We start from the raw sequence: 144,179 nt of genomic DNA on the forward strand, positions 1-144,179 counted from the left end.
CAGGTGGCGCCATTTATTTTGTTTTTTGTTAATGTGGGGAGGCAACAGGGCCCTATCGCCTTCCCACCCCACACAAAAATCCCCCATTCCCTATCCCTCCCCATCCCTCCATCCCCACTTGCTGCAGGACCGGAGCTTTGTGTACTGGTCGCGGCGCTCCTCCTGTCTACTGGACACCATAGAAATGGAAAAGGGGCGGCGCTCATGTTTTTTTTTCTTCTGGGGTGTGAATGGCATTAATGCCAGCTCAGGAAGGGGGACATGGACTTTAACGGCTTACAACCCGCACTTAGGCCCTCACTAGGCTCGTGCCTGCCTTAGCTTCGGCTGGCAGGACATTACTGGTCCTGTCCACCCTCCTGAGCGAGCATGAAAGCCGTTTTTAAATTGTTTGGTGGGCAACACGATTTCTTACATTTTAAACCTTTTTACAACATAGAGTAAAAAGTCAAGTGTGAAACACAGGGAAACTCGTGCTTGGAAAAGTGTAAACGCTTCCTGCAATTAACAATTGCGCTAGGGATTTTGAATGGATTCCTGTGCAATTCAACTGCTTTTTCTAAGTGTAAAAGTCAGGTACACTGCATAGGAATCCATTGGTTTGGTGCTAGCATGAAAATCCATGTCTTGCTTTGACGGCTCCACTACACCTTGAATCAAAACAGGTAGAGTTGTCACTCATATACCCTTGCCTTAACACCTTATTTTTAATAATACATGGTACTTTCAAAATGAGCCCCATGAATCTGATGCCAGGAACGAGTGTCACGTTATGTTACGTTGTGGGCATTTGTAGAGCACCTTTTACCATCGGTATGATTTCAAAGCTCTGTGGGTTGAACAGCCTTGGAGACCATAGTTCAGGTCAGTGGAGAGAGTAATGTAGTAAATGGTGCTTGGGTGCGCTCAGTATGTGTGCAGCCAGGGCGGATTAAGTGGTGTGTAGTATTATTCTAGTGCAAGGCATAGTGCAGTGGTTGTGAGAGATCAGTAGAATGTGTACAGCAAGGCCAGTTGGACTTGGTTAGCTGCATGCTGGCTGCTGTGGAGTTTGTGAATGGGATTATGTGTGCAGCTGGGCCGATTTTCATGGGGTATAGCTGCGTTCTCAAGACTGTTCAGGTAATCATGGAGGTGTATAGGTATGTGTGCAGCAAGACCAAATTAATCGAGGGGTATAGCTGCATTCTGTTGTTTGTTGATGCAGAGGAGACAGTTAGCACATTGGTGTGTTTGAGTGCCTGTGAAGATTGGAGAGAGACCCTGTTCCTGATGACCTTCCATTGCCTGTCGAGGTGACAGTATCTCCCTTTGGGTTGGGGCTATTAGGCTATTAGGTTGGGTCTGCAATTGCTTATTGGAGTACTGCTGCATCCAGTTAATTTCTATCGTTTCTAGCACTGCATCCTAGAAATTGTAGCTGGGGCTCGTGAGCCCGGTCCAGCATTAGCGTCTATGGTCATCCCTGTATCTTGCTCAGTCTGCAATTGCTTGTTGGTGGCACCTTCTCAGTGTGCGGTTGCATCAAGGTCTATACTAACGGGCATACAAGTATGAAGTGGGAGAATGGAAAACCAGGCTCCCGTCCTTCACCTCTCGCGCTTGGCCTAGAGGGTCACGACCCAAACACCCGCCACGAGAAGAGTTTGCCCATTTACCAGACGACCAGGTACCCTGGTACAGGAACATACGGATGTGTCCATCTGCTTGCCCAGCAGCCCGCACTGGCCATGCCGACACCTGCGGCACGGATCAACTAGACTAAAATCTACACGTCGTTAGAGATGCCATGACGACCTAGACAACGGGAAGCACATCTGTACAAATATACACACTGGACATTCCCACACCAACCTACACGAAGAATATACTCAGTGCTATGACGTAGGCGACAGGCATATTCCCGGACGTGCATCTTTATTATTTTCATATAGGCTTTCAGAATGCAGAAACGCAAGACGCGTCATGAACTTTTATTAGCTTGCTCACGCTTCTCTTTGAAACCAGGTACAACGATGAGAAATATAATAAAGACAATACCGATTATGGAATTATATGCTCCTATAACCTAAAGCACCTGTGCACCAAACGAACAACTTATGCACCGGGCCAAAGTAGGCCTCAAACAAGAGCTCCCGTGGACATCAACAAGACAAAAGTCAGTTGCTGATCCTACAGAATGAGCTTGGCAAAGCAACCAGCCAAGGTCGCAATGTTGCAAACCCACGTTCCAAGAGCAAATCATCAAAGGCACGATGTTGCAATCTCGCACTCCGCGCACCAACGTTAAAGTCACACCGACAAATTAAACCAGACGCACAGTAGAAAAACAATATTAATTGTGCAGAATTATGCCTCTTTCACGGTCCCTCCCCACGTGATCAAGCCGAACCTGACGAGATGCCAAACCCTGGAGAACAGAGGCGTCTGGATCCCTCGCTACGAGACACTGGCAGATACACTTGAAAGGCTCAATGGACATTTGCAACAGTGGGAACGGTACCCCGTCTAGCTATGAATAAGTCCTCACATTGTCTGCATGTACCCATAGTGAAACATTGTTGCAACTTACAGGTACACCGAGAGCTGGGAACGACGGTGGTCCCAGGCTGGGAAGCTCACGGGTGCACCAATCAGAACTTGGGGCTCTTATCACTGACGCCAGCACATTTAGCCAATCCTCAGGAGCCTTCATGTAACAATTTTCATGTATCTTATTGTAGGGACAACCCAGATATACCACCTGACTACACCTTATCCACTAATATCTTTCTCTATATGTGTGCTATACTAATCCTACCACTCGAACATCCAATTAAGAGTGGCAATAGGTTTTTTGTTAACTTTCTGAAGTGACGCAAGTAGCGCGTCATAATACAGTAAAAAGGGCCTGCGAGCCCCACAATTGTGTGTGTGTCAGGACGAACGCGTGCGCTCCTTGACCCATCCCTGCCGTTTTGTCTAATAAACAGCAGAGTCACCTTGCTCCTTGTGTGCGTCTCATACTCGATCTCATCTTATCTGGGATACACACGGGAGGAGTTGGGGCCTCCCTGCCTGGAGGTCTGCGGACGGCCCGGCCGACCCCGGCAGAATTTCCCCCCGACAAGTTGGAGGCACTGCTGAGATCTGTTTAAGATCGACTTTTATTTTTACTTTTTCCAGGCACTCCCGTTGCGAGGAGGCCCGGCGGCGCGGCCCCCTCTGCCGTTGCCCCCTTCTGAGGACTACAGGACCATCGCGGAGCTGCGAGAAGACCGGACAGCGCAATCCGGATATTGGCCCTCGGGAGCCGGTTGAGAAGTATCCCGCCCGCGGTTGGCGAGTGTCCAGACGTGGTCCAGACGAGGGGAGGTGGCGAGCCGCTTGGAGGGGCGCACGCAGTCGAGCGGCCCTGCATCGAGAGAACTTGGTGAGCATGGCACACACAACGAGCAATGCGAAATTGTGAGGGAGGGGGGAGGAATTAAATAAGGGAGGAGGGAGGTGTTGCACAGGTGCGCGGCGAAGGGTTGACAATATAGTGTTGGCAATGGAATGAAAGGGAGTGAAAAGAGTGCGAGAGCAGTGACGTGAAAGAGGGGGGCGGAGCACGAAAACATCACGTGTGGTCGCTCGTAGACACTGATTGGCCTAAATCGCGACTAACGTGTAGGGGTGGGCGTGTGTGGTTTCCTACGATTTGGCATTTATTGATCAATGAGTAGATGAGGTTCCCTATTGTTCGAGCAAGAAACTCGATAGGTAGATGAGGTTTCCTATTGATCGAGCAAGAACTCGATAGGTAGATGAGGTTTCCTATTGTTCGAGCAAGAAACTCGATAGGTAGATGACGTTTCCCTGTAGGGGGTAGCTAGTTGCATAGTTGCCAAATACGGAAGATAGTTGGCTGGTTAAGCCCTCCTGTTGAGGGGCGTATCACACGCGAGGCGACGCAGCGTGTGCAGTCCAATTATATTATTGATGAGATTACCTTGTTCCAGGAGAGACAGGAAGACAGCTGTAGGGTTAGCGGGGATAAATTGCAAGTGTATTTTGAAACTAATAATGAGACTGTACTAGTAGCGTAGAGACATCGGTGACGTCACCAGTAGGGATTTTATAGGATATCACGAGCACAAGGAACATTGAGTTTTGAAGGCGGTGGGGAAGAGAAAAATGATGAGGGAGCGGATAAGAAGATAAACAATAAACGAGTGGATTGGAAGAGGAGAAGGGGAGAGGGGCGTGGCTGAGCACGGAGAACGCCAGCCACGGCAAATGTAAAAGGGGGAGGAGAACGAGGAATAAGGACGACTGTATAAGATCGTCGTAAGGGGTACGCAGCCACAGGGGGCTGCGTGCGCTTCGGCCGCAGGGGGCCGTAGGGGAAGGAATATACAATACAAAATTATACATATATATATATATTTGTGTTTTATTATTTCTTGTTTTTTTTTATTTTTTTTTAACTATTATTGCATACTTTGTAAAGGATTGTCGTAAGTCCCCACACTTACGGGGCCAGGTAAACAATATAAGGTTGTAAATTGTAAACTGATAACGAAGGGAGGAGTAACAAGTAGGGCACAAGTATGTCATCTGGGAAAGGGTCAGGAGGGTGGGGGAACACCCTCACTACCCCACTACAACACATATGCACAACACTGCCACCCCATAGGGAGAAATTAATTAAGTACAGCATAGAGTGGACCCAGGGGACGGATAACAAATGGTATGGGCCGCCTAATGGTAGTTTCGATCCATATGCCCAACATTCATTGCTAAACCATCTGCATAATACATACAAGGGGAAGAAGTTGGCGAGCCATATGGAGGTGTTTAACTTATGGAGGATGTTCCAGGGATCCCGACCAGGACCAAATGGAATGTTCTCTGTGGGAGAAACACCGGAAGTAAAGGAGATTATAAAGGAGGGAACGGATGGGGGAAAGGGGTGTGAAAGGAAAAAGAATGAGGAAAATGAAGGAGAGGGAAGAGAAAAGATTGACACTTTAAAAGACATAAAAAAGGAACCGAGCAACGAGATACCCATAACACCGGGAGTGAAAACTGAGAGAGAAGGGTTGTACCCTTTAAGAGAACTAGGAGAAATGGAAGGACAGTTAAGGGCGGCTGAAGGATACTCGAACCCGGCTTACAGCCCTCCACCATATGTGGCTCACAGGAAGATAGTGGGGGAGGGGAGGATTGGAGAAGAACAGATTGTAGAGATAGGACATGATGAGTGGGTAGCTGCACAGATATTATTAAAATTACGGGGTTCACTAACGGGAGAAGAAAGGGAGGCTGTAAAGAGAACAGGCGAGGATAGTAGAAGGGAGAGTGAGATGAAGGGGGAGGAGCTACTAACACAAAGAGAAGAGATTTTAGAGGAAAAATTGGCAAAACTAAGGGATGAGCAGAATGAATTACTAACACAGCTTGAGAGGGGGGAAAAAGAGAGAGTGAGGAAAAGGAAAGAGGGTAAAAACGAATTGGACAAATTAAGGGAACAAAATGAGGAGCAAAGGATAGAAGATGGAAGGGTAAGAGCAGCAGCAGAAAGGGTGTCAAGAGTAGTATTGAGAGAAAAAAAGAAGGAAGAAGAGGAAAAGGAAAGGGAATTGGAAATATGGAGGAGGAGGGTAGTATCAGAGGCAGCTAAGAAATATGAAGAAGAGAAAGCAATAGAAAGAGAAAGGGTGAAATGGGAAAGAAAGAAAGAAGATGAAAGAATATTGGAACAGATGAGCAACGAAATGATGGAGGAATTAAAAAGGAAAAGGGAGGAAAATAGTAGGGAAATGGAGGAGAGGAGTGATGGGGAAAGAGGAGGGAGAAATAAGGAGAGTGAAAAATGGGGGGATGTATATAGAAGTAGAGAAGTAGCGACAACATCAACACCCGGGGGAACAGTTGATAACAAAGGAAGAGGAGAAATGGAGCGAATAGACTTAGAAACAGTAACAGTAAAAGGGAAAAGAACAGAGTGGGGGATAACATCTATGAATGATTTTTGCAGTGAGGAGGAAGAAGGAGTAGAAGGGGTAGGAAGAAAGAGTGAAAGGGAAAGCTTAGATAAGCTGTACCTCACTAGAACCAATATAGACTCGCCATGGATCCGTAAGAGAAGGGAGGAGCTGGAACAAAGTGAGGAGAGGGTGCAACAACTAGTGGAAAAACAAACCCATGAAACCACACCATCGCCATCTCCATCACGCCCTCCCCCATCGCACCCTACATGTTCAACGACCACACGCACGCTGCGCAAAATAAAGCTTGCGCCATTCATGGACGAAGTGACTCCCTATGCGTGCCGGCTTAGAGACCTCCCTAGCCGCAGGCAAGACAGACAGATAAGCATACCCATATTAAGCACAGAGGATGACGAAAAAAGGGGAAGGGAAGGAGAGGTAGGTAGGAGGAGGGGTAGCAAGGAAGAATTTGATGTGGTAAGGGAAATAGGGGAGGAGGAGGGGTGTGAGGACTCAATATTATGGAACATAAAGGGTGATATAGGACACAACTTAATGCCACTGTTGGAGAGAGGAGGGGTTAGACCGCAGTATGTACCATGGAAGCATACGGATAAAGAAAATATAAAATGTAGGCTCCCATCACTAAGTGGAGGTGCGGGTAAGTGGATATATGAAATGGAAAAACACACCGCAGGGCAGAAACTAGCAGTAGGAGATGTGAAAGGCCTGTTAATATCAATATTAGGAGATAGAGCGGACGACATTTGGAAGAGAGCGGGATTCCATGGGATAACAATAACAAACACATCGCATGATGGGGCGCCATTTGCAAACTGCAGACATGCGCTATGGCAGGCACTGAGAGTACAGTACCCAGACACATCAGATATAGGAGCAATCACTTCCCGTAAGATGCGTGAGAATGAAGATCCCGTTGATTATATACAGGATATTCAAGAAAAGTGGCGCATGGAAACGAGAGAACAATGGGATAAAACACCAGCCATATTTTATCATATACTAGTACAGGGGCTCCCAGAAGGAGTACAGAAACAACTAAAGAAAGTAGTGGGAATGGAAGTAAAACCATGGCCTGAAATACAGCTGACAATAGTACATCACTGCAGGATATGGCAAGGAAAAATGAAACAAAAGGAAGAGGACAGGAAAACAGAAGAGGCCAAACTAGTACAGAAAAAATTAACTAAATATACAATGGAGGGGGCTCTAATAACTGCGCCCACAACAGTGGCCCAAAGCCCCACGCAAATAGTGGCTGCACAAGACCCAGCTCTAATAGCACCTTGCCAAAGTATAATACAGCAAATGCCACCACTACAATTACACGCACAAAACGTGGGAGGAGGGTACCAGATGCAAGGAGCTGGGTATTATGGGTATAACAGAGGGAGAGGTGGATTTATGAGAGGGAGAGGATACGGATATAATACCCAACAGCAGGTGGGGGGAGTTGGAAGTTCATACCCCACAGGGCAACAGGTATACCAGGACAACACAGGGAGCTTTCCATGGCAAAACAGAGAACCACCAGTGTGTTGGAGTTGTGTAATACTAGGACACATGTCACGCACGTGTAGGGTCAGGCCAGGGACACCAGCATGGAATGAGCAGGCACAACCTAGGCCATCGCAAGAACAGCAGGGCATGCAGCAACAGCAATTAACACAACAACAGCCACTGCAGCAACAGCAATTAACACAACAACAGCCACTGCCACAACAACAAATAGTGACAACACAACAACCCCAAAATGAACAAACACAATTGGGTAGGGTGACAGTATTGGGACACAACCCTTACACAGGAAATGGCCAATCATTGTACCCTCAATAGGACAGCCCACAGACGGCCTTGGTGTGTCCCATCCTGTCAATAACACCTAATAGTGCGGAGGAGCCACGCATAGAGGTAACGATAGGTGACAAAAAATTATCTTTCCTTGTTGACACCGGGGCAACCCGGTCTTGCATAAGGGAAGGTAAATTTAAGATGTCAGGCGAAGCCATGAACACCCAAGGATTTTCTGGGGCTAAAGGATTGGTTCCTTTTACTGATAACGTTCCCTTATCTATCGGAGATTACGATCTGTCAGTTCCACTATTGTATTATAGTGCCTCACCAGTAAATATACTGGGGAGGGACATAATGAATAGGTTAAATATGACAATCTCCTTTACAGAGGATGGTATAATTTGCTCTACTCCAGGGATTAACATGCTAGCAGCACGACAGATTATGCAAGCATACTGTGGGCAGGCAGCGATTAGGGCGGAACCAATAGATGGCGCGATATTCCAGTATGGGACAGACATGGCAATTGCATGGATGCCAGGGATAGAAGGTAAAATATGGAGGAGGCCAGCAGCTTACCTGTTCCGACCAGAAACACCTGTTAATGAACAGGAAGGAAAAGTGTTTGCAATAGACATTGAAAGCATTATTACAACAGCTGAGTATATTGCTGTGCACGCCCAAGACAAAGAAGGAAGAGCATGGAGGGCAGTGATTGCACTAGCAGAAGGATGTAGGTTGACCCAGGTGTCAGATGAGGAACTGTTTTCAGAAGAAAAAGAGGAGGGGGAAATGGTGTTCATGATGAGTGTAGAAATATGGTTACGAGTGGCTCACAAACATATAGCGCAGAAAATTGCTATGGCACTTGAGGCACCTGCATGCACCCCAGTCCCCTTCTTTAAGGAGGATATGGCAAAAGTGCCCAAATCATTATGGACCATTAGCCCTTATGACGTAGGATGCATTAAAAGCATAGGGGGTGTACGGATAAAATTGAAAAAAGGTGCAATACTACCAAGAGTAAAACAGTACCCATTGTCAAAAGAGGCAGATGAGGGCATATATGAAACTATAACGGCCCTTATAAACAATGGCATATTGGTCCCCTCAGAATCACCATGTAACACGGCTGTGTACCCAGTGCGCAAGGCTAAAGGGGGGTCTTGGCGCTTCATACAGGACCTAAGGCCCTTGAACAACATAGTGGAAGCAGAATATCCAGTAACAGCAAACCCGGCTACAATATTGTGTGGCATTCCAGCAGAGGCATCACGATTTACAGTAATAGATCTTAAGAATGCTTTTTTCTCAATACCACTACACCCCGACTCACAAGATCTAACAAGTTTCACTTACCGAAATACTAAATGGAAACATACCAGGTTACCACAAGGGTATTGTGAATTACCCTCAATTTTCAATAGAGTTATACAGATGGATTTGGGTAACGTTGAGGTGGAAAGCACAGTGTTACAATATGTGGATGACATAATAATTTGCAGTACAAATGAAAGTAAATGCAGAGAGGATTCTCTAAAAATGTTGACTATATTGGCTGAAAAAGGTTATAGAGTAGACATGGAAAAAATACAATACTGTCAGGAACAGGTACTGTACATTGGCCAACTGATATCCCAATATGGAAGAAATATTGCACCACAAAGAGCACAGGCCATATCAAGCACTCCCATGCCACAGACTGTGAGAGAACTGCAGCAATTTTTGGGGCTATGTAATTACTGTAGAGCATGGGTGTTTGATTACAGCTCATACATAGGACCCCTGCTTGAGGGGTTGAAGGAAGCAAATAAAGGGGAGAAAAGGTTGGGGTGGACTATGGAAATGAGGGAGGCATTTGACGAATTAAAGGACGCGATATCAACAGCTCCAGTACTGGCAACCCCAGACTATGAGCGACGATTTTTTATATTTTCACATTGCGACTCAGCAGTAATGAAAGCAGTATTGGCCCAAAAAACAAGCATGGGCTATAAACCAGTAGCGTTTTATAGCGGTCACTTAGATCCCGTGATGTTAGGCCACTTCCCTTGCGAACAAGGCCTCGCTGCAGCTGCTTTTGCAGTAGAAAAGGCATCAGCAATAACCATGGGGTGTCCAACTACACTGTTTGTGGAACATGCATTATTTGCAATATTGAATAAACCGAAGTCCACACTAACGACACAAAGGGCATCAGGTTATGAGATCATTTTGTCTAGGGCTGAACTAGCGATTGTTAGATGTAGCACTGTTAACCCTGCAAGATTTCTAGCAGAAATAATTGAGGAGGGAGATTACGCCCACGACTGCACCCAACTAAATGAAATGTATTCATGTACTAGAAAAGTTGAAGAGAATGCACTAGAGGGAGGTGAGCTTTTGTTTATTGATGGGTCATCAACTATTGATCAAGGAGATGGGATAAGGAGAACTGGGGCAGCAGTGGTAAAAATGATGGAGGCTCCGGTGTGTGTGGCTATGAAATGTGTACAGTTACCACAGCATTACTCTGCTCAAGCCGCTGAACTAGTTGCACTAATATTGGCATTGAAAGAAAGTTTTAACAAACGTGTAACAATATATTCCGACAGTGCATATGTTACATCCACTGTCCACTCAGGGTTAACAAAATGGAGGAGAAGAGGGTTTAGGAGAGCTGACGGCACTCCAGTGCAACATGCCCTCTTGTTGGCTGAATTAATTGAAGTAATAAACGACCCCCAAGAGCTAGCCCTAGTAAAATGCACCGCACACACCAATGGTGAAGATCATGTATCAAAAGGGAATGCAGCAGCAGACGCACATGCGAAATATGCTGCATACTTTGGTGAGATATGGGACCCCACAGACTCACAGAGAGGGAGAGGGAGGGGAATGGCTAGGGAGATGTTAATAAGAGAAGGGTATACCCATCTCCCAGCCACACAGATTATGGAATTACAAGCAGCAGCACCAATGGCCGAAAAGGAAATATGGGTAAAAAGAGGATGTACAATGTCACCAACCGACGCACTATGGCGCCAGAGTGGTACTGGGAAAGTTGTAATACCATTGGCACTTTTAAATACCGCCCTGAGCCAATTACATCACCCAGCCCATACAGGCAAGGAAATAATTGCAGCACGAATTAGAGATGATTGGTTCTGTCCCGAGTTAAATTCTCATGTTTCAAATTTTATCAGCAATTGTCTCACATGCCAACAGTTTACGGCCGGTCACACCCTAAAAGTGATAAGAGGTACCATACCCCGGCCAGAAGGACCCTTTCGGCACCTCCACATTGACTATGTTGATATGATCAACATATGTCAAGGTAATAGATACATGATTGTAGTAGTATGCCCATTTTCTAGGTGGATTGAAGCAGGGCCCTGTTCACACCCAGATGCATTTAGAGCAGCCAAATTCATAGTAAGGGAGGTCTTCCCCAGGTGGGGAGTGTGCGAAGTATTAAGATCAGATAATGGCCCACATTTCGCAAACGAAATGTTCCAACATATCACAGCCCTGCTGAGCATAAAGCACAAATTTGCATGTGCATATCACCCACAGGCTAATGGCGTATGCGAACGCCTAAATGGCTTATTGAAGGAGGCAATTGCAAAGATACAACAAACAACAAAGAAAAGTTGGTTGTATTGCCTTCCGTTAGCATTGTTTGAGCTGAGGAACAGGCCAGGGTCCGACCACCACCTCACCCCACATGAGGTGGTTACTGGACGTCAAATGCGCCTTCCTCTAACGCCAACGTCAAGGGCATTCACTGACCACGAAAGTTCAGCGAATATACTAGGTGATGAAATGTATCAATATGTGTCATCTTTGATTACTAGTGTTGTGTTTGTGTCTCAACAGCTCGAGCGCACACGGGGCGGGTCCACCAGAGATAAAGAAGAAGGCGCCAGTACAGAATTAGAAAAAGAGAACTTGTGCAAAATTGCCAAAGGTGACCACGTGCTACTTCGTAATTTCAATAGAAGATGGAACGATAAAAGGTTCACCGGTCCACATCTGGTAGAAGACGTATCAACAAGAGCAGTAAAACTAAAGGATAAGCGTGCTTGGAACCACCTACACGATGTAAAGATATACAAACTGCAGACCCGCCCCAGCGCCAACGACAGGCCCATTGGAACAACAGCAACAACATCCCTGACAGCGGAAGGAAGTTCTACCACAGATAACGACCCAATTGTTCCCTTACCTTCCCACTACCCAGACACCCCAGAGAAGATAACTGACGAAGAAAGGGGTGATCACTGCACTGCCCACCCCATGGTCACACGTTCAAAGAATAAAAATAATTACGCCATCCCCCCCCCAGGACAGTTGTAACATAAACTAAAAGAACTTGGTCGCACAAATACACATGTAAACACGTGAATGTTCTCTTTCTCTCTCGCACATACAGGAACTGCGTATTATTGTATTGTTAAGTAGAAAGATAACTAACAAAGTCCACTGTCCAGGCGTAGATGGTACTCCCAGACGATAACTACCCAGAAGAATTGTCACACCAATTTGTATACGAAATAAAAAGGCCAACATACCTAAAAAGAAGAAGGGTACGTGTTTACTACACAGCCTTCCTCCTGGCCATAGAATATTACATGCCCCACCTCCGCCCATACTTGCCGGTCTTAAGAGACCAATCACTTAGAGTAGCGTGGGAGCAGCTCTTCGCCTGGGCACTGAATGACTATTTGATAGGGAGAGCTTAAACAAAACAAAACTAACATTTAAAACGAGCATTTCTGAGAATTTTTAGGCGGGCAACTTTAACGTCGCAAGAATAAGCTGCCAGGACTGCAGCAAGGTAAGAGCAAAATGCCGGTGAGATTAGCAATTGTAATAAAAATAATAGGGATTTTGATAATCACCGGATTTGTGGCTGCTTCTGTATGGCAGTATAGCTGTGCTATCAATTTTGTTGCTGCACCCAAACCTAATGTACCCCCGTTCCTTGCTGCAACAGGTGTTACGTCAGGTGGTAGTAGTAACATTACACCAAAGAAAAATAGAGTTAAACGCAGCACATACTCAGACAATAAAGGTATTGATAATTATGTACAAGATTCAGCACACGTCACAAACAATATATGGTACCAACACATGACCCGCATTGGTAAGCAGACAACTGAGGATAGCTGCTACGTCTGCTCATTAATACCATACGCCATGAGTGCGTCACGAACATTTGTTGCTACAGAAATAAATGAGAAGGTAGCACAGTGCATAATATACTTGGCACTGTTCCAGACGAAAGGAAGATTTCAAGGAACTGTAGTGCACATGACATGGAAAACACGAGACTCATACCCATATGAAAACAACTTCCTCAAGACCTACCTGAGTTATCACAAGACCAGTTTACATGCTGAAGCATTCAAATATATAACAAGTGGCCCTGCAAAAGGAGAAACACAGAAAGTAACACTGAAGTATCTACCATGTGATTGGTACGCCACTGAAATTCCGGGTAAACAAGGATGCTGGGAGAGGCCGCTACTGACGATAACGGGAAAGGTGTATCTGGATAACAGCTGGGAGATAGGAGTGATTGGCAGCAACATGGTAACAAAAGAAACTATCTCAACCATCGAGACACACAATCACCGATGTTGGACGACGTGGATCAAGTATGTACCAATGCTCACATGGGTAGAAGAAGATGAAGACCCAATAACGATACTACCGTTGACTGCGCCCAAGGTATGTTACCAACATAAAGGAGAGGTGGACGTAGGATATAACACCAATTGCGCAAGTGTGACGGAGTTACCTGAGGGGGGAGCAGGAACAGCAGTAATAATGGATCATTATTGGGCCTGTGGAGAAAAGGCATACCATACACTGCCTCCCCTGTGGAATGGTGTGTGCACAATGGTACACGTCAATGTACCATCACTAGTGGTACCTAAGAAGCACGTCGATGTGGCGAAATTTCCCAGAATGAATGAGGGGGATAAGAGAAGAAAGAGATCTGCACCACTCCAGGAGGAGCAAAGGAACAGGACCAACAGCAATGACACTGTCCTAAATAGAAGAAAAAGACAAGGAGAGCCGCTGACAGGAAATTACCTATGGGGAAGGTCGGAAACGGCACTAACATCAATACCGCCAGAACACAGACTATTCAGCAGAGCAGCAATGTTCTTCTCCTCAATAATACACCCGGGATTACAGGCTTACGCAAACGCAAAATGGCTCCAAATAACTAGATGGGAACTAATGATGACCATCAATTCTACAGTAAATGGGTTTAACGCAATAAAAGAAGAGCTGCGAGCTGTAAGGATGGTAGCACTACAAAACAGATATGTATTGGACCTTCTCACAGCAATGGAAGGAGGAGTTTGTGCAAAGATAGGACAATCATGCTGCACGTTCATACCTGCCAATGATGCTGACAATGGTACACTGACAGAAGCAGTTTCACAATTAGCCCAAATGCACTCTAAAATGACGGATGAAAGCAATGGTGTGAACAAGGATGAGAGCTGGTTTTCACTATTATGGTCATGGATGCCATCTTGGCTGTCAGATGGACTGAAAATAATAGTGGGCTGCACCATATTGGCTGGAGCTACCCTGATCATAATTAGATTTTGGAAGGCACGAAAGGCACGCAATACTGACGAATTGCTGGAAATGGTGGGAATGCACCCCTTGATGCCAGCAGATGACGGCCAGCATACAGGTGTAATTATACAGGAAAGAGAGAAGCTGCGCACCCAAATAATTACCAACCATCTAGACCCACCGTCAGTAAAGACCGAGAACCCAAGAAACCCCAGGAGCTACATAGGAAGATGGGTATATTGTACTCCTGGGGGTACCTGTGAATATATGTATTGGTCATTTGAAGATCATGTAAACCACTATGGACATCTCGGAGGAATAACCAAGATATGGCGAGTAAGAGGAGATAATGAGAAGGATATGTTTGTGGTCGACAAGTCGACCAGAGGGGGGACTGAAGTGGGAGAATGGAAAACCAGGCTCCCGTCCTTCACCTCTCGCGCTTGGCCTAGAGGGTCACGACCCAAACACCCGCCACGAGAAGAGTTTGCCCATTTACCAGACGACCAGGTACCCTGGTACAGGAACATACGGATGTGTCCATCTGCTTGCCCAGCAGCCCGCACTGGCCATGCCGACACCTGCGGCACGGATCAACTAGACTAAAATCTACACGTCGTTAGAGATGCCATGACGACCTAGACAACGGGAAGCACATCTGTACAAATATACACACTGGACATTCCCACACCAACCTACACGAAGAATATACTCAGTGCTATGACGTAGGCGACAGGCATATTCCCGGACGTGCATCTTTATTATTTTCATATAGGCTTTCAGAATGCAGAAACGCAAGACGCGTCATGAACTTTTATTAGCTTGCTCACGCTTCTCTTTGAAACCAGGTACAACGATGAGAAATATAATAAAGACAATACCGATTATGGAATTATATGCTCCTATAACCTAAAGCACCTGTGCACCAAACGAACAACTTATGCACCGGGCCAAAGTAGGCCTCAAACAAGAGCTCCCGTGGACATCAACAAGACAAAAGTCAGTTGCTGATCCTACAGAATGAGCTTGGCAAAGCAACCAGCCAAGGTCGCAATGTTGCAAACCCACGTTCCAAGAGCAAATCATCAAAGGCACGATGTTGCAATCTCGCACTCCGCGCACCAACGTTAAAGTCACACCGACAAATTAAACCAGACGCACAGTAGAAAAACAATATTAATTGTGCAGAATTATGCCTCTTTCACGGTCCCTCCCCACGTGATCAAGCCGAACCTGACGAGATGCCAAACCCTGGAGAACAGAGGCGTCTGGATCCCTCGCTACGAGACACTGGCAGATACACTTGAAAGGCTCAATGGACATTTGCAACAGTGGGAACGGTACCCCGTCTAGCTATGAATAAGTCCTCACATTGTCTGCATGTACCCATAGTGAAACATTGTTGCAACTTACAGGTACACCGAGAGCTGGGAACGACGGTGGTCCCAGGCTGGGAAGCTCACGGGTGCACCAATCAGAACTTGGGGCTCTTATCACTGACGCCAGCACATTTAGCCAATCCTCAGGAGCCTTCATGTAACAATTTTCATGTATCTTATTGTAGGGACAACCCAGATATACCACCTGACTACACCTTATCCACTAATATCTTTCTCTATATGTGTGCTATACTAATCCTACCACTCGAACATCCAATTAAGAGTGGCGATAGGTTTTTTGTTAACTTTCTGAAGTGACGCAAGTAGCGCGTCATAATACAGTAAAAAGGGCCTGCGAGCCCCACAATTGTGTGTGTGTCAGGACGAACGCGTGCGCTCCTTGACCCATCCCTGCCGTTTTGTCTAATAAACAGCAGAGTCACCTTGCTCCTTGTGTGCGTCTCATACTCTATCTCATCTTATCTGGGATACACACGGGAGGAGTTGGGGCCTCCCTGCCTGGAGGTCTGCGGACGGCCCGGCCGACCCCGGCAGAATTTCCCCCCGACAAGTACATAATACTCAGTGAGCTCAAAGGTCCAACATCTAGCCAGAGCTTGCTGTTTGTGCCGTGTCTGACTAACACAGTTACGTACAACACATCAATGTCCCTTGCAGGTACGTGCCTTGCAAGTTTAGTTGCCTGATTTCTAGAGCGTATTCCCTTGAAGGTGGAACTAAAGTTAGTGCATAAGTGCGATAGCAGCTACATTTTTTGGGTCCCGAGCAATTGTTTACAGCGGGTGGTTAGGTGTTCCCGTCCTAGTTTATGGTTTGAATTTGTGAAATTACACTGCCTTAAAAATCCCTTGCAAGAGCTGGGTGTGCTAGGGCGCTCCAACGCTTATCTGATAGGAGAGCATAGTGAATAAATGCAAGAGATAGAGAGCAAGCCCAATAAAGCATCAGAATACAGGTGTTACTGCACCCCACGTGAAAGGAGTTCTGGGATCAATTCCCAGACAGACCAGATTAAGCATTACAAAAACCGAGGACATTCATGTCTGTTGGATGGTAGCAACCTGATCTTGTCCAAATCATATTGTTTCAAATAGGTGCTAGAAGGCTCTTGCTAGGTAGTTCTTCTAAATACATTGACAGATAGTAGAATTAGCAAAGATATAAGGGCAGGTGGGCCCTCGGTATGTGGTTCTGCTCAAAAGAATTCCAGTAGGATTAGCAAGGACATATATCTCCTGAACTGATAACGTAGTGTAAATCTGGAGAAGGCTGTGATCAAGCTTAGTCATGGGGTTGGTACATAAGTGCTATTAGTGGTTGCGTTACGAGTTTAGCACAATTGATCCAGATAATCGGAGTCAACTCTGGAACGTGACTCTCCTCTGCTTTGCAGCCTGGTTGCAAGGGAGTATGTGGGAGAAGAAGGTGCTATGGACGCCCACCTTTTGGCACCTATTTTGAATGATCCTTATTGCAGTAATTGCAGTGTGGTAAGTCATGCCTGGGCCCCTCAGGAATTTCCCTCTATTTCCCTGATGTGTTATAGGTCCAGCAACGTTAGATCAGGCTTTTAGAGAAAGCCCTGGCCGTGATGGAACAAGTCTTGGTTTTCTTTGGTGTTGACATAGACATTTGGGCTGCACTTTTTCTAAGGATCTGTACTGCGGCAGAGACTAGTAGGATATAGGCAGACAGTTGGGAAACCCCAGTTACAGCTGCCGCCTCAAAGCAGCCTAATGGACCTCCCCCGAATGCTGCCGACCAGTTTGGTTACAGAGGACTGTAAGGCACCTGTTGGACCCAAATAACCAGACAGACTCAAAGAATATGGCAAAATACTACTTTATTATCAGCTGAATAAAGTAGCCAAACCTGGCGAACAATGAATCGTAGTCCACACACACTCAGGTACACAAAGGCTTTATACCTCGATGTGCGACAGATATGACGTCATCCTACGTGGCAAATAATAAAACCTGTTGGCAGGAGGGATTGGTTAGGGGAACATATCTACCTTTAGGTTCCATAAGAGTTAGTCACATTATTGTCTGTCCCTCATCTCGCAGGCAAACCTCGAACTTCCCTATGACTACGTATAATACAAATTATAACAGCACAACAGCAGCGGTTTCCCCTGCAAACATTTTATGCTCATCATTGCATAGGCCCTGATGATAGGTTGGCATCTTCTCCCAACCTTGGACACTCGGCTCACTAGCAGCATGTAAGCGAAACAAATCCCATATGCAGAGAACAACGTTACACTGCTGCCCACTTGCCCAATTAGTCTACCATCTCTCATCAGCCAAGCCTTTAACCAAGGCTTCTCCTTTTTACTTGCTGGTTGTTCTCTTCTCTGGAACTATAAGGGGAGTTAAGGTACATCGATAACTTCATCCAGCGCTTTATGAATAAGCCTTGTTTTCTGATCATGTACCACATGTGAACAGCCCATGATTTTGTCAATTTTGTCTTCTATTTAGTGCTATTTGATTTGATTATGTCAGGCGTTATTACCCTCTTCGACCTCTAGAGATTTGGTTGCTCCATCTCACATATGCTTTTCTGCATCTTTAATTGTCAATACTTGGCATTCACAAATGTTCACTCATTTACTTAATCTAAGAGAAATATGCCCTGCGTTCATTGCTTATCCTGGTTGATTCCCATTGTACCCTCCAGTTACTTCTTGCTCTGGCATACTTGATCTTTGGCCAGCAGCTATTCTGTGTTCTGCTTCCAGGCACAATCTGAATGAATCTTGCTGCAATGCACATGGAATTTCGAATTGAATCATACTACCAAACATCTTTACAATTCAATATGGCAACTTTCAATTTTACAACACCATTCTAAGGTATGATTTATCCAGTATACACTATTTGTATTACAAGGGCTTTACTAATTTTGAGATGCTAACAGTAATCCATACACACTTATGCAGAGGATGGATCTGTGAGTTTGACCTACGACTATATACAAAATATTACCACAACTATCTTTCAGGCACTATTTACCTCACTAAGGTATGTGATTCAGAACACATTACCACTTTACCACTTGGTACACTTGGTATCTGATTGACCTCATATTTATCTCTTTAATGATACAGTTATCCTATTTTTCAGACGTACCCAATTGAACCAACTGAATAGAGTAAGCTTATCAATCCACAAACCATACTTCACTGAGGCACACTACCCTCACATATATACGTACAATATTATTCTTCACAATGTCCACTTACCACAATAAGGACTCACGAAATGGAGCATGTTCCAGCACTAATAGGAGATAAAAAGATGGGCTTATTGTAAAGTGCTTAATTTAAAAATTAATCCTGTCGGCTCCACATCCCCATGGCATGTCTAATCACTTTCATAGGGAATGACAATATAATTTGAACAAAGCAGATGTGATTTGTTAAATATGGAAGGACAAGTAGAATGTTGATTTTGCAAATATTTGTTTTCTTTTCTTTTATTGAATGCATTTTTGAATCAGCCGCCTGTCTCTGTCCTGAAATGCGGTATGTTTGGGTGTTTTGGATAATTCTATTTTATTCTATTTTTCAATTTTCATTTTGTTTTATGGAATGTCATGGTATACCTTTAAACAATTCCTGTGGCTATTATGCAATTGTAACAATTTGGTTCTACATTATAATGTTATTGTATAACAAACAGCCTTGAAAACGACCAGGAGGTCGACACACGTGTCGGCTGTATCTATGCACTAACGTGTGGAATAACCACATTAGAGATTTCACAGAATTGTGTCATACTATATTTTGTGTACACTTTAATCTGTAATCTGAGCGCAAATTGCCCTCCCAGAATACCAATCCCTTCTGTACAAATTTTCTCAGATCTTTGTGGGTGATCTGTGGGGAGTGGGCTCTTGCGGGCGATTGTGAATCATATCTTTACTTTTGACTTTGAAGGTGGTAAAAAGCGCACGGTTACTCATATTGATCCCACCACTTTTTATTCACTGTTGTATTATGTAGGAGCCACTCAGTTGCCTCTAATCCTTCATCATGAGGGATTGACGTGTATAAACTACACACATCCAGACTAAATAGAATACATTCAGAACTGAGTGCCGAGATATCTTTGAGACAGTTAAGGAAATCTGTCCTAGCCTTAAGGTATGTTGGGGTACCTTGTATCAGGGGTTGTAGTAACCTGTTTGCCTAGATGGCTAGTGGGTCGAAGACACTATCTGTACCGGCTACTATTGGTCTAAGTGGAGGGTTTATTCGATCCATGTGGATCTTAGGTAGACCATAGAAAACGGGGCTTATTGGATGTTTATTGATCAGAAATTCATAGGCTTTGTCACTGTTCCAATCATTCCCTAGAGCTCTCTCAACTGTTATCTCGATCAAGGTCTTTATCTCAATGAGGGTATCCGTATCTAGTGCAATGTATGGGGTATCATCATTTAGCAGTTCCAGACATCTGTTGGTGTAGAATGAGCTGTCCATTACAGTAATCGCTCCTTCTTTTCTGCCGGTTTGATAGTCAGTTCATCATCTTTTGCCCGATTTTCAATGTGTTCAAGCTAGCAATTTTTGATGTTTAAAGGGGTACTTTTATGATAATTGATCCTGCTAAGGTCTGTTAATACACTATTTTCGAACAGATGCAGGATAGAGTTTGGACCTGAGGGCCGAATTCACTTTTTGGACGCATCTCCAATCTATCATCCACACGTGATTGTGGTTCCATGGTTGGCTGAGATTCAAAGATCTTAAGTCTCAGTTTCCTGAGGAGTCTATGAAGACAGACTTTCTCATCTAAGAGAGACGTATTGCAGGTGGGCACAAAGGATAACCCTCGGTTGAGAGTGTCTAATTAGCAACTGGTAAGTATTTTACTGGAGATTTTGATGATCAAATTCTCACTAATTACTTGTTCTTTCTTTTTGTTTGTTTTCTTCCCTCTCCTTGCTTTTCTCTTAGGCCTAATAAAAACGTGAATTAGCGATTTTGGTTGTTGTTTGTGGCTCAATGATACCTCCTGATCCACTACCTGATGCTTCAATCTGATTGTTGGGGAAATTGGTAGGCTGTTGTGGTCTGTCTTTTTTAATGGGATCCCCTATGCAGCTATCACTACTGTTTCCAGAGTTTGATGAACCTGATTGTTGTGGTTCACCCCTGGTCAAGTTTCTATGATGGTACAATTCCTGCTGGATCTACGTGATCTGACTGCGGCTGATTTTCCCATTGCTGGAAAGTTTGCATGTGAAATGTACGAACCACAAAACGTTTGTACATTTCCCATGCAAACACAAGGTCAAAACCCCTACATACCCACACCCCCACCCACACCCACAACACCCGCCACCCACACCCTCAACACACCCCCACCCACACCCCCAACATAGACAAACACTACTTACCTTCTCTTCACACTGTGTCCCTGCAGAGCCAGTTCCCTTTCACTTCCGTGATCGGGAACCAGCGCCGCAGGGTCCTTTTTTTTTTTGGGACCTGCAGGGATTTCCCCTTCAACCCCCGCTCACTATACTCTAAAGTATAGTAAGCGGGGTGTTGCGGGGGACACCCCCTCAGCCCCTGTTTTTTTTCCGGGTGTGCTACGGGGTGTCCCCTGCAACACCGCACTCACTATACAACACAGTATAGTGAGCGGGGTGTTTCGGGGGACACCCCTGCAGTCTTTTTTTATTTTTTATACTTACCTACAATGCTACCATCTTTTTGTGTTTCAAACCTTTGGTGGTAGTATTTTTCAGACATTTTGTACGGTCACACTTTTTTTGCAGTCCGATCGTACAATTCCTTCCTGCCAGTTGTAGACAATGTCATTGAGATAGTCAAAGATATCACGTTTGAATTTCCTGAGCTTTCTCTGTTCAATGTCGGATTTGTAGCTAGATAGTTTGGTGTTGATTTCTTCAAGCAATTCTGAAAGTTCTTGTGCAGATTTGAATTTAGATAATTGAGTTTTAAGGGTTTTAATACCAGAATCAAAGGTAGTAAGTGACTTTGACAGTTCCTCTTTCGTAAGTAGGATGAGGTCCAATGAACATTTGTTCAGGATCTGATCCCACTTAGCTACAAATGCTTTATTCTCACTACAGAGTGGGGGTCTCAGATAGACTCACATACCTCTGGGGATTTTTTGTGACTTATAATACTCCACTAGTGTGGTGGCATGGAGTTTTTGAGAAATCTCACATTGTATGAGCTTTTCTAATTTGAATATCAGTTTGTCTGGGTTCTCTTGACTTTGAAGAGCTATATCCGTTTCCTTGATTAGTGATAGAATGCGATTTGTCTATTCCGTACTAAATGCTAGCGTAGTCGCATGTTTATCAATAAGTTCATTTATTCTGGAAAATGACATCTTGTTATAGTTACATTTGTAAGGATGCTACCGATAGTGTGTGACACACTAGCAAGCCTGTGAACCAATCTAAAGCAAAGGAATGTCGGTGCACACCAATATTCAAGAATCAAAATGTACAATAACTTTTTTATATACATTAAAGAAGATTAAAGGTGCAGGGGAAGAACTGTGATCGTTGCACAAAACCACCACAAAGTACAAAGAAGAAAAGACGATTTGAATGTAGAATCCTCCCGTCCCAAGCACACATTCAAATGCTGTAAAAAATAGTCAAGATTTCTATTGAAAGGCTTTACATCTCACTGAAATAATTCATCAACAAAAGAGAGAGATGTCAGGTAAATTTTAGTAAAAGAATGTGTATTACATTTTATATCAGACAGTGTTGTACAAAAAGAAGCAAAATAGCAAGTCCTTTTCCAGTGGCTGACGCGTTTCGAGGATGAATCCTCTTCTTCTAGAGCCTTACGGACTGTAAAATAAATGTCATATAGAAAGGGTGTATCATAATTATGTACAATCAGACTTATAATGCAAGTAATATATACACATAAGTCAGACAACTGTAAAATCCCTAAGACATTATGGCCACAATGGCAAATCTATGGGTTCTGAATCATTATTTGTCCAATTATCCCTAAGGCAGAGCCACCCTATAGGAGAACCACCCTATAGGGCCATTTAAGTTGTACTCTACATGGAGATCCATTGTTATACATATAGAAGCTAGTCCGGATATTCATTCAATAATAGAGTCATGGAAAAATTCCCCAATCCAGAGGAAGGTCGCCAGACAATGTAGTATGTGAGTTATTGAAGAGACGTTCGACCCATTAATGTCTACAAATCACTGAAACATGGAGATAACTGGATGGGACCCAATATCTAAATGTCAAATCATTTCTCTAATATAGTAGAGATGGTTATCTTTTCTTAAAGGAGACTGTGTTCTAGGGCAAAAACTTAGATAACAGTCACAGATTCCCACCTCTTGGTGTTCAACTGGTGTAGTCAAAACCGTATACCCTGAAAAAACAGTATATCACATCAGGGTGTGGCGGGTATAAAACCTTCAAAGATCGGCCATGTAGCCAATGTTGTGAATTATTTATTAGGTGTAGATGATCATAACAATGGTCTCATAGAACATCTTTATAAGAAGAGACTGTATCTAGCAACAGAGACACTCACCCTAGTGGCATGTACCTTTGACACTTGTCATATCCCACCGTAAATTCAAGGTGAAAAAAGGAGCTCCTCTGGGGTCTTCATAAATGGTGCATTTTTCGAGTTCTAAATGCCAGTTTTTCAAAAGGCTAAAGGTGATGAATGAAACAAGCCCCATATGTGAATGTAGTCACCTAACAGTTAGGTGTGCAAGCTTCCAGTGTAAGTTAGAAGTTACAAGCTCCCAGTTACGCAATACCACTCACCTTCATCTGCAAGCGGTCGAGGCTCGTGCTGTCCTAGATTGCGTCCGTATCCCTGGTAACGACCTATTTAATGCCGATGGAAGACTCAGCATAAATACATTCTGCAAGACTGTTAGGATTGGGTCTGAAGGAAGAGAGGTGTTAGGATGTTAAGATTGACAGCTCCTGTCCTGGTAATCTGTTTGGCCTTCTGCCTGCATGAATGCTTAGTGCTTGAGGTTTGATGTCACAAATGGAATGTTTGGGTATGATTGAGTGGAATGCTGTGTGTTGAGTGTTCCACCCAGGACAGTAGACATGAAGTAGCTTGGGTGGTGGGAGCCAGTGGGCTTCCCCTCTGATCCTTTAACTGAATCTCCTGATGTAACACCTGATTAAAGTGAAGATCTCCTGGCTTCCAACGTATCCTTTTACCTGTTGACCTCACCTAAGTTCACAACATAAATTGGCGATGAGTTGGTCTTGGAGAACCCAAAGAAAAGTCAGAGAAAGGTATCTGCATGTATGGAGGCAGAGAGAGGGAGAGAGAAGGAGGGACTGCTGCGGGGGGGGGAGGGCGATGCAGCACAGGATCTAAGGAGACTGAGAAAAAAGGAGGGAGCCCACTGCCCCCAATTATGAGTCCCACCACCCAGGGGCGAGAGGGTACCTGGTATGGCTTCCAGGGAGATGCACAGAGAGAGACTATCCAGACCACCCAGGGGGAACAAAGAGACTGCCTCATCAGGCACCAGGAAGATGTAAGGGTGTCTGAGGCTGCCAGCGACTGAGGTGTTAGGCACCAAGTATATGTAAGGGTGCCACTGCCTGTAAGGTTCCCAGAGGATGGCTGTTACTCATGGGAAGTAAAATGATGTAGCCTGCGTGGTGGGAGCCAGTGGGCTTCTCCTCTGATCCTGTAACTGAATCTCTTGATGTAACATCTGATTAAAGTGACTTAATTAAGATCTCCTGGCTTCCGGCGTATCCTTTTACCTGTTGACCTCACTTAAGGTCACAACAAAGGCATATTAGGGCATTGTTTAGTACTTGTATAGCATAGTGGCCAAGAGTAAAACTTCCCTGTGTGGATGTATGAGGTCAAAGTATAAGGGAGCTTACCTTGATTCACTGTCTAACGTTACAGTGCTGTGTAGTCACAAAGACGGGAGCGTCGGTAACCACAGATACCATAAGCACCATTTTGGGGAGGTATAAGTAACCTCAATTGTCATAGAAAGGAGGAAGGACAAGTCGTCCCATGTCTCCATCTGAAGAAAAGCTCCATCTTGAAGTGGAGTTTTACATGTTGTACGATCCACTTCATACTCTGATGGCTCTGTGTAAAGTGCCAATATTTACAACCAAGCCCAATTGCTGCTAGTTCTAAGTGTACCTGTGACGAATGTAAAGAGATACCGTTGTGGCGGAAAAGAAATGTCGATCCCAAGGAATGACGACCATCATTTTAATAAAAGAGGGGCAATACATTTTGGAGTGCACCATGGTGTGAATAAATGATGGAGTGCGCCACTGTGTAAATGATGATGACTCAAAAGTCAGGACATTTCTAATGAAGTAAAACTGTGGGTAGCCTCAAGATGGCTCACATGTGGCTCATAAGCATGTTTATCATTCTATCATTACATTGCGTAGCTCATACCCTTCTTGTATTCAGTCTACCAGGTTACATATGTCCCATACATTGGTTTCCTGTTCATAAGGATACCATTCCACAAAAGCATGTAATATGATATATGTAATATTGCTTTATGATATATGTAATATTGCTTTATGATGGGACAATGGTCCATCAAGGTATTCCGTTTGTTATGTAGTATACTTCTACAGTAATCCCCTGGCTCCGAAGGTACCATTCCACAATATGGCCTAAGACATCTTCACTGCTTTATGTTAGGACTATCATCAATCTATTATACAGTTGTGTATTCAACATAAAGGTAGACATAATTTGTAAAGGCACACTCCATTAATCCCGTTATTTTAGCAGTGTGATTAAGCATTAGAAAGCAGACAATTTCAACTGAAAACTTTTAGCGAGGCAATTCCATACTGTACATGCTCCAAATGACATTGATTTCCTGTTAGTAAGGATACCATTCCACAAAAACATGTAAAATTACATAAATCGTGTTCACTGCTTCAATCTAGATTCTAACCTCACCATGGCTAGACAGGTGAACGCAATATCATCAGCAGCAGCCTACCACTCCAAACTTATCACAGCCGCCAGGCCATTCTTAACGCAACAAAACTGCCTCACCATCTCTAGAGCAATCATCAGATCTCGCCTTGACTATTGCAATGCGCTTCTTCTAGGCACTTCAGCAAAGAACATCAGGAAACTCCAAACGGTGCAAAACAATGCCCTCAGAGCAGACACAGGCATCTCCAGGAGAGACCACTTCTCGGCCGCAAGGAAAACTGTCCATTGGCTACCCGTTTAAGGAACGTATCCTTTTAAAGTGCCTAGCACTAACCCACTAATGCCTCCATGATACAGTACCTCGCTACCTCTCTCAAAGATTCTCTGCGCCTCCCTCGAACAGACCCACAAGAACAATCAACACTATCCGCTTAGCCATCCCCAAAAACCTTAGGGTCGGGGCAGGTGGCTCAAGCTTCCCAGTCATAGCAGCCACCAACTGGAACTCGCTCCCTCCCACACTCAGAAGCATTGAGTCCCACACAGCCTTTGGAAAAGCAATCAAAACAATGATGTTTGTGTAATCTTGAAGGTGCCATGCTACCAGCACCTCCCTGCATCTTATGTCTACGGTAGCAGTGTACTGTACAATATCTATAGTATCTCCTGTATGTTATCTATGATTGCAAGTACACCTTCTAAGGCACTTGCTACATATAACCCATGCACTGCCTCTTACATCATGTAACTAAGACACCTTCTTGAAACAGCACCTCGATGCCTCCGGGCTGCTAGCGCTTTACAAATACAAATAAAATGATGGGAAAATGTTACATCAATATATTTCATTTGTTATTAAATGTATTTTCTACAGTAATCCCCTGGTTCCAAGGGTACCATTCCACAAAACTATATAGTATGGCATGAAACATCTTCACTGCATTATCTTAAGACATTGATCAGTCTATTTTACAATCATGTAATCGTCATAAGGGTACAGATCATTTGTACAGGTACACTAGATCAATCGCTATACTCTAGCAGTTGTAAGAGGATTCAATTCAACACTACAGCTAAGTCAACACCTAGTCTAGAATACTGAATGAAAACCCTTATTGATATATCTTTATGTCCAGTTCATGCGTTCTGGATGACTACCCCTATATAACACCCCTCTCTTGGAATTCCCTTGACCCCACTGAGCCAAGAAGTAGTTCTGTTTTGCAAGTTTAAAAGGTTTATTTGATAATTTAAACAATAGATATATATATATCACACTTTATAATAATTTAATAATTGAATATGACACTTAATATGAGCAGTAATCAATAATGGATAGTCTGGCACTAGCACACTTGTGAATAGGAACAGAAGAATAAGGTGGTAGAGAATACTTTATATAAGTTCAGATGGATGTAATGTTGAATGAAAATGCAATACAGAAAATACTCAATATGATTTCAACAAAACAATGTAATCACTTTTCTCTGGCAATCCCCTCCCCCCCTTATGCAATGCAAGGAAATGGAAGAAAGCACACAGTTCTCAGAAATGCAATCAAATGTAATTCAGTTTACCCCAGCAAGCTTAGACTACAGAAGTTAGAAACACAGGCCCAAAATGCTTTTATATGTGCTGGCAATGAAGTGAAAAATATGCTAAAATGCTTTTAATTCCCTCTAGAGGTTCAGAGTGAGTGGTATCAAGTTAATATTAGTCCAGGCTCACTCTAGCAATGATTCAGGGATGGTTCTTAAGACAAAACTATAGGGGTAGGAATGTGGTTCTAGGTTCGTAGAAAAGCCACGATTCCCAGCTTTCAGAGGAAAGTTACTGCAAGTCTCTAGGACAAACGGTCACGGAGATATGAGCGATTAAATAAAGGTAGTTTTTCAGATTTGAAATTTTAAAGTTCAAAAAGACAAGTGACAGCTAGCAACTAGAAAATGACAGGTGACAGTTAGGAGGCCGTTCTACTTAGATTAAAATAGATTGAATTATATTATTTTAACTAAGAGATTGGTTCTGCACAGTCTGCTAGGTACTCACAATATATTTAGAAATAGATGGGCCTCGTCACGGATCTGGTCAGGTTTTAGACTGGACTCTGGTCTGGTCTCTGCACTTCACAGTGATCTGGGTCAGCTCTCTGGTTCTGCTAACAGCGGTCTGGGTCAGCTCTGCTCTGCCTCTGGTTCTGGATATTGATAGATTTGAAGTCTGGATCTCTGGATGTGGATAGATTGAAGTCTCTATGTTGGCTCTCTGAAGGTTGATGGAGGTAAAGTATGGATTTTCCCGGCAGAGCGTCCCGCAGCAAATGGATTTGAAGGTCCCTATCTGTCCTGACTGTCTGCTTTTATGTGTTTTGAAAATGGGTGTGTGTGCAGCATCACTAGGCTCTACCCCTCTCCACTTGGCCACTTCATCCTCTTCCCCTTGATTGGGGGAATGAAATGAAGTGTCATCATGATGAGGTCTGTTTATGTTACAGAGAACCCACCCCTGTCAAATTACACACAATCTATATTTTGACCCAAAAGACATATTTGCACAGGTACACATTTGTTTAAAATTACATGCACCCATCACATATCACAGGAGGTATACCCTGTCCAAATCTGCTCTTCCTGGGAGCTTGCATTCAGAAATGGCAACATATTTCACTTTTTGGTCAGGTTACCAATATCAGATTCTTACTCAAATTTATACACATGTGCGCAAGGGGTATGGACATTAATTGATGAAGTGTCAGATTTTTAACATGCATACATTTTAAGTAATACCCTCTTAACTGCTAGCTTGCCCCCAGATCATGCCACCGGTTCTAAAAACCTCTTAAAATATGGGCAGAAAAATCACAAGAATTATGGTATCATTTAAATAATTATGACAAGTCCGTACTATGAGTTATTCATCTTTTTCTAAAACCATATTCTGGCTACAGGGGTGTGGTTTCCCCCCAGCACAAGGTTGAATTTCTGGTTTTTCCAGTTCTGCCAAGCCAGCTTGCTCTCACAGGCAGTGCTCCTCCCCTTTCCTTCAGGAGGAAGCCACTTTTTACGGCCCCCATAATAAAACATTTGCCTGAGTCAGGACAGGGCTTTGTTCAATTTCCTGCAGAGCCCAAGTAATTCAATCAGGGAAGTGTCATATCCCTTTTGGTGGGAGCAGCAAAAGGGCAGCTAGGCCTGGGAACACAGCTGTTGTGCAAGTCTCATCTCCTGTCGGGGGTAGCTGGTGGGCAGAATTCAGTTCCTTAAGCCAGGCCCCAGCTAATGTCACTTTTAGTTACCCAGTCTTCTGCATTCAAATAAACTAACCATTTTTTACATATGCAGCTAAAATGCTGATTCTAAGTTTAAAACTATGACATTTAAACAATTGCAACCTATGTGACACTCAAAAATAGATCACTCATTTCTTTAGTCCAAATTTACTTAAACTGCTGAAATCCACAGCTCAGCCAGTCTTGTTATAAACCTTCAAGTCACTTCAGAATATAACTTTACATTGGATCCACCTCTCAGTAAGTCTTTCTTTGGCCTGCTTTGGGTTCATCTATTCAGTTTTACACTAAAAAAAAAAATAGAGTCTGGTGTTGTTTTAAAACGTCGGCTTTCTGATAGTGGTGAGTACTGGTACTGCAACCATTTTTAAGATTTAAGAAAATGAATTCCCCACAATTCTAGGTTGCTTTTGGCAATCAGCATTGCCATTCCCAATGGTTTCAGACTACTGTGTGGGTAGTCCAATGGTGGTTTTAGGCAGTGCCCTTCTGTGCCCATAACATCGCCAAAAATGAGTGGCAGCCTATTCTTCATGCACTTCCCTGTGCATATTCTGGGAAGCTCTGGCCATCCTGATGTTTTCCATGTCAGTACTGTACAGTTTTTGAGGTAGGGCTCGGATGCATGGGTAAGAACATCCCACAAGCCCCCCTCTTGCGATGGCCATTCTGTTTCACTGATGGGACTTGCAAGACCTGGGATGTTTCCTTATCTTCTTCCAATAGATGGCACAGTTCAGCATCTTTTCCTCCATCCGGTCGGATCGATCGGTTCTCCTCGCCGGTCCTGATGGGAATATTGGGCGGTACCCTGGGCCCCTCGCGTTTCTGCTCCCAGTCTCCGGATCATCCTCCTTGGCCCGTCTCCAGGTTTTCTTTCTCCTAGGACGACAAAGGAAGAGCGGCAATACCTATTCATGGACATTTCTCCCCCACCATTGATGTAGTGGGGTGGCATATAAATTTATAGTCAAAACATATGAACATGCACATTTCTTTTTGCATTCAAAAACCAAAACACCCACATTGAGAAACTCAGAATTTGATAGGCGATATGTAGGATAGTTTAAGTTAGAACTGAATTAATCTGAGACAGTACCCTCTAGGATTCCAGAGGATTCCTCCAGTTGTTGCAGAGTGTGCCTGGGATGGCAACACTTCAACTGGTTAATGTGGACCCACTTGTCTTCCCCCTCTGTCAAACCGCCTTTGGGGATGCGGATCTTGTAGGCCACAGGGGAGATTTTGTCTATAATCTCAAAGGGTCCCTTCCATGTAGGCAAACATTTTCGCTGTTTGGCCTGGTTCCTTTGGAAATTGTATAGATAGACCCGGTCCCCCACCTGATATTCCTTCCTGGAAGTTTTCAGGTCATAGTGGGTCTTCATGCTATCAGCTGATCTTTCTAGATTCCGCTGAGCATAAGAAAAAGCATGTTGAAGGTGTTTCCTTAAATTCTCCACATACTCATGAGTTGTGGAGGCATTTATTAGGGTCTGCTCTTGGGTCCTGTAGAGCAAATGCTGAGGAAGCACCAGCTTGCGTCCAGTCATCAACTCAAATGGTGACATTTTGGTTGCAGATGAAGGGGTAGATCTGATGGCCATTAGGACCAGAGGTAATCGGATATCCCAACTTGGCCCAGAATCTGCCACAAACTTCTTTAATATGCTCACAATGGTTCGGTTATATCTCTCTACTGCCCCAGAAGAAGCTGGCCGGTAAGCAATATGCAACTTCCTTTTGACCCCCAGTATCTCCCACATCTTTGTCATTACTTCACTGGTGAAGTGGCTACCCCTGTCTGACTCAATCCTTTGAGGTAGACCGAAACGGGAAAAGATGTGGTTAATCATCAGGGCAGCTGCAGTTTCTGCCTTGCAATTTGGGGCTGGGAGACATTCCACCCACTTGGTAAACAAGCATGTCACAGTCAACATGTACTTATTCCCCCTAGCAGAGCGAATCACGGGGCCTACAAAGTCGATTTGTCAATCTGACCATGGCAGTGTCATCCCCCTCTTTTGGAGAGGCGCACGGTGTGTGAGGGATGATGGCTGAAATTGTGCACACACGAGACACCCCTTCAAGTATTGGTCAAGGTCCTGCCCCATGTGTGGCCAGTAGGCAACCTCTCTTAAGATTTCCAGTGTTGTGTGAAACCCCCTATGACCGGCGGTGGCCGCATCATGGGCGTGACTTAACATCAGGCTTCGGAATGAGGTAGGAACCACCCACTGATCGTGGCCAGCTTTGGATTTCCTTACCAACAAACCGTCTTGGATCCGGAACATTTTTGGACATTTCATCAACACTCTTAGGTCCTCTTTCCCAGTGTAATCGGTATCCGTCAGGGGAAAGTTCTCAGGGTCCTCAAGGTGCTGGTAAAATTTACCAATTATTGGATCCCCCTTCTGAGCTGTAATCAAATCAGCATCCGGGGTCTCCTTACTCCATTGTGCAATTGAAAGGTCGTTGTGAGCATTTGTCTGGGACCTAGTGATAGCAGTGACCTGGATTTCCCCCAACAGGGACTCAATCTCAATTAGATCCCCTTGGATGGCCCCGGTTTTGGCCAGCTGATCAGCTAAGTCATTTCCAGTTTTGTCTGGTCCCTCTACTTTGGAATGACCCTTGATCTTTTTCCAATAGATGGTCATCTCATTCGAGGTGACCAGATCATAAATGTTTTGGATCAACTTCCCATGTTTCAAGGGTTTGTTATTAGCACATAACATGCCTCTGGTTTTCCAATTAACCAGGTGCTCCACGAACCCGTTCCGTACATAATCCGAATCTGTGATTATGACCAGTTCGTGGAGTTGATGCTGGACAGCAGTGAGGATGGCCTGATGCACAGCCATCAATTCTGCCACCTGACTACTTCGGGGACCAATTTTGTACCCAGCGGAGGGTTCCGGGAACTCATTCACCCATGCATTTCCTACGCCGGCCACCAGTTCTTTCTCCCCGTCGTTGTCAACATGGTAAGAGCATCCATCCACATATACAGGGGGCATTCCCTCACACTTGTCTTCTTCAAAGACTTTGTGGGGGGAATTAAGGTATGCCTCCATGTTGTCCTTTATTTTTAGACTTTCGTCCTCGAGACAGTTTTCTCTGGCACAATCATGCAAGTCAGCCAGACCTTGCGCGAGGGTACTCTTCTTGTTTTGGCCATATCGGACCTCCACAGGAAAGCCTTGCATTGACAGAATCCAGGAAGTAATTCGGGAATTACTCACATTTCCGGCCCGGATTCTATCACTTTGGAGATATTGCAGAGGCTGGTGTGGAGTCTCCACTATGATGTGTTCCCCCTGGATAAACGGGCGGTAATTCTTCAATGCCCACACCGTTGCCAGGAGTGCCTTCTCACAATCGTTGAATTTTTCCTCCACAGAGGATAAAGTTTTGCTCGCATAGGAGATTACTTTATTGACCTTGTCATGCTTTTGGTATAATACTGCCGTCAAGCACGTATTAGAGAACCCCGTCTCCAGGAAGAACTCCTTGTTTCTGACAGGGTAAGCTAGGCAAGGCGCTTGTGAGAGGCTTCTCTTGAGTTGTTTTACCGCCTCGGCTTGTTCTGGACCCCATTCCCACTTGACCCCCCCTTCAGGAGATGAATCAGGGGTCTGGTGATCTCTGCGTAGCCCTCAATGAACTTTCTGCTGTAATTAGTCAGTCCAAGGAGGCTCCTTAGTTCCCGCAGAGTTGTGGGGTCTTTCAGTTTCTGAAGTGCTTCCACTTTCTTTTCCTGGGGACAGAGACCCTGAGGAGTAATCTCATGCCCCAAGAAATTAACACGGGTTCTACACCACTGTGCTTTCTGAAAGGAAAGTTTTGCTCCGGTGGCCCTCAACTGCGTCAGAACATAACGGATCTCCGCTATGTGTTCCTCCACAGATGAACTTTTGTTGAGGACATCATCTACATAAGCCAGGTTACCCCTCGCACCCAGGTCGGGCATGGCCTTATGTAGGAAAATATTGAACTCATTACCGGAGTTAAGGTATCCGAAGGGAGTCCGGGTCCATGTATACTGCTGGCCCCCAAAGGTAAAAGCCAGCTTGTATTGGTCCTCCCTACTGACCGGCACGGTCCAGTATCCATTGGTCAGGTCTATTGCAGTGAATACCTGTGACCCCTGAATCTGGGCCAGCCCTTGGTCAATGTAGGGAAGAGGCCATCGGGAAGTATGGACCCGTTTGTTGAGCTCCCTGAGGTCGGCGCAGAGTCTCCACTGGCCGTTTGGCTTCAATATTCCCAGCACCGGATTATTGAAGGTGCTGTGGACTAGACGGATTATTCCCCGGGACTCAAGGTTCTTAATTATTTCAGTAAGGGACTCCATTGATGCGAGAGGCAAGCGATATTGCTTCACAAACACAGGAGTCATGCCAGGGTCCGTGGGGATTGTTGTTGTGTGGATGTCAGTGCGACCACAGTCATACGAGTCTACCGCAAAGAGATCTTGGAAATCCAAGAAAACTTGTTTCAACTTTTGCTTTTGTTCCAGAGTCACACAGGCATCAGCTAGGTTGACTCTCTCTTCCACCATCAGCCTGAAGCCTGGAAAGACTTCTGGTTTGGCTATTTCAGCGGCCTCCTCCAGCTGGGTGGAGAAGTCCCTGGTCAGAGTGCTGATTTGGACTGGAGGCTTCAGGTGGGAAAGGCAGCCCTCATGGACCTGGAAAATCACCTCATCCCTCCTGAAGTCACAAGTCACATCTTCCTTACCATAGGGGCAGGAAGTGTACACCAGGAAGTTTCCCCCATGCCGGGTAAAAATCCTGTCTGGTGTTGTATTGTCCTCACTGTCACTGTCAAAACAGTCCTTGGGGATTGGCCCTAACAGTTCATTACCTAAATCGATGGAAAAATGAAGGTCATCAACCACCATTCCAATAATGGTGCCTGCGGCTAGAGTAATACTCTTTAAGTCGCTGTTATCCACCTCTATTGGAATGGTGTCATGTTCTATGTTGACTAATGGAGTTGGGTTTACCCCCAACCCTTGCTGTTGGAGAGAAGCATTTAGATGTATGTAAGCATCAGGGTTTTTCAAATGTTGTCCTCTTTTAACTTTCACTTCCAGGGAGAATTGTCGGGTCCTTTCTGGGATGGTGACTTCCACTTGAATCTGAATTTCAACTGCGTAAGGTAGCAATTGAGCTGACCTAAATGCTTTTTCTGGATCATCAAAGCCCATGGGATTATCCGCTAATCGGGACCAAGCTTTGAAGTTTATTAGTTCCAAACTAATGGCAAAGCGATTGAGAATGTCACTGCCTAAGTAAAAGGCGGCAGTGACGTCTCGCACGACCCAACAATTATGGACTATGCTCTTGTTGCCAATAGAGATTTTGAGCATACACCTGCTTGGCAGGAGATGTTTGGAATTAGGTGCTTCCAGGTCCATTTCCCATTTGTCTATCAGTTTGAAGGTGGGAATGGCTGGATCTTTTGGGAGTTGGCGAAACATGGCTTTGCTTATGAAGCTCTTACCATTGTTCACGCACACTCGAGCGAGAACAGAGTCCTTCCCATCTTTTAATTGGACAGGGATGAACAACTGCTCTCCAATTTGCTGAATATCAGCCATGCTCTGAGCTGATTTCGCATCTTTCTGGACTATAGGAGTGGGAGTTTCTGATGGTGGATTAGTATAGAATTTCAGAGTATTTCCTTCCAGCGTGGAATACCACTTTAGACTGGAAGGAAGGTTGATTTTCAGGAATAGAGAGGACCCCCATCACCAGTCTGTTGTCCTACTGCTATTACTGTCACGTCTGGAATTTGGTTGTTCTGGAAGTGAAATTCTACTTGGTCAGATTTTTGTTCAACCATGTGGCAGGTGCCGTTTAAACTAACATGGTTGACACTCTGTTTTAATTTTATTGGTCGGCTAGTCTGGGTCCAGAGGACCTTGTTTACGCAATCTATTAGGGGTGACAACCTTCTCAGGAGGTCATTCCCTAGTAAACAAGGGGTGCCCTCTGGAGTCACTACTATGACCGGGTGTTTCAACTTGTGTCGCCCGATCTTAATGTCCAAGTCTGCAGTCCCCTCAACGGGAATTTCCTTCCCGTCAAAGTTCTGCAGTTGTCCAGGAAGAGAGGTGAGAGGAATTTGGTAATTCCCTCCCCTTCCTGCATTCAGTTCGTCAAAGGCCCTTCTGGACAGAAGTGTAGCTTGAGATCCCGTGTCCACCAGCGCTGAAATCGTACCCTGCCCCTGTACTTGTACCGGGGCATAATATCTTCCCTCCATCTCCTCAAGGGGGCACAGATAATGCACATTTTTGGACAACTGGTGGGCTAACTTTCTGGTTTTGGACATTGCAAGAGAAGAAATTTGGGCAGAATTCTGTGAAGAGCCTTGGGAATCTGAAAAAAAAAATTGGCAACTGGAGATCAGAGCCATTGTGGGTTCCCCTGGCTCCGGCTCTGGGCCGCCCCCCCCCTTTTTGGAGGAAGTCATCAGGATGGGTTTGAACCAGGGGATTTTCTTGCTGTTGGTTCTGGGATGAGATGGTGGGCGGCGGTAGCTCAGTCTCCACATCTCCCCAGTCTGGATTTGCATCCCTAGGGACCCATTTTTCTTTGGGAGGAGTTCCCCCATCTCTGAAGGAGAAGATCCTTTTTCCAGGATCCTCTGGGGATCCCTCTCCTTCAAATTGGAAGATCTGTATTTCTTCCACAAAACGGGTCTGTTTGGGTACTTTGTTTCTCCTACCCCCCCTCTGCTCCTTAGGAGGCAGAGTTTCAGGGGCAAGAGATTTTGTTTCCGGTTCCTGGGTTTCCAGGGGCTGTTTACAAGTGAGGAAGGAAGCTTCCTCCAAGGCTTTACACCCCCCTTCCCTTTGTGCCTCCTCCCTGGGAACCGGTGAGTTATCGGGGTGCTGCCCCCGTCATTGTTCTGGGGCACCAGGTCCAGAGTTGGGTGCGTTCTGCGCCGGCATGCCAATCTGAGGGTTCTGCTGAGCCCTCAGTATGTGACCCAGATCCCGCGCCATGTTTTGAACCTGGCGCTCTAACTGGGAAACCCGCTCAGGCTGATCCGGGGCCCTGTTTTCTGCCCTGGGCTGATCCCGGGAAGGGTAGCTATCCCTTCTTTGGTAGTACCCCTGGTTGGGAAGATTTGGATACCCCTCCACCCTTGGCCTCCCCTCTCCCGGATTCGGTTGTCTGGGCTCAGGGAATTGGGGAAAGAAGGGTGGAGGATTTTGGGGTTGGAAGTTGGGTGGATACCTGGGGAAAAAGTTCTGCCCAGGATTTGGAGAATTTCTGCCCTCCGGTGGGAAGTTAGGAGGGAGGTTCCCTGGGTTAGGTGCTTGGCTGGATCCCCCCCCTTGGGCTGGAGGAGTCCACACATAACCCAGGATGGGTCTGTTTCCCTTGTACCGGGGGCTTACATAATCAGGAGAGCGAGGGACCCCATTTGTGGGGCTGCCTCCCGGGCCCCCTGTCTGTGACTGGCCCGAGGACCTTCTGGGCCTAGCATTATTAGGTGCAGGTAGGTTTTTAGGCCCCCCCATCTCCAACTCTAAAACGGGGGTGACCTTTACCTCTGCCACCTTGGCAGCAGCAGGGGTGTTGTTGGCTTTGGGGTTTTTGGGCGCATTATTTTTATTTTCTATTGGCTTCTGCACCTCATAGATCCGGGTCGCCTGTTCAATGACCCAGTCTAAAGATCTTTTCTCGTGAAAATCCCTCACGAGCTGGGTCATTATGTATTTGGGCAAGGGATGGAAAAACGTATTAATAAATTCTCTGCTATCCGTGCGCACCCTTCTTGTGGTCTGTGCAAAAGCACGCTTTAACTCCTGCACAAATTCTTGTGGGGCCTGATCCTCCCGACATTGTAAATTGTAGGCTGCCTTGCGAGCCTCTTGAGGATTTCTATGAGTAGAAAAATGTTTCAAGATGGCCGCCTTATAGGCGGACCATCTTAAATGATTTTGGTCCTCCAGCCCAGAAAAGAAACTGGAGTATTCCGGGGAGAAGGTCCACTTTACATATTGAATACAGCTTTGGCTGTCCTTCAAATGGAAAGTCTCCATCATTTGCTCAAACAACTCTAAGTGCTCCCAAACAGAATACTTGGCGTTCTTATGATAAGGCGTGATGACGCTCCTGATTGCCTTTATCTGCTTTAAGGGGTCCTTAAGCAAGGCCCTTTTTGTCTTATTGGCCCTTTTGGTCCGGGTAACCCTGGTCCATTCATCTTCTGACTCAGAGGCACTGCTCCCAGAGGTTCCCGTCTGTTCTTCCAGGTTTTCCCGGATTCTGCGAGCCTGGGAATGGCGGGCAGAATGTGGGGACCTGGTCTCCTGTGTCCTGTATCACTCAGAGGAGTCTTCAGATCCCTCCTTGCTGCCAGGATTTGATGGGTACCCCCTCCACTGACCTAACTGGGCAGAGGTTTTCAGGATGCCCTTAATGGGCCTACTCTCCTGGGGTTCCCCATCAAATTGCACTGTGCTTGGGTGCCCATACCCGGATGCCCGCCCCTCCATTCCTGGGTGGTACTAGCCTATGAGCCCCATGCTTCTGGCTGGATAGTAATCTGCCATCCCTGTGGCCCTGTGCTCATGTGCGCCAGGGGACATGGGGGTGGCAGAGTCCAGGGACTGAGAGAAATAAAGGCCTCTGGTACTAGGGCTCCTGGGGTTATGCTCAGGAGTTTCTCTTTCCCAGCGAACCTCATCTCTATCCGCCCCTGCTCCCTGTTGCAATGCAAGAGCCTGCGCCTTCAGTTCCTCAGTTAAGGCCTTACTAGACTCTATCAGTCTCTCCTGCATCGCTACCTGTTGTTGGAGTCTATCATTGTGCTGGCAGAGAGCCTCATTCTCTCTCTGTGCCTCCTGATTGGTCCTGGAGCACTGGGCCAGTCTTTGCTGCAGGAGGGTTACCTCCTGAGCTGTGTCCCTATTGGCCTGCTCCTTTCTTGCCAGAGCATCCTCCACCCTCCTGGTGTGTTCTAACAAGTTCTGGTGTTCTTTTTGGAGGTCACCCAGCCCCTGGAGGGCCAAGTGATTTTCTTCTGTTTTTCTTTTGAAATGGCAGACTTCCTGGCCTAAGGCGTCTCTTTCCTGACTAAGAGCCTGCATTTGTGCCGCCAGGTCGTCCCTCTGCCTTTGAAAGGCACCAGCTTTCTGGCGTTCTTCATCAAACTCTGCCTGGGTATTCAGGTCTTTCAAAATCAGCTTGTTGCTCTCTGCCTTCACTCTATCTAGATGACTTTGCAGGGTGGCTACCTGCTCCGTGCATGCCCTGTTAAAGTCTAATTGTTGCTCCAGCTTTTTCTGGCTCTGCAGTAAGGATTCCAAACTGTCTTGGTGCTCCTTCTGCAGGGCCAGAAATCTAGTATCCTGGTCAGCCTTTTCCTGTTGCAGTATATCCATGTCCTCTTTTATTTTAATGATATACTGCCTACTATCATTTTCTGACTCCTGGCTCCTCTGCAGCCTCTGCTCAGAAGAGTCCAGATCAGATTGGGCCTTCTGTAATGCCAGCAGTTGCCTACTCGCCAGATCTTGGCCTTCAGCACATTTGTCCTGCATGGCTCCCATATGTAAATATAAATATGCCGCTACCCTGGCAATCTTGTTGTGCTCATCCTTGGCCTTAGAGGACATATATAGTTCACTCAGGGCCACATGTAAGGGACCCTGGTCTCTCCATATATCTGACCCTGTTTCCGTGATCTGGGGTGCGATTGCTTGCAACCAGACCGTCTGGTCCTGATGAGTCCACTCACCTCTCACAAATAACTTATGTAAGAAGTGCTCTCTGGCAATTTCCATGTCTACTAAGGTCGTCATTCTGGAATTTGAGTTCCTTCCTGACTTACAGAAGTTTGTATTTTATTTTTGCAAAACAGACCTTTTCCTTAGAGCGTTCCTTTGAGGAGTGCTTTACAGCGTAACACAGCGTGGTGATCCGACCGGATATGTGTATCTGGTCAGCTGGCACACTGTATTAATCTGCACAAGTGATAGATCTAATCCGGAATCCCCGGCTTCGAGCCCCCAATTTGTAAGAGGATTCAATTCAACACTACAGCTAAGTCAACACCTAGTCTAGAATACTGAATGAAAACCCTTATTGATATATCTTTATGTCCAATGAAGTGAAAAATATGCTAAAATGCTTTTAATTCCCTCTAGAGGTTCAGAGTGAGTGGTATCAAGTTAATATTAGTCCAGGCTCACTCTAGCAATGATTCAGGGATGGTTCTTAAGAGGCAAACACATTTTTAGCAAGGAAAGCAAGAAGCTTCTGTTTGTGGCAAATTCGCGAGTGCGTTTTTCGCGATTGCAGCAAAACTATAGGGGTAGGAATGTGGTTCTAGGTTCGTAGAAAAGCCACGATTCCCAGCTTTCAGAGGAAAGTTACTGCAAGTCTCTAGGACAAACGGTCACGGAGATATGAGCGATTAAATAAAGGTAGTTTTTCAGATTTGAAATTTTAAAGTTCAAAAAGACAAGTGACAGCTAGCAACTAGAAAATGACAGGTGACAGTTAGGAGGCAGTTCTACTTAGATTAAAATAGATTGAATTATATTATTTTAACTAAGAGATTGGTTCTGCACAGTCTGCTAGGTACTCACAATATATTTAGAAATAGATGGGCCTCGTCACGGATCTGGTCAGGTTTTAGACTGGACTCTGGTCTGGTCTCTGCACTTCACAGTGATCTGGGTCAGATCTCTGGTTCTGCTAACAGTGGTCTGGGTCAGCTCTGCTCTGCCTCTGGTTCTGGATATTGATAGATTTGAAGTCTGGATCTCTGGATGTGGATAGATTGAAGTCTCTATGTTGGCTCTCTGAAGGTTGATGGAGGTAAAGTATGGATTTTCCCGGCAGAGCGTCCCGCAGCAAATGGATTTGAAGGTCCCTATCTGTCCTGACTGTCTGCTTTTATGTGTTTTGAAAATGGGTGTGTGTGCAGCATCCCTAGGCTCTACCCCTCTCCACTTGTCTTTGGCCACTTCATCCTCTTCCCCTTGATTGGGGGAATGAAATGAAGTGTCATCATGATGAGGTCTGTTTATGGTACAGAGAACCCACCCCTGTCAAATTACACACAATCTATATTTTGACCCAAAAGACATATTTGCACAGGTACACATTTGTTTAAAATTACATGCACCCATCACATATCACAGGAGGTATACCCTGTCCAAATCTGCTCTTCCTGGGAGCTTGCATTCAGAAATGGCAACATATTTCACTTTTTGGTCAGGTTACCAATATCAGATTCTTACTCAAATTTATACACATGTGCGCAAGGAGTATGGACATTAATTGATGAAGTGTCAGATTTTTAACATGCATACATTTTAAGTAATACCCTCTTAACTGCTAGCTTGCCCCCAGATCATGCCACCGGTTCTAAAAACCTCTTAAAATGTGGGCAGAAAAATCACAAGAATTATGGTATCATTTAAATAATTATGACAAGTCCGTACTATGAGTTATTCATCTTTTTCTAAAACCATATTCTGGCTACAGGGGTGTGGTTTCCCCCCAGCACAAGGTTGAATTTCTGGTTTTTCCAGTTCTGCCAAGCCAGCTTGCTCTCACAGGCAGTGCTCCTCCCCTTTCCTTCAGGAGGAAGCCACTTTTTACGGCCCCCATAATAAAACATTTGCCTGAGTCAGGACAGGGCTTTGTTCAATTTCCTGCAGAGCCCAGGTAATTCAATCAGGGAAGTGTCATATCCCTTTTGGTGGGAGCAGCAAAAGGGCAGCTAGGCCTGGGAACACAGCTGTTGTGCAAGTCTCATCTCCTGTTGGGGGTAGCTGGTGGGCAGAATTCAGTTCCTTAAGCCAGGCCCCAGCTAATGTCACTTTAAGTTACCCAGTCTTCTGCATTCAAATAAACTAACCATTTTTTACATATGCAGCTAAAATGCTGATTCTAAGTTTAAAACTATGACATTTAAACAATTGCAACCTATGTGACACTCAAAAATAGGTCACTCATTTCTTTTAAACATTTAGATTTTTAGTGTCTTTCAGTCCAAATTTACTTAAACTGCTGAAATCCACAGCTCAGCCAGTCTTGTTATAAACCTTCAAGTCACTTCAGAATATAACTTTACATTGGATCCACCTCTCAGTAAGTCTTTCTTTGGCCTGCTTTGGGTTCATCTATTCAGTTTTACACTAAAAAAAAAAATAGTGTCTGGTGTTGTTTTAAAACGCCGGCTTTCTGATAGTGGTGAGTACTGGTACTGCAACCATTTTTGGGATTTAAGAAAATGAATTCCCCACAATTCTAGGTTGCTTTTGGCAATCAGCATTGCCATTCCCAATGGTTTCAGACTACTGTGTGGTTAGTCCAATGGTGGTTTTAGGCAGTGCCCTTCTGTGCCCATAACATCGGCAAAAATGAGTGGCAGCCTATTCTTCATGCACTTCCCTGTGCATTTTCTGGGAAGCTCTGGCCATCCTGATGTTTTCCATGTCAGTACTGTACAGTTTTTGAGGTAGGGCTCGGATGCATGGGTAAGAACATCCCACACAGTGTGGGTAAGCATTAAAATAAAGAAAATTTGAATAAGAGACTTTTAGCAAGGCAATTACACACTGTACATGCTCCAAATGGAGACCATGCAAAGTGCAGTGTTACAGAAAACAAGTTAGCAAACATTTTTCATTCAAGCCCTTTGGTTGGACAATGTCTAATAAATGAATCCAATATAGTTCCCTTTACAGAAGAAGGGAGTGATAGTTCCCTCCCCTTTGCGGACGTTTCACAACTTCCAGTATTTGGAATTTAATTTTGGCTATCATGTGATGTTGTTCTACAAAGTGTCTTGACATAGGTGATCGATGATTGTTACACCTTATGTTGGATTTGTGTTCCTTCCACCATTCTTTTACAGGTCTCATTGTCTGCCCTATGTACAATTTCCCACAGGGGCATTTTATCATATAGATTACACCAGCAGTAAGGCAGGTCGAGAAGTCCTTAACGTACGGTTGCTACAAGGCGCTTGAACATAGGCTAGGAATGCAAAACGATATAATGAAACATTATATAATATATTATGCCATAACATGACCTAACTTAACTAAAGTGCATTGTCTATCAAATCGGAAGATGTAAAGCATGCGACTGTAGTTTATGTTTCTTGTTTTACTGTTTGTGTTTGTTTTATTGATGACTTTCTTGACCTTGCATACACTAATGCTGCTGCTGATTGTATATAACACTTTGATTGTTTTGAAATACAAATATATTAAAAAGAAAGTCAACCTGACATTGTGTATAAAAGAGGAAGGGGTGAATAAATACATAACAAGGCAAGAGAATAACAACCAAAACTCGGTCAGATAACAGTTACTGTGCATTTAACATGCATTTAGGTTTTGGGAACATAACACATAGATCTTAACTGACACCATTACACAACATTTTCCTACAGCTTAAAAACATGACATGGCGTAGCATAACATAACACACCTAAGGGTGTGTATCATTTGCTAACAGTGTACATGCTCATTCGCTTTCTGCTTTAATAAATCTCTTTTGAAGGTGGTTAAGGGGCCTTTAGTTTATGTCATGGACAATGGAAGGGTCCTGATTTGCCTTACTCCCATGGGAGGAAAAGGCAAACTATTCATTTGTGTACCATGTTTCTCATTAGACAGATCAGGAAACATACACATATTCATGATCAAAAGAAAAAGTAATATGTTATAGCACCATAGAATGCATCGATTGCCATCAATGTGGCTTCTTGATTCTGAGCACTGCCAAAGAGATCATTCATTCAATTTCCTTGTGCTATGGATAAATCCGCCAACATTTCAAAAATGTACCGATCTGTTTTGTATTTTGGAACTCATTCCACTTTACAGAATTAATATTACTGCCGATGGTTGAGATACGCACACTTGGCCTTATAATGTAGTGCTAATTCCTCCGTATTCCATGCCAGTAACGTTAATTCGGTCCAGCGGAATAAACTCAGTTTTTACCTCAAAATCATACTGAGGCCCATTGTTTGCTTAATATCACAATCCAACCCACTGCAAGAAGTCCCCATGCTGACTAGTTTACTTTTCTCTCCATGTTGCACAGAAGCTCACAAAATGTTTTTTTCACCTGTCACGAAGATGGACTGCAGTAACGCAGAGTATGTTTGCCCATGATTACAAAGCACTACTTGCTGCAGTTACGATAAAGTATGCACCTCACAACCACAGTGCATTTGAACTGCATTTCTATATCAACAATACAATGTTCCATTTCAAAGTTGTGTTAAAAAGTTGCATAATTGCAACATCAACATACATTGGCAAAGCCAATTGGTCCGGATTTGTAAATATTGAGAGTAGGATTTATTTGTGAAGTCCCTACAAGACAAAATGAAGCACACCTTCCACTTTTAAGAGCCAGAATACTTGACTTTAGCACGGTTTGTTCTCCTGGATTTACCATTTAAGACGATAACAAATTCTCTGTATTCATAATGTCGATCTGTTTTCTCTGAGGCCGTATTTGTGTTTCTTTTCTATGGGCGACACCTATCACAAATGGTCGAGAAATCTACCGAGTGCCATTTAGATACCCACGAAGCCCTGTTATCTGAATTTCACACTGTTCTGTTCATTCTACACCACACTACACTGGCAAGAAATATCACAAGATGGTTTAACAAAAGTGATGCTCCTTCCCCTGCAAGCTTTATGAAACCTCATGGAAACAATTGCAAATGATCATCTGTAAATGTAAATGTTCTACTAGAACATAATGCAGAGAATAGTGTGCTATAGTGCAGCAACTCAAAATTATAGCACACAGGGAAAACTCACATAGGTTAAATAAAATCCCCAATTCATTGACTTAAATGTATTTTTGCATACCACAACTCAAAGCTGTCACACAAAAAGAAAGCACACATAGAAAAGAAACATTATCAGGGAGCTGGCCTAATCAATTTACAATAACATTGTCAGGTATGCCCTACCATTCCAAATGGTGCCCATGAACACCCTGCAATGCAGCAATCAAAGACAGTCTCTGCATCACCAAGCAGCTCATTGATATGGATGGGGAGGCACAATTTTCTCTGTAGCGCATCAGAAAAGTAAAACAAAAATCAATGTACAAAGCAGCATGAAAAGAAAAGAAGCTCTTAAAAGCAGCATTCAGCAACCGTACCCACAACATACACAGTTGCACTACTGTCAATAACATAACACTCTAACAAAGCTTTCATCTTGAAGTGCTCTTTCTGCATCACGGTGCAACAAACTGATAGTTGGGCCACCCCTCCACCCCTGCATACTGCTGCAAGAGCCCAACAGAGAGCTAAAGAACCATACCTAAAAACGATATGGAACCCTGCAGAGGTTCAAGCTCCTTGGGTTGTGGAGCACTATTGGGATGCACATTTCCCGGAAATCTACCGTTTGGATAGTCTTTCCATGTCAAGGATTATAAGGTTAGAGCAAAGTCTAAGTAGAGCTGAAGACTAGGTAGAGTAAGTGGCATTGCAGCAACTAAGGAAATGAACAGTTTGGACTGGCATTGCCATGTCCTGCTTTCAATATGTATTGAGCAATGAATATATAAGATATTCAAGAACTAAGGGCATGAAATTGATCTGGAGACAACCAGGATATATGGTGTTGTGGCAGGCCTGGAAATTAGCAGACTAGCTAGCTTTGTTAATCCTTACTTTCCGTAAAAATCCAGGTAGCTGTGCATTCATGGTATATTCATAATGCATAAGCAAAGCCAGACTGGAAGGTGAAGTTGAGTGGAGGATGATGTTGCAGGCAAGCAACTGGACTGATATGGTAGGTAATTATTTGTTTGTGGATGATTGCCAATGGTTGTTAATTGTAGACATCTTAAAGCAGTGGAATGAAGGCAGTGGAAGAGGTCAATTGCTTGATTTAGCACCTGCAGCAATTATGTTCATGTGCCTATGTTTAATCTGCATGTAAAATGTTTGGAATTAAGCAAGCTATGTTAGTGGATTGAGCACCTGGTGCAGAGATCTGTGCAACCTCTAGATCACAGGCTCAAAACTCAGTGTGATTGCAATTAACGCCCGACCCACTGAACTGAGATATATGTGATACCATACCAAATGCTGGGACTCAAAGAAATGTAAAAACAGGGTTTACCATTATTCAGTTCAGTAATACTTACTTAATCGATGAGTGTAGAATAAAAGGCTGAGTTTACCCACCAGGATTTCGTACCCTGCCCTACCATTGACACACTTATGCATGCAGTGACGGTCCTAATATACTCAGCCACCTTACCAGTCTTTCATTTTGATATCACTGTTGACATCTTGTTAATTACGTGGCATGCTATTCTAAAGGTTGAATTGGCTCATATGTAGGTATTCACCTCTGCAACATCAATGGGAAGGCTTCAAACTGCATCCTCTAGGATAAAAATACAGCACCAGAGTGACAGAGATGGAGAAGCCATGCTAGGCCCCGTGTGAAAGTGAAGCTGGCTAATGTGGAGTCCCATTGAAATATAAAAGCCATTACAAAACAGTGATTTCCGACAGAAGGCCTAGTGAAATTAAAAGAAATGGGCCTATTTCAACTCTACTGAAATGGACAGGCGCTCAAATGAAAGGGAATCTACCTCAGAGCTTAAAACTGCTGGATATGCCCAATGAATGAGAAAAGACATGTGGTGCTGCAGATGCTGACTTTGTGCAAACTGTGAAAAGGAACCTTTTGACAGATTCAAAACTGCAGCAGTACACATAGGAAAAGATTCATTGAAATACTATGCCTTTCAAAAACAAAAAGGAGGATGTGTGCCTTACATTTAAAAAGTGAAGCTAAGTGACATATTTCCTTTGACTTGGAGAAAGACACTTGCCTTCCACAAATAAACTGACATTTAAATGGAAAGGCCTACTTTTTTGTTAAAAGGGAGACTGGTTTCCCATGTTAAATAACAGCCTTTGTGTGGACAAGTAAAGAACACTCATGTAATTTCAAACAGCAGATGAAAGAAATATATTAACATATGGACAGAAGCAATGCAAAATGTTGCATGTGAACATATTTTTTCAATTTAAAATGCAATTTTTCTTAGAATTTTGCATGTAACTGGCTGCTGCTGCTTCCCCAACTGAACTGCTGTGTATCTGGAACTGTGACCTCCAGACCTTTGGGCTTAGGCCATCTAGAAGAATAGGGACTGGTGTTTAGTTAAATTCTAAGAATTACAGAGAATTAGGTCAGAATTGTGCATGTGTAGATAAGCCTGCCAGCAGAAATTACCTTTAAGGTCAGACCTCCCCATTAACTATGTATTAGTGGCCAACAGAAATTACCTTTTTATGGCTGATTCGACTTCAAGAAATGGCCTGCAGAGCCACTAATGGATCTTCATACCCTATAAAAAAAACAGGCCTGCTGATAAACAGATGTTCATGTCATGTGACAGATGTTAATTGAAACTTAAGAAAAGGTGGGGGCTATTTTGAAAAGGAGGTGCACACGTGAATCATTTTTTGATTAACACATGATTATATTTGCCTTAATAAAATGAGCATTGTGTGTCCCAGTGAGCTCACCCCAGACTCATAGTAAAGGGGATAAGAAGCCCGTCGATACCATGTAAATATGAATTCTGTGTTACATATACAATGCGAGTTATGAAAGAAATTATGATTCCGGACCTCTCATAATTCAGAGGAATTGGAAAGTTGGTGTGGTGCTAGAGGGGGAAATTGATATTTAAATATTGAAGTATCTGAATTTTAACTATTTCTGCTTAGGAGCAAATTGAAAAAAACAGTAGTTCCTCCCAGGAAGGGCGTGCCGAAATAAGATTAGTATTTTACGACTCACCATAAAATATTTAACTCAAATATATATATATGCCTGAAGTTATCTGAAAAATCAGGGTCGCTGCCATGTTGTGAGATGTTTAGGAAGTTAAGCCCACTTGTCATTTTGGGATTATGAATCATTCTCCTCCATCATCCACACCTCTTAACTCCTTGTCCTATCAGCAGGTAGTGGGCGTATTGGTGGGAAGGAGAAGGAGAGGGAGAGAGCTAGCCAATCCGTATTGTGGGAATAATAATAATAATGGAGTGTCACCAGCACTATACAAGATCAGTTTTCAATCTGAGAGGGACTTTTGGCTTGACTTTTTCACTCTATTTAACTTTATCGCTGCCCTCTCCAATTACCTCTCATCACTTTTAAAACCTGGTTTATTCTCCTTTGAGGCTTTAACTGCTGGCTAAGCCACAGTGACGACCCGCTAGCGGCTGAATTAGACGCAACCCTCTCAGATTTAGGTTTCAAGCAACAAATCCACGCTTCCACCCACCAATCGGGCCATACCTTGGACTGGGTCTCCTCGCTCAACATCCTATGTCACGATACCCAGATTATGCCATGTTCCTGGTCGGACCATTTGTTTGTCCACTTCTCCATCATGGTCCCTGAAAAAATAAAAAAAAAAGTCTAATTTCATCACCACACGCAACTTCAAACACATCACCCAGGATAAAACTGAACCTCCCCTAGACCCTGCAATCAATTTCACTGAGCACACTTCTTTAACGGATATGTCATCCATCCTCATTGATAATCCTGTTAGTATTTCTTCTTGTCTGGCTCCTACAAATGCAAAACATCTCTAGCTCTCAATAAAAGCAATTTATGGTTTACAAAGGAATTACAAAAGTCCAAATCCCTTACCTCTAAGTTATTCCACCTTTGGAAATTCAATCCTAACATACCCTGTCACGAAGTGTATAAATCAGCAGCAAAGTCCTATAGAATGGAGCTAACGGCAGCAAAGCAGACTTACCACAATCTTCAGATTCATAACGCCAAATCAGGCATGAAAGAACTTTTTAGGATCTTAAAAAGTTCAGAATCCACCCCTGAACCTCAGGAACAATTGCCACCTTCAGACAATAACTGGTGTCAACAAGTCCAAAATGGAATGCATACAAAACTGATATTGGGCTTCGTAGGACTCCGGAGTCCGCCATGGCGGAATGGGGAATTACGACCCCATTCCGAGGTTGGTGGGGCGGTAATTCACCATGCCGCCATGGCCCTTCCCCATTCCCATTTTTGCCCCATAGGGCTCAATGGGAATGGGGAAGGCGCTAATTACGGTACCGCAAATTGTGGTACCCTAATTAGCACTAAGGTCCCTTTGCGGGTTCCTACTTTAATGGCTGGTAAAACCAGCCGTTAAGGTCGGGTCCTGCAAAGGGACCTCGTAATTAGGCGCTAGGTGTTTAACGGTGCAGCAGCCTTTTACGGCGCCGTTAAACACTTACCGCCTGGGTCATAATGAGGCCCCTTGTCCTGAAACAGGCCGCCAACCCGGACTCTGTCCATAACAAACCTTTTTCTAGAAACCCAGTAGTCACTGACTTTAATGTCCACCCAATCTCCGAGGCTGAGTTGAAGATCATCATTGAACTTAAGGCTACTAAATGTAAGAGCAATGTAACGCTCACCTGGTTCCCAAGGAGGCGCGGCGTCGAAGGCGCAGAACTCTGAAGATGGACAGGAAGGGCCCCTCTATTCTCGCTTCCCTGGCTCGTTGGATACCCTCCTGTGCGTGAAAAGGGAGTATTACCAACTGTGGAACAATGCTCAAGCCTCCCACTCCCTTCCAACCCTCCACGATACCTCCTCCACGATTTCCCGTGAAGCCTCACCTTAGGGTTTGGAAGGATGAGCTCTCCATCCTGCTTCTGATGCAGGGGCGCGTTGAAACCCAGTTACTTCACTGGATTGAGGATTGATGGGAGTTCAGGTAAGCTTGACTGTTCAGGTAAGGCGCTGTAAAAGTTCTGTTCAAAAGTTCAAGCTTAATAATAATGTTCGTTGTCTAATTGCAGCAAGCGCTAATGCTTATGTCTTTTTCCCCTTAGGGGCCGGGGTTCGGAGTGCCGTAGATATGGCGCCGACCCGAAGTGAAACAGTTCTGGATGAGCGCTCAGGTAATGTCTTTGCATTCGCTCATTCAATGTCTTTGTCTTTTTTCCCCATAGGGGCCGGGGTCCGGAGATGCCAGGAAGCGGCAGGACCCGAAATGCAGTGGGAATAATCCAACAGGTAAGACTTAAAAGGAAACTGAGCTTTCCTTATTCCTTTTCTCCCTCTCACCTTTGTTCTTGTCTTTTTTCCTCTAGGCGCCGGGGCGTAGCTGAATCCGGAAGATCGCTGCTGAAGATGGAAGCGCCTTGCAAAGGTGAGTAAAATGCAGCGCTGCAGCGATCGAAACGAAATGCCTTTAAAATGATGTCTTCCTTTTCAGGGCCGTTGGAGAAATGACTCTGGGATGCAGATTTAGCAGGTAAGGGCTTTTCTTCTCCTATTCTCTTCCTTTCTCCCCTTGCAGGTGTTCCAGGGTGCTGGCAGGCGTGACTGAAGTCAGGATGCAGGAGCTGACACGGTGAGCGTCCAGCTGCTAGGTGCAGAACAACGCGAAGCATGTGTGGCTGTTCGGGTGGGGTTTAAATAGCCTTGGAAGAAGTTCCTGGTATGTATCCTTCCACCAATCAGGTATGTATCCTTCCCCGACCACACCCGGGTGGTGAAGTAGTCCTACAGGTTAAGTAGTCCCATTCAGGCCTCAAGAGGGCCTGGATGAAGCAGCAAGGTCTGCATCAGGTAAGTGTGCACCCATGCACTTAAACACATATCCTCTTCTATGAGCCTGGCGCCTAAGGCGCCAGGACTGGGGTCCGCTATGAGCCTGGCTCCTAAGGCGCCAGGACTGAGTCCAAAGGGCCCCGACTTGGGCCCGCTGAGACTTCCCTGGGGAAAATGATGTCTGCCTCTGGGGTTGCTGGGCCCGGCCTGGCTCCTTAGAGGTAGGCATCATGACAGTACCCCCCTCAAGGCCCCTCCCAAGGTCTTTTCTTCCGGGGGTTTTGGTTTGTGCGGGAATCTTCGATGGAATCTTTGAATTAATCGTGGTGCGTGAACATAGTTACTGGGTTCCCAAGATCTTTCCTGAGGTCCATATCCTTTCCAATCAACAAGATAGAAGAGTTTCGACTTAACTATCTTGGAATCTAAAATGTCTTTCACTTCAAATTCTAATTCTCCATCAATTTGGACAGGGCCTGGGGGCTCAGACAGTCTGGTTCCAGGTTGTACTGGTTTTAGAAGAGATGCGTGAAAAACGGGATGAATCCGCATGTTGGATGGTAAATCGAGTTTAAAGGCCATTGGGTTGATAATAGCTTTGATGGGGTAAGGCCCAATGAATCTGGGATTAAAAGTTCGCTGACCCTTGAGGGGTAGATGTTTAGTTGCTAGCCATACCTGATCTCCTACTTGGTAAGGAGGAGTTTTACTTCGGTGCAAATCAGTGTTTTCTTTATACTTTTTCTTGGCTTGCTGTAAGTGGGTTGTAGCTTCTTTGAAGGCTTGGGTTATTGTGGAATGTAGGTGATTTACTGCAGGCATCTCCAGGGTCAGAGGTGGATCTAGGTCAGAGGTCCGAGGATGGTGACCATACAGGGTATAAAAAGGAGTCTGTCCGGTTCCAGAATGCACTGAATTGTTGTATGCATATTCTGCAATCCAAAGGATGTCCTTCCAATTCAACTCGGATTGGTGTAACATGCCCCGCAGATATTGCTCGAGAGTCTGATTGGTTCTCTCGGTTTGTCCGTCGGTCTGGGGGTGGTGGCTGGTGGATAACCGCACGTCTATTTGTGCCAGTTGGCAACATTTCTTCCAAAAGTGGGAGATAAATTGACTTCCACGGTCTGAGACTAATATGGAAGGGAAACCATGTAACCGCACTATATTTTCCATAAATTCCTTGGCCAAGGTGGAAGCTGACGGCAATCCTTTTAAAGGGATAAAATGGGCCATTTTGGAGAATAGATCCACTATTACGAGAATCGTGTTGTAACCACCACAAGGAGGCAGGTCAGTTATAAAGTCCATTGACAAGGTGTGCCAAGGTGCTGGTGGAATGTCCAAAGGTTGAAGTAGGCCGGCTGGCCTTTTCTTTTGACTCTTATTTTGGGCACAGATTCCGCAAGACAACACAAATGACTTTATGTCTTTTCTCCAAGAAGGCCACCAGAAGTGGCATTTGATCTTTTCTTCTGTTTTCGCGATACCGGGGTGTCCTTCCACTAATGATTCATGATGACAGGTAATGACAAGTTCCTGCAATTCTTTACTTGGCAAAAATAACCGCTCTTGGAAGTAGGGTAAATCATCCTTAACGGTGTAGTGAGGACCCTTTGATTCCATTCCAGTAAGGCAGAAGAGTCAAAAAGCTGTTTTACTTGAGCTTGGATGTCCTCAATGGTTTGCAATGAAGTCAAGCCCAGAATTCTTTGTTCCGGTATCATTGGCACAGGTTCTAAACTCGAATTGGGTTCTTCCATGCCTATCCGGGATAAGGCATCTGCCTTACCATTCTTGCAGCCAGGGCGATATGTAATTACAAAATCAAATTCCGCAAAGAATAAAGCCCATCGGAGTTGTCGCGAAGATTGAGCTTTGGCCGTCTTTAAATACTGCAAATTTCCGTGGTCCGTAATTACGGTGATGGTGTGTCTTGCACCGAGAAGATAGTGACGCCAAGCCTTGAAAGCTGATTTAATAGCCAGTAGTTCTTTGTCGGTAATTGCGTAATTGAGTTCAGGTGGAGAGAATTTTCTGGACCAAAAGGCTACAGGGTGTAGTTGGTTAGTTTCTGGGTCTCTTTGCGACAGGACAGCTCCCATGGCCGAACTGGATGCATCGGTTTCCACGATGTAAGGGAGATCTGGGCGCGGGTGCTTCAATACAGGTGCAGAGGTGAATTTGGTTTTCAGGTCCTGAAAGGCTTGTTCAGCCTGAAGAGTCCATTCAAAGCGTTTGTTTTTCTTTAGGAGAGCTGTGATGGGTTGAACAGTTCGAGAAAATTCCGGGATGAACCTTCGATAGAAATTGGCAAAGCCAAGCATGCTTTGCACTCCCTTCACAGAGCTAGGAGATGGCCATTTGAGAATGGCGTCCACTTTCCGCGAGTCCATTCGGATTCCTTGAGGTGTCAGGATGAATCCGAGAAACTCCACTTCTGTGGTATGAAAAACGCATTTTTCGAGCTTGGCAAATAATTTGTGCTGGCGCAATTTCTCAAGAACTGCCCTAACATGGTTTCTGTGATCAGATTCTGAGGAGGAATACACCAGGATGTCGTCAATATAAACGATGACACAAACATCGATAAGTTCCCGAAGAACATCATTCATGAAGTACTGAAAGGCGGCAGGTGCGTTGCACAAACCGAAGGGCATTACTTGATATTCGAAGAGCCCAAATTTGGTGCGGAATGCAGTCTTCCACTCGTCACCCTCTTTTATACGTACCAGGTGGTAAGCTCCTCAGAGATCTAGCTTGGTGTACACACGAGCATCTTTTACTTGGTCGATAAGCTCAGGTATCAGGGGCAAAGGGTAACGATTCTTAATCGTTATCTGATTTAGGGCGCGGTAGTCAATACAGGCCCTAAGGTCTCCTTCCTTTTTAGGTACGAAGAACAAAGCGGAAGAGACTGGTGACTTTGATGGGCGAATGAAACCATTGGCCAGGTATTGATCCAAATACTGGCGCAAATGCAGGTTCTCAGGTTCAGTAAGAGCATAAATCCTACTACAAGGTAGTTGTGCATTGGGTACCAAGTCGATTTGGCAATCGTAAGATCGATGGGGAGGTAAGGTGTTAGCCTGCTCTTTCTGAAAAACGTCTTGGAATTCTTGGTATTCAGATGGTAGCTGTACAGGGGTGGAAGTTACAGAGGCTAGACCCATAGCTGGATTCCTTGGGTAACAGGTTGGTTCACAATCAGGAAAAGTTATCTTCTTTGCTCGCCAGTCTATTCTCGGATTATGTGTTTCTAACCAAGGGATTCCAAGAAGTACTTGAAATTGTGGGGCCTTGATCACATCAAACACGATTGCTTCCCGATGTCCGTCCTGACCCACCAGAGTGATTTCAACTGTGGAATGCGTTACAGGCCCTGAGGCTATTTCGGTTCCATCAACTGTAGTAATTACATCTTGGGCTACTTTCGGGCGGAGAGGAAGCTTAATCCTGGAAGCCAATTCACGGTCTATGTAATTTCCAATAGCTCCACTGTCTATGTATGCTTTTATAGCATGCAACTGCTGAGGCTGTTTTGGGTTCACAAGCACCATTGGCATGACAAAATGCGAGGTCAAAGAGTTTGTTTTCAAGCTCGGCAAGCAGACCCCTACGCTTGTCGGGCTAGGTCGTTTCCCGAACCAGGTGTCAATAACTCGTTATCAGTGGCTCCAACCACCTTCTTGGGTGGTTTAACTGGACAACTTTGAAGAAAGTGACCGGAAGTTCCGCAATACAGACAAAGTTGCATTTGTCGCCTTCTCTCTCGTTCCTTCTGCGTTAATGGTCCTTTAACACTGCCAATTTGCATAGGTTCGGAAACGTCAGTACTCTTGGAGTTAACGTGGGTCTTGATAGGTACTCTGTTTTCATACTTGAGCTGATCTGCTTTTCTATTTTGAAGTCTGTGATCAAGTTGAACCACTAAGTCTATGTAGTCTGCGCAGGCCTGGGGTGGATCTACTATCTGAGCTATAACATCTTTAAGCTCTCCGCGCAGGCCTCGATGAAACAATGTGATCCTTTTATTTTCAGGCCATCCGGTTTCCACAACTAGTCTATTAAAGGTGGCGATATAGGACAAAAGATCCTGATTACCTTGTCGTAAGGATAGCAGTTCGTTGTCAAGGGCCTGTCCCTGCGAGTGTCGAGCGAACAATCTTTCCATGCTGGCCTGGAAGCCCTGGAAATCCCGGAGAATGGGATCATCCTGATTTACCAATGGAATAGACCAATCGGCAGCACAGCCACTGAGGTAAGATAGTACAAAGAAGGCCCCGGGCCTGCATAAAAAGTGTAAACGGCATTGGTTCATAAAAACGGCATATTTCTTGGGATCCCCCGCAAAACGTTCCGGCGGGGCCAAAGGCATGTGTCCAGGTAGATTGATTTGTACCGGGTTATTCGAACCCATTGTTGTAGAAATATCTCCGGAAACAGGTAAAGAAGTGTGCTCTGCCTGGCCCTGCAATAACCTTTTGGCCAGATCATCAGTTCTTTCCTTGGATAGGATTAGTTCCCTTCTGAGAGCATTAGTCTCCTGGCGGGCTGAGTGCACTTCTGCCCGTAATTCCCCTAAAAGATGGGCCAGCTGATTTGTCTCGGAAGTCTCCATAGCGCCCAGGTGGGAAATTGTGGTAAGGCTTCGCGTTCTGTAACGCTCACCTGGTTCCCACGGAGGCGCGGCGTCGAAGGCGCAGAACTCTGAAGATGGACAGGAAGGGCCCCTCTATTCTGGCTTCCCTGGCTCGTTGGATACCCTCCTGTGCGTGAAAAGGGAGTATTACCAACTGTGGAACAATGCTCAAGCTTCCCACTCCCTTCCAACCCTCCACGATACCTCCTCCACGATTTCCCGTGAAGCCTCACCTTAGGGTTTGGAAGGATGAGCTCTCCATCCTGCTTCTGATGCAGGGGCGCGTTGAAACCCAGTTACTTCACTGGATTGAGGATTGATGGGAGTTCAGGTAAGCTTGACTGTTCAGGTAAGGCGCTGTAAAAGTTCTGTTCAAAAGTTCAAGCTTAATAATAATGTTCGTTGTCTAATTGCAGCAAGCGCTAATGCTTATGTCTTTTTCCCCTTAGGGGCCGGGGTTCGGAGTGCCGGAGATATGGCGCCGACCCGAAGTGAAACAGTTCAGGATGAGCGCTCAGGTAATGTCTTTGCATTCGCTCATTCAATGTCTTTGTCTTTTTTCCCCATAGGGGCCGGGGTCCGGAGATGCCAGGAAGCGGCAGGACCCGAAATGCAGTGGGAATAATCCAACAGGTAAGACTTAAAAGGAAACTGAGCTTTCCTTATTCCTTTTCTCCCTTTCACCTTTGTTCTTGTCTTTTTTCCTCTAGGCGCCAGGGCGTAGCTGAATCCGGAAGATCGCTGCTGAAGATGGAAGCGCCTTGCAAAGGTGAGTAAAATGCAGCGCTGCAGCGATCGAAACGAAATGCCTTTAAAATGATGTCTTCCTTTTCAGCGCCGTTGGAGAAATAACTCTGGGATGCAGATTTAGCAGGTAAGGGCTTTTTCTTCTCCTATTCTCTTCCTTTCTCCCCTTGCAGGTGTTCCAGGGTGCTGGCAGGCGTGACTGAAGTCAGGATGCAGGAGCTGACACGGTGAGCGTCCAGCTGCTAGGTGCAGAACAACGCGAAGCATGTGTGGCTGTTCGGGTGGGGTTTAAATAGCCTTGGAAGAAGTTCCTGGTATGTATCCTTCCACCAATCAGGTATGTATCCTTCCCCGACCACACCCGGGTGGTGAAGTAGTCCTACAGGTTAAGTAGTCCCATTCAGGCCTCAAGAGGGCCTGGATGAAGCAGCAAGGTCTGCATCGGGTAAGTGTGCACCCATGCACTTAAACACATATCCTCTTCTATGAGCCTGGCGCCTAAGGCGCCAGGACTGGGGTCCGCTATGAGCCTGGCGCCTAAGGCGCCAGGACTGAGTCCAAAGGGCCCCGATTTGGGCCCGCTGAGACTTCCCTGGGGAAAATGATGTCTGCCTCTGGGGTTGCTGGGCCCGGCCTGGCTCCTTAGAGGTAGGCATCATGACAGGCAATCCCTGCTCTTCCTTGATGATAAAATCTAGTCCCTCACCCCTATTTCTCAAAGCAATTTGTAATTTTGTAAATGCATCCTTACTAGAGGGCTGCATTCCCGACAACCTCAAAACAGCCTGGATCACCCCTATCCTTAAGAAGACGAGGCTGGCCCCTGAAAACCCGCCTAATTATCGACCAATCACTAACACTCAATTTCTTCTTACGTTGCTGGACCGCATGGTTTACTCTCAAATTGCTCTCCATCTGAACCAGCATCCCATCCTGAATATCTACCAGTCTGGTTTTAGACAGGGCTATGGCACTGAGTCCTCCCTTTTGGATCTCAAGTCACATCTTCTAGCAAGCATGGATAAAGGTCTTGCCTTCCTCCTTGTTTCGTTGGATCTGTCTGCGGTTTTCGACTTGGATGATCACTCCATTATGGTATCCAGAATGGTAGAGGTCACCAATTTCTCATCCTCTGCAGCATTGTGGATTAAATCCTTTCTGGCGAATAGACAGAGTCGAGTCTGCCGCAGGGACTCCAAAGCTGTGCCAATTCCAGTGCTCTTCGGGGGTACCCCAGGGAGCCAGTACTTCTCCCTGTCTTTATAATATTTACACAGCTCTCTTTTTCAAGATGCTTAAGGAGGAAGGGGTCACCTTGTCAAATTACACTGATGATACACAGGTTCTAGTCCAACTCTATGGAGTGCTCTCCCAGGACGAACAAGAGCTAAATAGAATCTTTTCATTAATTGAAAATTGGATGATGGGCAACAACCTTGCTCTGAACAAAAGCAAAATGGAGTTGATGATAGTGGGTAACCCCAATCATCTCTCCAAACCGGACCCCATTTATAAATCATTCAGGCTAGGCTCAGTGAAAATTTTGCCTCAACAAAAATATTAGGGATGGTATTGGATCATTCCCTCAACATGAGAGCTCACGTGAGCAGCGTTATCGCTGACTCCTTTTATTACGTGAAACTGCTAGCCCACCTGAGACCTTTTATCGCACAAGCAAACGCAAAAATCATTGCCAGAATCATAGTTGGTGCAAAGATTGACTACTGCAGTAGCCTCCTTGTCGGTCTGGGAAAAAATGATGCCAATAAACTCCAAGTAGTCCAGAACGGTGCAGTCCGTGTAACTATGGGTTTAGCCCAGCGTGACCCTGTCTCAGCTGTCCGACGCACCCTACATTGTTTGCCTATCGAGGCACGCTTTAAATTTAGACTATTGACAATGGTCTATAAATTTAGACTTGGCATAATGCCAAAATACCTGTGAGATCACATCCTTGATAAGGTCAACTATAGGGATATAAGGACAAATAATCTGCTAATACTCCTCCGCTGTAAACTCAAGAGGGTCGTGAATGGGTCCTTCTATATTGCGACACCCAAACTCTGGAATTCTCTTCCAAACATTCTCAGACAGTATCCTTCTATCACCTCATTCAAGAAGGACCTGGCTTTTACTGACCTCTTAATCTCATTTTTACCATTTCTTCGGCCATGGTTCTTTACTTCTTGATGATCTGATTACTTTATGTTTACTATGTTTGTTTTGTCTTGTATGCGCCCTCATGCCTCAGGGTTCATGGCTGCGCTTTAGAAATTGATTAAAGTAAAAAAAAAGTAAAGTATTCCTGTAGGTAGTCTACTTCTGGATTCTTGCAAGGAACAACTAGCAGAGAGGCAAGGAGAGCTACCCAGGTTATCAGGCTAAACCTTACCAGGAGAAGAGCTGGTTACCTGGAAAGGCCTTAAACCTTGCATGGGAGACAGAGACCGGGAAAACTAGAACCTAGCTGGGCCTGCCATTTTAGGAGCCAGAGGAGGACTGGGTTGCTGGGGACTATACTAGACCGAAGCCTTTGAGCAGATCTATGCTGTCCTCAGAGGAGCCCTGCTGTTTCCCTGGATGCTTCATAACCAAGTCCTCCCATGTAAGTAGATTAATCCAAATGCCAACAAAAGTGTGGGTGGGGGGAATCTACCAGCCTTAATCTCCATCTTGCATAGCGGATAACTCAAATTAATTCCCCTTGGAAAACCACCATAACCATTTAAATTGATTGTGTTGGGAACTGCCTGCCTTAATCCTTTGCATTACATTGTGGGGTGGGGGTGAGTGAAACTGTGTAGACCGTAAGTGCATTGAATTAAAGTTAAATCAATTAATTTCCATTTAGAAAAATCACGGGATGAGTGTTGTTAGGGTTTGAAACTAACAAAGTCCATTGTCAAAGTGTTAGAGCCGGTATAGACAATAAAGTACTTGGGTGACTCCACCTTTGTGAAACCCCTGTCTTATTTATCGAAGGTGTGTCCATACTCCCAACATAAGTAACCTTAAAACTCTGCCATTCAAGTGAAAGTGGAGTGTGCAAAATGAAATTTCCCATTTATTCACTTGCATCCCAAATCAGAATCCCAAGGCCCTGCATTTTGTTCAAATAAAAAGCCCAAAACGATTTTCACATTGAATTCCTTTCCCATATTTTCCTAGCAAATAAAATCCCAAAACGATGTTCCCATTGAGTTCCTTTACCAAACTTTGCCATTCAATTAAAAAGCCCAAACCAATTTTCCCATTGAGTTCCTTTCACAAACTTTGCCTTTCAATTAAAAAGGCCAAAACGATGTTCCCATTGTGTTTATTCCCACAAACACTGCCTTTCTAATAAAAAGCCAAACGATGTTCCTACTGTATTCCTACTCCCTGTAACTTGCCTTCAAATTAAGGGGTCATGCATAACTGATGCCTGGGAGTGTGGGAGGTTGCTGGGAGAAAAGAGCTTGATGACAGACTAAGCAATCACTGTGTGATTTATATTGTTTTGTGGGTACAAATGCAAGGAATCTGAGGTAAAGTGATGACTGCCCATCTCTAAATTGTACATGTGTGTTGTAGTATCTGAAGGTCCATTCGAAATATACGTTGGTCAATTGGTGCAAGTAATTTGAAATTGTGATATTGTGTAGTGCCACAGCGTTGGTGGAGGATGTCTTGGTGACATCCTATTATTCTTTGTCAAACCTTCAATAAATATATATACTTACTATGCACCGGCCTGGTTCCTAGCTCATTGGTGGTAAAGAGGGTATTTGTTGGGTGGTATGACATAGATTGGAAGCCTCACTAATGTTGAATCTTTAAAGCGCTTGGTTATGTGCCACCTGGCTTGGGGGGAAAAGGAACGCCCTGATTTGAGAGTGACCACCCAATAAATCGTGACAGTGCACTTCAAATATAAACTACAAAGATATACACAAATATAAGCAAAAGTAAGACGTCTAAAAAATTGAAATGGGAGGGATGGAAAGGAGAAGAGAGGAGGGGAGATGACAGGATAAGAGAGACAAGGAAATGAAAGCAAAGGAAAAGATGTAAAGGAAAGGATAGCAAAAAGGAAACGAGAGGAGAGGAGAGAACAGCAAAGGAGAGCAGAGTAGAGGAAAGGGGAAAAATGTAGAAAAAAAGGAATGAAAGGGAAAAGAGAAGGAAAGGAGAAGAGAGCCGAAAAGAGAAACAAAGAGGAGAGGAAAGGGAAATAAAAAGGAAAGGTAGAGAAAAGGGAGGAGAGAAGAAAAAAGGAAAGGAGTGGAAATGAATGGGATGGAAAGAGGGAAGGACAGCAAATGAAAGGAACAAGAGATGGACTGGAGAAGAGAGCAGAGATTAGGAACACAGAGGAGAGGAAAGGAAAATAAATAGGAAAGGAAAAAAAGGCGGAAAGGAGACGAGAGATGAGGGAAGGAAAGGAAAGGAGACGAGAGATGTTCTCCTAGGCCAGCCAAAACTCTGAAAGGCACCGCTTTCCGGTCACACAGCCAGCAGGTTATTAATGAGAGGTGATGAACGGAGGTCATCGTCATAAGGTGATATTTTATCTCCCGTTATAAAATACTTCATTTGCATATCAATACCGGGCGAACTCAGCTTAATTCGAAGATCATATATTATATTTTCACTGATAATACAGTCTCAGTGTCCCACTGATTCGCAGATCTTAACATCCATTGCTTGTTCAACCTTTGAAGAGCAAAGCCTGGTCGGCAAGGTCTTGGGCGTGCACCTCGCATTATGCCCCCCACGTTCCCAACAGCAAAGTGCAGGCGCATCTGCATGTGGGCTGAGATACAGTCAGGCCAAGGTTGCAGCTTGCAGTAATTGCCTCTGGGCCTGGTCTCTGTCCATTTGCATGTGCTAAAGGCAATGGCTGGAGCATCATTCTCATTCTACCAGCACAAGAAAAAGCATGTTAGGTATTACTATCACTCCCCAGTCACTCTGCTCAGGCGACGGAAAGATATCGCATTTGCTGTTGAGGCAGATGTCATTTGGACACGGGACAGTGCAAGTATCTGCTAAGTGCCATTTCTTAAAGCGCCTACTGGCCACACGTGTCATGTCATGATGGTCCCCTTCACTTTATAGAGGTGGAGCCAAGTACCCAAATCCAAAGCTCCTCCCCCATGTTGCCTATATGCTGGGAGCCAGAATGTGAAAAACTTGCATTGCCAGTGAGAATACCTATATCAAAGAGAATCCTGGAAGTAAGATTTCCATTTAGAAAGCCGTACATGCATACACGAAAATACACGATAATACACGATAATATGATGGTCGTTTGAATGAAATCCCGGAGGAAGAGGGAAAAGCAAGCGAGGAAGCGAGTAAAAGACTGGTGACATTATGAAGAACAGAATTGATGGATGCACACAGAAGAGATGCAGAGATGAGAGAACATAAATATTCTATAAACTCTAAGTTCAAGGTGTTAAAGATGAGCAACATTTCTGGCTCGAGATTAACCTGCTAATGCTACAGAATAAATAAAGAAGATATGCATTCGTTTCACAATTGTACAGAAGCAACAACGCAAGTAGACAAAGTCATCCTGCCTAAAAGGACAGCCTTACTCCGTGAGGTTTAACGTGAGGAGGAGAGCTGGTTCAACTACCATTATTCTTTTGAACTCTGATTTTTCCTTTGAATACATTTCTTCTTTTTACACTTTTTGTACAAGAGATACGACAGACATTAGGTTTCTTTAGCATAGGCCTGTTGCTTTGACAGACTTCACTAGGAATGTTTTGTTTATGGTTTGATGGTTGAGACTACTCCCATCTCAGTTATATTGCGAAATAGGAGTTTCTCTGACCCCAATACTTTCAATAAAGGTTTTACAAATTGTATCCATTGCATCAGTATCATACTTGTGATGCCATGCCTTTCCTACAGTTGAGAGATACTGTTGCTCCATGAGACCGAGAATTGGCGAGGTGCCAGGTAGGATTTAATGCAGGCATGGATTATTCTCATGAAGAAAGAGAGAATTAAGGAGATCAGAGTGATTGACAGTGTCAAAGACAGTGGAAAGATCATTACCATAGAGGGTAGGTTGGAGTGCTCAGCAGATGAGATGAAGATGGAGACATTCATGAGAGAAGTTTCCATGAAGTGATAGGAGCAGAAACCTGCTTGTATGGGGTCTCGATGGTTGTGTATGGCTATGAAATTGGCAAGACGGTTGAACACAACCCTTTCAAGATATTTAGAGGTATTTAGAGTAGTGTGGAAGGAGAGACATGGCAAAAGTTAGCCTGTAGATTCAGGTCATACTCTTGGTTTTTTAGGAGAGGAATGACCATGGATGTTTTGAAACTAGAGGGGAAGCAAGTAGTGTCTAAGGACAGGTTGAAGAGTTCAGAGAGGTGAGAGGCTACTAAAGGGAAAATAGGCTTGACTAGCTGAGGAGCAAGAGGGTCTTATGGGGCACAACAGGGGATAGTCTTCATCAGTAGAGATAGGACTTCTTCAGTATTAGTGTGACTAAAGTGGGAGATAGAGGCAGAGGATGATGGTAGTATAGGCAGAGTGTACAATGTAGGAGGGAGGAGGGAGTGTGAGGAAGGTCAGGAGAGAGTTTCTAATTTTGGAGTGGAGTTGATAGTCATAGGTTTAGGAGGAGTGGGGAGTGAGTTTAGGGTGCTCTTTAGCTGGAAAGGAAGGTTGGAGTGAGAAACAATGAGGGTGCAGTGGAAATCCATTGTTGCACTATCAAGAGAGGACCTGAGAGAGTTCAGGGCAGAGAGGTAGAGCTTCAGGTCATCATGTGTGTCATAATGTCAAGTGTGAGGCTATCAATACGTTCTTTATCAACATTATCTATACTATCAGGCTCCACATTGAGTGCACACATCCTCTGACCTCCTTCCTATGCCCCCTCCCCACAGTCTGTGCAACACTGAACTGACACCCCTCCCCTATTGCTCGAGGTGCTCTTGTACATGCTCATATCCTTAAAGCCAACCTATTACATAGATGACATTCGCTCAGCAACAAACCTTAAATACTTCCCAGCCCTTCCCTTACTGGTCTTCTTAGGATAGTCATAATCTCCATCAGCAAGGTTGTGTTCCTTGACATCCTAGAAAACTATCAGCCTATAACAAGCCTTCTGCTTATATGGAAAGTCATAGAGAAAGTGGTTGCTAAACACCTATTTACAAAAATTGAGTAGCTCAATCTGCTCTGGAATTTCCAATCTGGGTTCCACCCCAAATGCAGAAAAGAAACAACCTTCATCCAGGTGGTTGATGACACCCTTAAGATTATCGATAATGGGTAATGCCTGCCATGGACCTCTCGGCTGCATTTGACAGGGTTGACCATTGCATACTACTCAACCTCCTTGATAACAGGATTGGCTTCTATGCCACAGAGGGAATATGGTTCATATATTACCTCTCTAGTAGACCTAGGCTCTCCAAATGGGGTCTTTCAGGTATGAACGCTGCCCCCTCGCCTATGGAGTCCCTAAGGGTTCCATTTTCTCCTGGTTATCTGTAACCTCTATATAGACCCATTGAGCCCTTTCCCAGTCAACCCTAACATTTAAATACTCCAGTATTCATATGATACACAATTCTACCTAGATGATCAAGGCCCATAAGATAATGGTTGTATTCAGTCATGCCTTGCAACCATTCATACATGGATGACAAGTACCTACTTAAAGCTTATCCCACCAAGTTGGTGCTGACGGACAGGATCAGAAAATACATATGTATTCATGCTCATTGTAGAAAGCATTACTGTATGTAATGTTATAGTACTGTAAAGTGCACTGTTGCAACCGAAAAGTGGCTGGATGAGATGTGCTTGGACAGAGGAAGCTCTTATGTCACCAACTCAGCAAAATCCCTAGGGTAAATTGTGGCTAGCAATCTATCCTGCCAAAAACACATAAAAAAGGCCTAGAGGCTTTGTATCAAACTCTCTACTTCGCTAGGTCAAGCCTTTCCCCCACCCTAGAACCCGCAAACAGTGGTGCAGGCCCCTTGCGTGAATAACAGTGTCTCATATGGGGTACAACCTGGTAACAAATTGTGGGCTTTACCTACAAGGCAACCTCAGCTAGTATGATGGCCTACCTGATGGCCAAAATAAACATGGTCATCTTGCACTATGACTATCACCGACTGGAAACTAGACTGGGTCACAGTGAGAAAACTAGGAAATAGTCCTTCTCATGCTACAACCCAGTCCACAGGACTTAATCCCGGTGGCAATCCAGATAGCTTAGGAAAGAACTGAAGACCTGACTTGTCTAACAACACGTTGGAGTATCTTGTGCACACTCCATCCATATATTGGACTTTGGTAATTATTACTAATGTTTACTTGATGACGTGTTAAATTCTTGCTACCAATATTTTGCTGTATGACCTGTATAGCAATGTGTTGCTCCCAATATATAATAATATAGAATAAAAAAATAGTGGGTACCCTTTGTGGGGGCACAGACCCCCACTCCATGGACAAGCTTAAGCACTCTGATCTTACTATGGTGGGCATTTGGTGAAGTATAAAAGAATATTAAGCAGCTCTACTTCAAGACATTCTTTATCGAAATCATCCACACACTCAAGTCCTGCCTCACATGCATCAGGCCATGCATGTCTAGTGATTTACCTAGAGCTCAGTTTCTCCAAGACAAAGTTCCTACTGCTGTCCGTCAACAATGGACACCCTGACATCCAGACCTAGCTCATTGAAATGGATCTAGAGAGCCTCACGCCCAAGCTGGCAATCTGCTTCAAGTCCTTGGGTGCAATATCAACAGACACCGCTTCTTCGAGCAGCACATAGCAAGGAAGACACATTCCCTTCATCATAGAAAATAACTTCAGATCTGATGTCCTAGCCTAGGTCCTCCCCTTTTTAGATGGTGACAATGCTCTTCTGGATGGCCTTCTGGCAACTGCTCTGGCCCCCAAGAGATGTGTCATACATACTGCAGCACAACTCATCAAAGGACTATGCAAATTTGACCACATCATCCTAAACCTCATCGAAATGCACTGGCACCCATTGCAAGCATGTAGTACCATCAAATCTTGCTGTATTATCTGCAACACTGTAGCTCTTAAGACCCCAAAGCTACCTAGCTGAGAAACGTAGCATCTGGGGAGGCTTACAATCCACCAGAATAAGGACATGTGTAGACTTGTACTCCACTGGTGCAGGAAGGAAAGAACCAGAAGACAGGTCTATCCTGCCTATGCCCCAAACTCTGCACCCCCCACCCCAATCAGCACCAGGCTTGCCCCCTTTGCTTCTACTTTTCAGGAAGGTACTCAAGACCCTGCCCTTCACGTAATGGCTCCTCTCTAACACCTAGGTCCACACATCTTCCATTTGCACCATAAACTGAGACTGACAGATCTGCTCCCCCTGTTTCCTCCCCGGGTTGCTTGCTACAAAATTGCCCATCCTCCCTGCTCACTTGTATCTCTGATTACCTGTGTCCTCCCCCCTGTGACTTGTAAAGCACTCAATTGCTTCCCAAAACTGAGTCCACTCGCAATAAATACCATAATAATAATGGTATTAAAATAACTTTGGGTCATACATAATACCCAAAAACTGTGTACTTACACTGAACAGCAGTGCTGTCTACATACGTCTGAGAATTGAATAGGCCCACAGATTTAAATCTCTACAAAAAGGCCAAGGACTTAAGGAGCGTGGAGACTCCAATCTTCCTGTCACCGATGAGAGTCAATTCCTCTGTGGAGAGTCAGGTCAATGCTTAAATTGTCTATGCCGCACTCACTCATAAGGTAATTTCATCGAGATAGAACATATTGTACATAACGTTTTAATTACCCTAATATCAGATATAGTTGAATCCTGAGTACTAGAGAGAGTCATATTTACAGGGATGTAAGTCTGAACCCACTTCAGAGTGTACCCTGTACACCAGGGTTGTCCAACTTGAGGTCTCGAGGGCCGGAATCCTGGTGGGGTTTCAGGATATCCCTCGTTAATATACATGAGGAAAATGTGCATACATTCAGAACCATTGTATGCAAATGAATCTCATGAATGTTAATGAGGTGCAACCTAAAAATCTGACATGGTCCGGCCCTCGAGGCCTGGAGTTGGACAACCCTGCTGCACACGCTCAGGAATGCAGCTCATTCCTTCAGACGGAAGTAACCTGATGTCCATTCTGGAATTCATAATGCTCCTCCAGAAAATAAGGTAAAGATAAAAACGGTATTTCTTAATGAAAATCATGATTCTGCGTCCTTTCTTTTCTAGAGATCCTCTCAAGCAATGTTGGGATGATGATATAGTGGGTTCATTTGAACCTGTCCTGTTTTCGAACAGGACAGTTTTGCTGAAGCACCGTTTCCCGGGCCCAGCTTTGTGTCTGCAGGAAGCCATATTGTAGTGCAATCTCTCCCTCCACACTCTCCTGTAATGCGGGGGACAGCGCACTAACTTCTTTCTCAATGTGAACCTTCACCCGTGTCCCTTGCTTTCTGCAGGGGACACACCTGCAATACACAGTCTCCTGCCAGCCCCGCTCCACTCCCACCCGAGACTTTGCACCCTTCATGCTGATCCCCAATCACCCTCCACATCAAAACCCAACCTTTCTTCCATCCAGACCACAGTCCCTTCCCCCTCATTACCTTTCCTTTCCTGCTGCTGCTACTTATTGCACCTTTACATGCACGGGTGATAGGCTCATGCACTATTTCCCGCGTTTAGGAAAGTTGGTCTGTCAGGAAGCAACAGTGGGCCAAGCTGGTTACTACACTTTCGTCCTTCTGAGATTGATCATGCAAGTAACGCTGAGCTGGATACAAAAATCACCTTATTTAAAGCCCTACAAAGCTGCAGTGTACAGAGTAAGCTGAAGATAAGCTACACCAATAATTCATCTTGACTAAAGCAGTATTTCTGCAGTCACCTTCAAGGAATGTTCGGAAGGCCTTAACAAGATCATGTGTCAGAGTGCCGTGTGATCCATGTGACAACCTTCAGCTTCAGTGGCACATCACAGTGAATAACTCACTGCTCTATACTATCAGGGCCATTTTTGTTGTAAACTTTGAGTCGCCACACATAACTGTACATTATAGTGATTACATCTCTCTATTATATGAACACATTTTCACTAATTGATTCGAATTTTGCAAGATGTTGTAATGTGACCATGAAGCTCTGCAGAGCTGCAGCAGATTAGTGGAGTAGCGTTTGGGAGGCTGTAAGATGGTGTGCTATTTATTGTCAGTACCTGCAGTGAGGTCAGCAGACATAGCAGAAGGATTCCTAATAACACCACCTCAAGTTATAGTAAATTCTGTTGAGCAACTGTTTTCAAAGGAGAACGAATTGGTACTTATACAACTATTTCTAAAAAATGTAATGTTAGGATAGTCAATGTGAGGAACTGCCATCTAGCAAGGGTATAGAAGCCTGGCTTTTAAAATTGTTATTAACTGATAAAATGATGCAGGTATTTCCATCTTAGAAAGGGTGACCTGGTTATTAGGTTCTCCTTTCCCAAAGCACCATGCCAAAAGCATAGCGTATACCTTTGCCCTCCTGGATCAGTAGCCCAATCTGCAGCACTTGCTCTTTCAGTGTCATGGAGCAGGTTCAGGGGTCAAAGGGGCCCTCTTGACAGCTGCGGTGGCAGCCAAGCCTCTGCAGCACAGAGGCTGCATTTAAGATATGCAACCGTGTTTGAAAAAGCTACATAACTATGGGAAGGCTGTCTTGGTTAAATCCCAAACTGCAAACATAGGCCATGCCTGATTTTTGGATATGGTAGCCAGCATCTCTCATAGCTATGCAAGAAACACCCACTTGATATCACACGTGTCAGCCCTGTGAGCCCAGTTCAGCTTTGGAAGGGTCATGTGTATTCTCCCAGACAGGCTGTCCTTTGTGAGGGCTGGAAACCTCCTCCCCAGAGAGACAGACACTCAACAGGAATATGTCCTGGAAACAGGAATCAAAGGACAGACCCATTCTCAAAAGGAGTAACCTCACACCAGTGTGCTGTATACCAAACGGCTTTTGATTCTATTGAGAAGGGAAGGGTTGGTTTAGTGTAGGAAGAGGGTTCTCTTTACAGCTGGGAGAATCCGCCACCATCTTGTTTCTCTCTGTCATGCCCTTACATTCAGGAACCTGCAGGAGCACCATGGATCCTCCACCTCCTCCTCTAGGTTACCCAGAACTGGAATGATGAACAGTCCTGGGGGCGAGCAAAAGGATTGGGGAATAATTAATGTGCCCACTTGTCTTCCTCTTTGTCCCGGGTAGTGAGATGCGTCCTCCTGAAATGCTGTTGAGAAAGAGAATAACTTCAGTGTTCCTCCTAAGGATGTTGATCCTGTCTCCTTTACATTCCCACAGATTTCCGAAATACCTGAAGAAGGGGTAGTGGGAAGCGTCTGAAGAGTTGACTGTAGCTCCTTCAGTCAGTTGGGGTTGCATTGGCTGAACCAAACATAGACCTGCTACTTCAGGGGTGGACTGAAACAGTTTCTTCACTGGTGCTGTGCTGATGTTAAATGCTACGGCTCTTCAAATGACTGCATGGCAAAGTCTTGAAATGCCTTAAGCTGCACTGTCTCTTTAATGTCTACTTGAACACCCTGCTTATATAACTAATGTCTTCTGTAATTTTCAGGTTCTGGAGTTGGGATCCATGTGACGAGGTTCACTGGATAAAACAGTTAGGTGATCAGGGTTTCATGAGTTGTTGTGAACGTGTTGAGCTGAGCTGGACACGAGAAAAGCGTTGCGGGATCTGCTGGCGATTGTGCGAATAGAGAAAAGCTAATGAAGGTCTGCCTTGCAGCGGGTGCTGGCACGAGAGAGGGTCATAAAGGATTGGTAAGTGCTGACCTTATGCTTCTATTTTCCTTTCATAAAGGTGTTCCTGAGGAAATGATGGTCCATGGAGTCGAGCGCTCAAGAGAGGATTACCATGCGGCAGTAGCACAAATGGAAGATTAGCACAAATGGAAGATTACCAGCCCGTAAGTATGGAGATCATGATCTTGTTGGGAGGCTGGTAAGAATGTAATGAAGTAACGCCAAGCACAGGCGTAACGGTTGGTGCAGCTTTTATAGCCCTGCACCTATCAAGGACCCCATGTCACTGATGTGTGTGATGGGAAGTGTTGTTTGGATCATACATGCTTCCCACTACCTCCAACTCATCCCCGTCCCCAATATGCTACCTGCATCCTCCAACTTGTCCCAGTATCCAAGTATGCCTCAACTGTCACCATGTCAACTGCCGTAAGATCGTGCTTCTGCTGTGTTTGCTGTTGTGTATTCGTGAGTGTTTCAAAGCATGTGAACTGAGGAGACACACAGGAGTGGCGGTCCTGACTCTATCTCAGCTTCTATCTTTTCTTCTTGTCCCATCCACTTCCTGTAGCACAAAGCCCTATGGGTGTGATGTCAGAAGGCAATGTTCCCTTGTTCAAAGGACAGGGATTGGGTCTTTAAAGCAAGGTTCATTTTGTCCAATCACCTATAGACTTTTGCCTTTTAAAGAAGTGGTTTCTCACAACTTCTCTGAATCATCTCTTGACTTCAAACCTTCAAGAAGATGTTGCTGGATCCTGCTGGGAGAGCAATCCTGTCCAAAGTTCTCCAGTTGTGAGCGGAAGGCAGATGCAAGCTCTATCCCTAACCATCCCCAGAGACGATGAGTGTGAATCTGCTGCTGGAGCAATGTCTGAATCTCTGCCAGCCACACTATTGCCCAGGAATGTGCAGAAGGGCCCCAGAAGGTGTGTGCCATCTGCCCTTGTATATGGGACACAGAGAAAAGGACTGTTCTTGTCCTTGAGACCCTGGAGTATGACTCACAGCTCCTGAGAGGCAAAACAGGAAGGATTCCTGACATTTTGCTGGTAAACCTCTACAACCATGTTCCACCCCACAGGACACTGCAGAGTTGCCTTTGCCACTCTATGACATTACAAATGCAATTCCGCCCACTTGACTCAGGCCACTGCCACACCATGCCAGCTAATGTGCATTGTTGCCTCAGCTCGAACAAAGAAGTGCTACAGCACTGGCATTGCTTGAAATCGCAATTCGAACCGCCATCCTCTTTATTGCCAATCAAGTCGACAACCAACCTGACCCTGTACCGCATCATTCAAGCCCTTCCATCAAAACGATTTGCCTACACATCACGTCTCCAGTTTGACTTCTGTTGAAGGTCGATCTTCAAACCTTGTGCCCTCCACGATCCACATTGCTTGAGCAGTGCTTCAAATATCAGCCTTGTTCAGTTTTACCCCTGCTTGCTGTCTACGACTGTGACTGCCTCATATCGAATTGACTTAAACTCCCAAACAGCGCTGTGAAGCCTGCTTTGCCCGCTGTCGAACTACCAAGCCACTGCAAAAGGTATTATTGGCTGATAACTGGGCCCTGGTCAATTCTGTGCCCAAACGGCTGGCTCGGTCACATGAATCCCTATTTGCAACTCAAGAATATAACCTTTTTGAAGATTGCATTTTTGCACTGCCTTTACATGTAAAATGCTTTATCAGATCTCCCTTCATGTCGGAGTCTGGCCTCTAATCGCTTAACCTGGTTTTGAGTCTGTATTGCTCTGAACCGTCTTCTTCCCAAGACAAGTGCGTTTCCCCTGAGCTGTCGTCCTGCCCTGTGCCTTTTCTCCCCCTGTCTCATTCCCCAGGGTGCTACAACTTGATACCTTCATCTTCTGTTTTATTTCTACAGTGGTGGGTTTTTGTAGTGTTTTATATTTAGTTATTTTAGCATATGGTGTGTCTAATTAAATTATATTTTTGCATAGACCCTTGATTGGTCATTCCTTTGTTTTGGACTGTTAGACGACAATAGGCGAAGGATGTATATCTCTTAACTTTGCCTTTATGATTGTACTGGCTTATGGTTTGTAGACGTGTGAGGGCTAAGTAGGCGCTTGAGCTTCTACTGATTCTTCTAGTCCTGCAAGGCAGGTGTAAATTTGTCACAGTCATGTTTCTTCTTAATCCATTAAGCCCCTTCGTAATCCATCCTGTTTAAAAAACATGATTTACAGGAGTCCCGCAGCAGTGTGTAATTAAAACGACAGGGCTTCATGGATATGCAATGAGTGCTGGTTGACTAAAGCATGCAGGTTTGACAATCTGGCAGACATTATGAAGTGTGCGCATAAAAATTATCTTCAATGGTAACTCTGCAAAACCAAGAATAATAAAAAAAAAATAATTTAGCTTTTATATAGCGCTACGAACCCTCGGGTATCTGAGCGCTGCTTATTATTACCCACGGTGTGTGGTGCTCATTTATTGATCTCGGAAGGAGGAAAGGCTGAGTTTGATGCTGCTGGGATTCGAACCTCTGCACGGATGTCAAAGCGAGCACTCCTACTCGCTGTACTATCGGACCAGCAATGCCTGGCTTCGTGAGTATAGTGGGTACAACGTTTCTATCTTGTGGGGGCATTAACACAAAATATGACCCTCTACATTTACAAAACCTGACCTACAGGCTTAGCCGATGCATTTCCATTTCAGTTTATTGTCCTATGATCCCATCCTCAGATGTTGAAAGCTTCTGAGTTCAGAAAATATTCATGCTATTTGTCATTTATTTTCAGTTTTAGAAATCACCAACTGTCTGGATTCAGCCAAGGTTAACTCGCAGATCCTTGGCTATGTAGACCACAGGGCTCTCTGGAAGCACTGCAAGGGTTAACTGTCTAACTGTCTCACCACACACACAGATATCAGCAGAGCTGTTGCCCACCTGTCTATGCAGCCATTTACATACACCATGCAACATCATTCATTGTCTGTATATAGTAGGCTTGCAGTTATTCAAGTGAAAGGCCTCACCTGCACATGCTGATTTTCTGTGACCCACTCTTACCGTGGCCTCCGACCAAGTTCATCTAGTTTCACGGTAGTTCTATGCCAGTATGGTTGCCTGTCAGACTAATAAACGTAGATAAGCCTAAGGGATGTGGGAATCCAATGCACCTGGGTGGGATGAGAACTATGGGAAAGGCCAGCAGCTCACCACTTCTTTCTCCTCCCAGCCCCACTGGATTTCTGCTATGCAGCCACCTGCCCCATGCCTCATCACCTACATGCCTCATGTTCAAGAGAAGGTGTAATTTCCTGCCCTGGCCAATTGCAAAAAGAGGCAGGTGGATGCACAGAAATTGCCACCATTCATGACTGATCTAATGTCTAGGAAGAAAAGGTAGATTGAAAACCTCAAAGGACCAAAGCCTGTACTTCAGCCTTTCTACGACATGACATAACCCTGTAAATTGAGATGCTGCCTACATGTTGCCCATACCAGAGAACTTGTAAGGTGCCCTGAATTAATACAAACACTGTCCATCACAGTTTCCAAATGACCTTTGCAAAGTAATTTCCACTGTTTCACACCTGGGAGATGACACTTTAACATGATCCACCCTATTACTAACCTCAGATGACCCCATTCTTAGGTATCAAGCAGGATTCAGTGTCTTGCTTAAGAAACTGTTTTCTAGGTGTTCCTCGTCTCAGCCACTTCCAAAAACTGGTCTTGGATCTCCAATCGTCCGAGGATAACTAGAGCTGTTTTCCACCAAAGACTCAGGGACAAAATAAAGGATGTCCTCATACGCATGCACCTTGCCCTGGCCATAATCGAGGACTTTGGAGTCTTGGCACTTTAAATTGATGAGGGGTTGCAAGATTGCTGGTCTGAGCAAAAGAATACAAAAAGTATTCAAACACCTCATCTTTGCCGTTCAAGCCCTCTGACCTCCGCCAAGATTATAGTCATGGAAGAATCCATAGCTATAAAGGCTGGATGCATCCACGGTCCACTCTCTCCGAGAAGTACGGAATACGAGTCTGAAAATGAGATGCATGCATTGTGGAAACAAAAGGCTTCCTTGTATGTGAATGCACCTTATCATGCTGAGGTAACAAAGCTCTTAGGTGATGGACAACCCTTCACCAAGCACATCCAAACCTCTGAGTTGGTCTCCTCTTTGACTGCCTCAAAGGCACATGTCTATGTACCTTTATTTTTTTGGAACTACAATATCTGTGAAAGTTGCAGCTTTCATTTACTCAGGAGCCACCAGCAACTACATGGCTCTACAGTTCTCCAGGAATTGCACAACACCAATGTTCTTGAAGATTTAGCAGAGCAAATCACGTCTGTAGATAGATCATCACTGACCTCCGGGGGACATCACCCTTGTTACCATTGATTTATGAATTCGAGTTCAACATCACCAGTTTAGAACTCATTGATGCATCCAATCAAGAGGCAATTCTTAGAATTTCTCGGTTGTCTCATCATTATCCCAGCATCAACTGGCCTATGTAACAAGTGACATTTTATTCTCAGCATTGTCAGCAAGTTTGCAGTGCACCTGCTTTCATCTGCTAGCCACATCATGCCCCACCATATTTGCCTCTCTGAGTGAGATCCCACCTTATTATGATGCCCTCAATGAAGTTTCTACACTGGCAAAAGTAGACTTATTATCCCGTCACAACCCCTATGAGTGTGCAATCAATCCCTTACCGAATCCGAAGATTATGTTGGGCAAATGTACTCTTTTTCTATGGGAGAAAAAACTGTCTCAAGATTTATGTGGATGAATCCCTGTGTTCTCCACCACGGGCCAATCTTTTTTGTTAAAAGAAATCAGAGGAACTGCAGCCATGCATCGATTACAGAGAACTAAATCAGATCATGATTGAGAATCGCGATCTGCTGCCAATCATTCCTTATTCCATTGAGTAGGTCTGAGACTCTTCACGGTTCATCAAGATGAATTTATGGGGAATGTACAATCTAGTATGACTCTGAGAATTAGATGAGTGGAGGACCACCTTTAAGAACAATTATGGCCATTTTGGGTACACCATCATGCATTTTGACCTTTCTAATGCTTCCATCACCTTTCAGCACACTATCTCTGATGTGTTCTATGATTTGTGTTCGGTTTATGTAGCTGTATATTTATGATATACTCATTTATTCCCATAATCAACAAAAACATACTAACTATATACAGAAGGTACTACATGGGTTACAAAAACATTGCCTATATGCCAAACTTCAGAAATGCTAGTTCCATATGAACAAACTTGATGGGGTAACATGGATAAGAACAAGGTGCCAGCAGTCCTGGAGTGGCCCACAATACTTCCAACTCTCTCTTCGTACATATCTTCCCACACAAGCTCTTCGCTCCTCTACCTTCAGCTCTTTGAGGGTCAGTCGCTTCTACAAGCTGTTGGGGGCAGATCTCTTTCTTCGGCTGGCTCCTCCCTCTGGAACAGCCTCCCTGCCTCTCTGAAACCTGATCAGAACCATCTCCATTTCTGGAAGCACCTCAAGACCTTCCTCTTTGCTTCTGACTTCTCTATTCCTCTCCCCTTCCTGTCTGATACTGCACTGGCCACCTGGTTACCCTCTGAACTCTGGCCCAGGTCCCTGCCCGCCCATTTGTACACCCGCACTGCCTCTTGGCATCCCTTCCACTTGTGGTCTGTATCTGTAACCCTACCGTCCCCTTCCTGCACTTATTAGACACTTGCTGCACTTGTATCACTCGCACATGCCACCTGTTGGCTGCACTACTTGTTGTTGGGCCCCATGTACTGCACTTGACCATCCCCCACACCACTTTTCCCCTCCCTTCTCCCCTGCCCTTGTGCAATCTCAATGTCACAAGGCCTAGTAAGGCTGCTGTTTAGTCCTCCCTATGTTCCTCCCTATGTTCCCCTCCCTTGCCTCGTCGCGCCTTGAAACACTTGTGTATAGGCGCGTTGTAAATGCCTTATCATATCATACCTACTAACCTCAAAGAACTACAGTGATTCTTGTATTTTGCCAACATTTACTGTTGATTCACAAAAGAGGTATCTCAGCTTGTTCAACCCCTCAACCAAGTAATTCAAAGGTATGTTCCCTTTGTTTGATATATGGCAACACATAAAGCCTTTCCCAATTTCAAGGAAGAATTCTGTTTGGCACGGCTCTTGGTCCAACCTGACTCTTATACGCTGTTTGTGCTAAAAGCAGATGCTGCCAAGCAGTACCGTTCATGCTGCACTCTCCCAGAAAGGAAAGGTTGGTTTACTATATCCCGTGGTTCATACATGAGCCACGGGATATAGTGGGAGCATAACAAGGCAAGAGAGGCGGACAGGGGAAAACACAACAACAATCTTACTGGGCCCAGTGACATTTAGAACATGCAAGTGCATGAGAAAGGGAAAGTGAAAACGTGCATGGAAGAGGGAGAGTGGAGAGTGCGGAGCAGAGGAGAACAGATAAATAATAATGAATAGATAATAGAGACAATAAATAGTGGTAGTGCAGCCAACAAGTGACAAGTGCAATGTTTACGGCAGCAAACTAGATAAGCCTGAATAAGTGCAGAAAAGGAAGAAAATGTGGGGGGGTGGTGGGGGACTGTATGAGTACAGATACAGGCCCCAGTACAAGGGGGTGAGGGGCGGGCAGCATTGCAGGAGGGTGGCAGGGTGAGCAGGTACCTGGGTTCAGGGGATAGAGGGTGGCCAGTGCACAGTGCCAAGAGAGAGCAGGGGAGAGGGGGAGCGAAGGCAGAAGCAAAGAGGAAGGTCTTGAGGTGCTTTGGGAACCGGAGATGCTTCTCCTCAAATTTTAGAGTGGCAGGGAGGCTATTCCAGAGGGAGGCCCCAGCCGAAGACAGATCTACCCCTAGCTCATTTCTTTGAAAAACGACGGACCCTGAGGGAGTTAGAGGTAGTGGAGGGAAGAGCTCGAGAGGGGAGGTATTTGTGGAGGGATAGCTGAAGGTATTTTGGACCCAGGCCCTAGAAAGCCTTGTGGACAATGTAGAGGGTTTTGAATTGAATCCTTGCATCCACTGAGAGCCAACTGAGAGATTTCAGAGCTGGAGAGATATAATCCCAGGGCTTTAGACCAAGGACAAGTCTCACTGTCCTGTTTTGGATTAGTTGTAGAGGGCGGAGAGTAGACGCAGGTAGATTTTGAAAGAGGCTGTTACAATAGTCATTCTTCGTTGGTCTTTCTAGGATCTTGACATTTATTCTTCTGGTAGCTACTAAATTATAAACTTCGCAATCAATGGCAATTACATTCTGTCTTTTATGTGACCCTCCTGCTTACCCTGCAAAACAGTGCACTAGTTCTTTTGACATTACAATTTCCAATTTTGCTGCTCATGAGAGTCAGCCTGTTCTTGACAACCATGTGCATGTGTAGAAGCTGACATACCTACTTTACTGGATCTAAGCCTGGTCTTTATTGGGGGTTGGTACTGCAATTTCTCAGCTCAGGTTCCCTCTAAGATTTCCTGGCTCTGCAGGCTCTCTGGAAGCACTAAAAGAGTAAATTCTATGTTTTCCTGCATATGTGCATATATAATTTAGAGTTAATATAGCAATCTGCAAACTTGTCTCTTTGCCTTGTAGCATCATCCATCAACAGTTTTCCAGAGGTTGGCAGGGATTCCAGCCCAAGACCTTGCCTTCCTTGCTCCATCTCTGTGATCCATCACTGCAGTTCCCTTCATCCAACTTCATCTCATTGCTCACTAGTACATGCCTGTCACCGCCAGAGCTTCTTTCGCTAGTGAGTTTTCCTCCCAGACTGTTCACCTTTCATAAGCCTGAGGTCTGAAGAAAGTCTGTGCATCTGGGAAGTGGGATGACCTCGGACAAAGCAATTTACGGACCATTTCTTGTCTCCCTCACAAACCCACTGCTGTTCTGCTGTGCAGCTACCTATTCTAGCACCCCCATGCCTCCATGCGGAATGTTCAAGGGAAGCCAACCTGTTCCTGTCTGGTCCTGTGCTGACTAGACCATACATGCCCACTCGTTATCTACTCGAATGTGTTTGGACAGTGAGGGGGTCCGTTCCGGTACACATCAGTTCCTGTGCAGTTTTGATGAGTCAAAGACTAACAGCAAATTTAAAGTAAGGGTTACCCAAGAAGACAGTGTTCCATTGTTGGATAGTTCTCCCCTTAAAAAAAAAAAATGGATATTTAGTTAAGTTATGTCCTGTCCATATACAATTCTCTGAGGATGTCTGTGCATTGGGGAATGTACGTGCCTTACACTTTAAAAAATCTACTTGGCTCCTGAAACATCTCACACCTCAGAGTGACAGATGTCAGCCATCTTATCTTCGCATACACATCAGAGACTGTTCAAATTAATATATACGATTCATTTTACAAATATGTTAAGGTAAGTGTGAGTGTAATCAAAAACATAATGTTCTTTAAGCCCAGTGTGCGCAATATGAACTAAGTGATTCAATCATATAACCCTTTTATCACAGACATATTTGCCATTTATTACGATTTGTGGTCATTCGTATATGCCCATAATGCTCATTGACCTTTCAAAACAGTAAAAGAGGTGTGCAGCAGGCTGTCCATCTTAAAATCATAATGCTCTATCAAAAGGTATTTCAAAAGTGTGAGACAGTGGCATAGTGGAGCCCCCTGGCGTGTCCAAGGTCAGGGCATCTTGCCAACCATGTTCAGGGGAGGCCTGCCAAAGCCCTCATCCTGAGTAAATTCAGGATGAGGACTGGTCTGAGGCTGACTGTGGCTGGCTCTGGTATGGTAAGAGGCAGTTTCACCTCTAGCTCCGCTGCATACGTCAGACAGGAACATGCTTCTGGTTCTGGTTCCAGTCTGCATGGAGCACGGGAGCTGGAGACCTGGAGCTCAAGTATAGAGCCCGGCACACCAAAGCTACCACAGGAAATGTGTATGAATGTTTTATATATATGTGTGTAAAATATGCAAGTGTTTTGTGTGATGCATGCATACATTTCGGAAGTGTATGTATGCAAGTATATATGTGCACGTGCATGTGGATGGTGTGCATGAATTTAAGGGTGTGAGAGTGCATGCTGTTGTGTGAGTTAGAATGCAGTGTGTATGAATGTCCTGGGTGGAGCGCATGTGGTGAATGCAGTATGAATGTCTGGGTGCATGAATTAGTGAATTTGAGAGAAGGTGTATGGGTGATTGGCAGCTCGGTGAATGGTTATGAATGTCATTCTTTGTAAATGTTCTGGGTGTGTGTGTGAGTGAATGTGAGAGAAGGTGTATCAGTGAGTGGCTGGTGGGTGAACGGGTATGAATTTGATTATGTGTGTGTGCAAGGTACGGGAGGCCCTGGGAACACTCAGGAATTGTGGGCAATTCCTTAAAGTGGCATGGCATGTTTTGATGGCATTTATGGGCAAAGCCAACTTGGCAATTGTTATTTCATGGTCAGACTGGCATTTTGGTGCAGCCAATCTAGGCATCGCTTATTGTAACATGACATTTTTTACACATGACATTTTTTACTGTGAATCTATTATAAAGGAAGAATGATAAGTGTTATTACGTGGCAAAACTGGAATTTTGGTGAAATCAGTCTATCCAATTCTTATTGTGGTGTGACATTTTTTACTGGCCCTCTGTGATAAAGTAAGCATGATAAGTGTTATTATGTAGTTAGACTGGTGTTTTGGTGCAGCCAGTTTAGTTATTTTCTTACTATATGATTACATTTTGTATTGGGCATCTATTATAAAGCAAGCAGGCATGGTAAGTGTTATTATATGGCTAGACTGGCATTTTGAGGCAGCCAGTCCGGCCATTTTTTTTTTTTTACTGTGGCACAATATTTTCTACAGGGCATATATGGTAAAGCAAGTATGATAAGTGTTGTTATGTATCTAGACTAGCTTACATCACAGCAAGTTCTGACATGTTTTCTTATTATGACATGGTATTTTTAATGGGTAAACCAACTGGAGTATATGCTTACTGGCATAAATTGTAAGAGCCAATTTGGACATGTTTTCTTATATTATCATTAATGAGACTATGCACAAAGCAAACATGAGTATCATCTTGTATGGGAATGCTGGCCTATATTGGTGAAGCCAAAATGAAAATGTATGGCCAGAGCTAGCATGAAATAGTTTTTTATACTGGCATATTTTGTGGGGAAACACATACAAATGCTCCTGTGAACTGTTGGTGACCATCATCTATTGGATTTTTTCATGAGTTACTCTACAAAACTGATTACTAATTGTTTGATATTGATATTGATATTTTATTTCTATCGCGCTCATACACAAGTGTTTCAGAGCGCGACAAGGCAAGGGAGGGAAACAGGGGAGGACGAAACAACGATATTATTAGGCCCAGTGACATTGAGAACGCACAAGTGCATGGGAGAGGGGAGGGGAAAAGTGCATGGAAAGGGGGAAGTGGAAAGTGCGTAGCAAAGGAGAAACAGATCAATAATAATAAATAAATAAATAATAAAGGCAACAAACAGTGGTAGTGCAGCCAGCAATTGGCAAGTGCTGGGTTTAAGGCAGCAGACAGGTTAGGTGTAATAAGTGCAGGAAGAAAAAGGGGAGGGGGACTGTATGGGTACAGATATAGACCCCAGTGCAAGGGGTGGCCAGGGGGCAGTGTGGGAGGGTGGCAGGGTGAGCAGGTACCTGGGCCTGGAGTACAGGGGGAGGCCAGGTGCAAAGTGCCAAGAAAGAACAGATCAGCAGGGGAGAGGGGGAGCGAAGGCAGAAGAAAAGAGGAAGGTCTTGAGGTGCTTCCGGAACCAGAGATGGAGATGGTTCTCCTCAAGTTTTAGAGTGGCAGGGAGGCTGGTTGTTCCAGAGGGAGGTCCCAACTGAAGACAGAGAACTACCTCCAGCTCGTTTCTTTGAAAAACGACTGACCCTGAGGGAGTTAGAGGTAGAGGAGCAAAGAGCTCAAGAGGGGAGGTATTTGCAGAGGGATAGCTGACGGTATTTTGGACCCAGGCCCCAAAATGCCTTGTTGACAATGCAGATGGTTTTGAATTAAATCCTTGCATCCACTGGGAGCCAATAGAGAGATTCCAGAGCTGAAGAGATACGATCCCAGGGCTTGAGGACAAGGACAAGTCTCGCAGTCCTGTTCTGTATTAGTTGCAGAGGGCAGAGAGTAGAGGCAGGTAGATTTAGAAAGAGGCTATTACAATAGTCCAACCTAGATAGAAAAATAGCTTGGGAGACCATGAGATTCTGGGGGGAGGAGAAGAAAGGCAGACTACCTATGAGGAGGTGCAGTAGGTAATTTGACTTTTTAGAGACATCAGAGATGTGAGCGGAGAAGGAAAGTGTGGAGTCAAAGATGACCCCGAGGTTCTTAGCCCCGCAGGTGGGGGTTAGGAGGAGGGCCAAGGGAGGCCGGCCAGAGAGATGGTGAAGGATGGTGAAGGTGTGCCGATAAGGAGGATCTCTGTCTTGCTGGCATTCAGACAAAGATCATTGGCGGCACACCAATCTTGAATGGCAGTTAGGCAATCAGAGATGAGAGAGGGAGAGGAGGTGGCCGAGGGCAGCCTGAAAATGAGTTGAGTGTCATCAGAGTAGCACTGGAAATTTGAGCAGAAAATGGCAATGCAATGGGCGAGAGTTGATGGTATTGGTTGAAAAGCCAGGGCGAGAGGTTAGACCCCTGGGGAACACCACAGGTTGTGAGGAAGATAGATGATAGGAAGGACCCAGGTCAGCCAGGCCAGAGCCTGATCAGTGATACCCAGGTTATCACGGAGACGGTTGAGCAGGATGGTTGACCATGACGAAGGCAGAAGAGAGATCGAGGAGGATGAGGACAAAGGGAATGTTAGAGTCAAGGTTGGAGAGCAGATCTTCACGTATGTTCAGGACAGCAGTTTCCATGCTTCTTGCAGCTCTGAAGCCAGACTGGTGGTCATTGAGACAGCCAACATAATTGGAATGAAGGTTAAGCTGAGAGATGGCCAACTTTTCCAGGAGTTTGCCCAGAAAGGGCGTAATGGAAATTGGGCAATAGTTAGCCGGACAAGAAGGATCAGCTATGGGTTTCTTGAGAAGAGGATGCACAAGGGAGTGGTCCAGAGGGGAGGGGAAGGATCCTGAGGCAAAGGAGTGGTTGCAAAAATCAGCACGGGTGTCAATGTGGTCCTTGATGGTTTTAGAGGAACAGGGATGAACCTGTTTTGATGAGGCTTTCATAAATCGGACTTGTCTAGTGACCTCGTCAGGGGAGAAAAGAGGAAAGGATGAGAAGGAGGGTGGGGTGGTGGCTGAAGGAGGGTCAGCAAGCACAGATGGAGAGGGGAGAGGAAGGGTGCGGGTGGAGAGGGTGGACAGGATGTCCTGGATTTTTGAGATAAAGTGAGAGGCAAGGGCATTGCAAAGAGACCTGGAGGCAACAGGAGGGGTAGAGACTGCAGTAGGGTTGGCCAGTTCCTTGCAGATTTTAAAGAGTTTGGCTGAGTTTGACTTTTTACCCAATTGTTCAGAAAAAGTGTGCTGTATAATGCACCATTTTAACCCATTTTGCAAAAAACGTTCTCAAGGGGAGAACCCGTCTGGTCCCTTTTTGTTGGTTAGGGCTCCCTCGCTACACTCTGTTTCTCGCACATTTGTGGCAAATATTTAGGTCCCTCCAATTAAAGAATTCACCAGCCACCACTAGTGGCTGGTACATTTGGGTGTCTTGGACCAGGCACCACCCCCTTGTTTGTACGCTAGAGTAAAGATTTAAAAGTTGATTAAAAATCATACCTAAATCTTTCACCAAGCGCAGTGCATGTATGAACCTGCAGTGGGATGATCGTCATGGGTAGTGCACAAGCACGGTGGCTCACACTGGTCGGGGGTGTGGCACGTTGCATTGCTTTATTAAGGAGCTTTGGGATGACCTAAACATGGCTCGCAGGGGGACCCCCACATTTTGTGTTACACCACTGACCACCACGGTTGTCATTCCATTCCAATTCATGAGAGGATGACAACAATACAAAAAAACCTGATTGAACTTTAGAAAGGTTTTCCAGACGAGGAAATAATGAGATCCGCAGTACAGACATTGCAACAACTCAAAGAAGCCAGCTTCAACAACCAGTATGACACTTCAGCCACTTCACTCCATACCAAGACGGCAGACACAGCCTTAAAGTACACTACAATGAGCAAAGCCAAAGAAGGGACCCACATCATGCCCTGCTCAAGAGGAACAGAAGGAACAGCAGAAGGAATTACGACACCTAGATCATTGAAATGTCACATGAACGGCTTCCTACTGTAACAAAGTCACACACTTCTCGGGAGGATAGCTCAGCTGCAACATGCTTGCCTTGGAAGCAAGACGACACAGAGCAACGCAGGTTCGATCCCTGGGTCCGCGCTTAGAAACCTGTGGTTATAGAGCACGTTATAAATAACCTGGCATATCATACCGTGTCGAAATAATGCCTTGGGTGAATCAGATAATCACACATAAAACTAAAACACAGGGCCTGATACACAAAAGCATTTTATAATGCTGCAATGCCATAGAAAAACGGTCCGTGAATCAGGCCCACGGACTCTTAAGGCATACAGAGCATCACGGAACTAAGAGACGACCTGTCTTCAATGAACGAAAAAGAGGGCAAGAAACCTTGCATGACGAGGATGAAGAAATCCCGTCAATGTTTTAAATACAATGAACTGCATTCATTATTTTTCCGTTACAAAAGAAGCTGTGCTGTGTATCACATCCAGAAGCACGCTACTCCTGCCGCACGCACTTGTGCCGCTTGGCCACAGCAGGGGATCACTTCCGGGTATGCCTTCGGAGAGCGCAGCATCCTGGGACGCACGAGGCACGCGCGTGTAGGGGGAAGAGAACAGAAGCGCAGGGGTCATCCTGCAGACTCTAGTTCGCGGCCCACCTCCCCACACTCCATCGGGAGTTTCATCCTGCTGCCCAGGCACACATTCTTATTAAACACTGAGTGCGTATGTATCATTTGTTGCCAGAATAAATAGTCGTTATCTGCATAACTGGCAGCGTTTCTAGTTCTTTAACAGAGTCTTCTTACACTTGTGCCAGCCCATTTTAGAAAGTAATCTGGGGGAGAACACTACGCTCAGTGAGTCATTAATGTGACAGGGCAGTGTACACTTGGCTTAGAGGGGACTTCAGTTAAGTAATATAGCCATTGGGGTCTGCAGTGACGGAACACTGTCAGCTCACGACTTATAGAAGGGAAAGTTATGGGAAAATAGCCGCCAATCATTTGCAAGTGAGGTAACTTCCTTTATCTCAATACAGTCTGGGTTTCGACACAGCGGCAATATGGCGAAAGCACTCCTTAAAATGTAGATTATACTCCATTCTTTTAAGATGATTTTCAACTCATCAGTCCTCACCTAACCGATCGGTGCACAGCCGAAGACACCAATGAACACAACGCCCTCTAAAAATAAACTCAATCAGTGGCAAACATGTCTCACTAGAGCAACAATGGGGTCCAGCCATGCCTGAAGAACCAGCAACAAAGAGCCCCTCCACACCATTGTGCTTAACATGATACAATGTGAGAGGAATACAGGCCTAATACTGATGTGTACATGATACAATGAGAGAGGAATGCAAGTCTAATACTGATGTGTACATGATACAATGAGAGAGGAATACAAGTCTAATACTGATGTGTGCATGATACAATGTGAGAGGAATACAGGCCTAATACTGATGTGTACATGATACAATGAGAGAGGAATGCAAGTCTAATACTGATGTGTACATGATACAATGAGAGAGGAATACAAGTCTAATACTGATGTGTACATGATACAATGAGAGAGGAATGCAAGTCTAATACTGATGTGTGCATGATACAATGAGAGAAGAATACAAGTCTAATACTGATGTGTATCATGAGAGAGGAATACAAGTCTAATACTGATGTGTACATGACACAATGAGAGAGGAATACAAGTCTAATACTGATGTGTACATGATACAATGAGAGAGGAATACAAGTCTAATACTGATGTGTACATGATACAATGAGAGAGGAATACAGGCCTAATACTGATGTGTACATGATGCAATGTGAGAGGAATACAGGCCTAATACTGATGTGTACATGATACAATGAGAGAGGAATGCAAGTCTAATACTGATGTGTACATGATACAATGAGAGAGGAATGCAAGTCTAATACTGATGTGTACATGATACAATGAGAGAGGAATACAAGTCTAATACTGATGTGTACATGATACAATGAGAGAGGAATGCAAGTCTAATACTGATGTGTGCATGATACAATGAGAGAAGAATACAAGTCTAATACTGATGTGTATCATGAGAGAGGAATACAAGTCTAATACTGATGTGTATATGATACAATGTAAGCGTGCAATAAAACATTGGTGAAATTTGGACCAATACAAAAAGTGTGGATGAATCGTTTTTGTAGAGAAATCAATTAGATAAATTCAAAAACAAACCCAGCTGGCGCAGAAGGAAAATACCTAAATCATAACCATCCTGATTTCTCCTAATCACACCTTTTCAGTGATCCCCCTCACTCAAAAGACATCCTTCTTAGGTGCTATATTCAGACAATTGTGTATAGTATTTAGATTGCCCTAGATCATATAAAGGGATGGGGATGAGGGAGGAGGATAACTGAAAAGTGCAAAGGAGTTGGAAAGAGGATGTCATAAAATGGATGCTCTGCCGCCTAGAGATAGAGTATGGCGGCAGCTATTGGTATTGGGCAGGTAACAGAACTCTTTGGGAAAATGGCAGACCTCTTTCTGACTATGTGCAGTGGAGAAGTGGCTGCTGCTCTGCACATGCTCTGTCGACGGCATCAGTTTTAGGGAGCACACAACTCATTGTGGGTAGCTTCTCCTTTAAATACCCTTGCGACTCATTACCTCGGAGACAGAGTGTACGCACAACCGGCTTAGACAGGCACTGCAGGCTACGTGCCAGGAGCAGTGCCGGCAAAGACCGAAGACAGAGAGGTGCGTCTCTGCAAGTGTATCTTCAAACTGCAACTAAAACCGGTGGCTTCCCTGCCAATCTACCTGGAAAGACGTACTGTAAAAGGCAATAAACGGAAACATTTTCGAAAATAATTCTCACCATAAGAGGGTAGAATACCACAAAACGCTGCTGCAGTGGATTTAGCTTTTCACGCTGTAGCTATGCTCTCCATCAGTTATATGGCTGTTGAAAAGCCCATCCTCTATTTAAGTTCAACAGCAGCTACTGTGATTGAGTGGATGAGTTGCATTATTGAAGCGAAACAGTTAGATCAATAATTAATAATATCCAGTTTTAAAGTTTGTACTCATTGGATGCTGTAGGCCAGACCACCAGACAACAAGACAGTACAAAACAATCCTCCAAGGAAAAAGGCTTGCTGCACCTCTTGCAAGGATAGCGAAGTTGTATTTCGTATACAGAAAGCAAAAAAACACAACAGTAGGGAGCATTTAATCCTGATTGCCATGGAGTGCACCGATTAGTTCAAAGCAAATAGCACATTAAAAAGGGCAATTTTGTCACTCATTATGCAAACAGTATACAGTGTTCATTCCCCACCCTCACTGGCTATCCCCTATGTACCACCCGTTCCCTATAGGGCCTCAGCTGAGTGGCTGCAGTTACTTTATGACAATCCCCTTACACGTGGTCTTCAGCCTTGCCACCTTGGGTTCTATAAACATGATTGGTGGGCCATGTAAGGATATTTCCCTTCCCATGGACAACTCACATGCTGTGCACCTGGTAATTGGATATGAGCTCAGTGGATACTCTTAAGGTCAAATTGGCCCTCTGAGATGAGAGACACCTTTTCGGATCCCAGACATGCAGGTGTCCCCGCCATGCCTCCCAGGAGCAGAACTACATTTGTTGGCATCACACCATGCACCTCAGTGCAAATCATTGGACAACGTGCTCTGTGACCCTCTCCACCACCCTGGCAGCAACCCCTCCTGAGGCCTTCATCTCGGTCTCTCAAGAAGTAGACTAGTCAATCGAGTTGTGAGGGATTTAGGGTTGCTGGCTGTGGGCATCTGGCAGTTCAATAGGACCCTTACCCTCCTGGAGGGTGCTAATGTCTTAAATCTGCATTGGGTTGTTTTGGCAACTCAAGACATCTGTCCTTGCTCCCAGGAGATGGTCCTTCGGGATTGGGTGCAGCCCTACCCGTGCTCAGCTATTCACACTTTCTGATCTCACTTTTCTGCAAGATGAGACAATGGATGTTTGATCTATCCAGTCTGAAGGCCTTTTCGTCTAATGGCTTGGCTGAGAATTGGGGCAGGAAAGAGCTGTGGAACTGGGTGCCAGGATGCGCTACTGCCTTTACCACAACCTTTGTCACCCTAACCCTTTGATCTTAATGTGGTGGTGATTCCATTTTTTATGCCACAAAACAGGGCTAGCTATTACCTTAATCATTCTTATCACCTTATAACAATATTATATAAACCTGCATGTACCTCTGCACTTTTGGGCCTTCTCAAGACCCTTATGTGGCATATTGCTCACACCCTCCACCCTACAGCCACGCCTCTTGTTTTTTTGTTTTATTTGTGGTCTTAATATATTTTCCTGAACCTTAATCATTTTGGTGGCAGGGAGTTGGACATGCATCCACACATTGCATACTAGCATGATAAGTGCAATGGGTAATTGTGTAAAATAATGGGTTATGGTAGGTATGCAATCCATTGTTTTACAAACAAAAATAAGTAAACCTAAAATGCCCACCATGAACATTGGGCTGGAACTTGGTGCAGAGTCCGTCTGCCAATTCCATGGCAGGCCAGGGTGGGAGTTGAGCAGTGGCTTGGTGGACCGTAGCAGGGAGGAAGAATTGAAAATGTGCATGGGCCAGGTAGGTGGGGGCTGGTGGGGGTGTGAAAAACCAGAGGGTGCTTCACAACCTAGTCCCCGGGGATCCCATACTCAGGTGTCCAGGGAAGGTCCATCGCTTTTGGATCCCGATCCAGGGGGTGGAAAAGCGAGGGAGGATCACTTGGGTAGGGGGTATTTGGGGGAATGAGGGAGAAGCACCCGATTGTGAGACATGGAATACTCCCTTTTCCACAACCCATCTAACCCCTATCCCTGCTTATTTTATGGGAAACTACAACTCCCATAATTAATTCACATGTTACATTGACAACACTACTGAGCCAAGGAAGATGAGGAATGAGGTCAGGCAGATTACCTCATTACTGACTTGCAATGGCTCTGCCCCTGTAATGTGGCCAGGTAGAGTCAGGCACATAATCCTATCCATAAACACCTGCCACTTGTTAACATGCCCATTCAGGAGAATAAAAGGTGGGGTGCACAGGCACACTGGGAGAGAGGCTGGGTACCAGAAGGAATGGCAATGGAAGTCTCAAGGCCAACGGGCTGATCTGCAGTTATGAAGATCGAGCCCTAAGCGTTTAAACACTTGAAAGAAACCTTCAAGGTACTTGAAAGCGCCTGCGACCCTGCCAAGCAAATGACAGAGTTGGGGAGGAGCAGAGGAGGCGTTAGATACAGCCTTGACTGCTGCATGAGGAGCGTTGATGAAAGAAGACTGATTAACACAACCAGTTAGTTATCGAAGGCAACAAAAATCTGGTTTCTATTAAAAGCAAAAGTAACTGTAAACCAAAAGCCGAAGGTTGCGCGTTTGCCGATAAAACGTGTAATGAAAAGGACAATTGCTGAATTGTAAAAGGAATGGCCACAAAGTAACTGGTCCTTCGAGGCAAAATCGCACATTTGAAAGTTTCACTGAAATGTTCTGAGTTTAAGGGGAACTTAAGGCAAGAAAGTAACCACAATCCCGACAGAAAGTTGAATGAATGAAAAGCAAAGTATTCAAACTCTGAATATGCCAAGAGGGCAACATTTATGAAGTGTGAAAGAGGCCAAGATGGAAACCCAATGAGGATAAGAAACTACAAGTGCTAAGCTGCATTGGTGTTATAAGAGGTGGAATATTGTGGATTGTAAAATTATTAAAGGGAGGTTGAAGTGCTCATGCAGAGGTCTATGTAAAATCCTTGCAGTTTCAAAAGTCTTTGACAGTGAAAAGACACCTGAGACAAAATGTGGTGAAGGGAACTCCACAAAGACAAGCTTGAGCCTGGCAGAGTAAAGCTTGTGCAGAAATGTGTAGTAAAGTAAAAGGTGAAAGCCAGGCTCGAGGAAGCCTGTACAGAACTATGTGATGAATGAAGCAAGTGAATGTGAGAATAGAGACAGACTCGAGCCAGGCAGAGGGAAGCCTGTGGTGAATTGTGGGAAAGTAAAGGTCAAAAGTGCGACTGTATATTTATGACAAGGAACACAAAGCCTAAGTAAGTGAACTGTTAAATTGTACCAGTAAGCCAAAGTGTGCAAGACTCAAAGAACTGTGCCATCCACCTATCCTTTTTAAGGAAACTCTCTAGACCCCATTGTGCTGAACCTGGGGAAGGGAGCTGTTATTTAAGCCATTCTGACATTTCTTTTGAGACACTATTTTCCTTTTGTATTTCCTTAACACGTTTTGTTATTTTTAGAAGGAGGGCTATGTTCGTTTTTTTTGTATAGGCCTTTTTATTTTGACTAGACAGACTTGAACCGTTTGTTAATTATTTGATGGTCAAGATTACTCCCATTCTAGAGTTAGGGCCAGTTAGGAATTCTACCAACCCAACCAAAATACCAAATAAAAGTTTTTGAAACTCATATCCAATGTGTCTGTGTCTACTAATGATACCATGCCTTCCTTATAGGAGAAATTTGCAAAGTTAGGGGCGGGAACTGAGCCCATGCGGATGTGCAGCAATTTGACCTGGAGAGCCAGACAATGATGGAGGTCAGTTGCAAGCAGTGCACAGCTTTGTCAGACCAGGGCATGGAGCAGTAGGTTCAGATTGAGTTTTAAGCAACCTAGTTGGCTCTTACTGCCATACCCGGTCCTCATGATGCAAAAGCTGCACTCTTAGAGTTGCTCTTCAGAGTTGCTTTGAAATTTAGTGCAGGGAATATTTTTCATGGACTATGCTGTGATAGCAAAAAGAGTGCAACCCCTTTCTTTTACTACTAATTTAAGGAATTATAGAGGAAGTGGGTTTAAAAATAGCAAGATGCGTTTGCATCTCAAACTAGCAGAAAATAAAGGTGTCCTACCTGCAGAAATGGCACCTTATTCACAAAGCCCCCTAACTGTACTACCAATACATAGTTACTCATTTGCATTGAGGCATGCTGCATGCAAAAGTGGGAATCTGATTGCTTGTGGAAATGTTTATTTATTTACTCTTTTATGCACAGGAGGACAATGCTCTTTTGATCACAAAAGAACATACAATAGATAAGAAATCAGATTTGACAGGCAGCAGTGAGCTTCTTACAATGGGGTGGTTTGAGAGACATTCTGACCAGGTTGTGGAGCAGAGTAAATGAAACAGTCACTGGGGACAAAACATGCTAACATGCATAGAGTACATACATAGATTAAGGACAATGAACATTGGACGTTTTTAAGTGTATGTAGTGCAGGTAGGCAGAACAGCCACCTGTGCTCAGTATGTGACCATGAAGCATGACGTGCTAGAGTGTGTGCAGAGGAAGTGAAGGACAGATGTAGGTTAGAGGCAAGGGAAACATCCTAGCTAGCAGGCAGATGAGAGGTAGGTTAAGAGGGTAACTCAGAGACAAGGAGGTAGACTTTTAGTTAGGTTTTGTACAAATCTGTTTGGACAGTTTCTTGAAGGTCAGGGGGAAGATAATTCCATGCAGGTGGAGCACGAAGAGAGAAGGAGCGGAAGCAAGAGAAAGCACAGAAAGGGCGCAGAGCCACAAGGGTAGTTGAGGAGGTAGAATGGAGAGTAGGGAAAGGGCTTGTAGAATTGGATAGAGGAGGATAGATACAGTGGTGCCACCTGGATAGATTTGTAAACTAGGAGAAGAAATTTAAATCTGGCCCTGTTTTGCATTGCCCGCAATCTAGCTTGGTGACAGTATGAGGAATTAGGTGTGAAGTGAGCGAGTGCAAAGAGAAATTTTGTTTGGGATTACCTAGTCTGTTAATTTGTGATCTGGCACTGTGCATATGAACACAGGTGGCGGCAAAGGCACACTATGCACCCAAGGCCTTTTTTTGTGATGGGGCAGTGTGAAGAACCTGAGGGCATCCTCACTTCCTTCTCCCCAATATCCTCTTTTCAGGTGCCTGGGAAGGGCCATTACTTTTTGATTCCAACCATGAGGGGGGATATGCAAGGGAGGATCACCTGGGTAGAGGAAACTTGGGGGATTGAAGGGGATGTCCCTGGGTGAGACACGGTATCCCTCATTTCCTGTTCATGATGAACCTTCAGTCCCAACAGTCTTCATGGGATATTGTCATCCTTTCACCTTTTCTTCCTTTCAAGAGGACCTTGGAAAATGCCATCAATGTATTGACACTGGTTTAGGCCAAAATGACAGAGTTTGAAAGGTCCGAGCACCAAAAGTCTGACTCCCATTTGCTCGCATAGGGGTAAAGATATGCGAAAATATGGGGAAAAAGAAAAATAAATTCTGACTATTGGTGGTCGGACTTTTAAACTCAGTGATTTCACGCAGATCATTGACACTAGGAAGAGTTTACATAGGAAGATGTTTCCTTATACAGGGAAGGTAAACACATATGAATCTCCTAATATTGTTGCAGAGAAACATCAGGTCAAAATAGTATGAAAACAATCGAGATTTGCACTTAGATCCTCTCAGGCACACCACTCCAGTATTGGGATGAGAACAATGTGACCTGGAGTTGCACACTCTAACATGTAGTTACACCACTCTGGTACTGAGACAAGGGAGAAGCCTGGAAACTATCGGGTTTTTTCTTCCGGCGTATAGTTTATTTCAAACTTTTGCCGCCACATATAAACGTTCCAGTAACACTTTACAATACTGGAACATCAAAAAGAAGTACAAAAAAACAGAAAAAGGTAAACTACAACCATGCAAAATTAAAGTACATCATTAGATTATCTAAAAAACTGGTGTTGTCGTGTGAACATGAGATAAAGTGACACTTGTGTATTGTCCTTTAGGACTTATCATGTTATGACAATTATGAATTAGACCAACACTATATTATTGGTGAGAATAAGGCTGCATTGTCACTGAACCCCATCTACTTATAGAGTACTTGTATTGAGGCAGGATTGTTTGATTTTTCTATGTTTCACAGATAGGGGTATCTCTCTCAGACATTAGAGTTTCCTATGCATCAGATCTAAATATCTCTTAAAGCTTTTTTTCTCAGCGCAAAGATCAGTTTGCAGTTTTTACTTTTACTAAGCTTATGCCACCAGGTGTCGACTTCCATTATTTGATGGTCTTCCATAAAGCTTCCTAAATACTTTGTTCTCAATGGTCAAGCTGCCTACACGTTAACACCACATGTTTTAATGTTTCATTGGCCTCATTACATAAGTGACACCTATTGTTGTCCTCTTGTTTTTGTTTCCTGGATGCGAATATTTCCTTAGTTCGATATTGATTGAATATAGATTGAATCTAAAACGCATAACCACTGCTCGATATCTTGGACTAGGAAATCTGTTTAAGTACATTGGCAGGCTATTTAAGGCCTTCACTTCATTTGCAGCAAGTGAATACAATTTGGTCTTTGATTTTTCATCTTGTGTTCTAATCCTATCGTTTATCCACATTTCCTTTTTCGCAGCGTTTGGATTACTCGTAAGCTTCTTCTGCAATTCCGGCATTTGTCATGAGGGCCATGCAGTATTTGGTCGAAGCGTCCACTATCCAGTCAGTTTGGTGATCAGGTTTACTTTTCAAGATTTTAAATTGAATTTTAGAATCATTAAGACTCTTTCGGAATAATGTTAGTGAGTTCCCCTAAACTACTGCGTACAACAAACATAATCCTAGTTCATGGCAAATCAGTTGTACTGGCAGGCTTTGTGGAAGATGGAGGATTTTCTTCTAAATGTGCCCTTCAATTGTAGCCCAGATCTTCCATGATAGGCACAATGCAGTCTTGGCCCCATATGTTACTGTCGGGTGTACCTTTTGCTTGTAAAAGAATAATATCGGTGTTAAAGAAAATGTGCCATATTTGCAATGGATTAGCCTGCCTTGTGTTGTTAAAACTTGAATATTAGGTTTTAGAGCCGTTAACTGGCTGACATCTGACTTACTTGAGTTAATTTTGAATCCTATGTATTTTGCTTTTGGGGTTTGAAGTAAGGGCTCTTTTGCTAAGCAGCACTTGTATTTCAATTTCGCTCTTTTTCCTTCAAAAGCTTCAAAAACAACTATTGTTGTCTTGGCTGTGTTGACTCTTAGGCCAAACTATTGTAAGGGTCAAGCATGCCCAGAGAATGCCAGTAATTGTGGTCAGACAATTGGACTAGAGGGCACGCACCTGCAACCTGGTCACAGGTTCATAAAAGGTGGAGCCGCCAGCAAGGAAGGGGAAACCAGCAGGAGAGAAGCTGGCCTGTGAGAGACATACTGGGAAGGGAGAATTCCTGCCCAGAAAGGGGATGCCGAGAAGAGTCGACAAGGAAAGACCGTGAGAGGGTCGAAATCATTGGAGCCTCCTGTGTGTTTGGCCCACAGCCCAAGCTGTGGGGCACAGAAGACTCCCGAGTGCTGTAGTCCACTGGTAGCATCAGCGTGTGAAGAGCTACTGGCAACCCACAACGAAGATTGCTGAATGCAGGCGCTGCTCATGTATCTCCGAGCCGACAGAATGCAGGAGCACGAAGAGAGCGGATCCCAGAGGAGCCACCAAGGATCGGTCAGTGATTTAAAGGGAACACTCATACCGGGGCACTCCTGGAGCTACAATGGGGCCTATGAGAATGCCAGATGAACTGAAAAATGTGTGCAAGTAATGGTGAACCCAAAGTGAAGAGTTTTGAATATCAAGCAAATGTTGAACTATAAGGAAAGGAACTTGAATATATAGCACGCATTATTGAATACTGAACTAATGGAAAGCTTTGATAAGCCTACAAATGAAATGGTAGCATTTGTGAAACACATTTAATGAACAGTAAAGACAAAAAATGAATCTTTATGTATAAAGTGAAGCAAGTGATGAGCACTCATGGATATTATAAAAGAAAAGTGGTGGAAGAGAGTGAGCACCACAGAGTGAGTTGTGTGGAAGAACACACTGTGGCAAAGTCAAGAGACTCTCAAAGACAATCCAATGCAAATGTAAAGCAAAGCACAGGTGCAGTGAAAGAGAAACCTGTATGGGAATGAAAGCCTAGGGTTATCGGTTGTGTGACCTGCGATGGGTGGGCCGTCTAGTCCGACAACTGCACTCAAACTGAGGGTACTCTGTCTGGAAAAGCCAAGGAAAGTAAAGATAAATAATCTCCATTTGTGAATAAGATTACTGAAGTGAATACGAAAGGTAGCAATCTGCATAAGTTATTGAAGAACCTGAAGAATTGTAAAGTCAACCTGGAACTGGTTTTGGGAATTAAGAGACATGAGCTGATTGGGAATTTGCAAGCTGGAAGAACTGATGTCTTGTGGAAGGGAACCCTGAGATATTTGAAACTGTGTTGTCGACTTGAGATAAGGAACCCTGAGGTCTTTGTGAAACTGTGATGTCGCCTTGGGAAAAGGTACCCCGAGGCCTTTGTGAAACTTTGTTATCGTCTTGGGGAAAGGAACCCAGAGGTCTTTTAGAACTGCTTTGAACTTGTGGAAGGGGAGCTGGAAAGTAGGCCACAAGCTGGAAGAAGCTGAGAACTTTAATTGGAACACTATTTATTTTGTTGCTGACATTCCTACACATTGTTTAGCTTTAGTTGTGAGAGCAAATATAGGTTTTTGGGCACAGAAAGACATTAGGGTTGAACTTACTGACTTGGACTATCCTTAGCTTCTTCAGGTAGGGAAATCCCACCTTAGCATAGGGCTAGTTAGGCCTTAAACCATCCTGACCTTTAAATTAATGAAAATATTTTGTTTGAACCTGAAATCTGTTGTCTGTGTCTTGCTTCATAATGTCTTTACAAATGGTGTCGGAAATGGGATACACTCAAATGATACAAACTGAGGGACCCCTATATGGTTGGTAGTTCAACAAACCTCCGGGAGGGATACGATTGTAAAGGTTCAGGATCAAGATCCAGTTTCAAAACTAAAGAAATCAATTGCGCTCCAACTGCATATCCCAGTTAAGTGTTAAGATCTAATCTATAGATGTGAAATCCTTCTTGATACCCTCCCCTTGGCCACCTATCATTTGAAGCACGGAGACACATTTATTTTATCTGTTATAGAATCCAAGCCTTGATTAGACCTGGGACTTAAGGTCTCATAAGCTTGGTTTAATGGTGCTCCTCTGCTTCGTCCTCTACATCTCCCTTAGAGTTAATGGAAGAGAAAAGCAGACATGGAGATCCAACTTCTATCAGTCAAGTTGAAATTGGTATAAAATACGATATTAACGAAGATCTAGAATTTCATTTCTATGTCCGATTCTGAATGAAGTTCAAGTGACACTATATCCTCTCCAGACACAATGGCGTCCTTAGAGAAAGTGTTAGCCCAACTAGCCACACACTGATCCAGGCTGAACAACGATTTCAAACATGCTTGGAACGACTGATCACCACTCAAGTAAAACCAAACATTCCACAGGGAGTTCTTCAGCCACATAAAGAAGGGGATGATCTGGGAAGGATCTTCTTGAACTTAAAAAGGTTAGCCACTCAGTTCCAATGGGGGGATACATTATTATTATATTACCTAGGTCCCTTACTCATAGGAGAATTGCAGACTTCATACCAGTTACAACAATTTCCTGAGACACACTCTTTTAACGACATCAAGAAGGGCCTTTTACAATGGGTGGGTCAAACTAGCAACTTGTAACGTCAACAACTGTGAAGCCTTAGATTGAACCCTGGGGAATGTGAGACAGGCATGGTATCAAGAGAGACACAGACACAGGTGTGCCAGTTTCAAAACCTTTATTCAATGAATTGGGATCGGTGAAATGCCCATCTGACCCTATCACAATGGCGGGATTGTCCTGCCTAAAAAAACTAACCATCATCACAGTGTGTGTGTCCGAATCAAAAAGTCTGTCTGTGTCCAAACCTATGCTTGCCCACACAACTAAGCGAACACCATAGTGATGAGATGGTTCAACTGAAGAAGTGAATAACAAAGTTTAGAGCACTGGCTAGCTCCCTTCCCAAGGCTGGATACTTTCCAAATAGCAGGAACTTGCAAAGCTTGTATCTTCAGAGGTTTAGCCTCTGGTTTTAATCCACACATGGGTCCTTTGCAAAAAGTTCGGTCCAACACAAAAGTTCATAAGTAGTTCAGGTGTCATTCCCTAAACTTCAGGCGCCAGTTCATTAAATATTCAGCTGTCAAATGTTTGTTGTATACACTCAGGGTTCCCTTTCCCAATCTCAATACAGTTCTTGCTCACAAAACCAAGTTCACAGGTTCTGCTTACCTTATGTTTTTGTTGAAGCCCCCACCTGGTCATGGCGCAACTTTAGACTGAACCATCTGCCCATAACAGGTCACTCGACCAGTGGCTCTTTATCCTTGGCACAACGTGGGCCGTAGGACTTTTTTTCATATACTAGGGCTTCCTGGTCTATGCGCAGTTTTATACAACACAGTCCACTTGTTAAAGGTCATGCAACCAGTCATCCCAGTTCTGTCCTTAGCCTCTTCTTTCACTTGGCAGTTCAGTTTACTTTCATGGGTTTCCGGGCACTTCTCTGGCCCCCTTTTAATAATTTAGGATATTCACCTCCTTTTTAAGGTTCTGCTTGTGTAGAGGAGAAGTTACATGCCTCTGCAGGAAATCGCGCCCCCTACCTCTTATATTTTGGGAGCCTGAGATCGTGCCATGTTTGTCACCAGCAGTTTTGCCAATACTGCAACAAATATTTAAAAGAAGGTATCCACTGAGAAAACCCTATCGAATGTATTCGCAAAGAGACGATAATCTGAGGGAGGAACTCCCTGAAGGAATATGAAAAGGAGCAAAGAGTGACATCACAAGAAACATGCGTGACTCTCCGAGAATACTGGCTGAAGAGAATGCATGGATCTTACAGAAACTGATGATGAAGTTAAGAATCGAGTAAACTTTCATATGCGAAAAGAAGATTGCATGTGTGTGAAGTACTACAGAAAATCAACGGTTCAATTACGAAACAAATGTAGACCAAGTCATCATAGAAGGTGCCTATATGTAGTGAATAGACTGCAGGCAAAGTCACCATTATATCAGAACTGGACATGGGTGTCATGAATGTAGTAAGCCAGGGCCCCTGGAGAGGAAAGGCCGATAATTGTGTCGCAGCAAGCATAAGCTGAGATTGTGTAAGTGCATGGTGATGCTGTCTGGCCTGGTATCAAAACTGAAGCAGCCAAGGGCAGTTATCTATTCTTGAAAGCAGTGAACGTGCAAAGGATGAATCATCCCTTGTTAAGGTACAAAGAAAGAACACCAAGAGTGCCAAGTTGTATTCATTTAAGACATTTGAATGCTGCAAAATGGACCAAACCGTGGTCTCCTGTAACGTGAGCCAAGGATGAAAATAGAGTTGAGCTTGGAGTCCTGGAACAACGATAGTGAGTGCCTGCACTCCCATATATTCCCAGAGACAAGAATATTTTCCTTCAATTCCATCTCGCTGGTCCCTGCAATGCCAGCTCCCTTTCACTTCTGTGATCAGGTGCCGGCGCAGCAGGGTCCTTTTCATTTTTTTTAAAAAACATTTATTTTTCTTTAGATCAGCTGCGGGGTGTCCCCGCAATTCACGCTCACTATACTATATAGTATAGTATAGTGAGCGGGATTGCGGGGGACACCTCAGCAGCCTTTCTTTAAAAACATTTTTTTTTGGACTGCAGGACAGCTGCAGTGGACACCTCTTCAACCCCCGCTCACAGTATAGTAAGCGGGGGTTGGGAGGGCACCCCTGCAGCCCTAAACTGAATCCAAATGACCTACCCAACCAAAGGTCGAACTTTTAGAATTAGTGAATTTAGTGAATTACCGTAGTCAGAGACGTTTTTATGGGAGGGCAAAAGGGGCACTTGCCCAGGGCCACCACCTTGGAGGGGGGCCTCACAGGGCTGCATAATCTGAAGTAAGATTCCATTGTTCACCAATCTTAAATAGCACACGTCAGGGTATTTTATGGGGTGCTGCTGAGGCTCTAAATCCATTGCCTTTCTGTTTTGACAAGTAAATTCTGCCTTGATCAATTCATCATGTATTGCTTTCTGTGTTCACTGTGGTACAGATAGTTTGTGATTTCCTTACGGCACAAATCCGTAGCATTCTTTCCTTCCTGTGGGAATTATGTTGATCATGTGCAATAGGCAACAGTGAAATTCATATTGAAAAATTGAGTGCCACAATGGTTCAGAAGTAAGCTCAGTGTGTGAAGCACCCATTGCAGAGATATGTGTTCATGTGCAAATGAGAATAACACATTGCAGCAAGGCTGGCTGAGCCTTTCCTATGTCTAAAGTTTATATACCTGCCTGCATATGTACTTGGTTTTTCAGAACAACATCTGCTTTTATCAGCAATGTACCGGCACCAGATGGGGGTTGCTATAAAAACTAACATATCATCCGTATGGTGAAGGTCTAGAATTAGTTTGTTCAGATGGGGTGTTGTAAAACCTAGGCAATCGCCTCCAACGATGGCATAAACTGTTAGTTCAAGAGGTGAATAAGTATCCAAATTCAAGACAATGGAACAAGAATGTTCATGCTTGCATCCTGGATTTGCAGCAGACGATACAGTGATCATGGTCAAATCATCTAATATATCTCACATTACTGCACTGTCTTCTGAGAGGTTTGCCTTCTTGCATGCTGCTGGTATTGTTTAGCACATTACCTGATCTTTCTCATTATGTAGGCCATTTGGGTGGAAGGGATGGTAGGCAGAGGAGAGCGGACCAGATGTTGCAGGCTTCAGACAAGCATATTTTAAGGTCTGCTTGTTTGACACAAAAAAACGGTTTGCTTTTTTGTAAAAGTCAAAGGTTTTTATGCCTGTTTATTAATGAAAATGCTACAAGCCATTGTTTTGGAAGTATTTAAAGGTTTAACATACAAAAGACAAACCCAGATTAAATGTGTTAAATCACATCTATTGGTATGCTGGTACTTATATACTTCGCTTGATAATGGAGAGAATGAAGCTAGAATTATTCCCATTTAGCATAACACCCTTCTATAATATTTTGTTTTAAAATGGTCATGTTTGGTAACGTGATTTGTGTACTTTTCAAGTCCGGTCTTCTAAAATGAGATTGCTTTAGTTCATGGTAAGACATGGAAAAGAAACTGTTCAAATGCAGAAATAGCAGAGTTGGCACGAATCCATGCTTCAACCCTTCACCAATGGGTGATCCTGGGCATCTCATTTAATTTTGTATTGCCTCACCTTTCAATATTGCCAGTCCCTAAACCTTTCCAACTTGTCAGCCCTTTAGAGTGATTTCCTTCTCATGGTATGATCTTCATAAAAGAATCACTCGTGGTTTCACTGGCTAGAGGGTTGCTTCCACTTTAATAGTGAACATATTTATATCGTACACCACAGGTATTTGTTCTTTTGATATCTAATGGCAACACTATTTGAAAACCATATTCCACTTCTAGCCTAAGTCTGTCTTGATAAAGAAACCTTCCTGGTAGCTTCTAATCTGCTTCCACTATCAATGCTACCGTATGTGTCATGCTTTCTCCTTCCTTCCAATTGGTCTCCTCTGTCCATGCATGAGCACTTTTGCGTTCTGTGCGACAGATAATTTGTGTTCTCTATCTGTTATAGGTTACATGTACCTTTTACATACGGGCCTGCATTAATGCTACAGGCTGCATACCTTCCTGGATGCTATTGATAAAAAGTATCCTGTATTTATACTAGAACAGTAACCTCAGGGAGGTCATTTCACCAAAATGCCAGTGGTAGCGAAAGTGACATCACTCGACCCTTGAGCTCTGATAACATCACAGGAAGTGATGTCATTTGGCCCCACCCTGAAGTCACATCATGGGCAGTGATGGAACACGACCTTTCACCCCTTGACAAAACAGAAAGTGGCAATTCATAGCATTGTTTCTAAGTACACAACGAAAAATATGGTTACGATATCACTGTAAAGTGATATACATTTCATACAAGAATGGATTACCATATGTATCATTAATATCAGCGCGTATAGGCCCATTTACCAAATTACTGTGAATGCAAACAGACTTCCAGGCCAAATGATAATGATGTGTTATTATATAGCACTTACGCGTAAGCGCTTCATATAGACCAAATATACATACAATATCACCCAACCTGTGTTGCTACTCATTTCTCAACCTCAGCAGGATGAAAGGCTGAGTTGACCTTTCTGGGAGCTTAACCTGCAACCTGGACAATGCAGCAGTGAGCGCTCAACCCACTAAACTATTTTACCGGCTATAGCTAATAGGAAAACGAGCCATTCAAGAAACACTGAGCCACATGCTGCCAGCCACAGCCGAGGAGCCCCAATTAAAAAAAAAAAAATATATATATTTTTTGTCACTTTTTTTAGGGGTTGCAAGGGAGACGTCAGGTGTCGCAGGTGCGACCCCTGGTGACCCCTAAATAACATCCCTGAGTAACCTCTTCGTAGACTGCTAATGTTGGTCTTTAAATGTTACTTGTTTATCATTCTGATTAGAGCAAGAATGAAGAGGGTGTGGGGACTTAAAGGTAGTGTAAACATGCTTATTATGGTGCGAGACATCATATCAACCTACAGGTTGGGAGCGGGATGGGTAGGGTGCGGGGGCGCAACTAGTATTCTTGATCCCTTATTTCTTTGGTTTGGTGGAGGGGGCCACAAAGATGTCCGTGCCCAGGGCCCCAAAAGTTCTGAAGATGACCCTGACCGTAGTCCAAGCGAGACAGGATAATGGCCCTGGCAATAGTGGCAGAGTTCTTCTCCCTTAGGAAGGGGCAGATGGCTCTCAGGAGACGAAGGTAATAGGAGTTGTTTTTATGAAGGTATTTAACCTGAGCCTCATCACCCAGAAACGCCTCCATCATCATCATCCCAAGGGTTTTAAGCTGGGAGGCTACCTTGATGCACAAGTCTTTGACAAGAAAGGGCTCATATTCTGCTCCTAACTTGTCAAATATCATCAGCTCGTTTTTTGAACTATTTAGGCACATCCAGTTGCCCTCCATCCACTTTTCAATTATGTCATATATTGTCGCAATCTTAGCCGTGTCTGATTGATAGTTTCCCTCTAACTCTAACACCAACTGTGTATCGTCGGCGTAATTGGTGAAATATATGTCAATGGTTTCTAATAGCTCGCACAGACATTTCATATAGAGGTTAAAAAGTAATGGGGATAGGCTAGCTCCCTGTGGAACCGCAGCGCTTATATGGGCTGGCTTAGAGAACTTCTCTCCCCAGTGGATATTTGCTTCTTGGTCTGCCAAAAATGATGTGAACCAGGCCAGTGCCACCTTGGGGCATCCTGACATTTTATCCAGGATCTGCTGCAAGGCTACACTTAGATCCAGGAGCATTACCATCCTTGTCTTGCACTTGTCAAGAATAGATTGCATACATGACTGCAGATCATGCATAGCAGTCTCCGTACTATGGGCTGCACAGAAACCCGACTGCTGCTGATGCAGAATGTTGTTAGCTTCAACATATAATTGAAGTTGGTTTGTTGCTATTTTATCCATGATTTTCAGGATAAAGTTGGTGCTGGTTATTGGGCGCACGTTACCAGGGTCATTAGGATCTAAGCCAGGTTCCTTGACCTGGGGCGTTATGGTGACATTGTTGATGCATGTGGGTACTATGCCCTCTTGAAAGGAGGCATTCATTATTTGTGTCAGAACTGGGGAGAACAGTTCGTTATTTTCCAAGAATATTTTAGGGGGAATTAAGTTTTCTGCGCACGAGGAGGGTTTCATCTTCATCAACACTTTAATCATCTCTTCTTCTGAGATGGGTTGAAAGTTAAAACTCACTGGATCTTTCTGTCACGGTCCTGCAACTATAGGCGAAAGGGCCTCCTTGGAGGCCTCTCTGGCCAAGAGGATAGACTCTCTAGATTTCTGTTTTTTATCAGAAAAGGCCCTTTGTACCAATTCACAGTCCTCCTCCGATGGAACATGTGGAGGGGACAGTACTTTAGGTTTTTCTACCCAATTGAGAATGTCGAAGAGTTTACTTGTCGAATTTGGTGCGGCTTCTGTAAGCTTGTTGCGCAATTCCAGCGTTCTTCATTAGCTGTCGACTGATATTTTTACCATATCCTTTCCAGTCTTCTTTTCTCAATCTTAAGCTCACAGAGCTTACTATGGAACCAATTGTGATGCTTGTTGTTCTTCCTAACCAATTTCGGTTTGAGAGGTGCATACTGCTCCACCCCTTCTCGTATTTGGTCAGTGTATTGCTTCAACATTTTGTCGCAGGAGTTGCCAACTCAGAAGCTTTTGACAATCTCTATTAGGCAGGGTTCCAACTCACCGGGACCTAGACCTTTAAAGTTTCTACCCTATTATGGGGGCTGTGGGTTTGTTTAGGCGGGTCACACAGGTGTACCTCGAAGGTGACTGTGAAGTGATCTGACCAAATACACGACTGAGTTACCAAGTTCTCGATGTTAAGATTTTGCATAACAATCCTGTCTAACTGGTTTCCATTTGCCGTTGTAGGTTCTCTATTTTTGACTGTAAAGTCAATATTTCCCAGTGTTTTTTCAAGAAGAATTACTTCTTTATCCAGTGGATTTCCACGCCACCTATTGAAATACCCAACCAGTAGCATAGCATCGTTAGTAGATTTCAAGTTATTTTGCTGTTGTGTAATTTCGCTACAGAAATCTGAAGCAAGGGAAGGAGGCCTATAAATCGCGAAAAAGTGAATCCACTCATTAGGAATTAGGCGTGTATTTGATATGAAGAGATTCACAGCCAGTACACACCAATATTGCCATGAACAGGCTAATTGACTCTCTCGCTATTATGGCGACTCCCCCGCTGGCCCCGCTGGACATGTTTTAGAGGGAGGCATAAATTGTCCACCTGACAGTCGGCAGCCGATCACAATCCTAGTCCCTATGGAAAGTATATTTAGTTGTCTTCCTTAACCAAACCCAACCCGTGATAGGTTTTCTATTATTTGCCACGTAGTATGATGCCACTTCTGATGTATTTTTTACATATAAGGATGTTTTTATGAGAAGATCGTTGAGAGCTGAGCGAACATCCATTGATGATCGTTGGAAACTCCTGTTTTAGATAATTGTTAATAAAACACTATCTTTGCCATCTCCCTGAGTTGGTTTGGTTATTTGGACTCAGCATTACTCTGCGATCCCATCCATTGCTTGCATGTTACTAAAGGGCCATAAACTCACCTGATAGCGGTGCGGATGATTAAAAAAAGTTCCAAACTAGTTCTGCTCCAGTGTTTTGAATGATCGTGCATCCTCTGCCATTAGCTGGAAGATTGAGGGGTTTCCTGTGGAGAGCGGCCGATAGACATAAACTTGCAAGAAGAACCAAGACGGTGGACAGGTCCTCACTTTCTCTCTCTGACCCATACTTCCTTTTGGCTTCAAGTGCTTAGTTCTGTTTTCTCTAATGTTCTTCCTACTGTTTTCCTACTTTTGCTCCCACTTCACCAGCTCCCCTCTGCAGCTTCTTCCCTTTCCATTCAGCAACCTCAGGAGTTCTATGATGCTACTGTGTTTCACTTGTTTGTCAATTACCAGTTTGGCATTTCGTTACCTTCTGTACTTCTCTGTCTTCATGTATGCCGTACGCGACCACTCAGCTACTCTCTATCAATGCAGATTAGACCCACACCAAGTTTCTTTCATACTTTGAAAATCACCTGCTATAGCGTCTCGGCTCCTGACGTTCTCGTCATTTTTTATTGAAGGCAAGGCTCTTCCACCTGCCCCTTGGAAAATCCTAGGCTGGCATTCCCTGCCAGGGTAACAAGCGGTCTCTGGCCTCAAAGAAAGGGACAGCCTGCTCACGCGGCTCACTTTGATCCTTCTTTCCGGCTCTCTGAAGACACGGTTCCCTCACCACATACACACCACCTGCCTTCCCATGCAGACCTCTGGCAATTCGGTACTCTGTTCTCGTTGGGACACTCTCAGACTGGATGGGCCTTCCTGCTGCTCCTCAAGCACTCTTCTCTCTGTGCTGGAACTGGGACCTTTATACACCTGTGTCCTGTTAAGGGTTCTCAGGTGCATCTCCTTTGATTGGCTTGCCTGACTCCAATCAAGCCAATCACTGGTACATGCCTAACCTTCAAAGCCTCTGAGCTTCCTCTTCTTCGTCCCAGTACCATAATTGTAGAGAAGGAGCTAAGTACCCCCACCTCAACCATCTCGCACCTGTATGTTGGATGCCGGAGTGTGAAACACGTGCAGTACCAATGAAAATACCGATACCTAGGTGAATATAGGAGGCAAGGTTCCCATTGAGGAAACCATACTTGCATACGAGACAATACGATGGTCATCTGAATGAAATTCCGGAAGAAACAGGACGGTTGAATGATGAAGAAAAATGGTGATGTCATCACCACCACCATCTTACAAATGCAAAGCTGACGTATATAGAGAAGAGATGAAGAGACATGCAGGCAATTCTATAAGTCTTCAATAAAGTATTGAGATGAATGACATCTTGGGATCAAGATGAACAGACTTATGCTGCAGACATAATGAAGATATCAAGCTATTTCACACGTGTACACATGCAAAGAAACTCCAGCAGATTAAGTATTCTTAAAGGCTAGCCAAATAGTAAATATATTGCGGCATGCGCCAACATGAACACACACACATATGTATTACATGGTCACGGTAGTGGCCATGTAGTTATGGTTAAGTTGGTGTTTCCATAGGAAGAGCACTTTTTGGGCGGCTTTTAACTTCACTCCCCCTGAACGAATCCTCACCAAAATTTGCAAAAAAAAGTATATAGCCCCCACTCTGAATTTTTTTGCAAAGTTTGGTGAGGATTCGTCCAGGGGGGGCAAAGTTATAGGGGTGTCCCAAAACTTTTTTTTTCCCCATAGAATGAATGGGGAAACAATTTGCTCGCGCCTACAGCCGAAACCGCTGGATGGATTTTCACCAAATTTGGCCCAGGAGTAGCGGCTTGGTCCCGAAAGCGTGCTTTTGCAGATTTGGTGAAAATCCGTCCAGTAGTTTTTTAAAAAATGACCAAAAAGTAGGTCATAAAAAATTAGTGATATCTGTGTTCGGTCCGCGGACACACTTCCCTGTTCGCTGCGCAGACAGTGTCCTGATTGGCCAATCAGTTTGTGTGGTGTCCGCGGACAGGCTGATTGGACGGTGTGGAGCGTGAAGCGTGTCAGATTTTCGGTAGCGCCTGCCATTTTGGATACGTGGACGACCGCGGACAGTGAAACTTGGTTCAAACTTTGTATTTAGTAGAGTGTGTTGGTGTGTAGGAGTGTTTGGGGAGGGTGGGAGAGTATGAGATAGGTTGAAAGTTGTTTTTTTTTATGTGGTAGACGTTCTTGTCGTGTTCGATTTGTCTGCGGACATCACGGGTGTTAGGAAATGTTCTAAATAAACTGAATGGGGGTGTTCTTAGGACTCAATATGTGTCCGTGTTGTTCGCAAGCAAGCTGAAACTGTTCTAAGAACACTCGTGGTGCCTGGAATGTTCGTAAATAAACAAAATGGGGGTGTCCTGAGGACGCTGTCCGTATTGTCCATTGTCAAGTTGAAAATGTTCTAAGAACTCTTGCGGTGTCCTGAAATGTTCGTAAATAAAGAAAATGGGGGTGTTCTTTGTTCTAAGAACACTCGCGGTGTCCTGAAATGTTCACAAATAAACAAAATGGGGGTGTTCTAAGGACGCTGTCCGTATTGTTGGTTGTCAAGTTGAAAGTGTTCTAAGAACATTTGCAGTGTCCGGAAATGTTCGTAAATAAACAAAATGGGGGTGTTCTGAGGACGCTGTCCATAATGTTCGTTGTCAAGTTGAAAGTGTTCTAAGAACTCTCGCAGTGTCCTGAAATGTTCGTAAATAAAGAAAATGGGGTTGTTCTGTGTTCTAAGAACACTCGCGGTGTCCTGAAATGTTTGTAAATAAACAAAATGGGGGTGTTCTGAGGACGCTGTCCGTATTGTTCGTTGTCAAGTTGAATGTGTCCTAAGAAGACTCGCGGTGTCCGGAAATGTTCGTAAATAAACAAAATGGGGGTGTTCTGAGGACGCTGTCCGTATTGTTCGTTGTCAAGTTGAAAGTGTTCTAAAAACTCTCGCGGTGTCCTGAAATGTTCGCAAATAAACAAAATGGGGGTGTTCTGAGGACGCTGTCCTTAATGTTCGTTGTCAAGTTGAAAGTGTTCTAAGAACTCACACGGTGTCCGGAAATGTTCGTAAATAAACAAATTGGGGGTGTTCTGAGGACGCTGTCCATATTGTTCATTGAGAACACTCGTGGTGTCCTGAAATGTTCGCAAAATAACAAAATGGGGGTGTTCTGAGGACACTGTCCGTATTGTTCGATGGAAAGTTGAAAGTGTTCTAAGAACTCTCGTGTTGTCTTGAAATGTTCGTAAATAAACAAAATGGGGGTGTCCTGAGGACGCTGTCCGTATTGTTCTCTGGCAAGTTGAATGTGTTGTAAGAACACTTGCGGTGTCCTGAAATGTTCACAAATAAACAAAATGGGGGTGTTCTGAGAACGCTGTCCGTATTGTTGGTTGTCAAATTGAAAGTGTTTTAAGAACTCTCGCGGTGTCCGGAAATGTTCGTAAATAAACAAAATGGGGGTGTTCTGAGGACGCTGTCCGTATTGTTCATTGTCAAGTTGAAAGTGTTCTAAGAACTGTTGCGGTGTCCTGAAATGTTATTAAATAAAGAAAATGGGGGTGTTCTTTGTTCTAAGAACACTTGCGGTGTCCTGAAATGTTCACAAATAAACAAAATGGGGGTGTTTTGAGGACGCTGTCCTTAATGTTTGTTGTCAAATTGAACGTGTTCTAAGAACTCTCGCGATGTCCTGAAATGTTCGTAAATAAACAAAATGGGGGTGTTCTGAGGACGCTGTCGGTATTGTTCGTTGTCAAGTTGAAAGTGTTCTAAGAACACTTGCAGTGTCTGGAAATGTTCGTAAATATAACAAAATGGGGGTGTTCTGAGGACGCTGTCCGTATTGTTCGTTGTCAAGTTGAAAGTGTTCTAAGAACTCTTGCGGTGTCCTGAAATGTTCGTAAATAAAGAAAATGGGGGTGTTCTGTGTTCTAAGAACACTTGCGGTGTCCTGAAATGTTCGCAAATAAACAAAATGGGGGTGTTCTGAGGACGCTGTCCGTATTGTTCGTTGTCAAGTTGAAAGTGATCTAAGAACTCTCGCGGTGTCCTGAAATGTTCGTAAATAAACAAAATGGGGGTGTTCTGAGGACGCTGTCCGTATTGTTCGTTGTCAAGTTGAAAGTGTTCTAAGAACACTTGCGGTGTCCTGAAATGTTCGTAGGGGGTGTCCTGAAGACGCTGTCCGTATTGTTCGCTGGCAAGTTTAATGTGTTCTAAGAACACTCTCGGTGTCCGGAAATGTTCGTAAATAAACAAAATGGGGGTGTTCTGAGGACGCTGTCCGTATTGTTCGTTGTCAAGTTGAAAGTGTACTAAGAACTCTCGTGGTGTCCTGAAATGTTCGTAAATAAAGAAAATGGGGGTGTTCTGAGGACGCTGTCCGTATTGTTCGTTGTCAAGTTGAAAGTGTTCTAAGAACACTTGCGGTGTCCTGAAATGTTCGTAGGGGGTGCCCTGAAGACGCTGTCCGTATTGTTCGCTGGCAAGTTTAATGTGTTCTAAGAACACTCGCGATGTCCTGAAATGTTCGCAAATAAACAAAATGGGGGTGTTCTGAGGACACTGTCCATATTGTTCGTTGTCAAGTTGAAAGTGTTCTAAGAACACTTGCGGTGTCCTGAAATGTTCGTAGGGGGTGTCCTGAAGACGCTGTCCGTATTGTTCGCTGGCAAGTTTAATGTGTTCTAAGAACACTCGCGGTGTCCTGAAATGTTCATAAATAAACAAAATGGAGGTGTTCTGAGGATGCTGTCCGTGTTATATTCGTAAATAAACAAAATGGGGTGTCCTGAGGACGCTGTCCGTATTGTTCGTTATCAAGTTGAAAATGTTCTAAGAACTCTCGCGTTGTCCTGAAATGTTCGTAGTGGGTGTCCTGAAAACGCTGTCCGTATTGTTCGATGGCAAGTTGAATGTGTTCTAAGAACACTCGCGGTGTCCTGAAATGTTTGTAAATAAACAAAATGGGGTGTTCTGAGGATGCTGTCCGTATTGTTCGATGGCAAGTTGAAAGTGATCTAAGAACACTCACGTTGTCCTGAAATGTTCGTAGTGGGTGTCCTGAAGACCTTGTCCGTATTGTTCTCTGGCAAGTTGAATGTGTTCTAAGAACACGTGCGGTGTCCTGAAATGTTCGCAAATAATCAAAATGGGGGCGTTCTGAGGACGCTGTCCGTATTGTTCGATGGCAAGTTGAAAGTGTTCTAAGAACTCTTGCGTTGTCCTGAAATGTTCGCAAATAAACAAAATGGGGGTGTCCTGAGGACGCTGTCCGTATTGTTCTCTGGCAAGTTGAATGTGTTCTAAGAACACTCAAGGTGTCCTGAAATGTTTGCAAATAAACAAAATGGGGGTGTTCTGAGAACGCTATCCATATTGTTCGTTGTCAAGTTGAAAGTGTACTAAGAACTCTCGCGGTGTCCTGAAATGTTCGTAAATAAACAAAATGGGGGTGTTATGAGGACGCTGTCCTTATTGTTCATTGTCAAGTTGAATGTTTTCTAAGAACACTTGCGGTGTCCGGAAATGTTTGCTGTCCGTATTATTCGTTGTCAAGTTGAAAGTGATCTAAGAACTCTCGCGGTGTCCTGAAATGTTCGTAAATAAAGAAAATGGGGGTGTTCTTTGTTCTAAGAACACTCGCAGTTTCCTGAAATGTTGGCAAATAAACAAAATGGGGGTGTTCTGAGGACGCTGTCCATATTGTTTGTTGTCAAGTTGAAAGTGTTCTAAGAACACTCGCGGTGTCCTGAAATTTTCGTAAATAAACAAAATGGGGGTTTTCTGAGAACACCACTGTCCGTATTGTTTGTTGTCAATTTGAATGTGTTCTATGAACACTCGCGTTGTCCGGAAATGTTCGTAAGGGGTGTCCTGAAGATGCTCTCCGTATTGTTTGCTGGCAAGTTGAAAGTGTTCTAAGAACTCACGCGTTGTCCAGAAATGTTCGTAGGGGGTGTCCTGAAGACGTTGTCCGTATTGTTCTCTGGCAAGTTGAATGTGTTCTAAGAACACTCACGGTGTCCTGAAATGTTCGTAAATAAACAAAATGGGGGTGTTCTGAGGACGCTGTCCGTATTGTTCGTTGTCAAGTTGAATGTGTCCTAAGAAGACTCGCGGTGTCCGGAAATGTTCGTAAATAAACAAAATGGGGGTGTTCTGAGGACGCTGTCCTTAATGTTCGTTGTCAAGTTGAAAGTGTTCTAAGAACTCACACGGTGTCCGGAAATGTTCGTAAATAAACAAATTGGGGGTGTTCTGAGGACGCTGTCCATATTGTTCATTGAGAACACTCGTGGTGTCCTGAAATGTTCGCAAAATAACAAAATGGGGGTGTTCTGAGGACGCTGTCCGTATTGTTCGATGGAAAGTTGAAAGTGGTCTAAGAACTCTCGTGTTGTCTTGAAATGTTCGTAAATAAACAAAATGGGGGTGTCCTGAGGACGCTGTCCGTATTGTTCTCTGGCAAGTTGAATGTGTTGTAAGAACACTTGCGGTGTCCTGAAATGTTCACAAATAAACAAAATGGGGGTGTTCTGAGAACGCTGTCCGTATTGTTGGTTGTCAAATTGAAAGTGTTTTAAGAACTCTCGCGGTGTCCGGAAATGTTCGTAAATAAACAAAATGGGGGTGTTCTGAGGACGCTGTCCGTATTGTTCATTGTCAAGTTGAAAGTGTTCTAAGAACTGTTGCGGTGTCCTGAAATGTTATTAAATAAAGAAAATGGGGGTGTTCTTTGTTCTAAGAACACTTGCGGTGTCCTGAAATGTTCACAAATAAACAAAATGGGGGTGTTTTGAGGACGCTGTCCTTAATGTTTGTTGTCAAATTGAACGTGTTCTAAGAACTCTCGCGATGTCCTGAAATGTTCGTAAATAAACAAAATGGGGGTGTTCTGAGGACGCTGTCGGTATTGTTCGTTGTCAAGTTGAAAGTGTTCTAAGAACACTTGCAGTGTCTGGAAATGTTCGTAAATATAACAAAATGGGGGTGTTCTGAGGACGCTGTCCGTATTGTTCGTTGTCAAGTTGAAAGTGTTCTAAGAACTCTTGCGGTGTCCTGAAATGTTCGTAAATAAAGAAAATGGGGGTGTTCTGTGTTCTAAGAACACTTGCGGTGTCCTGAAATGTTCGCAAATAAACAAAATGGGGGTGTTCTGAGGACGCTGTCCGTATTGTTCGTTGTCAAGTTGAAAGTGATCTAAGAACTCTCGCGGTGTCCTGAAATGTTCGTAAATAAACAAAATGGGGGTGTTCTGAGGACGCTGTCCGTATTGTTCGTTGTCAAGTTGAAAGTGTTCTAAGAACACTTGCGGTGTCCTGAAATGTTCGTAGGGGGTGTCCTGAAGACGCTGTCCGTATTGTTCGCTGGCAAGTTTAATGTGTTCTAAGAACACTCTCGGTGTCCGGAAATGTTCGTAAATAAACAAAATGGGGGTGTTCTGAGGACGCTGTCCGTATTGTTCGTTGTCAAGTTGAAAGTGTTCTAAGAACACTTGCGGTGTCCTGAAATGTTCGTAGGGGGTGCCCTGAAGACGCTGTCCGTATTGTTCGCTGGCAAGTTTAATGTGTTCTAAGAACACTCACGGTGTCCTGAAATGTTCGCAAATAAACAAAATGGGGGTGTTCTGAGGACACTGTCCATATTGTTCGTAAATAAACAAAATGGGGTGTCCTGAGGACGCTGTCCGTATTGTTCGTTATCAAGTTGAAAATGTTCTAAGAACTCTCGCGTTGTCCTGAAATGTTCGTAGTGGGTGTCCTGAAAACGCTGTCCGTATTGTTCGATGGCAAGTTGAATGTGTTCTAAGAACACTCGCGGTGTCCTGAAATGTTTGTAAATAAACAAAATGGGGTGTTCTGAGGATGCTGTCCGTATTGTTCGATGGCAAGTTGAAAGTGATCTAAGAACACTCACGTTGTCCTGAAATGTTCGTAGTGGGTGTCCTGAAGACCTTGTCCGTATTGTTCTCTGGCAAGTTGAATGTGTTCTAAGAACACGTGCGGTGTCCTGAAATGTTCGCAAATAATCAAAATGGGGGCGTTCTGAGGACGCTGTCCGTATTGTTCGATGGCAAGTTGAAAGTGTTCTAAGAACTCTTGCGTTGTCCTGAAATGTTCGCAAATAAACAAAATGGGGGTGTCCTGAGGACGCTGTCCGTATTGTTCTCTGGCAAGTTGAATGTGTTCTAAGAACACTCAAGGTGTCCTGAAATGTTTGCAAATAAACAAAATGGGGGTGTTCTGAGAACGCTATCCATATTGTTCGTTGTCAAGTTGAAAGTGTACTAAGAACTCTCGCGGTGTCCTGAAATGTTCGTAAATAAACAAAATGGGGGTGTTATGAGGACGCTGTCCTTATTGTTCATTGTCAAGTTGAATGTTTTCTAAGAACACTTGCGGTGTCCGGAAATGTTTGCTGTCCGTATTATTCGTTGTCAAGTTGAAAGTGATCTAAGAACTCTCGCGGTGTCCTGAAATGTTCGTAAATAAAGAAAATGGGGGTGTTCTTTGTTCTAAGAACACTCGCAGTTTCCTGAAATGTTGGCAAATAAACAAAATGGGGGTGTTCTGAGGACGCTGTCCATATTGTTTGTTGTCAAGTTGAAAGTGTTCTAAGAACACTCGCGGTGTCCTGAAATTTTCGTAAATAAACAAAATGGGGGTTTTCTGAGAACACCACTGTCCGTATTGTTTGTTGTCAATTTGAATGTGTTCTATGAACACTCGCGTTGTCCGGAAATGTTCGTAAGGGGTGTCCTGAAGATGCTCTCCGTATTGTTTGCTGGCAAGTTGAAAGTGTTCTAAGAACTCACGCGTTGTCCAGAAATGTTCGTAGGGGGTGTCCTGAAGACGTTGTCCGTATTGTTCTCTGGCAAGTTGAATGTGTTCTAAGAACACTCACGGTGTCCTGAAATGTTCGTAAATAAACAAAATGGGGGTGTTCTGAGGACGCTGTCCGTATTGTTCGTTGTCAAGTTGAATGTGTCCTAAGAAGACTCGCGGTGTCCGGAAATGTTCGTAAATAAACAAAATGGGGGTGTTCTGAGGACGCTGTCCTTAATGTTCGTTGTCAAGTTGAAAGTGTTCTAAGAACTCACACGGTGTCCGGAAATGTTCGTAAATAAACAAATTGGGGGTGTTCTGAGGACGCTGTCCATATTGTTCATTGAGAACACTCGTGGTGTCCTGAAATGTTCGCAAAATAACAAAATGGGGGTGTTCTGAGGACGCTGTCCGTATTGTTCGATGGAAAGTTGAAAGTGGTCTAAGAACTCTCGTGTTGTCTTGAAATGTTCGTAAATAAACAAAATGGGGGTGTCCTGAGGACGCTGTCCGTATTGTTCTCTGGCAAGTTGAATGTGTTGTAAGAACACTTGCGGTGTCCTGAAATGTTCACAAATAAACAAAATGGGGGTGTTCTGAGAACGCTGTCCGTATTGTTGGTTGTCAAATTGAAAGTGTTTTAAGAACTCTCGCGGTGTCCGGAAATGTTCGTAAATAAACAAAATGGGGGTGTTCTGAGGACGCTGTCCGTATTGTTCGTTGTCAAGTTGAAAGTGTTCTAAGAACTCTTGCGGTGTCCTGAAATGTTCGTAAATAAAGAAAATGGGGGTGTTCTGTGTTCTAAGAACACTTGCGGTGTCCTGAAATGTTCGCAAATAAACAAAATGGGGGTGTTCTGAGGACGCTGTCCGTATTGTTCGTTGTCAAGTTGAAAGTGATCTAAGAACTCTCGCGGTGTCCTGAAATGTTCGTAAATAAACAAAATGGGGGTGTTCTGAGGACGCTGTCCGTATTGTTCGTTGTCAAGTTGAAAGTGTTCTAAGAACACTTGCGGTGTCCTGAAATGTTCGTAGGGGGTGTCCTGAAGACGCTGTCCGTATTGTTCGCTGGCAAGTTTAATGTGTTCTAAGAACACTCTCGGTGTCCGGAAATGTTCGTAAATAAACAAAATGGGGGTGTTCTGAGGACGCTGTCCGTATTGTTCGTTGTCAAGTTGAAAGTGTTCTAAGAACACTTGCGGTGTCCTGAAATGTTCGTAGGGGGTGCCCTGAAGACGCTGTCCGTATTGTTCGCTGGCAAGTTTAATGTGTTCTAAGAACACTCACGGTGTCCTGAAATGTTCGCAAATAAACAAAATGGGGGTGTTCTGAGGACACTGTCCATATTGTTCGTTGTCAAGTTGAAAGTGTTCTAAGAACACTTGCGGTGTCCTGAAATGTTCGTAGGGGGTGTCCTGAGGACGCTGTCCGTATTGTTCGCTGGCAAGTTTAATGTGTTCTAAGAACACTCGCGGTGTCCTGAAATGTTCATAAATAAACAAAATGGAGGTGTTCTGAGGATGCTGTCCGTGTTATATTCGTAAATAAACAAAATGGGGTGTCCTGAGGACGCTGTCCGTATTGTTCGTTATCAAGTTGAAAATGTTCTAAGAACTCTCGCGTTGTCCTGAAATGTTCGTAGTGGGTGTCCTGAAAACGCTGTCCGTATTGTTCGATGGCAAGTTGAATGTGTTCTAAGAACACTCGCGGTGTCCTGAAATGTTTGTAAATAAACAAAATGGGGTGTTCTGAGGATGCTGTCCGTATTGTTCGATGGCAAGTTGAAAGTGATCTAAGAACACTCGCGTTGTCCTGAAATGTTCGTAGTGGGTGTCCTGAAGACCTTGTCCGTATTGTTCTCTGGCAAGTTGAATGTGTTCTAAGAACTCTTGCGTTGTCCTGAAATGTTCGCAAATAAACAAAATGGGGGTGTCCTGAGGACGCTGTCCGTATTGTTCTCTGGCAAGTTGAATGTGTTCTAAGAACACTCAAGGTGTCCTGAAATGTTTGCAAATAAACAAAATGGGGGTGTTCTGAGAACGCTATCCATATTGTTCGTTGTCAAGTTGAAAGTGTACTAAGAACTCTCGCGGTGTCCTGAAATGTTCGTAAATAAACAAAATGGGGGTGTTATGAGGACGCTGTCCTTATTGTTCATTGTCAAGTTGAATGTTTTCTAAGAACACTTGCGGTGTCCGGAAATGTTTGCTGTCCGTATTATTCGTTGTCAAGTTGAAAGTGATCTAAGAACTCTCGCGGTGTCCTGAAATGTTCGTAAATAAAGAAAATGGGGGTGTTCTTTGTTCTAAGAACACTCGCAGTTTCCTGAAATGTTGGCAAATAAACAAAATGGGGGTGTTCTGAGGACGCTGTCCATATTGTTTGTTGTCAAGTTGAAAGTGTTCTAAGAACACTCGCGGTGTCCTGAAATTTTCGTAAATAAACAAAATGGGGGTTTTCTGAGAACACCACTGTCCGTATTGTTTGTTGTCAATTTGAATGTGTTCTATGAACACTCACGTTGTCCGGAAATGTTCGTAAGGGGTGTCCTGAAGATGCTCTCCGTATTGTTTGCTGGCAAGTTGAAAGTGTTCTAAGAACTCACGCGTTGTCCAGAAATGTTCGTAGGGGGTGTCCTGAAGACGTTGTCCGTATTGTTCTCTGGCAAGTTGAATGTGTTCTAAGAACACTCACGGTGTCCTGAAATGTTCGTAAATAAACAAAATGGGGGTGTTCTGAGGACGCTGTCCGTATTGTTCGATGGCAAGTTGAAAGTGTTCTAAGAACTCTCGCGTTGTCCTGAAGTGTTCATAGGGGGTGTCCTGAAGACGTTGTCCGTATTGTTCTCTGGCAAGTTGAATGTGTTCTAAGAACACTCACGGTGTCCTGAAATGTTCGCAAATAAACAAAATGGGGGTGTTCTGAGGACGCTGTCCGTATTGTTCGATGGCAAGTTGAAAGTGTTCTAAGAACTCTCGCGTTGTCCTGAAATGTTCGTAAATGAACAAAATGGGGATGTCCTGAGGACGCTATCCGTATTGTTCTCTGGCAAGTTGAATGTGTTCTAAGAACACTCGCGGTGTCCTGAAATGTTCACAAATAAACAAAATGGGGGTGTTCTGAGGTCGATGTCTGTATTGTTCGTTGTCAAGTTGAAAGTGTTCTAAGAACTCTCGCGGTGTCCTGAAATGTTCGTAAATAAAAAAATTGGGGGTGTTCTGTGTTCCAAGAATACTTGCGGTGTCCTGAAATGTTCGCAAATAAACAAAATGGGGGTATTCTGAGGACGCTGTCTGTATTGTTCGTTGTCAAGTTGACAGTGTTCTCAGAACTCTTGCGGTGTCCTGAAATGTTCATAAATAAACAAAATGGGGGTGTTCTGAGGACGCTGTCCGTATTGTTCGTTGTCAAGTTGAATGTTTTCTAAGAACACTCGCGGTGTCCGGAAATGTTCGTAAATAAACAAAATGGGGGTGTTCTGAGGACGCTGTCCGTATTGTTCGTTGTCAAGTTGAAGGTGTTCTAAGAACTATCGCGGTGTCCTGAAATGTTCGTAAATAAAGAAAATGGGGGTGTTCTGAGGACGCTGTCCGTATTGTTCGTTGACAAGTTGAACGTGTTCTAAGAACTCTCATGTTGTCCTGAAATGTTCATAGGGGGTGTCCTGAAGACGCTGTCCGTATTGTTTGCTGGCACGTTGAATGTGTTCTAAGAACACTTGCGGTGTCCGGAAATGTTCGTAAATAAACAAAATGGGGGTGCCCTGAGGACGCTGTCAGTATTGTTCTCTGGTAAGTTGAAAGTGTTCTAACAACTGTCGCGGTGTCTTGAAATGTTCGTAAATAAACAAAATGGGGGTGTTCTGAGGACACTGTCCGTATTATGTTCGTAAATAAACAAAATGGGGGTGTCCTGAGGACTCTGTCCGTATTGTTCTTTGTCAAGTTGAAAATGTTCTGAGAACTCTTGCGTTGTCCTGAAATGTTCGTAGGGGGTGTCCTGAAGACACTGTCTGTATTGTTCGATGGCAAGTTGAATGTGTTCTAAGAACACTTGCGGTGTCCTGAAATGTTCGTAAATAAACACAATGGAAGATGTTATGAGGACGCTGTCCGTATTGTTTGATGGCAAGTTGAAAGTGTTCTAAGAACTCTTGCGTTGTTTGAAATGTTTGTAGGGGGTGTCCTTAAGACGTTGTCCGTATTGTTCTCTGGCAAGTTGAATGTGATCTAAGAACACTTGCAGTGTCCTGAAATGTTCGCAAATAAACAAAATGGGCGTGTTCTGAGGACGCTGTCCGTATTGTTCGATGGCAAGTTGAAAGTGTTCTAAGAACTCTCGCGTTGTCCTGAAATGTTCATAAATAAACAAAATGGGGGTGTCCTGAGGACGCTGTCCATATTGTTCTCTGGCAAGATGAATGTGTTCTAAGAACACTCGAGGCGTCCTGAAATGTTCGCAAATAAACAAAATGGGGGTGTTCCGAGGACACTGTCCGTATGGTTCGTTGTCAATTTGAAAGTTTTCTAAGAACTCTCGCGGTGTCCTGAAATGTTTGTAAATAAACAAAATGGGGGTGTTCTGAGGACGCTGTCCTTATTGTTCGTTGTCAAGTTGAATGTGTTCTAAAAACACTTGTGGTGTCCGGAAATGTTTGTAAATAAACAAAATGGGGGTCTTCTGAGGACGCTGTCCGTATTGTTCGTTGCCAAGTTGAAAGTGTTCTAAGAACTCTGGCGGTGTCCTGCAATGTTCGTAAATAAAGAAAATGGGGGTGTTCTGTGTTCTAAGAACACTTGGGGTGTCCGGAAATGTTTGCAAATAAACAAAATGGGGGTGTTCTGAGGACGCTGTCCGTATTGTATGCACCCAACACTCTATGCCCTGTCCACAACTACCGCAGCATATCACACTTATAGTTGCTTATAACTTTGGGTCAAAAACAAATTCATAAGGAACAAAGTTATAAGATACTATGGGTGTGATATGCTGCAATGGTTGTGACCAGGGCATAGAGTGTATAATATACTTACTTTTTGGTTTAGTAACTGGAGTACATGTATTTCTTGGTCATTTCTGTGATAAAAGAAAATAGCATGTTAGTATTAGTATTTTGTAATGACTTATTACATTGTATAATGAACATTTTATTTTTTACCCTCATATTTAGTAGATTACAAATCAGAGTACTGTGCAATTTGCTCAGTTTCTGTGTTTGTTGCTAAAATAATTGGGTCTGTGGGAGAAAAAAAAATCCATGTTGGATTAAAAAAAATCCTTTTTCTGTTATGCTACAGTTTATTTGTTTGTTTGTTTTCAGTGTTCACTTGTTGTTTCTGGCTAATGCTTTATACATTGGCTTGTTGCATTTTTTTGTAGCAGTAACATATTATTTATTTGTTTGGATATTGTAAAATTTTGGAGCAGTTAGATACAAGTAGGCGTATTCTAACTGTCTATTTTTTATATATTTTAGTGGTATTGATTTATCTGTTTGGATATTGTTAAATTTTGGGACAATTAGATACCAATTGCCGTATTCTAAATGTCTATTTTTTTATTTTTGATATATTTTAGTGGTATTGATTTATCTGTTTGGATGTTGTTAAATTTTGGGACAGTTAGATACCAATTGGCGTATTCTAACTGTCTATTTTCTGCTCTAATTTAGTGGTATTCATTTATCTGATTAGTTGTCAAATCTTTGGGCAGTTAGATAGCTTTTGGAATATTCTAACAGTTTATATTTTTTCACTACACGTTTACTTAAGGTTTAAGTACAGTTTACACAATGGGTCTGTACTGTGTAAGTAAATGTTGTCAACAATTGGTGGTAATTGAAATAGAATATTCATTGCTACATTTGCATATCAACTTACACCAACTATATTTGAGAGTTTAAATGGACCATGCAGTTCTGTATCTGACTACTTTTTTTGGAGTTTGCCTTCCTTCTTTGAAGAAGTACCTGGTTTACTTTCCCTAATTGATTCTTTTTTGCTTGTGGTACTTGATGAAGTTTTAGTTTCTTTTACTCTCTTTGGAGGATTTGCAGTGACATCCTGTTGCATTTCTGTTTAATTTATTTTTCTTTTATAACGTTTTACTTTTTGTGGAACAGAATATGTGTTTAGATGGGGGTGTATAGTGAACAAAGTCTATTGTATTCTAAAATGCAAGGAATATCAGCGTTTACTTTACTTGCATCAAAGTTGATTAGAAATAGACCGTCAAGTGTACGTAAGCGTGATAGTGCTACGTAGGTCATGCCTTCTTGCTTCCAATATCTATCATTGCTTTGTCTAGGGTAAGACCTTGTGATTTATGAATCGTGACTGCGTATGCAAGAGTTAGAGAAAATTGTTCTCTGCGTACGTACATGTCTTTGAAGAGAAGGAATCGAGCTGTTGAGTGTCCTATCCTTTTTATTTCTGAAAGTTTGTCAAAGAGAATATTGACAAACTGAATTTTGTTGTCACATGGGTATGTTTGAAAGCCAACAACTGTACCCAGTGCTCCATTAACTAGTCCTTGGTCCACGTCAAGGTTACATTTAAGCATTACTCTGCAATTTAAGGATACTTTTAATATCTTTTCTAAGCCTGCTGTGTTACAGATGGATTTTTCTAAACTATTTAGTCTTGTTGTGGCTTGGTCACACATGGGTAGTGTCATACCATGTACATCTAGTTTGTCTGTGGCGCTAATTTCCATTATTGGTTGCATTTCTTTACTTAACATTATTTCATTGAATTTGAAACAGCTTGCAAGAGTTGGCATTAAGGCCATACAATTGACATTTTTGTGGGCTAATTGTTCCATAACATCAGTAGCACATGCATTATCGCCATAAAGTGCATGAATGTGCTGGGTTTTCAATATTGCTTCTGCTTCTTTAGAAAGTATACCAACTCTGATACTTTTTAAGATGTTGGCATAAGTGAGATCTGCAGATTGTCACAAGTTTTCTGTTAATTCTCTGTATTGGAAATGTTGCCAAAGGTTGACATTTCCAATGCTGCCAACAGTTTTACGGCAGAGTTTGTGTCCTAATGTTTTAAAAATAGGCTCACCTTTTACTGGTGTCAATTGAAGAAGATCTCCGAAAACAATAATGTGTTTTCCTGCAAAGAACTATTCATAGTTTTGAGTATTTCTTGTAATCTGAGGTGAATCAAAACCAACATTAGGTTGGAGACCATGCTCACTTCATCTATTAGTAGCATTTTCATTTGTTTCAATACTCTGCGTAGTTCCATTGCAGCTTCTGCAGAAAGTTTGTAATAGTCTAATTTGTTTTGGTGTTCTACTGGCAATAGTAGTAATCGGTGTAACGTGACACCACATATATTGTAGGCAGCTAAGCCAGTGGGAGCAGTGACAACAGCTGACAGTTTGTTGTTTGTCAATTGTTGAAGGAACTTACTGATGATTTTGATTAGGAATGTTTTACCAGAACCAGCTTCACCACTGACGTACAGTAGTATAGGTTTATAATTTTGGCAGGAACATTCTTTATTTTCATGTTGTACACCATGTGCAATTTGTTTTGTTACTTCTTGAAAAATGCTATGTTGCTCATTGTTTAGTTTTGATTGTAGTATAGTTAAGTCTTCTTTATCTTCATACTGACACATGGTGTTTTCTAATTCTATCATAGCTAATTCTGCCTCATTTATTATTAGTGGTTCTTGGCTTCCTGTTACAGAAGGTTGACTACTGTCAGGAGTTTCTTTATCTAGTTGCGCCTGGAGTTCTTCGGGTTGCTGTTCATTGTCCAACATTGTTTTGTACTGTGTAAAGTTTACATCAGTTATAGTGCTTTCATTTGCTTTGAAAGCATCTTCATATGAGTCATAGTTATCTAGTATTTCTTCTTCTTTTTTCCATGGTTTAAAGAGTTGTAGCAGGGACATGTAATATACTTCTTTATGTTGAGGAGTCTTTAATGACAATTTGATATGATTAATTAAATTTGGTTTGGTGAGTTTAACTAAGCTGCCTTCACAGTTTGTCACTCTGTATTTACCTTTTTTTTCATCAGGTTTTATATTATTTTTGTATGTGTATTTTTGGGCTATGTGGTATAGACACATGGTTTCCAAATTATTACTTCTGTTTGGGTAGTATGTGTCCAATAAATTGTTTTTTAAAATGTCTTGGCTGTTGGGATCACGTTTGGCTATTGTTTCTATGTCTTCGTATGATTTTAGAACTCTTTTTCTAGATTTAGCTGGACCAAGACTTAGCCATACTATATTTTCAGATTTACCATACAATGTAGTACCAGTCAAATCATCAGCTGCTTCATATGATCCACATTCTCTATGGGAGAGCATTTTTATGCGAAAGCTGTATAATTTCTGAGACACTGTTTTATCTGATGAAAGGTCATTCCAGAGGTCTTGGATCTCTGTCTTTTCTGCTTTGGTTAAGTATGCTGTGACATATTGTGCAACTGCAGTAGAATTGTCTGCAGTGTACTGCACATCTATGTTTGCATTCCATAAGTGGGCAATGATTGCATTGTAATCATTGATATGTTTTTCTTCTTCTTTTCTTTTTATGTAATATGTATTTTTAGGTGACTTACCTTTAACACTATGTCTAACTGAAGACATGAGGTTGTTCACTTGACCTGTATTTGTAACTGGTCTAGGGAAACCAAATCGGCATTTGGTGTAGTATTTCCCTTTGTTTTTGTATTTGCGACGACAATATTTTCCACATTTGTGTCTTTGAAATTGTAAAATTTGTGCATGAAGATCACTATTTGTTGCTTCCAATGGAATTTCACAAGTGACATATTTTTCAATAAACTGTAAAAAGTGGCATCACTGTCTTGACCAAATTTAGGAGCATCTTTAATCCATAAAAGCATGTGGATATGTGGTACTCCTCTGGCTTGGTATTCTTTTCTCCAAAAGAAGTGTTGCATTCTCTAAGGGGAGGAACAGTTTTATTACAAATAAAATGTAGCATAGCAATGAAGCAATGGTGAAAATATCTTGAAACATTAACAGGATCCAAAGAACAAAGTTCTCCAGGTGTTAGTATATCTATGTTTGTTTTGTTTTTGTTTGATATGCGTAGGAAATCATATAAATCTTCCCATGCATATTCTGCACAACTTAATGTAAAAAACAAAGTGGGTGGGCCAAGGCTTCTGATCATACAACGTACATCTCCATGACATCGAAACCAGTACTCTTTAGTACCACGCATATTTGCTAATAGATTTGTAATATTTGATTGTAAAACCTCATCCTTTTGTTGCACTTTTTGTAATAATTGTGTAGCTGTCAAATTTTGAAAGTGCAACTCCGTAACATAAAGTTGCGAGTTCACTTTCAAATAGTAGGTGGAATATGTATTCCACATTTTGTCTAAATCTGGGATCTTCAGAATACATCCGTAATGAGCGGTATTCTGATGCTGATATTTGAATAGGTCTATCATCGTACCTTCCTCCTTTGCCAGTAGGAAAGAGTAGAGGAAAAGCACGTGCTTCTATACTTTTTTCCCATATGCTGATTGGTGATCCTTTTGTTTGACGCATTTGGTATGTTTCCAGTGCATCGTCTATGGTGTCATTAGAGTGCAAAGGATGAATTGTATAATGGTCTAAAGTATTTGATATTGTAGCAGGATCTAAGAGCTCAAATTGATCAGATTCTTGTGTTTCTTGAATTATTTCAATTGTATCCTTCAAGTTTTCTTCAATAATAATTTCTTTGTAATATTCATTATTCTCTTTAAAATATTGCAAGGCTTGTCTAACTTTATGTAAATCTACCAGCTGTTGCCATAATTTTGTTGTCTTTTGTAGGTACTCCATTTACTAAGATAATTAAAGATTGCAGCATTGGACGTTGCACTCCTAGAGTATGCACAAATTCTTTTAGATCTAATGGTAAATAAACTACTTTACCAATTCAGAGGGAGGTAATTTTGCTGTTTTTGGTTGAAGGCGTGTTATTGCTTGAAATGGGTGCACTGTTTGAATTATGATGCTCTCATATAAATTAAGTTGTTGTAGGGGTTTTGGTGGTGGGTATAATTCCAAATTATTTGTGATAGCACGTGAAGGAGTTTGGTTGTTGTCAAGTTTTGTAGAGCAGTAACTGCAAAGTATTAAGGGGTCAGTTATTTCGTATTTGTTTTCTGCTACAAGGTAGAGAGCTAATTCAAACCATTTAGAATCTTCATTGTCTTCTATTTTGTATGATAGGTCTACAGTTTTTGTGTTACTTTTATAAAAAGTTCTGCGGCAACATACACACACATGGTTTGGTACTTCAGCTGATGTACTTTTAAATTGTATTATTTCTTTTTTGTATGTGTTTAGTAAAAGGTTGCCATGTGTAGAATTGTTGCTAATTTGGTTTAAAGCTATTTCATTCTGTAACTGGCTTTCACTTCCAAAATATTTTTTTGGGATATAGTCAATTTCTTCAAGTAGGTCTTTTGCTGTATCATGTAGAAGAATGTTATTTAAATTTGCTAGTGCTAAAGCAGGACTTTTAATGATTTGTTGATATCCTTTTGATATCATGGAAGGTGGTTTCACAAGTAAGTCCTGTAATGCAGGCCATTGAATGTCCTTGTAGTCCTGTGTACTTGCGCACTGGACAGGTATCCATATTTTGCAGTAGTTTAATTTTGATTTTGTCTTTGCTTTTTACATATTGATTGAGGAATTGGCATAAAGACTTTAAAAATTGTTTGGGAATGTTACACATTGACATTCATGGCCATTTGTACACTAGATGTTCTGATTCAGTTGAATGGAGGGGTAATTCTATGTTTTCAGGGCATATTTTTGTAAGGAGTACTTCTTGTTCCATTATGGTATTATTCACTTTTTCATAACCTCGACCACTGCTATGTATGGCAATTGTATTTGTTTGTTTTTGTTGATACGCGTCTTCATTAAAGTATGGTTCTGTGCTCGTAGTGTGATTCCATTCACCTCCGCAGATACTTAAGAAGTTCTTTCTGTTGACATTTTGTTTATTGAGAAGTCTTTTTTGTAATTTAGTTATTAGTTTTGTTAGTGGTTTCATTTTGTTTAACACTAAAATAAATAACTTTCTTTTGAGAAGAATTGCACTGTCTATCAACGCTTCTAAGATTAATTTCCTACGATAGGTTTTAAGCATTGAACCTGATTTCTCTCCTGTTTTTATAAGATTTTTAAGGACTTTGTGATGGTACATTTTGGCTAAAATACTTTTCTTGGTATGCTTACTTTGCACTATATCAAAATTTAAAGAAGCAGTTTTATCTGTAGTGATAGCTGATTTTCTGTTAATTGCTTTTTGGTTTGTTTTACATTTTGATAGAGGAGGCAAAGTTTTTGTACTTGAAACTTCTTGTGTTTCACTAAATGACTGTATTAGCTGTTTTGTTTGAACTTTTTTTTACAAATTCTGCTAGAGATGGATGCTTATGTTGGACACTTTTATTTTCATTTGCTCTACTTCTGCGTTCCTTTCTACGGATTTGACTTTTGGTAGGCATTCTTTAGGGTCTGTTGAACAAAATAAAGAAGGTATGGTTGGGGTGTTCTGCAATGTATGTGTGCTGTGTGCATGAGTGTTTGAGTAAGATGATAAAGATGTATGTAATGGTGTGTGATTGTGCATTGGGAACTACAACTAGTAGGGATGGGTATTCTTGAATTTATGTGCTACTAAACTGGTGTTCAGATGACAGAAAAAAGTAAGCTAGTGGTGTGGAGAAGTACAAATAGTAAATCTAATGTATACAATTAAAACAGTTGTTTGTTCTATAATATCAAAATTGTAGCGGTTGAGTTGGGTAATTTGTGTGTCCAAAAATAGGAATTTGTGGCCCATTCTGGCTGTAAATCGATGTTTAAGACATGGGGATTTTTGGACAGAATGGTGCACAATCTCTATTTTTAGGCACAGAAATAGCATGAATTAACTTTACAGTGTGTTTGAGTAATAATACAAATATTATGGTGATATTCTACTTACTTTTTTTCTAAAATGAACAGGTTACTTTACTTCTTAGTTCTTCTTTGTTCTTCAAATTCAGCTGCTTCTTTTCAGGAGAATGGTCTTCACTGCAATTGTAAAAGAAACAAATTAGTAATTTTGTTTGTATATAGCACTGTTTTTAATTTAGACATTGATTTTTTTAATTGTTTAATTGTAATCCTCAGTGCCTTCCTCAAAACCATTAAAACTATCTTATTTACATAAGATACGTCGCACCAGTTCAATATATATGATGTTTTCTTAATGAACACATTGTGTTGCAATGACTAACTGTAGCAAACAAAATATCTTTTCTATGTCTTGTGAAATTCATAATGTACCACTGAATACCACTATTTCTGTAACTAAGCTCTTCCAGGTACTAGTGCCTCAATGTCATGCTTAAATTAAAGTAATTAAATAAATAAAGAAATAAAACAAATTATGTAATTGTATAAGTATTATTTTTTGTGATTTGAACATAGAGTGTGCATGGATGCAAGTTTGTTTGAATATATGTAGTCTATATATTTCATTTCAAAAATGTTAGTTTAACATGATTTGTGTGTGTGTGTATAAAGAAAGTAAATAGTATAAAGGTTTATAAGTGACAGTTGATTTTAGGAGATTACACAAGCTAAAAGTCAGTTTGAAAATGTGTTCATGTACTGTACAGAAAATATGCATACCTGTAGTTTGTGTTCATGCATATGGATATGCATGGAGCTGCAAGTAGAAATCTTGGAGACTTGTACAGTATTTCTTGTAGATGGTGCTTGCCAATGATATGATACTTGTACTCAGAGAGATTCACAGTACATTTGCAGTGCTGATCTATGATGATGCAGTTAGATGTAGAGCTCTTGAATGTGATTGGTGGTGACTTCTTAGCTACATCCAATGAGGGAATGGCACAGAGAGTGAAGTGGAAATGGTAGAAGGGCTGTTCATGTTACGACATGTCCGCGGATATGGCGGTAGTTCGCGGACATCGGGTTTTACATCCTTGGATTTTTGGGTTCAGAAGTCATGCAAATGAGAATGAGCACTGAAAGGGAATGGTCAGGAAAGTTTAGTGGGTGTGTTGTGCCAGGAGAGAGTTTCTCAGATACTCTTTTTGCTGAGAGAACAACAGATATCTATGGCTGTGTGTTTCAGAAAACAGACTTTTTGGATTTTGGGAGATTTGTGGATACATTGGTTGAAGGTGCATGCAGAAAGCTGTGGAGTAGCTGTAGATCTTGGATTTCCACATGTGGAAGTACACTGGCATGGAGTACGTGGAATGAAGTGGTTGGACTTGCTACCTCTCTGTGCTACTTTGGAGACAGAGCAACATCCAGACATAATTGTAATTCATTGTGGAGGGAACAGTTTAGGACATGTGTCTGGAATTTCTTTGCAATTTGCTATGAAAGAAGGACTTGGGAAGGTCATGGACATGTTTCCTAATTCTCAAGTAATATTTTCACGTATTGCGCAGAGACAAATGTGGCTTTGTTCTTCTTCATTTGGTCCACAAATGGAAAAAGCAAGGCGCAATATTAATAAGGCTGTTTGTGCCTTTCTAAGAGATTTTGGCATGTCCTCTTTTCACAATGAAAATATTATGTTTCGTAGTACATACATTTTTCACAGAGATGGAGTCCATCTTACTTATGCTGGCAATCAGATTTTTCTGAGAAATGTACAAAATGCATTGCGACCTTTTTTTAGAATTACAGCATCCATTTTGAAGTAGGTGTTGAGTACAAACACCTCCCAAAGGCTTTTTTCTGAGCCACCACTTCCTCCCAGAGAAAATTGCAATGGTTATGATAGGGTAGCACCCCAAATTTTTAGATGTCCGCGGACTGTCCGCGGACTTCTAAAAAATACAAAGGGCCCTGCTTCATTTATTTCACTTCTATTTTTTAACTGTGAAAGGCGGCTCTGAAAAGAGCCTTATTTTTTGGGGGATTTTTGTTATTTTGTATTTTCTTTGGCTTTTTATACACGAAACAATAGGAGAGGAGGGAAAAGGAGGGACAAGGGGGGGGACACCAACCACAGGGATACGAAAGGGCGAGCTGAGAGAGGAAGATGTAGAGTGGGTTTTATTTGGGTAGTGAGCAGGTCTTCTCATGCTCTGAGATGATAGTCTCAAAAGCACTGCGAAGTCGCTCCCCCCCTGCAGAGTACTGTGTCGCAGTACATACATACAACTGTGACCCTCGAAAGGTTAGGGTCATCAGAATTCTGTATGGCCTGTGAGGCAGCTTGAGGAAGATGCTGTCCCACAGAGGTGGTCCTTGTGGTGACAGGATCAGAAACGGAGGATGAAGTAGAGGAAATCAACCTACTACACTCCTCGCAACCTTGCAAATGGCCCCAGAGTGAAATGACCATAGGTGTTGCTTCATGGTAGTGTTCCCAAAGCTGTACAAACCATGCCTCCCACGACTGAGTACCATTTTGCAATCATTGCAGGTGACACGGTTCGCACGAGCCTTAGGACGATTCCCATGAATGGTAACCAACCGCCACACCCAAGACTCACAACTAGTGCGGGTAGTAGGGATTTCCTCTACCTCATTCTCGTCATCCTCTTCTTCCTCCTCTGCATCCTCACTCCTGTCCCCTCTTCAGGCCCTTGGGAAGGTGGTGGTGGTGGAGGGGCTGGGGGTGGTTCTGAAGCAGGTGCAGCACCAGGTGGCAGTAGTGCAGCCATGGATGCCTACTCGATGATGGTGTAATCTGCAAGTTGCATGAAAAATAGATGTGCTCTGAAGAATATTCAGAAACACTATGAGAATAAGCTCTAGGGCGTGGTCTTTTATAGGGTTGCTTGTACGCGGTTCGCAGACATGCGCGCTCTACGCGGACAGATCGAACACAAAAAAGGTTCAAAAACGTTCAAAAAGTATGTAGAAACTCAGGATTAGTATGTGGGACTTGTGCTATGGTGAGTTTTTATTGAGAAATATTGTGGATTACTTGAAAATGTACTTTTAAATTGTTCGGGGACACAAACAGTGTCCGCATTCAGAACACGCAATCAGCATGGGCGCGATCACATGATCGCTTCGCGAACATGTTCGTGAAGGAAGCAGCTGTCCGCAGGACACCAAATGCACGGACATTGGTTTGCGCATGCACGTTTATGTTCTACAGACACTGTTCGGGTCTTGAAGTAATTAAAAGTGCTTCACACGTCAAACGAACATTTCTGGACACTGCATGTGTTCTAGAACAGTTTAAAGTTGGTAGCGAACAGTACGGACAGGTAGAGTGTTCTTCAGGACACCTCCATTTTTGTTTATTTACGAACATTTCAGGACACTACTTGTGTTCTTAGAACAGTTTCAACTTGCTAGCGAACAGTACGAACAGGTATAGTGTTCTTCAGGACAACTCCATTTCGTTTATTTATGAACATTTCAGGACATCAATTGTGTTCTTAGAACAGTTTCAACTTGCTAGCGAACACTACGGGCAGGTATAGTGTTCTTCAGGACACTTCAATTTTTGTTTCTTTACGAACATTTCAGGACACCGCGTGTGTTCTTAGAACAGTTTCAATTTGCTAACGAACAGTACGGACTGGTATAGTGTTCTTCAGGACACCTCCATTTTCGTTTATTTACGAACATTTCAGGACACCAATTGTGTTCTTAGAACAGTTTCAACTTGCTAGTGAACACTACGGACAGGTATAGTGTTCTTCAGGAAACTTTATTTTAGTTTCTTTACGAACATTTCAGGACACCGCGTGTGTTCTTAGAACAGTTTCAACTTGCTAGCGAACAGTAGGGACAGGTATAGTGTTCTTCAGGACGCCTCCATTTTCATTTATTTACAAACATTTCAGAACACCTGCGCTGTCCGCGGACACCTACATTGTTTTTTTTTAAAACGGAAACTAATTACAACACAATATAAAAATCTAACTTTATTTAACATATATTAATAATTTATGATAGAGAAGGTGAGGCAGAAACGGAAACAAAAACAGGAGAATTAGGGGTTTCAACATGATTGGTATCAGGTGAAGAAGGGATGGAAGTCTCATCAAAATGTTTTGGGTTATGGAGAGGGTTTGGGGATAATTGACTGGGATATGGTGAGGGGGACAAGTACATGTGGGACAATGGTATGAGGTTTTTGTTTTAAAATGATCTTCAGCAAAACTTTTCAAATTATTAAAATTGGTCAACAATAAATCCATTTTTTTCTTTTATGCTGTCAAGAGTGTTATCCATAACAGTTTCTTCAGAGGTATTTTCTATTTTGGTATGCTCTGTACAAAAATATATATATATATATATATGTTAAATGTATATAATATAATAATAATTAAATGGTTTATATTGTAAAGTGTTTACCATTAGTTTCACTATCTTCTGACATTTCCCCATGTGGGAAATGCTCCTCTAGCCATTCCAGAGTACTAGACATTTCTGTGAGAAAAAAAAAGATAATATATTGTTTTTTATCTAATACAGAAAGTGTATAAATATATGAGTAAAATGAAGTACACTTACTATTTCAGTAAGATATGTTCTAAGTACTCTGTAGGTCTGGTCTTGCTCTTAGTTCTGTAGTGCCTGTGAGGTAATTATGTTGGAAGACAATTTATCTTCTTTTGGTATATTCCATTTTAGAACATATTGTATTTAAATGAATGGTTAGTGTGTTACATATATGGGTTACATTTCATATTTATTACAACATAGAATGTGTATGTGTGCTGCTTTTTGAATTTGTTAAATGTTCCTATGTTATGATATAACAATCAAACAAACCCCCCCAGAGTTTTTAGGTAGTGGTACTGTTATCCGAACATGTCCGCGGACATTAAAAGAGTTCGCGGACATCAGGGTCAGAAGAAGGGGTTCAGTATGTTCCATATTACATGTACATAAAGTCAAAGTTATTATTGTTAAGTTGCGCTACTAAAAACCTATGAAATTCAGTGAAAAAACTGTGTTAAAGGGACGTTATGGTTAAGTTGCGCTACTAAAAACCTATGAAATTCAGTAAAAAAACGTTGTTAAAGGGACGTTATGGTTAAGTTGCGCTACTAAAAACCTATGAAATTCAGTGAAAAAACGTTGTTAAAGAGACGTTATGGCTCCAAGTAAAACCGAAAAACCCTTGAAATTTGCCAGTTATGGTAAGCTAAGCAACCATAACTCGCGCCACCACCGTGCACTGCTAAGCCTAACACCCAGGACATCAAAGATGACATCACAAATTTGTGTATAGTTCCCTCAGTCACACCATTCTAGTACTGAGACAAGGTAGAGGTGACTAGGAGTTGAATGCAGTTACTCTGGTACTGATATGATATGATATGGCATTTGTAACGCGCCTATACACAAGTGTTTCAAGGCGCGACGAGGCAGGGAGGGGGGAACAAGGGGAAGACAGACAACGATCCTACTAGGCCAGGTGTCATTCAGACCGTGCAAGTGCAGGTGGAGGGGGAAGGGAAAAGTGCAAGGGGAGAGGGAGGGGGGAAGTGCAGTACAAGTAAGTAGAATAAAGTAAATAAATAGGGCCAGCTGGTGGCAAGTGCAAGGTAAGTGCAGACAAGTGCTGGGAAAGGGGGGGCTGTAGGGATACAGAAACAGTCCCTCAGTGCAGGGGTTGCCAGGGAGGCAGTGCAAGAGGAGAGTGGCTGGGCCCAGGACCGAGGTCGGTGAGAGTGGCCCAGTTGCAGATTAGTTGCAGATTCAGTCGAGAATTTAGCAGGGGAGAGGGAGAGAGAAAGCAGAAGCAAAGATGAAGGTTTTGAGGTGCTTCCTGAACCGGAGATGGTTCTCCTCAAGTTTCAGGGAGGCAGGAAGGCTGTTCCAGAGGGAGGCCTCTGCCACGGCGAGAGATCTACCCCCAGCTCGTTGCTTCGAGAAGCGGCTGACCCTGAGGGAGTTGGAGATGGATGAGCGAAGGGCTCGGGAGGGAAGATATTTAGGAAGGGAGAGTTGAAGGTATTTAGGCCCCAGGCCCCAGAAGGCCTTGTGGACAATACAGAGGGTTTTGAACTTAAACCTCGCAGGCACTGGGAGCCAGTGTAGAGATTTCAGTCCTGGAGAGATACGGTCCCTGGGCTTGAGGCCAAGGACAAGTCTCGCAGTTCTGTTCTGGATGAGTTGCAGGGGGCGGAGAGTGGAGGCAGGCAGATTAAGATAGAGGCTGTTACAGTAGTCCAGCTTCGAGAGAACCAGGGCTCGGGAGACAGTGAGCTTCTGGGGGAAGGAGAGGAATGGAAGAATACCTCTGAGGAGGTGCAGCTGGTAGTGTGACTTCTTAGAGACATCAGATATATGAGGAGAGAAGGAGAGTGTGGAGTCGAAGATGACCCCGAGGTTTTTTGCCTTGCAGGTAGGAGCAGGAGGAGGGCCAAGCGAGGCTGGCCAGAGAGCTACAGGGAAGGAGGGATTGGGTGTGCCGATGAGTAGAATCTCAGTCTTACTAGCATTAAGGCAGAGGTCATTGGCGGCACACCATTCCTGGATGGCAGACAGACAGTCAGAGATGAGGGAAGGAGAGGAGGAGGCCGAGGGTAGCCTGAAAATGAGTTGGGTGTCGTCCGCATAGCACTGAAAGTAGGGGCAGAGAGCGGCGATGCGGTGGGCAAGGAGTGCCAGATACTGGTTGAAAAGCCAGGGAGAGAGATTAGATCCCTGGGGAACACCACAGGTGGAGAAAAAGATGTCAGAGAGGAAGGACCCAAGTTGGACCTGGGAGGGTCGATTGGAAAGGAAAGAGGTCAGCCACGCCAGAGCCTGACCAGTGATACCCAGGTTATCACGGAGACGGTTGAGCAGGATGGCATGGTTGACAGTGTCAAAGGCAGAAGAGAGATCGAGCAGAATGAGAACACACGGAGTGTTGGAGTCGAGGTTCAAGAGCAGGTCCTCACGGATGTTCAGAAGAGCAGTTTCCGTGCTTCTGGCCGCTCTGAAGCCAGATTGATTGTCATGGAGACTACCAACAGTTTCAGCATGGAGGTTAAGCTGGGAGATGGCCAGTTTCTCCATGAGCTTGCCCAGGAAGGGAGTAATGGAGTTTGGGCGATAGTTAGCCGGGCAGGAGGGGTTGGAAGAGGGTTTCATGAGAAGAGGGTGCACAAGGGAGTGCTTGAGGGGGGATGGGAAGACTCCAGAGGCAAAGGAGTGGTTGCAGAAGTCAGCCAGGGCAGGAGCCAGGGAGTCGATGTGGTCCTTGATAGTTTTGGAGGAACAGGGGTGAACCTGTTTATACAAGACTTTCATAGATCGAACTTGTCTGGAAACCTCGTCAGCAGAAAAAAGTGGAAAGGCAGAGAATGAGGGAGGAGGGGTGGCTGCAGAAGGGCCAGAGGAAGAGCCGGGAAGAGAGGGAGGGAGGTGATAGGAGGAGAGTGAGGACAGGATGTCATGAGTTTTTGAGATGAAGTGAGAGGCCAGTGCAGTGCAGAGGGCCTGGGAGGGGACAGGAGAGGTAGAGACTGCAGCAGGGTTGGCAAGCTCCTTGCAGATTTTAAAGAGTTCAGCCGAGTTGTTGGATGCCGCAGAGATGCGGGCTTGGATAAGGGCTCTCTTTTTGGTGAGAATGGAGAGATGGTATTGCCTTTGGAGCAGGCAGCAGGCCAGTTTATCAGAGGATGAACATGAAGCACACAATTTCCTCTCAGCCACCCTGCACTTGCGTTTTAGGGTGACGAGATCCGAGTCATACCAGGAGTTACATTTGGCTTTGGGCTTCAGGCGGATTCTCATGACAGGGGCAAGGATATCAGATATAGCAGAGTGGAGCATGGAGAGGGCTGTGTCAGGGTGGGAGTCAGCCGAAGGGGGAGGTGGAGGGGGAGAAGGTGGCAGCGAAAGCCTCAACTGACACGTGTTTCATGGGTCGGATGACCGAGAAGGTGGGTGGCAATGATGAGGGTGGCTTTGCCTGTGGGGTAGGGAGGGTGAGGTGGGAGGTTAGGAGAAAGTGATCACTCCAGGAGAGAGGAATGGAGAGAGGGACAGAGAGGGGAAGGTCAGAAGAGATCAGAGCATCAAGAGTGTGCCCTGCAGAGTGAGTAGGCCCAGACGGGAGAATAGAGAGTGAGAGAGAGTCGCAGAGGTCACGAAAGAGTTCAGTGGGGGGACAGGAGGCATCAAGGTGGATGTTGAAGTCACCAAGAAAGAGGAGTTGAGTGGTTGAGGACAGGAGTGAGGAGGAGAGGTCAGCCCACTCAGAGAGGAAGGAGGAAATTTGACCAGGTGGCCGATAGATAGTAGCCATGGTAAGGGAATGGCTAGGAGAGAGAGAGAGTCAGCAGACAAGACATTCAAAAGAGGAGTAGGTCTACGTAGGAGTGACAGTGGCAGGAATCCACTCAGGGAAGATAAGGGCAACACCCCACCCTGCGCGGTTGGGCCTGGGCACGGAGAAGATCTTGTAACCGTCAGGTAGGAGTGTGTCAAAGCTGGTGACAGAGCTGGCTGTGAACCATGTCTCAGTGAGACCGAGGACGTCAAGGTCCAGTTCCTCAAGAAGGCGACAGATATCAGAGGAATGCTTGATGGCAGAGCGAGAGTTAAGAGTGGCAATGTGGAGAAGGTTGCCAGCCTTGAAGGACTTCCGGGGAGGGGTACAGATCAGAGGTACGCCCTGCGGTTGTGTAGAAGAAGGAGGTGAAGAAGGAGCACGAGAGGGGGCAGGGAGGGAGGGTAGAGGCAAGGTAGCCGAGGACAGGGGAGGGGGGACAGCGGGAGAGGAAAGGAAGTTGATGAGGCGAGGGAGGCGTCTATCAAAGAGGTGAAGGTTGGCCTGAGGACCTTGGACCAAGACGGTCCCATTAGCGTAGACATTAATGATGGCCTTAGAGGAGCGGAAGGGGGCCAAGAGGACATCCCAACGGGTGCCACCATTAATGGGAGCAGAGGAAAAAGGAGAGAGCACAGAGACCATATGAAGGGTCCATAGGTCAGGTGAAGGCACGAAAAAGAGGATGTCAGTGTTTCCTTAGAGCAGGCACTAGTGTAGGTGTCAGCGATAGGGAAGCCTGGGTTGGAGACCAGGATGTCCTTTTTAAACTTTTCCTACCAGATTTAGGGAGGAGAGCAGGATAGTCAATGGAGAAGCAGTTAGAGAAGATAGGCGAGATAGAGAGCACCATGGAGTAGGAGGGAGTGGGGGGGGGAAGACAGACGATGCGAGCGCCCGCAGACAAGGAATAGAGCGGCAAGCACAGGTTGCGCAACAACAGTAATACGTATTAGGTACACAGAGGAGAGCCCACCTAAGTTTGAGAATCCTGCGAGGGGAGAAAAACCCTAGTTTACCACATTTCAGAACAACAACAGTAATGCGTATTAGGTACACAGAGGAGAGCCCACCTAAGTTTGAGAATCCTGTGAGGGGAGAAAAACCCTAGTTTACCACATTTCAGAACAACAACAGTAATGCGTATTAGGTACACAGAGGAGAGCCCACCTAAGTTTGCGAATCCTGCGAGGGGAGAAAAACCCTAGTTTACCACATTTCAGAACAACAACAGTAATGCGTATTAGGTACACAAAGGAGAGCTCACCTAAGTTTGAGAATCCTGCGAGGGGAGAAAAACCCTAGTTTACCACATTTCAGAACAACAACAGTAATGCGTATTAGGTACACAGAGGAGAGCCCACCTAGTTTGCGAATTCTGCGAGGGGAGAAAAACCTTAGTTTACCACATTTCAGACCAACAACAGTAATGCGTATTAGGTACACAGAGGAGAGCTCACCTAAGTTTGCGAATCCTGCGAGGGGAGAAAAACCCTAGTTTACCACATTTCAGAACAACAACAGTAATGCGTATTAGGTACACATAGGAGAGCCCACCTAAGATTGAGAATCCTGCGAGGGGAGAAAAACCCTAGTTTAGCACATTTCAGAACAACAACAGTAATGCGTATTAGGTACACAGAGGAGAGCCCACCTAAGTTTGAGAATCCTGTGAGGGGAGAAAAACCCTAGTTTAACACGACTGTTGACCACAGTGAGGTGAAGACACCAATGCGAATGTAGTGACCCGGTGTAGGTGGGGTGGGCCGGGAGAAGGTGGTGATAGCAAGTGATGCTGGCGCCTGGCGTCCCCTGTGGACACCTGCAGACACACAGGGAGCCGCAGCTGTAGGAGTCGCCCTTGGCCTAGGGGCCCTTAGCCGCAGGGGGCTGCCGGGCAGAGGGCTGCCCAGGAGGGAATGGTTGGAGGGGGGGTGTGGGCGGGCAGGGAGGCGGGAGGGAGAGGAGGACCAGGAAGTGGGAGGGGAGGGGAGAGCAGGCACAACAACGCGCTCAGAGTGCGGATGCAAAAAGCATCAATGGAAGAAAAAAAAAGAAAACACTTGTTCAAACTCACGGAGGCCCGCTAGGGCCGGGCAGGGCTTCTAAGGTCTGGACTTCCAGCAGGACTACCGGCGACCGCTCGCCCACGCTCAGCTCAACAAAGAAGCGAGCAGGGGGAGCGGGCGTCGAGTAGCCCAGAAGGGAGGAAGATGGACAGCCAATTAGAGGGGGGGGTGGGCTTTCAGGGAGGCGGGAGGGAGAGGAGGACCAGGAAGTGGGAGGGGAGGGGAGAGCAGGCACAACAACACGCTCAGAGCGCGGATGCAAAAACCATGAATGGAAGAAAAAAAAAGAAAACACTTGTTCAAACTCACGGAGTCCCGCTAGGGCCGGGCAAGGCTTCCAAGGCCTGGACTTCCAGCAGGGCTACCGGCGACCGCTCTCCCACACTCAGCTCAACAAAGAAGCGAGCAGGGGGAGCGGGCGTCGAGTAGCCCAGAAGGGAGGCATCCGGACAGCCAATCAGAGGGGGGGGTGGGCGGGCAGGGAGGCGGGAGGGAGAGGAGGACCAGGAAGTGGGAGGGGAGGGGAGAGCAGGCACAACAACGCGCTCATAGCGCGGATGCAAAAAGCATCAATGGAAGAAAAAAAAAGAAAACACTTGTTCAAACTCATGGAGGCCCGCTAGGGACGGGCAGGGCTTCCAAGGCCTGGACTTCCAGCAGGGCTACCGGCGACCGCTCTCCCACGCTCAGCTCAACAAAGAGACGAGGGAGAAGCCTGGAAACTATTGTGAGGGTCAGGCATGTCTAGAGAATACCAGCAATTGTGGTCAGGAAATTGGACTCCAGGGCTCACACCTGCAACCTGTTAACAGGTCGCAGGTGCATAAAAGGTGGAGACACCAGCAAGGAATGGGAAACCAGTAGGAGAGAAGCTGGGCTGGGAGAGACAGGCCTGAGAGGGAAGAATTCCTGCCCAGAAGGGGGCTGCCGAGGAGAGTCCTGCATGGAGGCCAGGACGCCGGCTATTGCACAGGAAAGACAGTGAGAGGGACAAAGTCATTGGAGTCTTCTCTACCTTGTGCTCACAGCCGGAGCTGTGGTCCACGGAAGACTCCCGAGTGCTGCAGGCCACCGTTAGCATCCACATGTGAAGAGCAGAGCTACCGGCAATCCACAACAAAGATTGCTGAATGCGATCACTGCTCATGTATCTCCCAAAAAGTGTGCGTGGAGCCGACGGAAGCCAGGAGAAAGAAGAGAGTGAATGCCCACAGGAATAGCCAAGGACCAGTGAGTGAATTGAAGGGAACACTCATAACAGGGCACTCCTGGAGCTACAAAGGGGCGTCAGGGCCGGTCTTTGCGTCAGGCAGCCCAGGCGGTTGCCTGACGTCAGTCAGGCTCCAGGGGGCGCTGCACCAGCAGTCCACAGTGCCACTGCTAGAATACACGTGTAACACATTTGTTTCATAACATTATAAAAATGAATGTGCCTGTTCATTTTTATAATATTAGGAAACAAACGTGTTACACGTGTATTCTAGCACTGGCACTGCTGCAGGCTGTGGCATCAGCCAGGGCAGTTTCTAGTCCATTTGGTGCCCAGGGCGAAACACTAGGAATGCGTCCCCCCGCACACCATCCCATGCACCACTCCCACCGCACCCCGCGCACCACTCCTGCTGTACCCCGTGCACCACTCCCTCCGCACCCCGCGCACCACTCCCATTGCACCCTGCGCGCCATTTCCAAACTACACCATTTAGGAACTCCTACCCAAAGTCAAATAGTCCGTCACACAAGGAATTAATTGCCATTTGCAACGGTGGGCCACTTTTTCACTGGTGCCAAAGACAATTTTATGCCCCAGTCCCACTTAGGCTGCAGATAATGAAGACTGGGCACACTAAGAGACCATGAGTATGGCATAGGATGCAGTATATACAACCAACAAAGAACACAAGATGCTGAAGGGGGTTTGGAGGCAACCTAAGCCAAAAGGGCAATGACAAGGAGACACCTGAACCCAATAAACAATCACTTTAACATTCTTTGAATGAGAATCAAGTGTATGCTTTGATACAGTAAAGTCTTGACTGTTGTAAGGATACATGGACCAGGATCATTTATTTATTCATGCAATATTTGTCGGGTACCTGCATATTTATTTATGCAATGTGTGTCGGATACAGGTATCCGACAAGCATTGCATAAATAAATAAATTATCCGTCTCCATGTACCTGACAAACATTTCATAAATAAATAAATAAACAGGTTCGTGGCTTAAAGAATATTTACTCAGCAACACTGGTCAAAACTATTATCCGCATAGTGAAGTAACTCATCACCAGTGCCATGGAAGTGGTTTCAAGTGTAATTGATATAGTTTAGAAAAGAAGCATGAAAGAAATAGCGCTGCTTTAAACTATTATTTTGGCCATTTTCAGGGCTTGCAGGGACGCACCATGGGCCCAAACGGGTCTCCGTTTGTACCGTGTCGGGGCCCACGGTGCGTCCCTGAAAGGCACGCCCACTCCCCACAGCCCACTGCACCTCCCCTCCCATCTCAATGCCAGCCTCTGACTTCTGTAATGTCACATAGTACTTTTGTACTACGTGATATTACAGTCGGAAGGAGCAGCGCCAGCACCTGACCTGCAGAACATTCCCCACATCAATGCGCCACCGCACAAACTGGGGAATTCCATCCCCTCCAGAGGCTCCAGGGACCGGGGCAATTGCGCCCCCCAGGGCTTTTGCACCCCGGGCAGTTGCCCACCTCGCCAGGGCCAAGAAACGGGCCTGGCCTTGGCCCTCGGGCAGGGCAATTGGCAAATAAATTAGCAACATTTGTTGCTTTATTACCTTCCCCCGGCCCCGGGTGGCACCGGCGCCGCTGGCGCCAGCCAGGCCCATGGGCGCACGTGCGGTGTGCCCTCCTCAAGGCTATGGGCGTGCACTGACACTGAAGTGTGGATTGATTGGTGCTTGCTGGTGTTGTCGGCCCCGGCCATTACAGAAAAGAGGAGCGATTGGGTCACTAAATCCTGAAGTTGTTCACATCACAAACACACTGCCAAGCAGCAGCAGAATCAGCAAATACAAACAGTTGCTGCATCCTGCCCTCGCTGATTGGGCCTTGTTTCAGGAAATCCGGCAGTAACTACAGCCTGCCGAGGCAAGTACACTTCTTTCCTCCTGCTCCCGTCCTCGCAGGTGCGGCCTATTGCTGCATAGGTGTTTTATTTATTTTAAAATGGTATTGCGGAGATGACTGGGCCAACCAAGAACGGCCTCTGGAGGCCACAAAGCTAGACACTTTTGTCAAGGCTCAAGTAGTCATGAAAAAGGAAGCGTGCACTGGTGGTGGACTCTCCTCAGGAGATCAAAAGTCTGGTTCTCGGAAGACCTGGGCAGAGTGTCACCGTCAGCAGATCTTAGACAGTTGCAAGTTCCAGCGGGGTTGGATTGGTCCGTTCGTTGGCCATTCGGCCCGCGGCAGGCCAAAATCACTTCGAGGGTGAGGCCCTGGGGCCAGTACCACGCGTGGGCCAGTTTGGAGGTTACTACGCCCCCATAGTTCCCACTCCCGAGCATATTGTTCATCGTTCCCCCTTTCCTGGGCATGCCCGGCCATTACAGAAAAGAGGAGCGAGTGGGTCACTAAAATCCTGAAGTTGTTCCAATCACAAGCACACACTGTCAAGCAGCAGCAGAATCAGCAAATACAAACAGTTGCTGCATCCTGCCCTCGCTGATTGGCCTTGTTTCAGGACACCCAGCAGTAACTACAGCCTGCCGAGGCAATCACACTTCTTTCCTCCTGCTCCCGTCCTCGCAGATGAGGCCTATTGCTGCATAGGCGTTTTATTTATTTTAAAATAGTATTGCGGAGATGACTGGGCCATCCAAGAACAGCCTCTGGGGCCACAAAGCTAGACACTTTTGTCAAGGCTCAAGTAGTCATGAAAAAGGAAGCGAGCACTGGTGGTGGAATCTCTTCCGGAGATCAAAAGGCCGGTTCTCGGAAGACCTGGGCAGAGTGTCACCGTCAGCAGATCTTAGACAGTTGCACGTTCCAGCGTGGTTGGATTGGTCCGTCCGTCGGCCATTCGGCCCGTGGCTGGGCCAAAATCGCTTCGAGGGTGAGGCCCTGGGGGCCGGTACCACGCTTGGGCCAGTTTGGGTGTTACTACGCCCCCCCCTAGTTCCCGCTCCCAAGCATATTGTTCGTCGTTCCCACTTTCCTGGGCATGCACTGCTGACTTTATTTTAGTGTAAGAGTTTCATACATTTCACTGTTCGCTCAGACTTGTTTTATACTCTTCTTTGTCGTTGTGCTTCTTTTGTTTGTAATAGCAACCACGCTAGTCTAACGAGATAAACAAACACCTACACAAACGCGCCTTGTGTATGATGGTGTGAAGGATGGATGCAGGAGCTGGACCAAAAGCTGAGCAAAGTCTGCACAGCAGCTGGCTTGGGAAAGCGACTCAGCAACTACAGTAGAAACCGTCTCCGTGGACGGTTGCCCGTATTCCATATAATGCAAATACCCAGACTTGCAGGATGCATGCTTCACTTTCTTTGTTCCATTGGGGGCAACATGCTGTAGCATCAATTCATGGCCTTTAAAATACCCTCCACGGTGCAGCTTCCGATCTCCTTCAACACAAACGCTGGGAAATGGCCATGACTAGCTAACGCCACATTAATCAAAGCCAGGTCTCTAAAGAATGGTTCAAGTGTTGGGGAATCACCTGCTCACACTTTGTCGTGTGACCAACCAGTGCGCAAAAGGTGTTTCAGAGAGTGGGGCTCTTGATGCCACCCATTTCTGAATTTGATACACCAGCAGCTAAACACACCCTGGGGAGGCCGCTCCTTCTGCGTAGTCCATTTGTCTCCTAAGCTTGGCACAATGTTCTTTACCATAATGGAGAATGTGAAAAAGCGCAGAGCTGCAAGGGGGGTGAGGGTGGAGGGCAAAGCACACTACGCTTGGGGTACACTGGAGATGCTTCCTCTGACAACCGCAGTACTCCAAGTCCCTTGAAATGAAATTCATCTATACACTGCACAATGTGCAAAGGCCTCTGTTATTCAAGCAGCACTTGACTAGTAATTTACAAAAAGTAAACTTAACGAGTCCCAAGAAAAGGTTGCCTTCCACCCTTTAAGAATTTGATTGTTTTTGTTTTTATGTTGGGATGGTAGACATCGTTTTTCTTTGCGATCTTACATTTTCATGTTGCTGTCGGGAGCTAAAATGAGTGATCATGAAGGAAATATTTAAGAATTTTGAGAGTTCACGAGCATGAGCGAAACAAACCCCAATACTCGAACTGCCATTTCTCTGCTGCGGTAATGCACTGTAGTGTGTTTCAATGTAAAGTCCACATTGTAATGTCATAATTTTAGAACGCCACCTCTCCAACATTAACATTGGGAACTATGTTGAATTGTACATGCATGTCAACTCTCTGCATATGTTTAAAGTAGACTTCACCACTCACATGGAGTAGTGATATTGTTTGCGTGTGTCCCTCCTAAATATATTTAACTTCCCGTGAAATATTTGATGCAATACTAGTTGCATAAATGCATGTATTTTAATGCTGAGATAGACGGGCTTGTACAGCTAACGGTGGGTATGTTGCTGGTGCTTGTTCTTGGAGGTTTGAGTAACAATGTTCAAGACCAGTTCATCACCTTTTTTAAGAGTGGCTAAATGTTTGAGGTCATACGAATGACATTAGTGTAGATCTGAAGTTGTCGATTTTCTGACCTGAGTCACAGCAGCAAACTGGTCATTGTAATTAAAAATGAAGAGCAAAAGCAGACTAACATAACCAGGCCTGCTCGGGTGTGACCCTCTTATTGCTGTTTTCTGAGGTTCATGAAATTCAGCAGATGCCAGCATTGACAATTATGGTAACTAATAGTCCCCAGTCCCGCTGCTCAGCCCAAGACACGTGCATGAGATCACAGGTCTGGGGAGAGGGGGCGCCAACGATGCTTCTCGCCTGGGGTGCAATCTGTTGTAAGACCGGCCCTGAGGGGCGTAATATAATGCCGGTTGAACTGAAAAAATTGTGCAAGTAATAGTCAACCCAAAGAGAGGGGTTTTCAATATCGTGCAAATGCTGAACTATAAGCATTATTGAATACCAATCTAAAGGAAAGCTTTGATAAGCCGTGATAAGCCTACACATTAAATGAAAGCATGTGTGAAACACACACAATGAACAGGTAAAGACAAAGAATTAATCTTTATGAATAAAGTGAAGCCAGTGATGAGCACTTATGAAGATTATGAAAGCAAAGTGGTGGAAGAGAGTGAGCACCACAAAGTGAATTGTGTTGAAGAACACACTGTGGAAAAGTCAAAAGGCTGTCAAAGAGAATCCAAAGCAAATGTAAAGCAAAGCACAGATGCAGTGAAAGAGAAACCTGTGTGGGGAAGAAAGCCTAGGGTTATCAGTTGCATGACCAGTAATGGGTGGATCATGTGGTCCGACAACTGTGCCTAGACCGAGGGTACCCTGTCTGGAAAAGCCAAGGAAAGTAAAGATAAAGAATCTCTACTTGTGAATAAGATCGCTGAAGTGAATGTTAAAGATATAAATCTGCATAAGCTATTGAAGAGCCTAAATAATTGTAAAGTCAAACAGACTTGAACTGATTGTAGTTGGCAAGCTGGGAGAGCTGATGTCTGGAATGGAAACCCAAGATATTTGAAACTGTGTTGTCGCCTTACGCAAAGCAACCCTGAGGCCTTTGTGAAACTGTGTTGTCACCTTGGGGAAAGTAACCCTGAGGCCTTTTTGGAACTGTGTCGTGTTCTTGGGGAAGGGAACTCCGAAGTCTTATGGAGCTGCATTGAACTTGAGGAAGAGGAGCTGGAGAGTAAGCAAAAAGCTGGAAGAAGCTCAGAACTTTAATTGGAACACTATTTCATTTGTTACTGACATCCCTACACATTGTTTAGCTTTGGTTGTGAGGTCAAATGTAGGTTTGTGGACACAGACAGCCTTTTAAGTTGAACTTACTGACTAGATTTTATTTAGTTTCTTTAGGTAGTTCCTTTATGTTGGGAAATCCCACCTTACCATACGGCAAGTTCGGCCGTACACCATCCTGACATTTAAGTTAGTAAAAGTATTTTCTTTGAACCTTGAAACTGTTGTCTGTGTCTAGCTTCATGATGCTGAAGAAAAAATGCTCCACACTCGAAGAACTGGGCCACAGCGTTTATTTGTGGAAACTGAAATTTATTGATTATAATGCCCTTTTGGATAACACGTGTTTCAACACACCAGTGTCTTTTTCAAAGCAGGGCTGGTGATAAAAACTAGCAAATGTGTAGACGAATTCACAGTGAAAAACATATATCAGAGATCATAATGCATAATCAAACACATGTAGAAGTAAACCATGAAAACAAAAGATTAAATTAAATTACATTCAAAATAGTCACAGAGAAAAAGGGAGGGGTGAAGGGGCATGAGGTAAAAGGTAAGAAAACAGAAAGCAAAAAAGGTAAAAAACAACAAAGTATTATAGGTCATTGTCTAGTAGTGTTTAGACAAAAACATCAATCTTACTTGAAATAATAGATATAGAAGTTTGCCCATGGAGGCCTTACCTATATTCCAAATCAAAAGTCTTCAATTCAATAGAACAGAAAGTCATGGGTTAAATCCCCCTGTTTTGATTCATGCCAAAATATCACATTTTAGAAAGTAAATATGTGTGACTCGTCATTTAAAACATCCAATATTGTCAAAGTCTCCTACATTGCATCTTATTGAAACTATATGTCTAAGTAGAAAAACCTACAATAGTGAATTACTCAAAGTTAAAATAGCCTCAATTATACAAATTAGTAATTATTTGTAAGAAAGTGTTCATGTAAATACTGGATGAAATCCTAGCATGGTAGATTACTAAATACTCTAAACAGCGTTTGACTGGAACGCGGCAAAACAATTCAAATAATGTACTCGTAGACAAAATAATGCTAAGTCAAAGACGCCGTGGTTACGTGTATAAAGTATGCGCTTACTCTGGTCCAAGCACGGCCAGCCCATTACTCGAGTTGCAGCCGTGCGACAGAATGCGCCAACAAAAAAGCGCTGAAAGCACAAAAGAATTGTGCTGCAGCTTACCTCCGGCTTGTACTCAATCTCCTTTTGTCTGGGTCGGTCGGTAAAGCGGTTTCTCCCAAGTTTACAAGGGTTGTCTAGGCAACCCTAGTCCTACTACTATTTCCATTAGGTCCTATTCGGAGATTCAGGCAAAATAAATGAGCGCCATATTATGAGTTCAAATGATAGAAAAGGGAATACAAATCGTCTGAATAGACAAAGGGTCCCCATGGGGCTGTAGTTTTAGCATGCTAGGACGGCAATGCTAGAGATAAATAAAGAAGTTTTATAAAAAAGTTAAACCTAAAATCTGCAGATGATCAATAAAGTCAGGTGAAATACTATGGACGGTTGTTATCGTGCCGAGTGGTCGGAAAAGCAAAAAAAACAAAAAAAAAACAAAATTATGCAGATAAATATCTCAGTATATTGCCAGATAGTAGAAAGAAGCTGCAGTAGTAGATGAAATGACAAAGTGACAAAGGTGATGGGGGCACAGCTGAACAAAAAACCATTCACGCTAAGCATGTGTTTACATCCCCGAGATTACATGAAAAATATGTCATATAAACAAATTTACTGTAAAGCCAAAAAGTTCCAAATACTTCAGTATTTTAAATGCTAGTCGAGAACAAAGAGTAACATATAGTATTGTAGTACAGATAAAATATCAGCAGGAACACATGAATACATTTTAGAAAAGTTTGTGTTATTTCCCCCTCAGAGGAAGTACGCCATTTCATGGTCTTGGTTCAGGCCAAATTCTGTTGCTCTAAATTTACAAATTTTGCCAGCTTCCATCTGGCGAAGGAGGATCTCTCTGTTACCGCCCCTCTCACCTAGAGACGCTTGCCTCAATCCGATGAACCTCACATTCATTTTATCATCCAATTGATGATTGGTTTGCCAATGTTGTGCAAGTGGTAGTGTGGAATCAGATTTACTCATAGTATAAATATGCTTGCGTATTCTACACCCGAGTTCTCTTATGGTGCTCCCAATGTATACGCGTGCACATGTGCATATTATAGCATATACTATGTATTTGCTACGACAGTTGATGGTATCTTGGATCCTGAGAGTAGTTCCTCTTGAATCTGAAAAAATCTCTGTGTTATGGTTTGCTAATTTGCACATGCTACACGATCCACATTTCCTAAATCCTGTCAGTTTCTTCGGCAACCATAGTTCTTGTCTTGGTGTTTGCAAATCAGGGAGTAGGGATGGGCTGAGTATATTTTTCAAAGATTTTGCTTTTTTGAAAATTAGTTTAGTTTTTTCATCGATATGATCTCTGAGATGATCAACCAGTTTGAGCAAATGCCAGTTCTTGTTTAGTATCTTTCTGATTTCAAAGTTGTCATGTGAAAAAGTTGTAATAAAGCTGACTTTGTTGAATTCCTCTGATCGATTAGGAATCTTTTGTGTTAGGGTTACATCCCTATTCATTGTCTCAACTTTTGCATATGCCATGTCTATATGTTTCTTGTTGTAACCTCTCTAATGAAATCTGTGTTTCAATAAATCACATTCCTCATTAAAGTTATTAGTATTGCCACAGTTTCTACGGGCTCTCACAAATTCACCCTTCGGTATGTTTTTTATTACTGTTCGTTGGTGACAACTAGTTGCAAAAAGGGTTGAATTTGCCTCAGTAGGTTTTCGGAAAGTCTTTGTCAGTAATTTGCCGTTCATCACATAAATGGTGAGATCTAAGAAATCTACAATAGTGAATTACCCAAAGTTAAAATAGCCTCAATTATACAAATTAGTAATTATTTCTAAGAAAGTATTCATGTAAATACTGGATGAAATCCTAGCATGGTAGATTACTAAATACGCTAAACAGCGTTTGACTGGAACGCGGCAAAACAATTCAAATAATGTACTCGTAGACCAAATATTGCTAAGTCCAAAGACACTGTGGTTACGTGCATAAAGTATGCGCTTACTCTGGTCCAAGCACGGCCAGCCCATTACTCGAGTTGCAGCCGTGCGACAGAATGCGCCAACAAAAAAAGCGCTGAACGCACAAAAGAATTGTGCTGCATCTTACCTCCAGCTTGTACTCAATCTCCTTTCGTCTGGGTCGTTCGGCAAAGCGGTTTCTCCCAAGTTTACAAGGGTTGTCTAGGCAACCCTAGTCCTACTACTATTTCCATTAGGTCCTATTCGGAGAGTCAGGCAAAATAAATGAGCGCCATATTATGAGTTCAAATTATAGAAAAGGGAATACGAATCGTCGGAATAGACAAAGGGTCCCCATGGGGCTGTAGTTTTAGCATGCTAGGACCGCAGTGCTAGAGATAAATGAAGAAGTTTTACAAAAAAGTTAAACCTAAAATCTGCAGATGATCAATAAAGTCAGGTGAAATACTATGGACGGTTGTTATCGTGCAGAGTGGTCGGAAAGGCAAAACATTTTTTACAAAAATTATGCAAATAAATATCTCAGTATATTGCCAGATAGTAGAAAGAAGCTGCAGTAGTAGATGAAATGACAAAGTGACAAAGGTGATGGGGGCACAGCTGAACAAAAAACCATTCACGCTAAGCATGTGTTTACATCCCCGAGATTACATGAAAAATATGTCATATAAACAAATTTACTGTAAAGCCAAAAAGTTCCAAATACTTCAGTATTGTAAATGCTAGTCGAGAACAAAGAGTAACATATAGTATTGTAGTACAGATAAAATATCAGCAGGAATACATGAATACATTTTAGAAAGGTTTGTGTTATTTCCCCCTCAGAGGAAGTACGCCATTTCATGGTCTTGGTTCAGGCCAAATTCTGTTGCTCTAAATTTACAAATTTTGCCAGCTTCCATCTGGCGAAGGAGGATCTCTCTGTTACCGCCCCTCTCACCTAGAGACGCTTGCCTCAATCCGATGAACCTCACATTCATTTTATCATCCAATTGATGATTGGTTTGCCAATGTTGTGCAAGTGGTAGTGTGGAATCAGATTTACTCATAGTATAAATATGCTTGCGTATTCTACACCCGAGTTCTCTTATGGTGCTCCCAATGTATACGCGTGCACATGTGCATATTATAGCATATACTATGTATTTGCTACGACAGTTGATGGTATCTTGGATCCTGAGAGTAGTTCCTCTTGAATCTGAAAAAATCTCTGTGTTATGGTTTACTAATTTGCACATGCTACACGATCCACATTTCCTAAATCCTGTCGGTTTCTTCGGCAACCATAGTTCTTGTGTTGATGTTGGCAAATCAGGGAGTAGGGATGGGCTGAGTATATTTTTCAAATATTTTGCTTTTTTGAAAATTAGTTTAAGTTTTTCATCGATATGATCTCTGAGATGATCATCTAATTTGAGCAAATGCCAGTTCTTGTTTAGTATCTTTCTGATTTCAAGGTTGTCATGTGAAAAAGTTGTAATAAAGCTGACTTTGTTGAATTCCTCTGATCAATTAGGAATCTTTTGTGTTAGGGTTACATCCCTATTCATTGTCTCAACTTTTGCATATGCCATGTCTATATGTTTCTTGTTGTAACCTCTCTGATGAAA

Source organism: Ambystoma mexicanum, chromosome 2p, assembly GCF_040938575.1.
Source record: "Ambystoma mexicanum isolate Mex_15411 chromosome 2p, UKY_AmexF1_1, whole genome shotgun sequence".
Classification (NCBI taxonomy): Eukaryota; Metazoa; Chordata; class Amphibia; order Caudata; family Ambystomatidae; genus Ambystoma; species Ambystoma mexicanum.